Source organism: Oncorhynchus keta, chromosome 2 (assembly GCF_023373465.1).
Source record: "Oncorhynchus keta strain PuntledgeMale-10-30-2019 chromosome 2, Oket_V2, whole genome shotgun sequence".
In the NCBI taxonomy this organism is placed as follows: domain Eukaryota; kingdom Metazoa; phylum Chordata; class Actinopteri; order Salmoniformes; family Salmonidae; genus Oncorhynchus; species Oncorhynchus keta.
The window spans coordinates 67,740,403-67,884,581 of NC_068422.1; the positions used below are offsets into that span (position 1 = coordinate 67,740,403).

General features: G+C 43.4%; 5 protein-coding genes and 2 long non-coding RNA genes across 11 annotated transcripts; 4 read left to right on the top strand and 3 right to left on the bottom strand.

Annotated features, from left to right (window-relative positions):
* The first annotated feature begins 5,791 nt into the window (after window positions 1-5,791).
* On the top strand, window positions 5,792-8,344 carry LOC118362832 (ribonuclease P protein subunit p25-like). Its single transcript, XM_035743474.2, has one exon. The coding sequence runs from the start codon at window positions 6,523-6,525 to the stop codon at window positions 7,378-7,380; it is 858 nt and encodes a 285-aa protein (XP_035599367.1). The 5' UTR covers window positions 5,792-6,522; the 3' UTR covers window positions 7,381-8,344.
* An 8,969-nt stretch (window positions 8,345-17,313) lies between these two features.
* LOC127909322 (uncharacterized) lies at window positions 17,314-18,212 on the bottom strand. The gene is made up of 4 exons (XR_008070775.1): window positions 18,052-18,212; window positions 17,770-17,872; window positions 17,549-17,661; window positions 17,314-17,404 (listed from the first exon to the last, which is right to left on the bottom strand). It is a non-coding gene; the product is annotated as an uncharacterized LOC127909322 (long non-coding RNA).
* Window positions 18,213-27,490: 9,278 nt separating this feature from the next.
* LOC118359089 (cytochrome c oxidase subunit 5A, mitochondrial-like) lies at window positions 27,491-33,605 on the top strand. The gene is made up of 5 exons (XM_035737324.1): window positions 27,491-27,762; window positions 28,744-28,860; window positions 29,017-29,138; window positions 32,294-32,418; window positions 33,468-33,605. The coding sequence occupies exons 1-4, from the start codon at window positions 27,690-27,692 to the stop codon at window positions 32,405-32,407; spliced, it is 426 nt and encodes a 141-aa protein (XP_035593217.1). The 5' UTR covers window positions 27,491-27,689; the 3' UTR covers window positions 32,408-32,418; window positions 33,468-33,605.
* On the bottom strand, window positions 32,777-34,645 carry LOC118359095 (uncharacterized). The gene is made up of 2 exons (XR_004820592.1): window positions 34,507-34,645; window positions 32,777-33,555 (listed from the first exon to the last, which is right to left on the bottom strand). It is a non-coding gene; the product is annotated as an uncharacterized LOC118359095 (long non-coding RNA).
* fam219b (family with sequence similarity 219 member B) lies at window positions 34,634-42,109 on the top strand. Its single transcript, XM_035737311.2, has 6 exons — window positions 34,634-34,783; window positions 39,064-39,178; window positions 39,309-39,402; window positions 39,507-39,584; window positions 39,875-39,926; window positions 40,230-42,109. Exons 1-6 carry the CDS (start codon window positions 34,709-34,711, stop codon window positions 40,377-40,379), a joined length of 564 nt encoding a protein of 187 aa, XP_035593204.1. The 5' UTR covers window positions 34,634-34,708; the 3' UTR covers window positions 40,380-42,109.
* A 1,150-nt stretch (window positions 42,110-43,259) lies between these two features.
* LOC118359062 (AT-rich interactive domain-containing protein 3B-like) lies at window positions 43,260-113,436 on the top strand. Of its 4 annotated transcripts, none has more exons than XM_035737289.2 (10): window positions 43,260-43,382; window positions 44,672-45,310; window positions 87,573-87,650; window positions 87,955-88,027; window positions 104,683-104,866; window positions 106,563-106,816; window positions 108,285-108,560; window positions 109,267-109,308; window positions 109,411-109,503; window positions 109,611-113,436. In XM_035737289.2, exons 1-10 carry the CDS (start codon window positions 43,347-43,349, stop codon window positions 109,793-109,795), a joined length of 1,860 nt encoding a protein of 619 aa, XP_035593182.1. In that variant the 5' UTR covers window positions 43,260-43,346; the 3' UTR covers window positions 109,796-113,436. The 4 variants fall into 4 exon arrangements, with proteins under 4 accessions (XP_035593182.1, XP_035593167.1, XP_035593174.1 ...); XM_035737274.2 differs by having other exon boundaries at window positions 43,267-43,454; XM_035737299.2 differs by lacking the exon at window positions 43,260-43,382 and adding an exon at window positions 43,717-43,975.
* A 13,691-nt stretch (window positions 113,437-127,127) lies between these two features.
* On the bottom strand, window positions 127,128-135,527 carry LOC118379015 (semaphorin-7A-like). Of its 2 annotated transcripts, none has more exons than XM_035766020.2 (14): window positions 135,224-135,527; window positions 133,384-133,529; window positions 132,801-132,848; window positions 132,590-132,691; window positions 132,403-132,496; window positions 132,206-132,313; window positions 131,951-132,093; window positions 131,360-131,538; window positions 130,869-130,977; window positions 130,570-130,741; window positions 129,523-129,638; window positions 129,098-129,243; window positions 128,227-128,303; window positions 127,128-128,095 (listed from the first exon to the last, which is right to left on the bottom strand). In XM_035766020.2, the coding sequence occupies exons 1-14, from the start codon at window positions 135,324-135,326 to the stop codon at window positions 127,731-127,733; spliced, it is 1,908 nt and encodes a 635-aa protein (XP_035621913.1). In that variant the 5' UTR covers window positions 135,327-135,527; the 3' UTR covers window positions 127,128-127,730. The 2 variants fall into 2 exon arrangements, with proteins under 2 accessions (XP_035621913.1, XP_035621914.1); XM_035766021.2 differs by lacking the exon at window positions 135,224-135,527 and adding an exon at window positions 133,960-134,303.
* Between the last annotated feature and the right edge of the window lie 8,652 nt (window positions 135,528-144,179).

The following is a 144,179-nucleotide window of genomic DNA, read 5'->3' on the forward strand; positions in this document are numbered from 1 at the left end:
AATGTTTTCTGGGATGACATGCTTGTTAAGAAATAATCAACAATGGCTTCAGAGAATGCATTTATGGAGGAGAAAAAAAAGAGTTTCCTCATAGCTCCACAGAGATGGTACACTACATGGCCAAAAGTATGTGGACACCTACTCGTCAAACATCTCATTCCAAAATCATGGGCATTAACATTGACTTGGTCTCCTCTTTGCTGATATAAACAGCCTCCACTCTTTTGGGAAAGCTTTCCACTAGATGTTGGCACATTGCTGAGGGGACTGGCTTCCATTCAACCACAAGAGCATTAGTGAGGTCGGTCACTGATGTTGGGCGATCAGACCTATATAGTGGCTTGCAAAAGTATTCACCCCCCCTTAGCATTTTTCCTATTTTGTTGCCTTACAACCTGGAATTAAAATATATTTTGGGGGGTTGTATCATTTGATTTACACAACATGCCTACCACTTTGAAGATGCAAAATATTTTTTCTTGTGAAACAAACAAGAAAATAAGACAAAAAAAAACAGAAAACTTGAGCGTGCATAACTATTCACCCCCCCCTAAAGTCAATACTTTGTAGAGACATATTTTGAAGCAATTACAGCTGCAAGTCTCTTGGGGTATATCTCTATAAGCTTGGCACATCTAGCCACTGGATTGGATTGAGGTCTGGGCTTTGACTAAGCCATTCCAAGACATTTAAATGTTTCCCCTTAAACCACTCAAGTGTTGCTTTAGCAGTATGCTCAGGGTCATTGTCCTGTTGGAAGGTGAACCTCTGTCCCAGTCTCAAATCTCTGGAAGACTGAAACAGGTTTCCCTCAATAATTTCCCGGTATTTAGCATCATCCATCATTCCTTCAATTCTGACCAGTTTCCCAGTCTCTGCCAATTAAAAACATCCCCACAGCATGATGCTGCCATCACCATGCTTCATTGTGGGGATGGGCTTCTCGGGGTGATGTGAGGTGTTGGGTTTGCACCAGACATAGCATTTTCCTTGATGGCCAAATAGTTCAATTTTAGTCTTGTCTGACCAGAGTACCTTCTTCCATATGTTTGGGGAGTCTCCCACATGCCTTTTGGCAAACACCAAACATGTTTGCTTATTTTTTTCTGTCCACTCTTCCGTAAAGCCCAGCTCTGTGGAGTGTACGGCTTAAAGTGGTCGTATGGACAGATACTCCAATCTCCGTGGTGGAGCTTTGCAGCTCCTTCAGGGTTATCTTTGGTCTCTTTTTTAATCTCTGATTAATCTCCTCCTTGCCTGGCCCGTGAGTTTTGGTGGGCGGCCCTCTCCTGGCAGGTTTGTTGTGGTGCCATATTCGTTCCTTTTTAAAATAATTTAATGGTGCTCCGTGGGATGTTCAAATTTTCGGATATTTTTTTATAACCCAACCCTGATCTGTACTTCTCCACAACTTTGTCTCTGACCTGTTTGGCACGCTCATTGGTTTTCATAATGCCACTTGCTTGGTGGTGCCCCTTGCATAGTAGTGTTGCAGACTCTGGGACCTTTCAGAACAGGTGAATATATACTGAGATCATGTGACAGATCATGTGACACTTAACCTGTTAAAGATAGGGCTGACTACTGCCCCCTTTGGAGGAATTGCGTGCCCATAGTAAACGGGAAAAAAATCTGTCCAAAATTGCTAATATATGCATATAATAATTATAATTGAATAGAAAACACTCGAAAGCTTCTAAAACCGTTCAAATTATGTCTCTATGTAAAGCAGAACTCTCAGGGCAGCCATAACAGGTGAATATATACTGAGATCATGTGACAGATCATGTGACACATGACATAAAGTCCACCCGTGTGCAATCTAACTAATTATGTGACTTCTGAAGGTAATTTGTTGCACCAGATCGTGTTTAGGGGCTTCATTTCAAAGTGGGTGAATACATATGCACGCACCATTTTTTATTTTTTTAAACCTGTCATTTTTTTCATTTCCCTAGACCAATTCGGACTATTTTGTATGTCCATTACATTAAATCCAAATAAAACTCCATTTAAATTACAGGTTGTAATGCAAAAAAATAGGAAAAACACTCTTGGGGATGAATACTTTTGCAAGGCACTATATATGTATATTATTTATTTATTTATTCGGGCATGTAGCGTTCTCTTGGCAGCCGCCAAACACCAGATTCGCTAGATGGTGAAGTGTGAGTCATCACTCCAGAGAACGCATTTCCACTGCTCCAGAGTCCAATGGCCGGCAAGCTTTACACCACTCTAGCTGACTCTTGGCATTGTGCATGCTGATCTTAGGCTTGATTGCGGCTGATCAGCCATGGAAACCCATTTCATTAACCTCCTGGCGAACAGTTGCTGTGCTGATGTTGCTTCCAGAGGCAGTTTGTACTCAGTAGTGAGTGTTGCAACCGAGAACAGACCATTTTTACCTGCTTCGGTACTTGTGTGGACTACCACTTTGTGGCTGAGCTGGTGTTGATAGTTTCCACTTCACAATAACAGCACTTACAGTTGCAGGGGCAGCTGTAGAACGGCAGAAATTTGACAAACTGACTTGTTGGAAAGGTGGCATCCTATGACAGTGCCACGCTGAAAGTTACTGAGCTCTTCAGTACGGGCCTTTCTACTGCCAATGTTTGTCTTTGGAGATTGCATGGCTGGGTGCTCGATTTTAAACACCTGTCAGGAACGGGATTGGCTGAAATAGCTAAATCAACTAATTTGAAGGGGTGTTTTGGCCATGTAGTGTATAACAGAGGACTTTCAAAGTCCATTTTCATAAATCAAGAGTTTCCCCGTCTGTTTTTCTGTGCTATGGTGTTTGTTTACTTTCTCGCCTTCCTTTGTTCTATGTACTGAAACTTTCTTAATCCTTGCCTACACCCTCTTGGTGGCACTAGATTACCTTCCCTCTGTCAATTCTCTCTCTCTCTCTCTCTCTCTGAAAGTTTCCTGCCATCATGTGAGGCTCACATCTGCATTGCAGTGCCGAGGAGAAAGCAGTGTCTGCATGAGAGGAGTCGTTGTGCATGTAGAGAGAGAGAGGAAGAGGGAGAGAAGAGGAGAGATGGCCGGGAAGCCACATCATGGAGTCATGGGTGACACCTTGGTATTATTGCCATTTGACACACACTAACACATAGACCAATCAATCTCATCCTGAAGTGATGACAATACTGAGAGGGTCATGTACCACTCCACCCCCACCTCCCTCAAAGTCTCTTATTAATGGCATCAGCATTTTTCCTGGTCTCTCTCTATTTCCCTCCTGATGGCGGGACCCTGCTTCATTGTGTTCTGCCATGTTCCTGTAATTGCTGAAACGGCCTGCCTTATGCTGAGCATGCACGTGTGTGTGTGTGTGTGTGTGTGTGTGTGTGTGTGTGTGTGTGTGTGTGTGTGTGTGTGTGTGTGTGTGTGTGTGTGTGTGTGTGTGTGTGTGTGTGTGTGTGTGTGTGTGTGTGTGTGTGTGTGTGTGTGGAGAGAACAACTCTGTGCCCCACCGGGGCCGGCTGGGAGTTTGTGGGGCAGAACGTCAGCAGAGCCGCGGGCGAGCTCCACACTGAGGGAAATGACAGCCTCCAGGCCAGCATTGGTTGATGACCGTGAAACTCTTGCGGTTAACGTAAAGCGAGCGAGAGGCTGCCACAGCGAGAACTGTGAGGCTGTGTGCAGTTCTGCCAGCAACACAAGCCCCTTTCCAACTGCTCTGCAGTACAGAAACAAAACAACAGAGTCCGTGTTACAATTCCTAACACCAGCAGCTATGCCATCCAAGGTAAGCAGAGAGGAGCTAGACAGAACGACTGCTATTTATCACAGTCTTTAAGAATACATTGTTTTTGTGCGTGAATAAATGCTGGTATACATGCAGGAGAGAAGGAGAAACTATAGGTGGAGTAAAGAGAACAGTATTTGGGAGAGATAGAGTGCCTGCCTGCAGTCAGAGCAGAGGTGTCAGGAGAACAGATAAAGGTGTGAGTGTTTGGAGAGGTGTGGGAGCAGAGGGCAGCCGTGGAGGAGGTGTGAGAGGGTGAGTGACCAAGTGTGAGCTGCTACTGCTCTCTCTGTCATTAAACACCACCACCGTTCTAAAAGCTCCCCTCTCTCGAAAAGGTACAAGTCTGATGGAAATGTACCATGTGTTCATGTAGTTATTTACAAAATAGAGGATAGAGCATTATTTTTCAAATGCACAGTGAAATGTGCTAAAAACAGGTTGTGAAGTGGGAGTGATTACTGGCAGCTTTTTATCATGTAGTTTAACCTCTGTGCACTTAAATCAGCCCTTTTCTCTCTACCTCTCTCTCTCTCTCTCTCTCTCTCTCTCTCTCTCTCTCTCTCTCTCACTCACTCTCTCTTCGTTTATTATGCAGTAACATCACCAGATCTCCTTAGGCAGCTGTGCATCTCCTTATGACTGATGAGGGTAATTTCTCCCAAACAGCAGAATGATCACTTTGGTTTGGTCCCCCAACTCCCTCCTCCTTCTTTATATCCGAGTAGAAAGAAGACAGAGACGTTTGCTGCTATGTCTCCAGCAGTGGGTAGAATAGGTTCAGATGATGAATAGCTCTCCAGTCCCATGCATTTGAGATACGCACACATTGGCTATAATAAAGTGGTTGGTGAGAAAATAAACAGAATTGTGCACAAACAAAAGAAATTGGCAAATGTGTTCTCAGTTGTCATTGGTGAAGAAATGTTGCTTCTCAATCATAGAAACGTGGACTCGAATACAACATTTAATACGGATTTAAATAACACCATGGCATGTGAAAACAGCAAACCTCCTTATTTTCTTTGATTTTCCTTTGGGGATCCAAAATAATACCCACGCCAATGTGAATTACCTTCATGGACTAGTCCCAGATATAGCATGGTTCTTATTCCTAGTGTGTGCCCTCAGAGGAGTGATTGGAGAACATTTAGGAGTTCTGTGCCTCTCTCCTAGCCTCATAGGTTCAGCCTCAGTGGGCTGTCTTTACCAATTTTCCCATCTGTCAGTCACAGGCCAAAACAAATCCACCTGTCTTCCAGGAGGCTGGGCTCAGAGACGCTGCAGCTGTCTGGGCCGGGACCGGAGAGTGTGACAGCGCCCTCCTCTGGTGATGGAGAGTCCATTAGTCTGCTTATTAGCCCACCTGTCACCACTACGACACCATCTCACCTGGAGGTGCCTCCAGCACACTAATGTGCAGATCTACCCTTGCCCCATCACAACAATACTTTGGTAATAGAAGTAATGGCTCTATGCTTCTGTGATCCACACGTCCTTGATCATCATGAGGTTGTTTCCAACCTGGTAACAACATAACAACTCATCCATGAGAGACATGCACCTCAGTGGACTCATGATTGCTTGAACAATGAAGCCATTAACACCACATTATGTAAATAATAATGGACAAAAACATCTAATAGGATAAAGGCTTAAGTACAGTGCAATATAATGCCGCTGACTTTAACTGGCTCTTTGAATGATGTTTTCAATTATAACCTTGCTAATGTAATTCATTGTTTCACAGCCGAAAATACATTTTTAAAGCTTCACTGAGTCTCCATTTCAGAAATCAGGTTTAATCAGTCATGTACATTGAACACATGCACTGGAACGTCCTCTAAAGAGATTGACAAAGTTGCCCGGGATCTGTGCTCGCTACGGCTCTTAAAAGGGACATAACCCCCCTCCCCTCCATGGCAGGTTTCTATTGTGGAGGGAAAGTGTTCGTCTGATATTTGAAAGGCCTGTGCCTTTAAGAGGGCTGTCCCCCTTTTCCTAATGCCCCCCCCAACCACACAGAGTAGACACTCCTCCTGCGAGCATTTGTGAGGCAGCTCCTGTCCCTTACGTCTCTTTGTGGGGAAACAGAGGGCACACTTTCTAGAGCATAACTGGAGACAGAGACACAGAGTTCCAGGCAGGACGCCCAGGGTTCCAGCCTACAGCCACCCCTGGCACAGCCCTGAGGGGGACAGCTCCCACAGAGCACCTTGGCCAAGAGGTCCACGAAAGGAGAAGAGATGCTAATCAACTGGACCGTCCCAGAAAGTGAGATGACATGAATGATATGAATCCAACTGATAAATGCTGGATCTGAACCCTAAGTGAGAGGCGTATTGAGTGTGTTTTCTAAAGTAAACGTTTTCTCTTGAAAAGTTAGACTGAAGCATCGAAGTCTCCAGGTTACAAGGATAAAAGCTCATCGAGAGAAAACAAGAGAAAGGACACTTCAGCTTAGAATTTATGCATTTTCAAGTATTTTTTATTTTTTTACATCTTGAATTGCCCCATTGGATTCTCAATTCACCACCCAGCGTTTATCTTATTTTTTCAGCTGTCTGTAAAGCAGCATGAAAAGACTCCATTGAAAGCACTTTCTGCGAGCCGGATAATATTCCTGTCTGAAGCCTTGTAACTTTCGCAGACGTCTACAGAAAAAACCTCTAACAAGAATAAGAAAACAATGCTGTGCTGGATCCCATATGAGTAAGGGTCTCTGACTGGACTTTTATGATTGGAGAAGATACAGGAACGGAGAGATGTATTCCGGCTGTGGAGTTGGAGTGGCCAGCATTCAAAGACAGTATCAGGTCAGGGAGTCTGTCAGACCATACACCGGACCTGGAGAGAATACACAGGTCCCAATGGAAACCGGTGTGATCCCAGCTAGGTGCCCAATATATCAGGTTCAGCCTTACAGTGGGCAGCCCTCCTGCACTGTCAACAGTGTTTCCAACACACAGCCCACCCCAGTGCCTACACCTCTACCTCCACCTCCCGCCGCACTCAAACCGGGCCAGGGTGGGTTCAAGAAGGTGTGTCGCACAGAGGAGGACTGCCCGTGCCCCTTCCCAGGATTGGCCTCAGGAGTGCTGGAGATGCGTGTCAAGGAGGGCAGTAAGATCCGTAACCTCATGGGTTTTGCCATGGCTCGCATGCAGGGGGATGTCAGTGGTGTTGGGGTTAGTGGAGGCGGTGGCCTGAGGCAGGTTGTTTTCTCTGGGTCAGGTCGTGCCGTCACCAAGACCATCACATGCGCTGAGATCATGAAGAGAAAAGTGGGGTCTCTGCACCAGCTGACCAAGCTGCGCTACAAGGGTGTAAGGGAGGTTTGGGAGAGCCACGAAGGGGGGGCATCGGAGATGACCGTTCACAGGACCGTCCCCTCCATCAGCATCCTTTTGTCCAAAGACCCCCTAGACCCCCAGGAGCCCGGCTACCAGCCCCCTGAGACTCTCAGTGCTCTCTGGGAGGACAGAGACAGTGTGGATGCCCCACAGACAGCCAGCAAGAGACCTCTTGGTCTGTCCCCATACAGCAGTTTCCCTGAATCTAAGAGAGTGTGTCTGGGTCTGGACGAGGGGACTCTGGCTCTGTCCACCCCCCTGGCTAACTGAACTGGTATCAAACAGTCGAGTGGGAAAGATCAGAGGAGTTCATTCTGCACTGCCCTCCACTGAAGCACAGTGCTGAAACAATCAGAACATGCACTCAGACAGAACCGTGCTTTTTGAGGAGAACTGAGCACCCTGCCCACCCCATCCTCCAGAGGTCAGTCAAAATAGGACCTGAACTCTTGTCTCTGTAGATACAGCATTTATTGAACCCATTTCTCAGCACAATCAATCGTTGGCCTTTGTGCCCAGAGATACTTAATATCATCACACTGTATGTCACACTGTAAGAGCTTAGACATGACAGCACACTTATCACATTTTAAAACATCAACACAACACAGAGAGACCAATCACCCAAGATCCCAGATTTCTGCTTTCAGTAGACTGACAATACATTTTGAACATTGTTGTTCTGTTTTACTAATTATGTCCTACATCTGCAAATCTGTTCAAATGCACAAGGTAGGTCCACGATATTGTAATGAATACACAGAATATCTACACTCCCCTATGTATTTATTTGGACAGGGAAGCTAAAAATGTTTAATTTAGCTCTATACGCCAGCATTTCGGATTTGAGATCAAATCCAAAATGCGACAGTAGAGAATGTCACCTTTGATTTGAGGGTATTTTCATGCATATCTGTTTACCTGTTTAGAAATGAAAGTACTTTATGAATCTAGTCCCCCATTTGAAGGCACTTATAGTGTATAAAATGTAGACTATTATTACACTATGAGTGAATTTGTCCAAATACTTATGGCACCGTCAAATGGGGGGACAATATACATTAAGTGCATTCATTTCTAAACTATCCATAATATGGCAAATGTATCATGTTTTCAAATATCCAAACATTCAAATAAACTATATGCAGGAAAAGCCTTTTTGTGTATTTCTATCCCTCAGCCTATAGTACTGTACAAAGTCCTGATTGAAAAGGAAATCACAGCATGCTGATGTGTTGATAAGAGTAACGGGAGTGAAATTTGTCTAAGAGACTGATTTAATGACATGGCCCCTGATAAGACGCAGCTCCAGAACCAAGCAGCCTGACAGATGCTGGGGGCTGAAATACAGGGACAGATTATCATTAAGATTACAACACTACATTGTAGCACACTAGAGAAAAGGATCAAAACTAAGGTTGATATAAATTCACACAGTCAGTGTCCCTCCAGAATATGAAACCATAGCAGCAGACTCAACTCCAAACCATTACTACAGTGCTCGGGTTCAAGTAGAGCAGTGGTTCCCTAACCTTTTTTGGTCCGGTAGAGTTTCAAACATTCAACCTCCAGCTGCGTACCCCCTCTAGCACCATGGTCAGTGCACTCTCAAATGTTGTTTTTTTTGCCGTCAATGTAAGCCTGCCACACACACACTATACAATACATTTATTAAACATAAGAATGAGTGTGACTTTTTGTAGGACCAGGACCAGGGCACAAATAATAATATAATAATAATCAATAATTTTGCTCTTTATTTAGCCATCTAACATATAAAACTTGATTTGTTCATCAAAAATTGTGAATAACACATTAACCACAGGTAAATGAGAAGTGTAACATAACTCTGCAATGTTGGGTTGTATTGGAGAGAGTCTTAGTCTTAAATCATTTTCCACACACAGTCTGTGCCTGTATTCAGTTTTCATGCTAGTGAGGGCCGAGAGAATCCACTCTCACAAAGGTACATGGTTGCAAAGGGCATCAGTGTCTTAACAGCGTGATTTGCCAAGGCAGGATACTCTGAGCGCAGCCCAATCCAGAAATCTGGCAGTGGCTTCTGATTAAATTAAATTCTCACAGAACCGCTTGTTGCAATTTCAATGGGGCTCTCTTGTTCAGATATCTGTAAGTGGACTGGAGGCAGGGCATGAAAGGGATAACGAATCCAGTTGTTTGTGTCATCTGTATTGGGAAAGAATCCCTGTAATCCTAGATTCAGATCATTCAGGCGAGAAAAAAACATCACCCAGATAGGCCAGTCATGTGAGAAACTCGTCATCATGCAAGTGGTCAGACAAGTGGAAATGATGGTCAGTAAAGACAACTTTAAGCTCGTCTCTCAATTCAAACAAATGTGTCAATACTTTGCTCCTTGATAACCAGCACACTTCTGTTTGTTGTAAAAGCGTTACATGGTCGCTGCCCATATCATTGCATAGTGCAGAAAATACACGAGAGTTCAGGGGCCTTACTTTAACAAAGTTAACCATTTTCACTGTATTGTCCAAAATGTCTTTCAAGCTGTCAGGCATTCCTTTGGCAGCAAGAGCCTCTCGGTGGATGCATCAGTGTACCCAAATGGCGTCGGGAGCAACTGCTTGCATGTGCGTTACCACTCTACTATGTCTCCCTGTCATGGCTTTTGCATCATCAGTACAGATACCAACGCATCACCAAAGTCCATTTGATGTAACAAAGCTGTCCAGTACTTTAAAAATATCCTCTCCTGTTGTCCTTGTTTACAGTGGTTTACAGAAGAGGATGTCTTCCTTAATTGCCCCCCCCCCATAAATGTAACGGACATATGAAAGGAGCTGTGCCAGGCCCGCCATGTCTGTTGACTCATCCAGCGAATCAGTAATTGTTTCAAAACATCTCACTGATGCGTCGTGAAACAGTGTTGTTTGATGAAGACATTGTCTGTATCATTTTTTGGGGCCTTTCCCCCCAGCATTGTCCCAGCCATATCCGCAGCAGCAGGAAGAATTAAGTCCTCCACAAGTGTATGGGGCTTGCCTGTCCCAGCCACTCAGTAGCTCACCATTTAAGACTCTTCTAGACCCTTCTTATTAATGGTATCTGTTGCTTTTATTCATGTCTTACTACTTGAAAGTCATCTTAATTCTCGATCAAAAAACTCCCGGGGCTTATTTTTTAAATGGCCATTTTTTTGTTTCTCAATGTCTGCGCAAGAGTGAAGGTTTCATCGAGTTGTGAGATGTTACTTTTGCACATATAACACACTGTGGCTGAGGAAAGGCACTACTCCCAATATAAGTGAACCCCAAATCAATGTAGTTCTCATCATGTTTGCGCCTCTTCGATGGTCCAACGTCCCTGTCTGTTGTTCGGTGCTTTCCCGGGTAAGGGGGCAGTAGCTCTTTGGCTGCATTAGATACACAACTGTCAGTGTCCATGCTAGCTGGTCTAACAACAAATGTAGAATTACTGATGCTAGCATTGGATGTGCTCGTGGAAGCAGAACAACTTGTGTCGTCGACAGGTGCAGTAGAGCTGGTATGTGTGTCTATGGACATGGTTAAAATAAGTTAGGTTTCTGCACTATTTATCAATTTTAGAGCAAACGGAATGAGCAGCAGCTACATTTGGCTACATACGGACCGTTAGTGGAATTCCTGCGAGAAAGTAACGGTTAATGTGATTGGATGTTAATTATTTGACTAGGCTACCTGTATTTGACATTGTGTTGTTATTTTGATGAACACTAGATGATTTTATTTTATTTTTGGCAGTGAAACAAGGCTACTCAGGCGAGACAAAAACCTCACCCAAATGTATAGAACCGTTCGAAAATATAAATGGACTGTTTTAAAATGTGAATAATTTTGTACATTTTTTAAAAATAAATCAATAAATGAATCACATTTTTATTTGGCGTACCCCCGACTGCATTGCAGGTACCCCTGGGGGGTCATTTAATTTGTAATTTAATTACATTTGTTCGTTGAACTCAATTAAAATCTTGGTAGTGTTGTCAGTAGTTAATTACTTTTTAGATGTGTGGCTAACTGGAACTACACACAAAGAACATATTGGTGAAGTAGGCAAGAATTTCCTTTCTTTCACAGCATCAGACTTGCCTAATTCTAACTGGAAACAGTTTTTGTGTTGAATAGGCTAAATTACACATTCTGTTTAAGGAAACATTTTGCTAAACATTTTGGGACTGTATCAACAGTGGGTTAAGAGAGGTATTTTCCTTTACATCTGACTCCAGAGTGATATGTTATTGCAATTTGTAGTATATGACATTTCAGATTTAGACATGATAATTTATCATGAAGTAGATTGGATGTTTTTTAAAGTAACTTTAGAGTCATTCCAGCTTTAAAAAGCACAAGAAACACGATTGACAATTCATTTTCATCATGAGCAAAAGTTATTGGTTTTCTACCCAAAGTTCCAAAGAAAATGGTGATCTATTTAATAAATACAAGAGACAAGCAAAATGGATTAAAGGGTGTGGTGACAGTAGCAGGAACAATGGCACTTAGTGGGCAAAACGTGGTACTTTCACACTAACTTACGGTAAATAATGCAAGCGACTTCAATGGCTAATTTCTCTTAACAGGGGGAAAAGACCATCACCAGATTCACATGGAATACATTAATAAGGATGAAGAAGCAATACTCCAAGCAGCAGCTCCATGCTACCTGTCAGACAGAGAACTGATATTATATACTGGTTGTTGAGTTGCGGTGTGTGGGTCCGTGGGTGGCTTTTGATCGTTTTATTGGATTCCTCATGTCTAATCATTGTTAGGTAGAATTATGGTCCAAGTCGGATATTAGGTACTATATTTATTGAATAATATATACATCCTATAACTTAAAATGGCCAGTTTGGGCGCAATCAATTATCTTTATTTCAACAAAATAATGTTTCAGGAATGATAATCTTATCTTTTTCGAACTACATAAATGATTTCAGAACAATTTTAGATGATGGGTGTCATGGCTTGCTGAAATGACCCTTTAGTTAGGTAAACTATGTTTCTTAAGGGTAGCTTTAGTGTGGCTAAACTTCTTCTAGTGTGAAGTAATTGGTAGCTTGGTAAACTATATTTTCAGAGTACCTTCCACTTCCCTATATCTTAAGGGATATTGTACATCTGACTCAAAAAGGAGTCAAGTAGTCCTAGCTCGATCCGATTTGGACAACTCATTAAAATACTGATAAGTGTAAGAAAGTTTTCCTTTATCAAAAACGATTAGATACTGTCCCGAACCAAGATCACACTTCCCCAGAGGTATTAGTTCTAAATCAGCCATGCCTGCTGAGTATGATAACCTTTTACAAATGGAATTAAGTGTCCTTTCTCTTCATCATAATGAAAATCTGCAAGGACAACAATTGGCCTAATTTACAATCCATTTATCGAAATGGCTTTAGAGCTCTGGAAATAGATTTGTACAATTACGATCATAGTGCAATTTGTCATGAAGTGTGATCCCATGCACTCCTAATATTTTGGCTGAGATGACATCTTTCAAAATATATATATTTTTTAAATCATGAAATACCAAACAGTGCTTTTGTAGCAAATGTCTGCCTGCGTTTCACTGTCTAGAGCGGACACAGCCATTAACCTCCTTCTCAAACCCATTAAATCAATCTGAGCAAAGCAGAGAACCCAAGGTTGAATAAAAAAAATGCTGCGACTGCAATAAAGCCCAAATGGAACAAACCGTGTGTCCTCAAGACTGGAGAAAGGTTATCACTTCAGGTCGCTGTTATCATACAGTTAACAGCTTTCAGTGAGGTGCCTGAGGGACGGCCAGTCAGTGATGCTGGTCACATAGATAGAGGCTCTATAAGTAAATCTCCTATCGACCTGCTGAATCCGTTATCAAGCATGACAAATTCTGGGCCAAGTGTAAAATCCAGAGAGGGTAATTAGGGAGAACTGGATAGTGTATACCTGAGTGAGAGGACAGATAAAAAACTGTGACAAAAGCATTACCCTAGAGCCAAATCACATGTGGCTGGTGAGAAATAGCATATCAGATGAGACAACAAGGTACCATATGAGTGTGTGGTGGACAAGAATACACAAGCTGGAAGTCTATTTCCCCAATGACATTGGTTTTCTATGAAGTACCACAGCTTTTTGTATGGAACACGTCAAGTACTATTCTCCTAAAACATATAGGCCTACAATTACACTGAACCAAAGTATAAACACATGTAAAGTGTCCCATGTTTCATGAGCTGAAATAAAAGATCCCAGAAATGTTCCATATGCACAAAAAGCTTATTTCTCTCAAATGTTGTGCACAAATGTGTTTACATCCCTGTCAGTGAACATTTATCCTTTGACAAGATAACCCATCCACCTGACAGGTGTGGAATATCAAGAAGCTAATTAAACAGCATGATCATTACACAGGTACACCTTGTGCTGGGGAAAATAAAATGCCACTTTAAAAGGTGTAGTTTAGTCACACAACACAATGCCACAGATGTCTCAAGTTTTTAGGGAGTGTGCAATTGGCATGCTGACTGTTTCAGTATGATAATGCACGGCCCCATGAAGCAAGGATCTGCACACAATTCCTGGAAGATGACAATGTCCCAGTTCTTCCATGGCCTGCATACTCACCAGACATGTCACCCATTGAGCATGTTAAGGATGCTCTGGATCGACAGCATCATCCAGTTCCCGCCAATATGCAGCAACTTCGCCATTGAAGAGGAGTGAGACAACATTCCACAGGCCACAATCAACAGCCTGATCAACTCTATGTGAAGGAGATGTGTCGTGCTGCACGAGGGAAATGGTGGTCACACCAGATACTCACTGAATTTTCGGATCCAAGACCATTTTTTATGGTATCTGGGACCAACAGATGCATATCTGTATTCCCAGTCATGTGAAATCCATTGATCAGGGCCTAATTTATTTATTTCAATTGACTGATTTCCTTATATGAACTGTAACTCAGTAAAACTTTGAAATTGTTGCATGTTGCGTTTATATTTTTGTTCAGTATACTACTACTACTACTACTAATAATAATAAATACATTTTAATATTGATTAATAATAACCCTTTTCTGTTTGCCAAAACCTACCAATGACGTGGATGTGGATTAAGGCAGCCCCCCGCACCTCTCTGATTCAGAGCGGTTGGATGAAATGCTGAAGACACATTTCAGTTGAATGCGCATTTCAGTTGAACTGACCAGTTATCCCCGTTTCCTCTTCCTTTCCCACTGCATAAAGAATGAGAATAAATTCATTTTGAACTTGTGATAAAAGTGTGCACTCTATCTCTCCCCCCGCTGCAGCAGATGAGAGCGAGGTCTCTCGGATGGCGTGGGAGTTTGCTATCACCCTGCCTCCAGATGGTTCCATCTTTTCTTATCTAGAAGAATGGGTGCTGCCTCCATTCCCTTATCTGGGAATCCTTTCAATTGAATATTTACTGGGCCTATGTTGCTTTCTGCCTGTGTTAGCCCGACTGAACACACTATTCCTCTTGCTTGGGAAGACAGGCCGAAGGGTTTTTCTCCCCTCATCCTCGTGCACATTCTCACTCTCCATCTCCCTAGTTAGGGAATGGGACAGTGATTGATTATGTGATTATGCCAGAAAAGAACGTAAGGTTAAGCTGGGAGCAGCACGGAGGTATTAATGAATGACCATACAGGGAATATGTTCAACAATAGAGAGAAGTATGGATTATGACAGGGGGTATACCTCCTCCATCTTGTGTCAAGAATAGAATAGATGGAGTTAATCACTTTTTTCCCCCCACACTCTTATTTCCTTCTTCACTTTGTACACCACGGATTGAGGCACACTCAAACAGCAATTGAAAGTGTGTTATTGCAATATAACTGGCTGGTTGGGGTCTATCTGCATGAACAAACCAGGGCACAGCTCCTCCCTGGTAAGTGTCTCGAAATGTCTTTGCAAAAAAACACTTTTCTAAAATTCCTCCATGTTGGATTAATCAGTGCAGTTGAGGATGTAATTGCAGTGCTGAAGTCAAAGCTGTAAGTGCAGATAATGAAAACTGAATAAATGACTTCCAGAATTCAAAGTTTAAAAATTATGAGAATTGCAGCGACCCTTGTGCCCCTGATATATATGCTCTAAAATCGTAAGAGGGCCACAATACAAAATTATGGGATTTTAGTTTGTTTTATATTGATGCAAGAGTAGCAAGGGTTCACGGAATTGGTATAGAACAAATTAATCTATACTGAAAAATTCAATTTCTGATGTGCAAGCTGATGATTGAATGATAAAATTGACAATTGAGAAGAAAATAATAATTTGGCCTAAATGGTGGTTTTAATTATTTGCCTGTCTTCTGAAGCTTTCTCAAATTTTTCAGAGAATCTCCAATGAAATACTTAGTCCAGGACTAAATTAATCTGTGTCCAGGAAACAGCCTCTCACTGTGTTACATGGGTTATTGTAAAATTGTGAAAGCTGTCAATTTGGATACTTGATCTGGCTATTGCTGCCCTCTGGTGGAGGTGAAATATTATAGAGGCCGACATTTTGAGAGGACATCAGTAAATAACAGTTATATATGCTTCATGTTCAGGCCGTAAAGGGACTAGATGATGGAAAGACATGTTTGTTTTGGCACATTTTTTAAAAATGGTTCTGTACATTTATTGATTGATGATCCTCAAGTTATCGCACTTAGTCTAATTTATAGGGCTTGTCATGCCAAATAATGTCCCCCGGCCAAATAGTGTTCCCCTCTAAGCCACAATGGAATTCGACAAACTATTAGCGTCCGTTGCTATATCAACAGTGTGTTGACCTAATGATTAGAATTTTGGAGATCGTTACAGACTAAATTACTTTATTTTCATAATCGCTATGCAAACAAGGCTTATTTCCGCAACAATTTCGCTGTTTAATTAAACAAGTTTTGTTTAGCTAATAAAATGAAAACATTCATTTTAACTACTTTTGGGACCCTTTACAACATGAAATCCATGTCTTAAACGTTAATACGTTTCGGAAATGGCAAAGAAAACGTGTCATTGCTTGACACATGAAAGTACTTACCTTGCAGATCACGAATTCAGCTAATTTCCACTCCATTCATATGCAAATCCGTTTGATTCATATACTGGCTTGTCTGGCTGTCATGTTTTATTTTAACCTGCACTTCCCCTATCTACGCTGAAATAATATCATTTCCGTAGTCCTCTGTTATGATCCTTTTCTTCTATCTATCTATTGTATTGTCCTAGGATACAACAATGAATCATGTAGAACAAATAAATAACATCAAAGGATACCTTACAGCTTACAATAATGAACACCTTGTGAAACAGCTGTGAAAACCAACCTGGCAATATTTAAGATTTGAATACAAACTTTGATCGTTTTTGGTACAGTTGTGTCATTCATTTATTTTCACAGATTTTCTGTACACTTACATGGCAATCATAGACTAAAATACTGAATTCTGGTGTGTGGAATTCTGTCTGTCACTTGTTCTCAACAGGCAGCCAGTCTCAGAAGGGGGACTTGAAGAGGGAGACGGCAAAGTCCAGGCACTGCTGCTCTCTTTGTTCTGTGTGTTTACAGTGCTAGTGTTTTTAGTTCATCTGTGTATCTCACATATTATGTGTCCAGTATGATAGAGCAAGGAAACTTTCTTAGCAGATAATGACAACAACAGTGTAGACGATGTAAAGAAAAGTTGGAGGATGGTTGGTAATGGGGGACATCAGGTGGGTCCACGTCTGGGTGTTGGGCAGAACCTCTAGCTGCTGGAGAACAGGAGCAGAGTTAAAAGGGAAAAGGTAGGAGACAGACATAAACAAGCAAGCACATAGGTTACACTTCACTGTGAGAAAATGTGATGGATTAGTGCAGTGTTAAAAACTAAATGAACAGCGGGTAATCATATTTACCTGGTCAAAAACGTCCACTTCCTTCTCAGTCCGTGCCTGAAGGTGGTCCTCAAAGGCCTTCTGATCTGGTTCGACAACTTCCCCCACTTCAGGTGGGGTTTCAGTGGTCTGAATGATCTTTATACAAAAATAGCAATAGACAAACAACAACACTAAGTCAATCACAAATTTGAAATACTACAGTATATGCAATAATTGTATATACAATTGCATTGTTTACCTCAGTCAACAGCTGCGGCTCCCGTCCGTACTCGGCGTAGATGCTGCTGTTGTGTGCAAAGAGAATTACCTTCAGGTTGTTCTCCCACCCTTCCTGGTATCAAGGGGCTTTCCCATGGCAGTCTTGATGGTCTGGTTGGTCCATTCACCAAACCTGGAGGAGGGGGTAAGAAAGCGATATATCTATTGACAATATAAGATATTGAAATATGTCTGATTATGTACAATGGAAAAACAAATTGTAAAAAATAAATAAAACAAACCATTGGTGGCGGAACATAACCTATAACATCCGTACCTTCTTCCACCGTTCATGACCTCAGTCAGGAGACCGAAGTCATGACCTCAGGAGAACCGTGGGTGTTGAAGATAGTCCACCATCGCCTTGGAGGTGGCCTCGCTAGTCTCGTCCTTGATGGGTATCATACAAAACAAACATTTATTTTTGGTTCCAAGCACCATTTGTAATGGGTTACAGAAGGGAATGTAGAGTTAAGCACGTACTCTTCCTTTACTGACCTTAATGGGTATCGCCTCCACCCACTTGGTAAAGTGATCGGTCACCGTCAGACACCAGCTGATGCCATTCCTGGATTTCGTGAAGGGTCTGATGAGGTCCACCCTTAACATTTAAAATGTTAGAGAGAAGATGACCTTATTCTTACCCATATCTGTCATACAGTGTGCAGATTTTTGTAATTGTAAGGATACTGACACACACATTCTATGGTATTGAACTGCCAAATAAAGTAACCATTACAAAACAACTTATCAGGGCAAAATTTTAATTGGAACACTTACCGATCATGTGCCATGTTGAAACAAATGTGATGGGCTTCAACTCCGGTGCCAGTCTTAGCCTTCTCAAACTTCTGGCATGCTAGACAGGATACTGACCTTTAGGCAAAAAGGGATATATTGAAACATTGTGTGCTCTCTGATGACAATTTTTTAAATGTTTTTGTATACAATCTACAATAACAATCTAAATGGACCAAAAAGAGACAATATAAAAAACTGTCAATGGCAATGTGAGAAAATTATGGTAACTAGTCTGGCCCCAATTCAGTTTCTTTTCTACTCCATACCCCCTCCATACACACACAGGCTGTGCTGGCTCACAGAAAGAGTGGGCCATCGTCATTTTGGTCAAGGCTCTCTATGGCAGGTTCAGCAACTGAGGGAGCTGACTTAAATGAGTAAGCAGCTGATGTGCCAAAAAACTGCAAAACATTATCAGGGAGCTGGTGCTCATAGCAAGCCTCACCAGACAGCTTCAGTCCATATCGAATGTACAGGATGGAGTTAAGGGTCTGCAAGGACATCTGATTTCTAAGTTTGCTTTCTACCACACTCATCTGGCTGAATACTCTCTCGACTTCAGCATTCGACTGTGGCAATGACAACACAGACACAGCAGCCATGGCAAGTTCTTGAAACGGGTTGATTTCAGCTGCATCCCTGAACTTCCAAATCTCACTCCAGAAGCCCAGTGTGTTTTTGTCTCATTCCATTTACTAAGATGGATGGCACGCCATTGCTGGACAATCTTGTCTATCTCTGCAGGGGAGTAGCCAAGGAGCTTGGCTATTTTTTCTATTTCTCCAAGGCTCTTATTGTGCTTTAGAGTTTCCTCCACATTGAAAACTGACATGTACTGCAATGCTTCGATATTGTCTGGCAGTCTCACCCTCAACTCATTAGTGATGGGGATGGTGAAGGCTACTCGACCGCTTTTGGACATTGTTTCATCCTCAGGCGAGGTGGAGCTCAGCTGCCTCAGACTCAAAAAGGTAACCAAGGTACGGTTTGGGACTGATGTATCCATCTATTGGCCCTTTGAGTACATCAACATTTGCCAGTGGATTCAGCACCCTGCTGCTCACAGACTTGATCAGGCTAACCAAGCTGTCAAGTTGCTTAAGAGGAGCTACTTGCTCTCCCTCAAAAGCCTTGATGGCCAACTGTACCTCACCCAGCACTGACTTCAAAAAAGTCAGATCCAATATGTTTTGAGGATCACTGTACATGGAGTATAAAACCTCAGCCATGTTGCAGTGCTTACTGGACTTGGTGACTGCGAAATGCAGCCTAAGCTCCTCCCACTGGTCAAAAATGAGTGAAACCGCGGGTTCAATGGAGAGACAACGTGTGGCACACACCTTGGTTATCTGTAAAGGTTTCCCCCCACAGTTGATGGTCTCATATATGGCCTTGTAGGCCTCCCTGCGCTTTGGAGACACTGAAAACCAGTTATAAGTCTCTTGTACCAAGTACCCCACACTACGGGGGATGGCGTCATTGGAAGCATGACTTACAGCAAGCTGCAGAGAGTGGTACACAGCGAATAAGAACCAGATATTTGAGGCCATACTCCTTTAGCACTTTATGGACCCCATTGTTAATCCCCATCATAACAGAGACATTGTCAGTCCCTATCCCCAGGAGTTTCTCTTTTTTAAGACAACACTTCTCGAGGAAAGCACGGGCATAGATTTAGGCCACAACAGCACGGGCATAGATTTAGCATCTCCTCCCTCCAACTCAACAAGCCCCAGAAATGTTGATACAATTGTCTGCTTGATGTCACTAAAGTACCTTATCACAACCCCCAGGTACTTAGAAACACTTACTTCCGTGGAGTCATCGAGGAGGAGGCTGAAACCCTGGTCACCCACATCTGCGACCAACTTTTCAGAAAGTATGGTGCTAGAAACCATTAATCATTTCTGTGCACTTTGTCCTGTGCATTTTGAAGTGGGTAGCAGCAGTGGAGGCTGAGAAAGCAGCTCTACATGCTTCTCCAATGTGATCACATGCCAGCATGGAAGTGTTCAGTGATAGCTAATGTCATGGTGGCCTCAATTCTTTTAACCATAAATGGCAGCTTGTTTTGGGTGGAACTGTTATAAGGCTTTGCCTTTATTTGAGTATGTTTTTGAGTTGTCATGTGTTTTTTAAATATTTTTTTACATACAAGTTTGGCGTAGAAATCAGCCTTACAATACAGGCAGTATGCCCGTGTATCATCTCCAATAAACGGCTTCAACCAGCCTTTGAATTCAGGGTTTGATTCCCACTCCTTTCTGTATTTTTGAGTGTACAGTTTAGACTGAGACATGGTGAGCTAGCCAGCTAGATGTTTAGAATATGTCACAGAGAGACACACATATAGTAGACAAGGTAAGTGACTGAGGCTGTGTGAGTCAAATGCAGTTATTTATTTTAGACAAAGAACATTTTACATTTACATCAGCCAGCACCGGCTTCCCGCATGCACGATTCATTTGCAGTCTGGATGTGGAGGGGTGAACATCTCCTGCTCTGACTGCAGCTGGGAGGGACTGCTGTGCGAGGACTGGGCCACCTCTCGTTGAGAAGAGTAAGAACGATGCATGTGTAACAGTATAACTTTAGACCGCCCATACCCGGGCGCGAACCAGGGACCCTCTGCACACATCAAAAACAGTCACCCACGAAGCATCGTTACCCATCGCTCCACAAAAGCCCCGGCCCTTGCAGAGCAAGGGGAACTACTACTTCAAGGTCTCAGAGCAAGTGACGTCACCGATTGAAACGCTATTTAGCGCGCACCGCTAACTAAGCTAGCCGTTTCACATCCGTTACACATGCTTTCACGTCAGTCTTCAAAAGTCTCCAACAACAGCAGAAAAAGTCACTAGATTTGTGGCTAGTCGATTTTTTGGAAAATGTGTCGCTAGAGGGGTCTAAATACTCGCTAAATATATATACATATATACATAATATATTACATAATCCGGTCAGAATGTTGCAAGCTAAAACTCATCGAATCCTATTGTGACGTAGGGGGGACACTATTTGGCATGACAGGCCCAAGCCCAATATTGGACTCTAACGTTACTCCTTAGTCCAAGGACCTTACATTTCATATGATGTTACAAATTGCAATTTGTATGATATGTTACAAATTAAAATTTGTTGTGGCTAACATTCGCTTGGTAGCTAACAGTAACCTTAGCTAGGCTAGGAGTTAGGGTTAGAGTTAAGGTTAGCTAACATGCTAAGTAGTTGCAAAATTGCTAATTAATCAAATCCTAAACCCATCCTCCTTTCGTTTGCCTTAAGTAACCTTTTGTCTCATGTAAACATACCAAACGTAACATATACTAATTAGAGTGTCCCGGATTTGATGTACTATTTTATTTTTAATGAGACCAGGCTGTCCGTTTACACACAGGTGTTCAGAGAGACAGATAGCTAATTAGCAAAGGTCGTCCAATCTTTCATTCCTGTTTCCGTACACAAGCGCAGTAACATGGACATATGGCCGTCTGGGAACACTAACACTAAAAAGGTGTGTATCAATTTAACCTTTGTTTTTCGAAAATGATTTCTCACTGATTGGAAAGAGAGTTTGTATGCTTCCCAAACCATACTGCAAGCAATGCATTGTTTATTTTTATTTTATTTAACTAGGCAAGTCCTTTAACAAATTCTGTGACGGCCTACCCCTACCCCTGCCAAACACTAACGACGCTGGGCCAATTGTGGGACTCCCAATCACGGCCGGTTGTGATACAGCCTGGAATTGAACCAGGGTCTATAGTGACGCCTCTAGCACTGAGATGCAGAGCTTTAGATCGTTGCGCCACTCGGGAGTCCCATAGGGGTTTCCTTGTTAAAAAGAGAACTCCACCCAAAAACTGTATTTTGGCATTTGTTTCATTAGTCCATTGTTGACAAGCAAAGCATGTTGGGACTCAACAATGGACTAATTACGCATACCAAAATAGTTTTGGGTGGAATTTTCCTTTAATATTCAGACCTAGCTTCACAACTCCCCCTTGCTTCATCCAATGATTTGTGTGCAATGCAATTTAACAAAGTCATGATTAAGGGCTAACAGGGCCCCATTAACAATCTACCGGTTTTTGGCATGCCAACCATTTGTTTTCTGCCGCTAGTTTCACTCTATTAATCGTTCTTTTTGTGTATTAAAGTTACACAGTGCACATGTTTTGGCAATAAGATCTATATTTATATGATAAGTAATGGGTTAAAGCGTACTGTAGTTTAAGGGGTGAAATGGTTATTCTGTCTGTTCAAGTTTTATTTGGTCTCTGTTCAGGCAGGCGGTGTGTCAACCTGGGCTGTTTCCCAAAAGCATCGTAGCCCTAAAATAATATTTAGTCCATTTGGTTTCTATAGAATTAAGATAAGTGCTACGATGCTTTTGGCAAACCCAGCCTAGAGCTGCGTTCGAATGCCCCAATTATCAGTGGGTAATGTAGCCTAGCTAAAAAGAGAAGTGTTCCCCAGTTTATTTACTGCGTTAGGCAGGTTAACACCACCATAGTAGTGTGTGATTATATGAATGCATTACCTTAAGGTATATGTGCATTGTGGTGGGTGATTGTTCCTGTCTCTGTGTTAGTTTGCACCAGATAGGCTCAGTCACTTTGGTTTTTCTTTTTTCATTGTTTTGGAAGAGAAGAGAACGTGAGTCGGGTGCGCCATTCTCCTTGCGGAGATGGTGCAAAATCCATCAACACGGTCGGTCCCTGGGATTGGGCTGGCCATAACGATTTGGTTTGCTTCGAAGGAAAAGGATTTGGAGCCTTTAGGACGGGAAACCTTTGGAAGGACAATCTTGATGGGGATTCTAAAGCTGACGGTGAAGGACGTGTTTTGCTTCCAAGGCAACTCATTGGAGGGAGCATACGACGTGGCACTAAATACTGAGGAGAAACATAATGATATCCTGAGAAGGCAAGAGCAGTGGGAGGTGAGAGGCCGAAGAGCCACTATGAAATAACAAGCCTGGCGAGGAACAACTTTAGGGTTGTAACTGTCAACATTTACAACCCATACGTTAAGGACGAAAAGGTGAGGGCCTTTCTGGGGAGATACATGGATAACATCTCCTCAGCAAGGCACCTCAAAGACTCACTTGGGTTTTGGAATGGGAGGAGAGGCTTCCAGGCCCTCCTCAGGGAGGACCCAAAGGGACATCGTGGCTACCTCCATCCTCCTGCTATGTTCTCCCTAGGGGCTGACAGGGAGACGTTGTTTTATGCACGTCAGCCCCCATTTTGCAGGCGCTGTATGGCCTACGGCCACATCTTCGCCTCGTGCAGCACAAGAAAATGCAGATTTTGTGGATCTGGGGAGCACGAGGCGAAGGATTGTGACAAGCCTAAGGCGTGCCACGGGTGTGGCTCGTCAGCACACCTGTGGCGAGGGTGCCCGGCTCGTCAGAGGTCTTACGCTTCTGCGGCGGGGGGGGGAGCGGGGGATGGGGGAAGAAGAGGAGGGGAAGGAAGCACGCCTCATGACCAGAGTACAGGTCCAGAGGGGAAGGCTGCAAGGAAGGAGGAGGAGCAAGAAGTGGCGGATGGAAGAGAGAAGGAAACGGAAGGCACGGGAGTAGGAGAACCAGGAAAAGCGGCGGAAGAAGGCAACCGAGGGGAGGAGCATGAGAGAGAAGAAAGCGAGGGAGGAGTGGTGGAGAAGGAGACGGTGGAAGAGCAAGTGGAGTGGGGGGAAAGTGCCCTGGTGGAAGAGATGAGGGGTATGGTGGAGGAGCTGGCGGGGGGGTGGTATCTCTCCACTGCCGCCATCACCAAAGAAGAGAGTGAAGAGGAGGGTGCGATTGGCCGACAGTGAGAGAGAGGGGATGGCCAAGAGAGCGATGGGGGTGGGAGAAACCTCTGGGTTGCTGCTGGTTTCCCCAGGCCCTCAACTTCTGTTGGGTGGGGACACACCTAACAAGACCCAGGACTGGGTACAGGAGGAGTTGGGGAGTTTTTTGTTTGGGGACTCAGCCTCCCCTATTTTTTTCCAAACCAGCTGCAGCGCTGGGGAGTAGTGTGGAAGTAGACCCAGGGTGCAGGGCACCCCGGAGCCAAACACTATTCCTGCATCCTGGGTTGGCGAGATGGAGGAAGAGACGTTGGGAGTACGGATGGTGTTATCACCGGTAGATATTGAGCAGGGGAGCATCAGGTGAGTCTCCTGTTTTTGTTTTTTTTCTCTCTGGGTTTAGTATTTGAGTGTATTACATGTTTTTATTTTATTCTTTCAATTTTACTTTTGTTAGTTTAAATGTAAGGGGTTTAAGGGATTTTGTTAAGAGGAGGGCGGTTTTTAGTTATTTGGAGGGTGTGGGGTTTGATTTTTGTTTTTTACAGGAGGTTCACCTGAGGGATGGAGGGGATGTTAGTAGGTTTAAGAAGGAGTGGGACAAGGGGGATTTTAATACAGATTTAGGAATAGGGGGGGATAGCAGTGCAGGCGACATCACCGGGCTAATGGCTTGCCATGGTCTGGTTGATGGTGGCCTGCACACTACTCCAAAAATGGACGGTCCTACATGGCGCAACTCCAGGGGGGTTGCGCGGAGGCTCGACTATATTTTTGTACCCAGGTCTTTGGGTAAGTTGTCTGGGCGGCTGTTGCCTGTTTTCTTTTCGGATCACGACGGGGTGCTCCTGCAGGTGGGGTCGCCAGCATGCCTCTTTGGTAGGGGGTACTGGAAGTTAGATCGGGATGTGCTGGAGGAGCAGGCTTTTGTTGATGGGTTTTTTGGTTTCTTTTGGAGGCTTGAAGGCCTCCGGTCCATGTGCGAGGGGGTGTTAGAGTGGTGGGAATTAGTTAAGGTGAGGATTAGGGCTTTTATAATAGGGTATTGCAAGAGGGAAAAAGGGAGGAGAGGAGGGAGGTGGATCGTATCCAAAGGTTAATTGAACTCGAGTACGAGGCAGGCAACCTCGGCGGGTCGTTTGACTGGGAGAGATCCGCAATTCTAAAGGCGCAGCTCAGGGAGTTGCAGGAGCGGAAGGCTCGAGCTTTCCTGGAGCGTGCGCATAGTGGCTTTCTAGAACACAATGAGACTTGTTCTGCTATGTTCTTTAAGTCGGTTAGGGCCAGACAGAGTAGGAAGGTAATGCATGGCGTTAGGGAAGAAAATGGTAGTATAGTTAGAGAACCAGAGGATATGGTCAGGGTGACAACTGTGAAATGTGTTTTTAGAACACTTGTCCAGCGGTTGCCGGAGGACATTAGAGAAGTGATGGAGGCCCAGATCTCACTAGAAGAGGTTGAGAGCGCTCTTAGGAGGATGGGAAAATGGAAGGTGCCTGGGATGGATGGGCTGCCGGCTGAGTTTTATCTCAAGTTTTGGGGTACACTTGGACCAGTGGTCCTCGAAGTCTTGAAGGCCATCCTTGAGACGGGGGTCCCGGGGGGATCAATGGCTGTTGGTGTGCTATCACTTTTATATAAGAAGGGGGAAGTAACAGACCTTGGCAACTGGAGGCCGTTGACCATGCTGTGTGTAGATTACAAGCTACTTGCAAAGGTTTTAGCAGACCGGTTGCGCACAGCCCTTCCCTACGTTGTCCATGAGGATCAGACGTGCGGGGTAGAGGGCCGCTCTATTAGATGGAACCTACAGTTAATCAGGGACTCCGTCGCTTGGGTTGAAGATAGAGGACTGGCTTTAATGGTAGCAGCGCTAGATCAGGCGAAAGCGTTTGATCGCGTGAATAGATCCTTTTTATTCAGAGTGTTAGGTCGATTAGGATTTGGGGAGAAGTTCATAGGATGGATTCGTACATTATATGTCGGAGCGGGGTGCCGAGTTAGTGTAAATAGTCACTTGGGTGACGTTTTTGACCTCTCGTCTGGGGTCAGGCAGGGGTGCCCACTCTCGGCTCTCCTCTTCGTTCTGTACATGGAGCCTCTGAGGGCTGCCATTAGGGCAGACACAGGGGTGGAAGGCTTGTTGATCCCTAGAAGTGGTGGGCTGCGTGTTAAGATGACGCAGTACGCTGACGACACTTCCTTACTGCTGTGCAAGGACTCGTGCCTAACAAGGTCCCTTGCCATCTTTGGGGATTTCACCCGAGCGTCGGAGCGGTTCTGAACCATGCAAAGTCTTCCGTCAAGTTTTTCGGAAGATGGCGCGGTAGAACGGATGTGCCCGGGGGGTTCTCTCTCTGTGAGGGGGCCCTGAGGATTCCTGGGGTCCATTTTGAGACCTCCGGCTCAGCGACGCTAAACTGGAATATGCGTATCGCAGTGGTACAGAGGAAGCTAGCAATGTGGAAGGCTAGGTATTTGTCTTTTATGGGCAAAGTCCTGGTCCTAAAGGTGGATGTGTTGCCGTCTCTTTTGTATTTGGCGTACATCTACCCATTGCCGGCTTGTCTGAGGAGCCCTCTAGTGAGGCTTGTGTTTCAGTTCATGTGGAGTGGCAGGTGCGAGTGGGTCGCCAGGGCACGCATGCTCTGTCCCATCGGGGAGGGAGGGAGGGGGGTACCACATTTCCCCCTCAAGTTGGACGCAATTTTTGTTTCTTTCTTGTTAACGGAGCTTGCTCTTCTCGTATCAGGCGAGAGGCTGAGTGCGCACCCTGAGGTTGAAGTTGCCCGAGTAGGTTTAGATCACTTTAGATCACAGGCACCTGTACGAGGAGGTCAGAAAGGCAGGGAGTCCGGCGCCTGTAGTGGGCATCTCGGAAGTGGTCTGGGAGGGAGTGCAGGTGCGGGGTCTGGACAACAGACTCAAGGACCTGAATTGGTTGTGCCTCCATAAGTGCTTGCCGGTACGTTCCATCATGTACCGGTATAGTTTGGTGCAATCCCCCACCTGTCCAAGATCCTCTTGTGGCAGGGAGGAGACTGTGCGCCATGTCTTTTGGGACTGTGCCTTTGCCGGAGTAGTATGGGCTAGGTGTTGTTAGGTTTGGTAAGGGGGATTTTGTATTGACGTGGGCCAGGTTAGAGAGAGGTGTAGGGAGAGCGAGAGGGACGGATAGGGACAGGTTTCTGCTCTGGCTTCTCATGAGTCTCTTTAAACGGGGGCTGTGGGAAGCCAGGCAGAACATGGTGAAGACAGGGAGAGATGGGGGGGTGGAAGGGATAGTGAGGAGGGTGGAAGGAGATTTGAGGGGGAGGATGAAGAGGGAGGAGAGGAAGTGGGGGCAGCATGCTGCTCGGGAGAGATGAAGGGGGGGTTTAGGGCTGGGTGTCATTTAGATTTGTAAGGGGATAGATTAGGGACAGGGAGATAGGGAAAGGTAGTTTGTAGGGTGACGGGGAGGGAAGATGCTCCCCTGAGGTTTTGTTTGGGGTTTTTGTTTAGTTAAATTAAAATACCATTATTGGAGTATGTACGAAAATTATGAGTTGTAAAGAATGAATGGTATTGAAGGTAATAAATGATTTTTTATAAACAATAAAAAAAAATGTGCATTGTGTGCATATATTTCCAACTGGCAGTTGTTGATAGGCCTTCAAGGTGAGGCTAACAGCTTACCTAACTCGCGCGGTAGTCTCCTAGCACGTAGGCCCTGCGGTTTTGCGCAGACGCAATTGCTTCCCTTTTCGATGTCCCTCTGAATCTGTTCCTTAGCATACGACACAGCTAGCCACTGATTCTCACCGGTCGGCAAGATGTTCAGAGCCGCTGTTCGACTTTCAACCTCTGGGGTACGGAGTTTAGCGCGGATACGACCATGTTACTCGGGTAAGACTGACGGCAAAGCCTATTAAATTGTCTATTTATTCAATTTGTCTATTTATTTAATGTATACAATTGTTTGCCTTTCGTGTTAGCCAGTTGTCCATCGCAAACAGCCATAAAGCTAGTTAACGTTAGTCGTAAATGGTATGTAACGTTAAGGGAGTCTCACACAACTCGACAGTTTACACTATTAGGCTAATTCAATGCATTGCGGTAAGTATATTAAGTCACAAACTGTTAAATTGTGTATTGCGGTCCTACACACAGATGGTATTCGCTGTATGTAGCTAGCTTAAAGCTAAGTCAATGGGACTGTTTGCGTCAGGGTGACATTGATTTCCAGTTGATCTAAAGTAACATTTATTGGTGCCCTTAGTGTAGTGTCATCACGTTCATAAATTTGTCATATCCAGTGTAAATTTATAGATTCCATGAGACCGCTAGTAAACTTTAGCATGTGTCCTTGTGATGACCCACGCTTCAGTTTTTCGAGGGAATCACAAGTGCACAACAATGCGCAGCAATCCTAGACCTTGCGGTCAAACCAGGGTATGGTCATGTCCTACACCATCGACTGCTCTTGAGATCTGTACACTCAGTTATGGCTAGATTTGTGCTGTGAAAATAAACTGAGTGTCTTGTCATTGACCTCCTGGCCCAGTTAACCAGATTGCTGTAAATATACATTCCTTCCCTGCAAGCGAAGGAGATATTGCAATTATGCATTTATATGTCAAAGGTCAGTTTCCCCTAGAATAGATCTTAGTGTAGTACACAGGCAAAGTACTCAAAACATACTGGGCTGCAAAAATCTTATTTGAAATCAGCTGGTAGTGAGATGACATGTCTGACAGAAGGTGTAGGTTATGGCTCACCTGCTTTGTCATGAGAATGGAAGGGTGTGTATTTTTTTTTTTCAGTCAAGCATCTACGAATAGTCCTTGACCTATAGAAAATAAACTAATTCTAGATTATATGTTGCAGCTCCTTTGGCCTCCCGATGCTACTCCCATGCCAAGGTGGAGACCGATGAGGAGTTCGATGCCCGTTGGGTCACTTATTTCAGCAAGCCAGACATTGATGCCTGGGAGCTGAAGAAAGGTGATCTTCTAAAGATTATTGAAAATAAGTTTGCACTTTTGCCGACCGGTCTGTCATTTTTTTTTTTTTTCAGTCCTTGAGTTGGAGACTAACGGATAGCCGGATAAAAAAAGAAAAGGTTAACAGTATGCTTGAATCCCATTCCACATCCCATAGGCATGAACACATTAATTGGCTACGACCTGGTACCTGAACCCAAAATCCTCGACTCAGCTCTTCGTGCTTGCCGAAGGTTGAATGACTTGGCCAGTGCCATCCGCATCCTCGAGGCAGTCAAGGTGAGCTACACAGCTTCCCCTACTGACTTCTAGTGAAGTCATATCTCAATAAAATAAACGATGTATTTTTGGTATTTTACAGTGCAGTCAGGAAGTGTTCAGACCCCTTGACTTTTCCCACATTGTAATGTTGGCCTTATTCTAAAATTGATTAAAATATTTCCCCCCTCAATCTACACACAATAATGACAAAGCGAAAACAGGTTTAAATGTTTCTGCAAATGTACTAATAAAACATACCTATTCAGACCCTTTGCTATGAGACTTGAAATTGAGCTCATGTTTCCTTCCAATGATCATCCTTGATGTTTCTATAACTTGATTGGAGTCCACCTGTGGTAAATTCAATTGATTGGACATGATTTGGAAAAGCACACATACCGGCCTATGTAAGGTCCCATAGTTGACAGTGCATGTCAAACCAAGCCATGAGGTCGAAGGAATTGTACTTGGCTTCGGGACAAGTCTCTGAATGTCCTTGAGTGGCCCAGCCAGCGCCCAGACTTGAACCTGTTCGAACATCTCTGGAGAGACCTGAAAGTAGCTGTGCAGCGACGCTCCCCATCCAACCTGACAGAACTCGAGAGGATCTGCAAAGAGGAATGGGAGAAACTCCCCAAATACAGGTGTGCCAAGCTTGTCGCTTCATACCCAAGAAGACTCGAGGCTGTAATCACTGCCAAAGGTTTTTCAACAATGTACTGAGTAAAGGGTCTGAATACTTATGTAAATGTGTGTGTGTGTGTGTGTACACACACACACACACTTATATATATATATAGATACACACATACAGATAAACCCAAACATTTGTAAAAACCTGTTTTCGCTTTGCCATTATGGGGTATTGCATGTAGATTAGGGGGGGGGGTCTTAGAATAAGACTAATGTAATTGAAAAATGTAAAGGGTTCTGAATACTTTCCAACTGCACTGTATTAGGATCCCCATTAGCTGTAGCAGCAGCTACTCTACCTAGGGTCCACACAACATGACACAATACAGAACATTAGTAGTCAAGGACAGAACTACATAAGTGTGGATATACTCGCTGCTTTTATATCTTGTCAAAATGGAAAATCTCTTTACATTTCAATTTATGCCATTTGGTTAAAGGAGCTACATGTAGAATTTTTCCATTGTAATTTCTGAAAATGTCAATATACTGAACAAAAATATAAAACGCAACATTCCCTTTTGTGGGGGAGAACTCATTCTGATTAGGTGGGCCTACTGCAATTCACATAGCTTCCACATGGGTGAGACATTCTACATGTTACAGCACCTTTATCTTATTCAGTAGGTGTTTTTGTTCCAGATGGCTTTTGTACAGATGGCTGAGCATAAATTTAAATGACTTTCATTCAGACAAATTCACCAAAAGCACATTTTTGAATATTCCAGTAGCTTTGAAAATTGGTTCCTCTGAAATATGCATACTATTGACTTTTAGGGTGTGGGCTATTTCTTGTATTTGGTGGAAGCAGACTAATCTTCACATGAGCCACCTTGCTGTACAAAAAGAACAGTCAAACTCCTTAATTAGTAGGTGTACCAATTCCTCACCCTTTCAAATGTAGCCAACTAACCCTAACCCTTTTATTTAACTAGACTAGCTGGAAGGCTCACAGCATAATCTATTTTTATGCTATACTGAATGCAACATTTAACGAGTTACAGTTCATATAAGGAAATTAGACCCTAATCTATGGATTTCACATGACTTTGCATGGACACAATATGGGTGGGCATAGGCCCAGCAAATCAGACTTCTTTTATTTTTTTCATACAAAAGGGCTTTATTACAGACAGAAATACTCATCAGGTGGCTGGTCTCAGACAATCCCACCACAAGTGAAGAAGCTAGATATGCAGGTCCTGTGCTTACGTGGTTGTGAGGCCGGTTGGACGTACTGCCAAACTCTCTGAAATGATGTTGGAGGCAGTTTATGGTAGAAAAATTAACATTTGAAAATAAGAGAGCCGCACACTCTAGGAGCTCAGATGCAAAAATGTAATTACCAACGTTTCGACAGTCTTCTTCAGGGTATACAGCGGGGCAATAAAAGTATTTAGTCAGCCACCAATTGTGCAAGTTCTCTCACTTAAAAAGATGAGGCCTGTCATTTATCAGAGGTCCACTTCAACTATGACAGACAAAATGAGAAGAAAAAATCCAGAGGGGAGTGGCTTTGTAAGAAGCATTAAGGTCCTGGAGTGGCCTAGCCAGTCTCCAGATCTCAACCCCATAAAATCTTTGGAGGGAGTTGAAAGTCCTTGTTGCCCAGCAACAGCCCCAAAACATCACTGCTCTAGAGGAGATCTGCATGGAGGAATGGGCCAAAATACCAGCAACAGTGTGTGAAGACTTACAGAAAATGTTTGACCTCTTATATACCCTTTGTTGGCAATGACAAAGTATTGAGAAACTTTTATTGTCCAAATACTTATTTTCCACCATAATTTGCAAATAAATTCATTAAAAATCCTACAATGTGATTTTCTGGATTTTTTTCTCATTTTGTCTGTCATAGTTGAAGTGTACCTATGATAAATTACAGGCCTCATCCTTTTAAGTGGGAACTTGCACAATTGGTGGCTGACTAAATACTTTTTTGCCCCACTGTATATAGAGAAATTAACATGACATTTTCTGGCAACAGCTCTGGTTGACATTCCTGCATTCAGCATGCCAATATCATGCTCCCTCAACTTGACAGTGGCATTGTGTTGTGACAACTGCACATTTGAGTGGCCCTTTGTCCCCAGCACAAGGTGCACCTGTGTGACGATCATGCTGTTTAATCAGTTTCTTGATATGCCAAGTGGATGGATTATCTTGGCAAAGGAGAAATGCTCACTAACAAAATGTAAACATTTGAGAAAAATACACTTTGTGCATATGGAACATTTCTGGGATCTTATTTCAGCTCATGGGACCAACACTTCACATAGTGTTTATTTTTGTTCTGTATATGTCACTTTTTTGTGAAATTGGGTTTAACATGTAAAATAATTTTGATTTAATTTCCTTTGAATTTATTCACATAATATTATTATTTTAGGAAATGTATAGAATGGTACACAATATTCAACCTGTATGCCTTTTTTGTAATATTCCCTATGGTGAACTTCATCATCCTCTCTCTGTAACAGGACAAATCTGGCCCCCACAAAGATATCTACCCATATCTGATTCAAGAACTGCAGCCCACTCTGATTGAGCTGGGTATCTCCACACCTGAGGATCTGGGCATGGACAAATTATAGACATCCTCTGGGTGAGTGCTTACACATTGAAAAGTGAATGCTCTGGGCCCAGTTTCTCAAAAGCATATTAAGGCTAAGTTCATTGTTACAACCTTTGTAGGAGCATTGTTAAATCTCTGAGCCGTGTCCCAAAACCTTTGTTCCTAAAGTTGCACTTAAACGCATGTTATTTACCAACTGCCTCAGACCATTTGTAGAACAGCGAAGTGCATCGTTAAATATGTTATACAGATCCCCACTAAACAGAATCAAAATGTTTCAGTCTGTGACCCCATAACTTCACAACAAAGTTGAATACAAATAAAGTTGTCAATGTCTCTGCAAATATTAAACAAGTAAAGGATGATGACTGCATTAAAAGACAAATAGTCTATCCAAAGTATAGGCTACATAGGCCTATATTTAAATTAGTTATGTTTATTCAATTGAGTTTTATTTTGTGCATTATAGGGTAAGCTGCCTCAATATTAGCAGCCATAGGTGATAATCTCTAGGAGTTTATACAGCATCAGTATTGTGGAATAATTCTAATGTTAAAGGTGCAATGTGCAGAAAAATCGCTCCTCCATTTCCTGGTTGCTAAAATTCTAGTTTGCCTAATTTCAGTTGGATAAAACAAGCAGTCATTGTGTAGAGAATCATTGTACTGCTCTGAAATAACTTTTCCATATCAATGTGAAGCTGGTGTACAAAACCAAGACACTAAAACTGAACTTGAGAACTGGAAGCATAGATATAGCGCACATAACAGATCTACCGCATCTTAGGCTTGCTTTCAATGAGTGACATCTATAACCCATTTCTATGTGAACTTGGTCTGGTTGCCCAGAAAGTTACATACTGCAGCTTTAAGGTAAGATGTCAATGGAGAAAGCTGGCCTGAGAGCAGCGCTGCCTTTCTTTTGATCCGATCAGTATTGACACATGCCTCAACGACACGATAAGCGAATGTTCTCTCTGCATGGTCTTTTGGGAAACGCATGTTGCATCTTCGGGCCCTTCAGAGTTCTCTTCATTTTTAAATCAACTAATTAAATGTGTCCTTTTCATTTCCCCTCAGGTCATCTGGTGGCCAACGAGATGAACCACTTCTCTTCAAGTCTCTGCCTTGTCCTGGTGTCTGTATGATGTTGATTTAATCCACTCTCCTGTTGTGTACAAAATTATGGATTTAATAAAGCAATATCTATTGACGCTGTCTCAATGGTAAGCTTGATTTACTGGCGTGTAGTAACCCATTAATTCAAAAGGTGTCAATGTTCAATTTCCAAACAAACTTTTGCTCAATTAAATCAATTATGGTCTTTTCAGACAACTGACATATACAACATATTATGTTTACATGAACATATGGCAGACCCAAACATTTAACCTAACTAGTAGTATGTACTTTGATGCATCTCATAACACTGCTGGGTCGAAACTGATATAAAATGGTAGTTCAAGAAAGTTGAGGACAAAGGGATTAATTCCAACAATGGGTTTGGTCAGCATTCACTTTGATTCAATGCAGAGGGGTCTTGTAATTCTGTCAGGTTTTGCATAACCTCTCAAACCCTTCTTCCCGTAGTGTAGGGTGTTCAGCTGTTAATTTCGCCCACGGCTGGCTGTTAAACGTCAATGATTGCTTGTGGACCGGTTTTTGAAATATGGCCCTTCTCTCATTTTAGCGAGAAATAATCTTAAAACACTAACATCAACTAGCAGATTTGCAAATAGCCATATGTTGCGTACTTCCTCCGTTAACGTTACACATGCTAGATTGCTAATTAGCACTGGTGGTCGTCTTCCTGAAGTGCTGTGATACGGCCGTTTGGGGACACTAACCATAAAGGTGTGTGGTAATTTAACATTTTGTTTTATCAAAATTCCAAAACTTTACCGCAAGCGATCCGTGTTAACGTTAAGAGCAAGCGTCGGGGCTCTTAACAAAATGGTCCCCGGGAAGAAGTTACCTTCATCAATAGGTGCTAGCCAAAATGTCATTTTGCACTATCCCTGTTAGGTGGCCCATTTAGTTGAATATTGCAATAATCAGACAGTATTACCAATATCAAATTCTATCACCAGAAAGTTTGTTACCACTGAAGTTCTCCCACCTTGTGGTTTCTGATGTCATACGGTAGGGATGAAGGAAGGACGGTGAAAGTAGTCCAAGGTTTCTGTTGACAGGAAGCGGAAGTGGTCATTAGACTAGCTAGCAGGAGGAAAAGACAGCAGCGATAAGACATCCTTTCATGGATGGTTGGAAATAGTCAACATGCCGGTTTTAGCGTATAAAGCGTGAACATTCCTACCAACATGAACAACATTATGGAGGAACAGGAGAGGGATACTCTCCTTGCTGCTGTGCCCGAATCCCAAGTTTTGACGCCGGTAACTATGTTTTGGCTAGCTAGCTAACCAATAACACGCAATCTGATTTCTGGCAACTGTTTTCAAATGACAGCCAACCTTGCTACCATTCGATCAGCGTATAAAGTTACTTGGCTTGTTATTTACTGTTTACTGCTAACGTTAGCAAAGTTTGTAAGTTAACCATGTTGGCTACAGATTGTACACCAGATATTGAGAACGTTATTTAAATCTGTCATTTAGAAGACGCTCTTAACCATAATTGCTCTGGATAAGTGACTTGCTCAAGGGCACATCGACATATTTTCCACCTAGTCGCCTCGGACATTCGAACCAGCGACCTTTTTGTTACTGGCCCAACGTAGTTTTCCTTACTTCCACCAACAGCAGTTAGCAGCCAACATAGTGACAAATCTAATTTTTCAAATTTCAATAGCTCTTTAACCATTACTCCTAAAACTTTAACTGGTTCTAGCTAACCCGATGGCATAGACACACATTTTACACGCTTTTTTATTTTTTAATATTATTATATATTTTTTTCAATAGCTTCTTTGTCATGTGACCAAGTGACTTCAAACAAGGTTCAAAATGTACACTCAGCAGACCTACACATTGCACACACTTTAGTTTGTCCATTTTCATCTCACATGTTTTTACATTAGTTTTTCAAACTTTATAATTTCAATAGCTCAATAGTAATGTGACACAATGACCGCAAACTACTTGTCCACGGACTGGCGGAGACGGGTGCCGCGAGGCAACCAGTGCGGTAATGGGACCGGTCCCGGAGAAACTGGCGGCATCCCTGGTGAGAGTTCTTTTTTTTTGTGAAGGGCAGAGTGCCTGGAATGCGTTCGCCCCGGGAGAGGGACCCAAGCCCTGGAAAGCTTTGCTGCTTCAGCGGCGTCTGGTGAGCTCTCCCTGGCCTTTGAAAATCTGGGAGCGAGGGTGTAAATCTCAAAGGTGGGCCCGTACCCATATCCACAGCAGGTCTCAAAGGTGAACAGCCTCTGGCAGGTTATAACAATGTAGGTAAGGAAAGTCTGCAAAAAATATCTGTAATTTCGGGGTAAGGATTGGCTCTTAGGGCTGGGTCGGTTGGGGTGCGAAGCGGGGCTGGGCTCGAGCCGTGGCTGGGGGAGCAGTCGCTCTGTCGCCCTTTTTATTTTTATATTTTTATTCCACCTTTATTTAACCAGGTAGGCCAGTTGAGAACAAATTCTCATTTCCAACTGTGACCTGGCCAAGATAAAGCAAAGCAGTGCGACATAAACAACAACACAGAGTTACACATAAACAAACATACAGTCAATGACACAATAGAAAAATCTATGTACAGTGACTGCAAATGTAGAAGATTAGGGAGGCCCTCCTCTCGCCATCATTGGAAGTTAGTTGTGCAACTCATGGTTTCTCGTGCGTGGTCTCGCAAGGGGCTGTATGTGGGTGGTGTCCGTTGGCCGGCCGAAGGCGGACCGGTGGGGAGGTTGGGTCTGGTGGTTGGCGGTGCAAACTCTGGACACGATCTGGGACCTTCTCGCAGATCTCGCCAGCTATGGCGCTTGCCGGCCCCAAACATTGTAGGTGGGGAGGTCTCCTCTACACTCACTAGACTTGAGGCGGAGACTAAACCCATTGGCCCTGTAGTGATAGGGCATTGCATGGATCTGGCTCATGCCCTACGAAGTGGGGAAAGGTATCTCCAGCTTGTCTGGGGAGCGAGGCCTACATTTGATGTGGGTAGTACCATCCATGGCCATTGATTTGCTGCGGAACAATAAAACAGATGGAAGAAGCTTAGGTTCCCACTGGTGACGGATCACTGAATGTCAACTTGATGAAATTCAAAGGAGCGTACCCAAATGTCGCAGTCGCACTCAAATCACCCGTGGAGTGACTGTGACCCCCTCATGTCAAAGTGAGGAATATCGATGAAGCGCTGGTAAAGGTGGTCGATGGTGCCGCTAGATACTGCGAGGGTTATTTTGTTCTTGATTGGGTGTAAAAACCCCATTAAAGAAGGTTAGTAGCAGAAGGTTAGTAGCGGCAACTGATGTCCAGTTTGTAAGATAGAAAAGCCTCTGATGATACCACCGGATGGATGTCATTTTGACGATATCTGACCGTTGCATGCTAGCCTTCGCGGTCGCTCTCAATCCACCTTCAGGGTGGCTGTGACCCACTCATGTCAAAGTGAGGCAATTCGATGAAGCAGGGACAAAAGGTGGGACATAATTGATATTCTCTTGAGGTAGCCAAATGCATTGTCATCTAATTAGTGACGCGCATGAATGTAGGAACGAGATTCCCACTGTCCCTACCTATTGTCTAGCAAAACCACAGTCAAGGGAACGGGCTTGGCGGAATCAGCGGGGAAAGAAGACCCTGTTGAGCTTGACTCTAGTCTGGCACTGTGAAGAGACATGAGAGGTGTAGAATAAGTGGGAGGCCTTTGCCGCCGGTGAAATACCACTACTCTCGTCGTTTTTTCACTTACTTGGGGAGGCAAGCCCTGGGTGCGACCCGCTCCAGGGACAGTGGCAGGTGGGGAGTTTGACTGGGGTGGTACACCTGTCAAACGGTAACGCAGGTGAGCTTAGGGAGGGCAAAAGCTCGCTTGATCTTGATTTTCAGTATGAAAAGTTCATAGCGATGTCGCTTTTTGATCCTTCGATGTCGGCTCTTCACCAAGCGTTGGATTGTTCACCCACTAATAGGGAACATGAGCAGAGTTTGGACCATTGTGAGACAGTTTAGTTTTACCCTACTGATGATATGTTGTTGAAATAGTAATTCTGCTCAATACGAGAGGAACCGCAGGTTCAGACATTTGGTGTACGTGCTTTGCTGAGGAGCCAGTGATGCGAAGCTACCATCTGTGGGATTATGACTGAATGCCTCTAAGTCAGAATCCCCCCTAAACGTAACGGTACCGTAGCGCCGCAGATCTTCGGTTGGCCCGGGTTAGCCTTCCTCTTTTGACAGGTGAGTAGAGCCGTTCGTCACGAGGTTGGGGTGCAGCCGGATAAGTTGCTGCCCCTCTCCTGATGCGCACCGCATGTTTGTGGGGAACCTGGTGCTAAATCACTCGTAGACGACCTGATTCTGGGTCAGGGTTTCATACGTAGCAGAGCAGCTCACTTACTGCAATCTATTGATAGTCAGCCCTCGATCTAAGCTTTTGTCGGGGCCAGAGGCCAGACACAGAGTGTAAGAGAGAACAGGCAGGTGGGTAGAAGGCATAAGACATGGACATTGGGCTCTGGATAGGTAGGGGGCTAGGTGGTGGTCGCCCATCCGCCAGGCCCGTCTTCTGGTGGGATTGTCAGTCAGGTTGGGACTCGCTGTAGAAGTCAAAAGGTCACCAGGTGCACGATGAGGCCTTCCCCAAGGCTGGGGGCACTCAGAGTCCAAGCAGGGACGGCCGGACTCGGGCTGGGGGCATCACTCAGGATGTGGAGGTTGGGTTGGGGACTTAGTCTCTGAGTGGATAAAAGCGGGCAGATTCCAAGCGTTATTATGAGCCGTCCTCCACTCAGCAGCCTCCATTGCTATATGGAAATGGCTAAATTGAAATGTTTCTTGCAGAAGAAATATGAAAAGCATAGCTATGGTAGCAATTGAAACGGAAGAGTTTCACAAAGTTAATGACACGACTGAATCCAAACAGAACACTGGTAATTTTATGATATAACCAAATATTTTGGGTGTCCTTTACTGGACAGCCCTATACAAACCGCCAGCAAACCGCCAGATTTGAACTAACCTGTATTTGATAACACTTTTTATGGTCTTGATTCGGGTGTGACCAGTTGCAGGTGATTCGTTTGAATTTTGAAAATGCTCAGTTATTAAAATAAATGTTTTTCTCCATGAAGTAATCCAACAATGTTTATGCCACCATCTTGTCAATTAAAAACCTTCTCTCATTGAGCGACACTGGTGAGTCCCATCGTGACATGCAGCACTTTGGGAAGTGTCATGATCATGATGGCACTCACCTGTGACAAACAATGTGAGAAGATTTTAAATAGACAAAATGGCGGCGTAAACATTGTTGGATTACCTCATAGGAGCAAAAAATGTATTAAAAAAAATTGATCCGTTTCTAAATTGGTAGCAATATACTTTGATAGTTATCTTTTTGAGTCAAATGAGAGGCTAATGGCAGGGCTAATTTGTAGTTGTGTAGCAGCATTAAGGGCAAGGCTGTTTTCTGTAGTTGTCTTCCAGGGATCCTCTATTTGTAACAGAATCCTCCATGACATTTCATACATTCCTGATTTTCACATGTCAAGGGTCCGGGCAATGGCAGCAGCTCAAGACCAAGGGCTACAGATGGGGGCATCAGACCTTTGGAGAAGAGGGGACCCTACATCATGTCCAAAGCCCCAGCCATTCACATGAAACTACGTAAGCACATCCCTGGCCCTAGATTGACACAATTCCTGTTTAAAGCCTTGTGATGATTCAGTATTTCAGTGTCATAGCCTATGTTTTTATTTAAAGTGTTCTTCTGCATGTGACTGAATCCTGGCTTTAGAGAAACACCGTGAGATGGCCCGTAAAGCAATGAAGAAAAAAGGCCTTACCTCAGGGGGTCCAGTGATGCAACAGCCCAGGCAAGGAGGAAAGAGGTAAGAGATGTATGTTTGTAGGTGTGTATCATTGGACGCCTACAAACATGGAATTTGAGGTATTTGAGCTGTTACAATTCAAGTTTCTCTTGTTCCTCTTGTAGAAGTGTGAAGTTCAACAAAGGCTATGCTGCTTTGAGTCAGCATGCTGAAGAGACACTGGTAGCATTGGATTCAGACAGGTAAAGGACTACACACATATGGCGCCGAATGTTGATCTGCCAATCGTTCGGCGCGCTGGGATTTAGGGACCACACCCTGGTGGATGTCTGACATTGTGTGCGCCTGGTCAGCAATGCACATTTTAAAAGGCAATTTTCCCACGTTTGCATAGACCACATTTATGGTAAACGCTGCATATGTTGACTCAATCGTAAATTACCTTTAAGTGGCACATTGTCCAAATCTGAGATCGGATTGAATCCCAGCCTAAGAGTTTTCCTAATGACATTATCTTGTCTTGACCTTGCAGTGATGATGAGCTAGATGTCGAGCAGTATTCCTCGGGATATTCTTCAGCTGAGGTGAGTGTGCCCAGTGTGAAAGAGTGTATACTATACTCAGACCATGCTTCTACATAGAAAGGCTTGTTCGTTGAGCAGCAGTGCTCTCTATCAGGAACAGGGTTCAGTTTTTATATAAAATAGTTGCCCTTATAGTCAACTGCACATCTATTCATATTTAAACAAGATTCAATACAAGTATACACAATGTAAAAAATAATCTGAAATCCACCTACAATTTATATTCTCCTCACACATTTTTCTTAACCTCCTGTCCGCATACCTTTTTTGAATTGTCATTCCACGGCTGACCTCTCTGTGCAGGTACACCCAGACCTGAGCAGGCAGCTGCTGCAGGATGGATACCGGCTGGATGAGATCCCTGACGACGAGGACCTGGACCTCATTCCCCCTAAAGCCATGGGTTCCTCAGCCTGCTGCTGCGCTGAGGCCCCGTCGTGCTCCGTGCAGTGAGGAGGGCACTTAGTGCTGTGACCTGGCTGACCCTGCAGCTCTGTGTTTAAAGACTGGACCTCTGTTACCCTGACCTTAGCCACTGTTTAAGTCAAGGAAAGGCCTCTTGTTCCCCAAACCCTACCACTGTCTAAGCATGGAACCCCCCAAACACTTTAAACGCCTAGCCACTGTTTATGCAGTGCTCTCTACACCCTAACTAACCTTAAGCATGGACTGAAGTCATGGGGGCCTTAGCCACTGTCCAAGCGGGCTCTCTGTCACCCCAAAGGTTGACCTCTGTGTTATTTTGGATCTAGATGAAATGCTAACCATGCTGAAGCCCCTCTGAATAGACAGGTGCAGGGTGATTCATCTCTGGACATGCACTATACTCATTCACCTGATGGAGAAGGTCACTGTCTTGTTGTCCTCTTTGGCATATCTCTCCCAGGTCTATTTAAACATAGAAAATTGATATGCATACAGCAAATGTCCTAGAGCGGTTTGAACGCAAAAGTTTTTCCGCAAGCTTGTCTTGCTCCAATTCCCTTTCAAAGTAAGCCCTTTGAAAACAAACCTGAACATTCCCTAGCTTTAGATATATTGATTGGCATTTTTAATACATCTTCCTAAAATTCCCTGTTTCTGTTGCAAATCCTTGGTATTAATCTTGGGTCTAACCTCAAACCCTTGTCTGTGGCTTTGACACTACATGGTTTACTTGTAAGTAAATTAATGCTTTAAATTGTATAGGGAAACTAGCACTTACTCATGTCAGGCTGCCTTTCAATGCTTTTTCCAAAGTGTTATATGTTAAAGGGTTACAAAATGGCACTGTTTTTACTGTAATGTTACAGCAATGAGAACTGGTCAATCTTGTCCTGTGTGTTAGAGGTAACATTACATCCCATGGTGTCACTGAGGTTAACCACTACCTCCTGACAATGCTGTACACAATAACCTACTTGATCCTCTGCCTACTACATATAGTAGTTACTTAGATACTCACAGGGACATGCATGCGATAGGCGATCTGAACAGACAAGTCACCGACCTGTTACATTTTGATCACTCTCACTCGCATGTCACTCAGCAAATTGTCAATTTACCCACCCGTATGTTAGTATTTTGGTATCTTCTGATTTTTAAAGCAAGCAGTACATTGTCAGTACACTAAACATTTTCAAGAATTCTGTCTGTGTTGTCAGGCATTAGAATGAGTGATTCTCATCACTCGAGCCCTTACATGTGTGGCTAAAGATAAGTGGGTTTGCTAGTTGCTGTTTATCAGTGCAGACTTAATGTGGAAGTGTGTGTCAGTCTGGTGGTGTTTACACAAGCGACCCAATTCTGATATTCTTTTCACTAATTGGTATTTTGACCAATCACATCAGCTTTGAAAAAGAGCTGCGGTGGAAAGTTCTGGCATGATTGGTCCAAAGACCAATTTAGCAGAAAGAATATCAGAATTGGGCTGCCTGTTTAAACGCAGCCATTGAGTGCTTGACCTGTGTGCTAGATAGATAAATATTGCACTCAACACCAACTGGTGCAGTTAGTACACTGCACTCGCCTGTACTATGCAACTAATGGGACAATCTGCTTCTGTGTCCTAGTTAAAACAATATACCAAGTTTTACTGAGTGCTAAATGTTTTTAAAAAAAAACATTTATTAGGTATAGGAAACTATTTTTATTTGATTACAACGATTGTTTTGCTATATTCAATATAATTAATATGCACACGTCCTGTTGTAATTTTCTTCTGGTTTGCTGGAGGGGATGTTACACCATTGAAAGTTATTTTCACAGAATTCAGAATACTATCAACCTAATCTCTGTCAAATATTTGTTATGTAGAAGAGCTTGAATGTACAGCATTGAGGATGCAGAATATGTTTATGATGAGTATTCTGGTATATTGGAAAGACATCTTGATAAAAGCAGGTTGGTTATGTTAGATCAGGGGTGTCAAACTGGGCTGTTGGTTTTTGTTTTAACCTTTCAGTTAAGACCTAGACAACCAGGCGAGGGGAGTTCCTTACTAAACAGTGACCTTAATTCCACAATCAAGTACAAGGGAGGAGCGAAAACACACAGACATTACGCGCTCCGTGGAATGAGTTTGACACGTGGAATAAATAGATAGTTAACTGAACATAGAGACCACACATACAGTGGGGCCATAGTACCAGACCATTTCCATCCATTTGGGGGCAGAATTGAGTTGTCACAATATTTCATGGCGAGGGAAGTAGCTAACCGGCTGTCATTACTTGCGTTACGTACATGCATCACTGTATAAATGTGTCTTTATAGGCTATTTTATACTTCACCGCTCAGCAGAGTAGTTTTAATCTGGGATTATAAATTGCATTAGTACTGTACCTCAATAGTTATGTAATTTTAGCTTTGCATTATCAATGTTTGTCAAAAATGTAGGGCCGGCAAATTATTCAACAGGCAAGTTATCCACATGTTAAATGGAATTGTATTGAGGGAAAACGCCTGTCAGCATAACGGCCACACGCGATCTATTATGTACTATTTAATAGGCTCTAGTTTGCATGGACTGACAATGTTGCCATTCTCATAAAATTGCCATTCTCATGAGATTTGCATACGCATAGTAACTATTCAGCCAACGCTGCGCTGGAACTCTGGAACTTGTTGCTGTCACTGGGCGGGCCCTAATGATGTTGTACGCCTAGACGGGGGGTGTAATTCAAGTGAAGGAAAATCGAGTCAAGGGAGTTACCTCAACGGCTAGTTTTTCGAGATATGAGATCGGGCCATATTTCATGTTCGTCTTTCTCTAAATAAAAAAAAAGAAGTGGAGAAAGATACAATTGAGAGTTACACAGCCAACATTCTGCCTATCTGCTGGTGGGCAAATTTACCCCCGTGCATGCACAATTTCTCTGTGTTTACAAGTGATTGAAACCGTGCCAGCGAAGAGGGAAAAGGATAACCTAGGAAGGAGGGATGGTGGACAATTCCGGTAGCAGCAAGGCACAAATGGTGAGTTGTTTCCCCCTGTTTGGCGCTGTGCCCTGGCTGGGTCTCGGCTGTGTCATAGCCTATAGGAGCGAGGTAACGAACATTTATTTGCAGAGCAATATAGTCTCGTGCTTTTAGCCTATCAAAAGTAACGCTTTAAAAAAAATGGAAATCCTTATTAATATTTGGTTTTGATAGTTCAGCGTACGTCATTGCCAATGTCCTGTTTTAATTACAGTTAAAAATCCTACTGCAAATAAATAATGTATAGTGCGTAACCCAATAAAATAGATCAAATGCATGCATATTTTTATGCACTGTAATCTGCTCCCCTAATATGATTTAGATAGGGGGGAGTATATGTGCGTAGCGAGCTACGATACTATACGCTGTTTACTCATGTACGTTTTCTGGAGTCTCGCCATATACATCCGGAAGGCTAATTTTGACTGACTGCACGAATAGAAGAAGCTGTAGGCCTATGTGTTTTGGATAAAATTATATTCGAACTTTAACAATCATCTAACGTTAATTTTGAATGTAGGATACATCTGGGTTGATTTGTTGTTTTGGATTTAAGCTAAATTGACACCTTTTGATGATAAGAAACAACTGTACGAGGCTACATGGTTCACAATTATTTCAAAGTTGTTATTGTTACTGATGTTTATGTTAATCCAATGGTTTACATTGTTTTAGCTCATTCTTAAAGTGGTGCATATCTATTTCAATTGAGTGTTATGCGTTAACTCGAATTCATTTTTTTCCAAATAATAAACATAAATGCAATATGCTGTAGATCTATCTACAGGACAAAACGTGGTCTTGTAACTTCTGTATTATGTGCAGCTGTGCTGAACATTGTATACTTCTCCTATACTACACCTACGTATAAATATGTCCTGCATTTTACTACTGTACTTTTAAATACAATCACGTGTAGCACCAGATATTGCATACCATGCAGTCCTTTCCATGCAGTACATTTATTTGTACTTTTTGTTGTTGTTGTTTATTAACAGTATTTTGCAGTGTCTTCTCCCCTTTCCTCAATGTCAATTAGCCTTTCCCTCATCTATTGTGCTCATGTTGAAACTTACCCATGTTATCCTCATGAAGTGGATGGTTTGTTGTAGCCTACTGTACTAAGTCTAATCCTGACATCTGGGACTTCCCTGTTTTTTATGTCTAAATAGTCCACTTTGTGTTATGCATGTTTTTATTAGAACCTGTAAAGCCAGACATCCAGTGGTCATTTGAGTTGTTGGTTTATGGTTGGCTATTGATGTCTTCCTCACTTCCTCTCCCAGCCCAGCATGTCACAGGAGAGTGGTCTGGGGGGTGTCTATCCTCAGGCAGGCACGGCAGGAGGAATGAAGCTGGAGGCTGTCATGGAGCAGCTGCAGCGCCAGCAGCAGGCCAGGCTGGAGATGGAGTGCAAAGAGAGGCGGCTCCGCGAGGCCCACATCATGTACGCCCAGCAGGTAGCAGCGCAGCAGGCCATCCTGGCTCCGGCCCGGGCCTCTGGAGCTGGCTTCATGGGCAAGGCCCTGGTTGGAGGTGCAGGGATACCCAGAGGAGGCCCACTGTCCCGGGTCTCCAACCAGAGCAGTGTGGACTCAGAGAGAGAGGATGAGGAGGACAGAGGCCGGGATTCAGGGGATGATGAGGAGATGATGGATGGAGACGAGGGGAGTGAGGAGGAAGAGGGAGGGGCTAGTGGTCTTGAGTACCTCCGCAAGCAGACACTGGCTCTACAACAGGGTGCCTCCCACCTCCCAGCGCATCCATTTGGCAGTTACTCTACCTCAGGCCCCCAGCAGGTGCCATTGCCACCTGTCAGGGTGAAGCAGGAGCCTGACGAGAGCCGCTCTCCTGCAGGGCCCCATTCTGCCACCTCCCCCAACGGGCAGGCTGACTGGAATAGCTTTGAGGATCAGTTCAAACAGGTAAGGCCACCTTGGCTTACGCCATTCTACTATCCTTATAAATGTATGTCAGTTCTCCTTTCTTAGCTATATTCTCAAAATCCAATCCGAATGTAATTTTATGTCTGCCCTTGACATTAAAGAATAGATTTGTCCACATGAAGAAAGAAGCCACATTTCTTTGAATATTTCTCCTCGGCAGCTAATCTGGTATCCAAAGTTGTACCATCTCTTCCCCAAACACAGTGAGTCAACACAAAGCTGTATAATGAAAATACAAATGTCCCCCTTGGTAAGTAAGCGTCATATAGGGGGAAAGCCTTTCGCTATTTTCCAGTCTCCTGTTGTGTCTGATTTGTTTCTGCCCTCTCCTGCTGTGAGCGGGTGGGTTAATCTTAGCTTCGACACAGACCTCTCAGCCAGTATCTTTGTGAGACACTTACAATCACTGGGGAGGGCTGAGCCGCTCTATGGCTTTTGTGGCCAAAAATCCTAGAAGTGTGCACTGGCAGAGGGCCAGGCATGTGTGTCTCTCTCTCTCACTCTCTCTCTCTCTCACTCTCTCTCTCTCACTCTCTCAATCTCTCTCACTCACTCACTCACTCACTCACTCACTCACTCACTCTCTCACTCACGCACTCAGTGATTTCTCTCTTGTGCTCTCCTGGCAGACGTGCAGCACACGGTGTGAGAAGGTAGAGGTATCCTAAGGCACAGTAGTGGTGCTACCCATCTGAAGGGTTTCAGCACTGTGCCAAGTGTACTTTTTCCATTGAAGGTAAATATTTCCTCACAGCTTTGTCACGGCGCGACAGAATGCAGAGTGGAATCCAAGCTATCCTTCATGGTTGAGTCAGCACTAGGGAAGTAGCATGTGTTGTGTAACAGCCCACCCGTGGTTGATATAAAAAGCCATGTTGCAGTGGAGTTGACAGATGTAGGAGGCAGAACAGATCTATTGCTGTGACTGACCGTTGCATTGCGTGTGCTGCACTATCATTTTCCAAGGATGTCATTACTGTCTATTTAAAGGGGAAATGGCTTTGGGACTGTCACTCCGTCTATTTCCAAATTTAGCTCCACAGGAGTGATGGTGGAAGGGGAAGTAAATAAATGACAGCAGATTGAGCCCTGGATTAGAGGCAGGCAGGCAGCAGCAGTGCTATGGTTAGAGTAGGCTACAGTTATCACAAAGAACAGACGGACAGGATAGAGGGTGTAGTAGACTTCTAGCTACCACATTATTAGATCACAGTGGAAACAACCTAAATGAAAAAAAGTTTGATCACATTGTTATGTGACTGTGTACAAAAAAATGCGTCATTGGCGGCAGTAGGTTAGAGGTGGTCGACATGTCTCTGTTTAGGCCAGTTGTCAGACAGCCACCAGTGATCAGAGCAGGAGAGGTGTCGCAGAGCCCTGGCCTGGCTATCTGTGGCGTGGTTCTTTTATTAGGAGAGGGGATTGAGCCTGGGGGGTTGGAGAGGCATTGTCAAACGAGAATTGGTCTGCGCTTTTTTTTGTTTCCTCTCTTTTATCTTTCCTGTCATTATGTCAGCTCTGCAGTATTTAACGACTGCTCATCTCTTGTGGCAGTTTTAGGTTGCACTGCTGAAGGGGGACTTTTTTGATGGTATTGTCTTCAAGAGGCTGGAGAGAAGCCCCAGCAAATGCCACAAATACCATTCTCTGGAGGGAGTGTTGATTAATATTTTCAAAAGCAATGGCACACCATAATCTGGGTGTCACAATAGTTTGAACTAGCCTGTTATATTAATTTATATTAAGGTTATAAAAAACAAATAGAACAACCTACCACTGATTTGATATTATGCAATTGTTATAATATATATAATATATGCCATTTAGCAGACGCTTTTATCCAAAGCGACTTATATGTGTGATTTGTATGTGTACATACATTCTACGTATGGGTGGTCCCGGGAATCGAACCCACTACCCTGGCGTTACAAGCGCCATGCTCTACCAACTGTGCTACAGAAGGACCACGAATGGGAAAAGGGGATACCTAGTTAGTTTTACAACCTAATGCATTCAACTGAATGTCCTCTAAGTGTTTCCCAACTCCAGTTCTCCAGAACCCCCAACAGCACACATTTTTATTGTAGCCCTGGACAAGCACACCTGGTTCAACTTGTCAATTAATCATCAATTCCTCAATGAGTTGAATTAGGTGAGTTTGTCTGGGGTTACAACAAAAATGTGTGCCGTTGGGGGTACAGGAGTTGGGAAACACTGCTCTACGACAGCACTCTGTGTCAAAGGTGCATGGTGTAAAAATCGGGGGTGGAGAGTTTGTGTTTTCTGTCATTGACACATGTGTCGTGACCTCGCCCTTGCCCTAAACAGCAGAGTAAATAATTGTCAAACGAGAGGATGGACAAAAGCATTGCGTGGAGTGTTGGCCGGGGTGTTATTGGGCCTGGGCAGATCACTCTCTTTCCCCCCGGTCTGGGCTCCGCTGTAGGCCCACTAATTGACCTCTCGTATCCCTCTCCTCATGATAATCTCCCAGTGATTAATAGAGTAATAATCACGCCTGTGGACCGTGCCCTGGTGTGTCGGGCAGTGATAGCTAACTCCCTCCCTAGCAGCTCCATACTGGAGGGGTTGAGCTGAGCATTTTCTAATGATACAACTTGTGGTAGACTAGAGGTAGTTTTTGTTTCGCTGGTTTATCTGCCGTTTCTTCATGTTTACATCTTTGATGTTCCTTTTTTTTCTGGTGTCAAGGGAGACCTAATCAACAAAAGTTAGACTGGGGCTTCATTTGCATTGTAGTGATGACCGAGTCAGGGAGCGCTAAGCTGGGTCTAGGAGGGAATGCTGGGAAGACCACTGGAAATGTGAGAAATGGTTTCTTTGCACTGTGACATGGTTTCTCAGAGCCTCTCTCTCATCGCATCATTAAACTCCAAGCACTGCTGGTTTCTACTGCTGGCTGCTGCTAGTTACTGGCCAGGCATTAAAACATGTTTGTTGAATGCATGCTGTTGCATAATTCAGCTGTCGCCCCAGCAACGCATCAGTCAGGAAATGGGGAGCTGGCTGCACAGCTGCAGCTGCCTGCGATGCGATCGATGGAGGTTGTGGGAGCTGCTTTTAGAGCAGGGAGGAGGGGGTGAATGTTAAGCCTCGTTTATGGCGGACATATTTAGCAGATGTATTCCACTATGCATTTTGACAATGAAATGTGGATCAAATGCAGCCTGATGCATCTGCCCAGGAGAGTGCTGGGAAGACCACTTGAAATGTTTTTTTTTTTTTGTTGCACGGTGACATGGCTTCAGTTCTCAGAGATGGAGGCTGTGGTTGGAATCATGGGGCCTCTCTCCCTCCTTGCCTAGTCTGTGATACAGTACAGGTGTACGGCATCAGTATGACCTTGTTAAAGGCTTCACAATGTTGCCTTGTTTGTATTCACTATCCAATGCCACTTACTACCTGTTTTTCAATGATGTTGTATACTTGTTCAGTTTGAACCCTCCCATCTCCTTTGTTTAGCAACATCCTGTTTGTTTTCTCCTATTGACAGCTACTACTGGGGATCTGTAGCTATTATAAGCCAGATTCTTGCCGTGTTTAGTTAAGTGAACACAGTCTGCTTTTAGTTTATTTTCCTACCTACCACAGGCTAGAGTTCTTCTCACACAGCCTTTTTTAACCAACAGAATTTCCCGGCCTAGATAATTCTTCACATCTATTTATAGAACCATTGTGCAACACCTATTTGTTGTACTGTTGAAAGCATAAAAAAAAAACACACACACACAACGGTGTCTCATTAGTTCGACACAGGTTTTCTAATGGTTGTGTTTAAAGACTGGTTGAATAAGTATAGCCTAGTCCTGTTGTAGAATGTTTGTACAGTCTTTTGTCCACTCAGATGACTCGGATGAATGTCTCTTGTGGAGCTGGCAATACAGTAACTAACTTTACATTTTTCATTTCTGGTGTTCCATTGAGACTGAATCGTTGGTTACATAAGATCCATTACTTTTTTTGTGGACCATCGAGATCGCCAATGTGCTGGAGTTTCTTTTCAATTCACAATACAGGAACTAACAGAATAAGAACCGATCAAGAACACACATCCTATGATCTGGGCTTTCTTGATGTGTCCTAATGTGATTCATGTGATTGATAGGCTGAGCGCTAAGGGGTTAACATTGCCTAATTTGGCCTGTTAATTTCAGAGCTTGTCTTAAAACAGATTAGACTGCTCAGGGCCTCCATGATTCCAGCTTTAGTTTTAGTTTGTGGTGGACAACTACCCGGTGAGATTGTGGCTGGAGCCAGGATTTATGATAATACAGTTTGAGAAGTTTATGATTATATAAATTAGGATATCCGTAGTTTATGTTGCTCTTATGTTAGGCTGATTTAAGATGTGGCTTTAACACTGTGTTTGAACTAAGTGTCCTTGTATACATTTCTATTTTCATGCTTCAGGCAGTCCACATTAATGAATTATGTATGTTGATGTTTTTCTTGTGTATTTTAATCCAGTCTTTATTTTCATAACCTGGGTTTCAATGATGGAGCATTTCTAACTCTTTAAACAGACTCGGCGCTGTGTTTATACGTTTGCTTCACATGGTGCCTTGCGTCTGTACTGGGATTTTCTGTCTGTTTGTGGCCCAGTGCTTTGTGGGCCTTCGTTGTGCCTCATTAACAAAGGGCCCTGGCTGGGTGGTTTGGGTGTAGGAGGCAACACACGATTAGCACCGACTCCACCATTCTAATAGCATTCTTTCCATCAGAGAGTAGTCTGTACTAAATGTAACTGTGCTAGTTTGACTTGGTATAGAAACCAATACCGAACCTGTTTAGGTGTCAGATTTACAGAGATTTAGAAGGGAGACGTGAGCCTGAGTAATCTTGTGAGATGATGGAACCATGGGGCTATGGGAAGGCTCCTTTGTGGGAGTTTGCTTGCGGTGTCCTGCTCCTAACAGTCAAGTGTGGAATATTCCGCTAACCTAGAAATAGAGGTAAAGAGATGAAGGGGGAGACGTTGTGGAGGGGTGGGGTCAGGGGGATATTGGTCTGTCTCAACATTGCACTGCCCCACCCAAAGGAAACATTCCAGACGGAATTAAAGAGTTAACTGTTCAAACAGTGAGCATTCTCATTGTGGCTCCTACCAGAGGCTGGGGGGGTGGGGCTGGGGGGGTGGGGTAGCGTATCTGTGCTGTTCTGTCAGGGCCGTGATTGGTGATCTTTTAATTTATTTTAGTCATTGTCACAGGGGCTGTAAAAGAAAAAGGAGCGGGAGGGCTGGTGCAGGGAAAGACACTTATTTTATTTATCTCCGTCTCAAAGGGCACACCTGCTGCTGCTGGGAGAGAGCCCTCCCGGGGAGGCTGGTCTGGTCTGGTCTGGTCTGGGGGAACCCTTATGGCTCCTCTCCACTTCTCTCTCAGACAGACAGACTATGCTGTGCTAAAGATGTGCACCAGCTGACCTGACCAGAGCTTGGCCCACTCAACCTCAGCTTTATTGGCAGTGATGAGTCTACCGACCATGGATTGGCATAGTGATTTTTGTCTGAGGCTACAGGGAAGAAAGGAGTTGTTGAATTTCAAGATCCGTGCTCTTGATTGCAGCTCCAGCACTATGGCCACATGAACCAAAAAGAGGCCAAATATTATTAAAGATGGTGTTTTCTGCCACCATATGTAATAATAATAATAATTTGGTGGGTGTTTCTATATTTGTCCTATTTTATACATCTACAAGTAGGGCGGGGCGATATGGCCTTAAAATCATACACATGGCCAAAATGATTTGTTGAACGTCTCATTCCAAAATCATGGGCATTAATATGGGAAGGCTTTCCACTAGGTTTTTGAACATTGCCTCGGGGACTTATTCAGTCATGAGCATTAGTGAGGTTGGACACTGATGTTCGGCAATTAGGTCTGGCTCGCAGTCCGCTTTCCAATTCATCCCAAAGGTGTTTGATGGGGTTGAGGTCAGAGTTCTGTACAGGCCAGTCAAGTTCGTCCACACCGATCTCGAAACCATTTCTGTGTGAACCTTACTTTGTGCATGGGGGTATTGTCATGCTGAAACAGGAAAGGGCCTTCCTCAAACTAGCCCGAACAATAGCCCCAGCATTACTCCTCCTCCACCAAACATTACAGTTGGCACTATGCATTGGGGCAGGTAGCATTCTTCTGGCATCTGCCAAACTCAGATTAGTCCGTCGGACTGCCAGATTGGGAAGTGTGATTCATCACTCTAGAGAACGCGCTTCCACTGCTCCAGAGCTTTACACCACTTCAGCCAATGCTTTGCATTGCACATGGTGATTTAAGGCTTGTGTGAGGCTGCTCGGACACGGACACCCATTTCATGAAGCTCCCAACGAACAGTTCTTGTGTTGACGTTTGACGTTACTTCCAGAGGCAGTTTGGAGCTCTGTAGTGAGTGCTGCAACCGAGGACAGATACGTACTTCAGCCCTCGGTGGTCCCGTTCTGTGAGCTTTTGTGGCCTACCACATCACGGCTGAGCCATTGCTGCTCCTAGACGTTTCCACTTCACAATAACAGCATTTACAGTTGCCCAGGGCAGGTCAAGCAGGGCATAAATTTGACCAACTGGAAAGATGGCATCCTATAACGGTGCCATGTTGAAGTCACAGAGCTCTTCAGTGCGGGCCATTCTACTGCCAATGTCTATCTATGGAGATTGCATGGCTGTGTGCCCGATTTTATACACCTGTCACCAATGTGTGTTGCTGAAATAACCGAATCCACTAGTTGGAAGGGTCCACATACATGTAGTGTATCCCAATTGAATTTTTTAAAATTTATGGGTGATTTAATTATATATCTCGATTAATAAAAACAATTCTCTAAAGAAACTTTATTGTACAATTTAAAGGTAAAATACGCTGCATTTCAAACAGTCATCAATAAGCTATTGAATTCACCGCTTGTGAAATTATACCTAGGCTTTCCACAACCACAAGACCCACTAATAATTTAATTATTGTTTATTTAAGATATGAACACACCCTTCTGTCTGTCTCTGTTTGAACAGTCTGTCCATTTTGTTCATATATTGAAGTCAAGCAGCCTACTTTCTTTTTTTTCCTCTCAGAATGAGAACAAGTTGCACATATGTAAAACAGCAACTAGACAGCTAGCTGAAATGCTCCTAGCGGTACGTGGTAGCGCAATGCCACACGTGACAAACTGAGCATTACATTTCCAGAGTCAATGTTCATTGATACAACCACAATGTGAGGAGTTGCGACATGAAAAAGGGTATAATTTAGAAAAGGTTAACTTCCCCTTTTATTACGGTAAAATATTGTCGCAATGTGTTTCGGTGTCCGTATGAGTGATTTCTGTTGGACCAAACCTCAAATGCAAATAGCGAGTTGAAACTGCTTGTCAGAGAGGAAGAAGTGATCTCTCATCTTTGTTGTTAGTGGCAGGGGGAGGAGCTTGGTGTGTATGTGTGTAAATGGGAAGACAACGTGAGAACAAGTGGCCATAAACACGCATAATAAATAAATTACCTAGATTCTTAATTCGATATATTGCCCAGCCCTATGTACAAGTGTGTATTAATATTCATGTGTGAATTGGAAATGTGTTTTTCGCATATCCCAACTGAGTCACCTTCAGAGTTGGGTCACAGCCCCCCCCTCCCTCCCGTCAGGGATTCAAACTAGCAACCTTTCGGTTAGTGCCTATCGCTCAAACCACTAGACTACCTGCTGCCCTAACCTCAGTGATGTTTCAAATGTACGTTCTTGATAATGACAATAAGAGTATGGCTTGCTTAAATCTGATCTCTATTTCGTATCTGTTGCAATGCTGAGCACAAAGTTTACCAAGGCAAAAGTTCTCACATATTAAATGCAAATGGAACATGCCCTTAGGGCTATCACCCCCCCACGAAATCGACCTGGAGGATTTGACTTCCTTGGCCCTTATTGGAAAGCTACTGATGGCTGGTGTAATCTGTTCAGTCAGCAGCAACCGCAAGCCCCGCTCCCTCTCCCCCCTCTTCTCTATTGCGCACCCTTTTTTTCTCCCTCTCTTCATCCTCAATGACCATATCCTTCCCACTATGACATATCTCAACACCTGCTCTTTAATGAAGCCCCCTATGCACAGACAGATGAGAGGAAATGGCAGAGTGAAACAAAGGCCTCCACCATGGCTGCAGCCAGGGAACAGAGCCAAGCTGAGCTCCGATGTCACAGCAGAGCCTCGTCATTAAACTTAACATTTCTATCTCCGTCTAGAAGTGAGTGAATTCTCCCTAACACCACTGACTATTTAGTATCCGTAGCATGTCTTTAGAATAGACCGGAGGGAAGGGTGGGTCGGGTCTGAGTTTAATCCTGGCGTGTCGAAACCGGGCTGCGCTCCCTATTGAAAGCACAGTGTGGAGGTGAGGAGTGAAAGGCGTTTCGCTATTGTTAGTGGCCGTCTCCGAACCCTGGCGGTGGTTTGGCTCAGGTCCAGGCCAGTGGCAGGCGGGCCCTGAGTTGCTAGATGACCCGCTGTGTCAGAGGCCCTGGGTAAACAACACTGCAGCAGCAGCGCAGCTGACTGGAGCCTGGCACCCAGCCAGGCAGAGGAGCAGGAGGTGTGTAGGAGGGAGGCTTTCCTTTCACTGCTGCCTTTCTCTCCTCCCACCTCACCGCAGTCCACCCCCTGCTCTAACGGCATGTGCAGACGACCTGCCTGCCAACCTCCTGTGTAGCGTACAGTATATTACAGCGCAAGTGTGTGGCCAGGTTGTTAATCTGCCAAGTCTTCACAATACAGGCCTCCGTGTAATCGCCCCCGCTTGTCAGCACCAGTCTCTTACAGAGGAGGGAGAGAGAGAGAATTTGCCACTCGTTTATAGTGGTAAACGAACCAATGTCTGCTTTGCTGTGCCAGCTGATGGTTTCACACATTCGGAAATCTGAGAATTTTCACCATGTCGAGTCGTGTTTCACCCTATTTCTGAACTAAAAGACAGTTCAATATTGCGTTCTCAGTGTTGTTGTGAAGCAGTGAAACTTGTATTTTATAGACATTTCACTTGCAAATCAGGCACATGGGATAGATTGGACTTGCGAAGGTCTTTCTTGAGGCTTGTCTTTCTAGGCTCATGTTTCTCAACTAAAACAACCCTACTCCCAACTTTGAAATCAAGCAAACTACTTTGGTCTGATGTCCATATCAGTCAGAATATGGTGAACAGTTCCTGGCTCTAGAGATTCAGATTATATTAAATGTGAGATATAAAAATGGGGGTCTGATAGATTAGGAAATACAACCTGTGATTATTTTTTGCTGATCTAGTTAGTAGACAATCACATTCTCAATAGAACTATGAACCATGTCAACTGGAGTCGATCATTTCAAAAGCCGTGTTGGTAAATGATTTAAAAGGTTGGTCCAAAAATGTTAATTATTAACCTCAAGCCTTTGAAGAGAAAGAGTTGGGACTGCATTGAATGGTAAAGATTATGTTCAGTATAAAATGGAGGATACTGTGGTATACCTGATAAGGTATGGAATGAGTAGGAAGATAAGAACATCAACTGAAAAAAAGAGCCTTTGCAAGTTTTGGATCCATGCAGATTTCAGAAATCAGACATTTGCATGGATCTAAATGTGAGGACTGTGGAGGCTGTTGTCTTTCCTCACCTGAATTAGCCTAGATCTAAATGTGAGGACTGTGGAGGCTGTTGTCTTTCCTCACCTGAATTAGCCTAGATCTAAATGTGAGGACTGTGGAGGCTGTTGTCTTTCCTCACCTGAATTAGCCTAGATCTAAATGTGAGGACTGTGGAGGCTGTTGTCTTTCCTCACCTGAATTAGCCTAGATCTAAATGTGAGGACTGTGGAGGCTGTTGTCTTTCCTCACCTGAATTAGCCTAGATTGGTCCACCATCTGGTCAAACAAAAGACATCCAGTCAGACCTGCCTGACTCAAATAAATGTGTTTTAATCCTCCACGAACAATTAACCTAGAATGGTTGACGCGACTAACGTGACTCACAGCGCAGGGAGAACTGTGACCACACTGGTCTGGAAAGGACGAGAATTTACATGACATGAATGGAATTCAATGGAAAAGGCTTTGAGAATGTGAAGGTAGCGGTACACTCAGTACACCGTTGACGTTTTAGAGATGCGCTTGTTTTTGAAAAATAACAGGAATTTCACATGAACAGTCTCTATCTTACCTCAATTTTTTTTATGTCCTCTGGATTCGAAAAGAAAAAGGACGAATTCAACAACGGTGGGCCTGACAGTTAGCCTTCATTATCGCACAGCATCTAGCCTAGTTTACACAATGCTTTTTTCCAGAATTTTCTCTGGCCTACATTGATTTTGTCACCCTAATTTTGGCCATTCTACAAGGGTAAAAACCAATAATGAATTATGATAGAGAGATTAGGTTTGGACGATTGGTTTTTATTTGCTTAATATGAAGAAAGTACAACATTTCAGGAGCATTTTTGTCAAACTTGTTTAACTGCATTACTCAAATGTTGAAAGTGTCAGTTTATCGTTCTGTACGCTTTATAGCATCAATATAGTACATGTCAGTGGGTTGTTTACTCTTATGATTTAACTGCTAAATAAATAGTTATTTCCTTATTTAGCAGGAACTCTATTTTTGAACCACCCAGTAGAGTATGTGAAAGGAAGGCCCGGGAAATGATTCCTGCCACCAAAGCCATAGACTGTTCTTTGCTTCTTCACGGCAAACGGTACCGAAGCAACAAGTCTGACACCAACGGCTCCTGAACAGCATCTATATCCTCAAGCCTTAAGACTGCTAAATAGCTAACAAAGTGGCGTCACCGGCTTTCTGCTTTGACCCTCTATGCACACTCTACACACACTCTACACACACTCTACACACACTCTACACACTCATTCACACGGACACTCCAACACACTCCAATGCTTACTTACAAGCCCAAGAATCTAGAGAAATATTTTGTTTTAAATAGAGAAAAATAATAACAAGGAATAAATACAGTGGAACACGGGATACCAGTGCAGAGTCGATTTTGCAGGGGTACTAGGTAATTGAGGTTGGTAGATGTATACAGTGCATTCGGAAAGTATTCAGACCCCTTGACTTTTCCCACATTTTGTAGTTTGTCTTATTCTACAATTGATTACGTAGTCCCCCCCCCCCTCAATCTACAAACAATACCGCATAATGACAGCTAACTTTTTAAAATAAATTAACACATTTATAAAAATAACACGTCACATTTACGTAAGTATTCACACCTTTTACTTCGTGCTTTGTAGAAGAACCTTTGGCAGCGATTACAGCAGGGGTGGGCAACTCCAGTCCTCGAGTGCCTGATTTGGTGTAACTTTTTCTCCATCCTTAGCAAATACAGCTGATTATTCAAATTGCATTCTAAACTGAAGATCATGATTTGGTGATTATTGGAGTCGAGTGTGTTTGCTGGAGCAAAACTGTGACAGCAATCAGGCTCTCGAGGACTGGATTTGCCCACCCCTGGATTACAGCCTCGAGTCTTCTTGGGTATAAACCAGCCCAGTCACGGACCAGGATACCTTGCCCCCAGGCAGACTAAATAACTTTTTTGCCCGCTTTGAGGACAATACAGTGCCACTGACACGGCCCGCAACCAAAACATGCGCACTCTCCTTCACTGCAGCCGAGGTGAGTAAAACATTTAAACGTGTTAACCCTCGCAAGGCTGCAGGCCCAGAAGGCATCCCCAGCCGCGCCCTCAGAGCATGCGCAGACCAGCTGGCTGGTGTGTTTACGGACATATTCAATCAATCCCTATCCCAGTCTGCTGTTCCCACATGCTTCAAGAGGGCCACCATTGTTCCTGTTCCCAAGAAAGCTAAGGTAACTGAGCTAAACGACTACCGCCCCGTAGCACTCACTTCCGTCATCATGAAGTGCTTTGAGAGACTAGTCAAGGACCATATCACCTCCACCCTACCTGACACACTAAACCCACTCCAATTTGCTTACCACCCAAATAGGTCCACAGACGATGCAATCTCAACCACACTGCACACTGCCCTAACCCATCTGGACAAGAGGAATACCAATGTGAGAATGCTGTTCATCAACTACAGCTCGGCATTTAACACCATAGTACCCTCCAAACTCGTCATCAAGCTCGAGACCCTGGGTCTCGACCCCGCCCTGTGCAACTGGGTACTGGACTTCCTGACGGGCCGCCCCCAGGTGATGAAGGTAGGTAACAACATCTCCACCCCGCTGATCCTCAACACTGGGGCCCCACAAGGGTGCGTTCTGAGCCCTCTCCTGTACTCCCTGTTCACCCACGACTGCGTGGCCATGCACGCCTCCAACTCAATCATCAAGTTTGCGGACGACACAACAGTGGTAGGCTTGATTACCAACAACGACGAGACAGCCTACAGGGAGGAGGTGAGGGCCCTCGGAGTGTGGTGTCAGGAAAATAACCTCACACTCAACAGCAACAAAACTAAGGAGATGATTGTGGACTTCAGGAAACAGCAGAGGGAACACCCCCCTATCCACATCGATGGAACAGTAGTGGAGAGGGTAGTAAGTTTTAAGTTCCTCGGCGTACACATCACAGACAAACTAAATTGGTCCACCCACACAGACCGCATCGTCATTGGTTTTCCAAGATGGCGTAGCAATCGGATGTGTGTTTTGTCTTGTCCCGTCCTGTCTAGTGTAAATATAGTTTTCTTCGGTTTTTTTTTCTGTATATATTTCGTACATATTTTAATCTCACTTTCAAACTAGAGCTGAATATACTCTCCTGCAACCCGCATCACCCAATGTGGTACGGATCTGCTTTTTCCATACTTTACTTTAGAACCGGAACCACCATCAGAAGCTAGCCAGCTAACTAGCTACTAGCTCGTACTCAGTTAGCCATTGCTAGCGGTCTTCAAAGCTAACTAGGACACCAGCGACATCAACCCAGAGCATATCAGACTGCTCTTTCTCTACCACATCTCCGGATTCCTACCGCAAGCTCTGAACCTTTACACCGGATCATCGCAACTAGCTAGCTACAATCCGAGTGGCTACTCCTGGCTAACGTCTCTGTCCCAAAACAAGCTACAGTTAGCCTTGAGCTAAGCCCATCTCCCGACTAGCCGAAGAGGCCCAACAATACCTCTTTTGCCAATTGGCCTGGACCCTTTACTGCCGACACGGAGCCCCGCCGATCCATCACGACTGGTCCGCCGACATAATCGTCCGAGGTGGTTTCAACAGGCTTTTTCGTTGCGACATCGCCAAAGATCCATCTGCTGGCCAAGGCCCGCGAGCTTTCTGAAACGCTGTGTCTCCAGCTCACCCAGCGCACTAGAGCTCCTGTAGCATACTCCTGGGCTACAATTACCCGGGCCCGCGACCGGTCTGTCGATGTCACCGCAAGAAGAGGAATAAACAGACTCACCCCATCGCGACGTCCCCCAAAGGTTAGCTCTCTAGCCCTCGCTATCTCCCTGCTTGCTAATTCGGCCTGCTAACGGCTAGCTTGTCTAGCCCGGGCCTACGAACTGTTAGCTTGTTAGCACAGGCCTGCTAACCATCTGGCTCACTGCATTCCAAACACTCTGAACCCATTTACTTTATATCTCTCTTTGATTTTTATTTTGTTTATACCTTCCGGAAACCTGCCCCACCCACTGTGATACGGAATCGCTATCACCTTTAATTTTTATTTTATTTTTATGACACACTCAAGAACCTCCAGACGCTAACCAGCTAACTAGCTACAAGCTATTTAGTCATTGTTAGTTTTTTTTTTTTAAACCTGGATAACACTCGCCAGCCCAGCTTCCCTGCCCATCCACCGCTGCCCCCTGGACACTGATCTCTCGGCTACATAGCTGACGCACGCTGGACTGTCCATTAATCACGGTACTCCATTCTGCTTGTTTGTTTTATCTGTCGGCCCAGTTGCCTAGTCAACGCCATTTTACCTGCTGTTTGTTGTGCTATCTGATTAGCCTCGCCTACTGTTTTTAGCTAGCTTTCCCAATTCAACACCTGTGATTACTGTATGCCTCGCTGTATGTCTCTCCCAAATGTCAATATGCCTTGTATACTGTTGTTCAGGTTAGTTATCATTGTTTTAGTTCACAATGGAGCCCCTAGATCCACTCTGCATACCCCTGTTACCTCCTTTGTCCCACCCCCCACACATGCGGTGACCTCACCCATTACAACCAGCATGTCCAGAGATACAACCTCTCTCATCATCACCCAGTGCCTGGGCTTACCTCCGCTGTACCCGCACCCCACCATACCCCTGTCTGCGCATTATGCCCTGAATATATTCTACCATGCCCAGAAACCTGCTCCTCTTATCCTCTGCCCCCAACGCTCTAGGCGACCAGTTTTGATAGCCTTTAGCCGCACCCTCATACTACTCCTTCTCTGTTCCGCGGGTGATGTGGAGGTAAACCCAGGCCCTGCATGTCCCCAGGTACCCTCATTTGTTGACTTCTGTGATCGAAAAAGTCTTGGTTTTATGCATGTCAACATCAGAAGCCTCCTCCCTAAGTTTGTTTTACTCACTGCTTTAGCACACTCTGCTAACCCTGATGTCCTTGCCGTGTCTGAATCCTGGCTCAGGAAGGCCACCAAAAATTCAGAGATTTCCATACCCAACTATAACATCTTCCGTCAAGATAGAACTGCCAAAGGGGGCGGAGTCGCAGTCTACTGCAGAGATAGCCTGCAAAGTAATGTCATACTTTCCAGGTCCATACCCAAACAGTTTGAACTACTAATTTTGAAAATTACTCTCTCCAGAAACAAGTCTCTCACTGTTGCCGCCTGCTACCGACCCCCGTCAGCTCCCAGCTGTGCCCTGGACACCATTTGTGAATTGATCGCCCCCATCTAGCTTCAGAGTTTGTTCTGTTAGGTGACCTAAACTGGGATATGCTTAACACCCCGGCAGTCCTACAATCTAAGCTAGATGCCCTCAATCTCACGCAAATCATCAAGGAACCCACCAGGTACAACCCTAACTCTGTAAACAAGGGCACCCTCATAGACGTCATCCTGACCAACTGGCCCTCCAAATATACCTCCGCTGTCTTCAACCAGGATCTCAGCGATCACTGCCTCATCGCCTGTATCCGCCACGGAGCCGCAGTCAAACGACCACCCCTCATCACTGTCAAACGCTCCCTAAAACACTTCTGTGAGCAGGCCTTTCTAATCGACCTGGCCCGTGTATCCTGGAAGGACATTGACCTCATCCCGTCAGTTGAGGATGCCTGGTCATTCTTTAAAAGTAACTTCCTCACCATTTTGGATAAGCATGCTCCGTTCAAAAAATGCAGAACCAAGAACAGATACAGCCCTTGGTTCACTCCAGACCTGACTGCCCTCGACCAGCACAAAAACATCCTGTGGCGGACTGCAATAGCATCGAATAGCCCCAGTGATATGCAACTGTTCAGGAAGTCAGGAACCAATACACGCAGTCAGTCAGGAAAGCTAAGGCCAGCTTCTTCAGGCAAAAGTTTGCATCCTGTAGCTCCAACTCCAAAAAGTTCTGGGACACTGTGAAGTCCATGGAGAACAAGAGCACCTCCTCCCAGCTGCCCACTGCACTGAGGCTAGGAAACACGGTCTCCACCGATAAATCCATGATTATCGAAAACTTCAATAAGCACTTCTCAACGGCTGGCCATGCCTTCCGCCTGGCTACTCCAACCTCGGCCAATAGCTCCGCCCCCCGTAGTTCCTCACCCAAGCCTCTCCAGGTTCTCCTTTACCCAAATCCAGATAGCAGATGTTCTGAAAGAGCTGCAAAACCTGGACCCGTACAAATCAGCTGGGCTTGACAATCTGGACCCGCTATTTCTGAAACTATCTGCCGCCATTGTCGCAACCCCTATTACCAGCCTGTTCAACCTCTCTTTCATATCGTCTGAGATCCCCAAGGATTGAAAGCTGCCGCAGTCATCCCCCTCTTCAAAGGAGGAGACACCCTGGACCCAAACTGCTATAGACCTATATCCATCCTGCCCTGCCTATCTAAGGTCTTCGAAAGCCAAGTCAACAAACAGGTCACTGACCATCTCGAATCCCACCGTACCTTCTCCGCTGTGCAATCTGGTTTCCGAGCCGGTCACGGGTGCACCTCAGCCACTCTCAAGGTACTAAATGATATCATAACCGCCATCGATAAAAGACAGTACTGTGCAGCCGTCTTCATCGACCTCGCCAAGGCTTTCGACTCTGTCAATCACCAAATTCTTATCGGCAGACTCAACAGCCTCGGTTTTTCGGATGACTGCCTTGCCTGGTTCACCAATTACTTTGCAGACAGAGTTCAGTGTGTCAAATCAGAGGGCATGCTGTCCGGTCCTCTGGCAGTCTCTATGGGGGTGCCACAGGGTTCAATTCTCGGGCCGACTCTTTTCTCTGTATATATCAATGATGTTGCTCTTGCTGCGGGCGATTCCCTGATCCACCTCTACGCAGACGACACCATTCTATATACTTTCGGCCCGTCATTGGACACTGTGCTATCAAACCTCCAAACGAGCTTCAATGCCATACAGCACTCCTTCCGTGGCCTCCAACTGCTCTTAAACGCGAGTAAAACCAAATGCATGCTTTTCAACCGATCGCTGCCTGCACCCGCATGCCCGACTAGCATCACCACCCTGGATGGTTCCAACCTTGAATATGTGGACATCTATAAGTACCTAGGTGTCTGGCTAGATTGCAAACTCTCCTTCCAGACTCACATCAAACATCTCCAATCAAAAATCAAATCCAGAGTCGGCTTTCTATTCCGCAACAAAGCCTCCTTCACTCACGCTGCCAAGCTTACCCTAGTAAAACTGACTATCCTACCGATCCTCGACTTCGGCGATGTCATCTACAAAATGGCTTCCAACACTCTACTCAGCAAACTGGATGCAGTCTATCACAGTGCCATCCGTTTTGTCACTAAAGCACCTTATACCACCCACCACTGCGACTTGTATGCTCTAGTCGGCTGGCCCTCACTACATATTCGTCGCCAGACCCACTGGCTCCAGGTCATTTACAAGTCCATGCTAGGTAAAGCTCCGCCTTATCTCAGTTCACTGGTCACGATGGCAACACCCATCCGTAGCACGCGCTCCAGCAGGTGTATCTCACTGATCATCCCTAAAGCCAACACCTCATTTGGCCGCCTTTCGTTCCAGTACTCTGCTGCCTGTGACTGGAACGAATTGCAAAATCGCTGAAGTTGGAGACTTTTATCTCCCTCACCAACTTCAAACATCAGCTATCCGAGCAGCTAACCGATCGCTGCAGCTGTACATAGTCTATAGGTAAATAGCTCACCCTTTTTCACCTACCTCATTCCCATACTGTTTTTATACTGTTTTTATTTATTTACTTTTCTGCTCTTTTGCACACCAATATCTCTACCTGTACATGCCCATCTGATCATTTATCACTCCAGTGTTAATCTGCAAAATTGTATTATTCGCCTACCTCCTCATGCCTTTTGCACACATTGTATATAGACTGCCCATTTTTTTCTACTGTGTTATTGACTTGCTAATTGTTTACTCCATGTGTAACTCTGTGTTGTCTGTTCACACTGCTATGCTTTATCTTGGCCAGGTCGCAGTTGCAAATGAGAACTTGTTCTCAACTAGCCTACCTGGTTAAATAAAGGTGAAATAAAATTTTAAAAAATAAAGGCGCAGCAGCGCTTCTTCAACCTCAGGAGGCTGAAGAAATTTGGCTTGTCACCAAAAGCACTCACAAACATCTACAGATGCACAATCGAGAGCATCCTATCAGGCTGTATCACCGCCTGGTACAGCAACTGCTCCGCCCACAACCGTAAGGCTCTCCAGAGGGTAGTGAGGTCTGCACAACACCTCACCGGGGGCAAACTACCTGCCCTCCAGGACACCTACACCACCCGATGTCACAGGAAGGCCATAAAGATCATCAAGGACAACAACCACCCGAGCCACTGCCTGTTCACCCCGCTATTGTCCAGAAGGCGAGGTCAGTACAGGTGCATCAAAGCTGGGACCGAGAGACTGAAAAACAGCTTCTATCTCAAGGCCATCAGACTGTTAAACAGCCACCACTAACATTGAGTGGCTGCTGCCAACACACTGACTCAACTCCAGCCACTTTAATGATGGGAATTGATGTAAAATGTATCACTAGCCACTTTAAACAATGCTACTTAAATGATGTAGGGTATGTAAACATTATATTATCTCATATGTATACGTATATACTGTACTCTATATCATCTACTGCATCTTTATGTAATACATGTATCACTAGCCACTTTAAACTATGCCACTTTGTTTACATACTCCTCTCATATATATATACTGTACTCGATACCATCTACTGCATCTTGCCTATGCCGTTCTGTACCATCACTCATTCATATATCTTTATGTACATATTCTTTATCCCTCTACACTTATGTGTATAAGGTAGTAGTTTTGAAATTGTTAGCTAGATTACTCGCTGGTTATTACTGCATTGTCGGAACTAGAAGCACAAGCATTTCGCTACACTTGTATTAACATCTGCTAAACGTGTATGTGACAAATAACATTTGATTTGATTTGTATAATGCTACAAGCTTGGCACACCTGTATTTGGGGAGTTTCTCGCAATCTTCTCTGTAGATCCTCTCAAGCTCTGTCAGGTTGGATGGGGAGCATTGCTGCACAGCTATTTTCAGGTCTCTCCAGAGATGTTCAATCGGGTTCAAGTCCAGGCTCTGGCTGGGCCACTCAAGGACATTCAGAGACTTGTCCCGAAGCCACTCCTGCATTGTCTTGGCTGTGTGCTTAGGATCGTTGTCCTGTTGGAAGGTGAACCTTCGCCCCAGTCTGGTACTGAGCGCTCTGGAGCAGGTTTTCATCAAAGATCTCTCTGTACTTTGCTCCATTCATCTTTGCCTCAATCCTGACAAGCCTCCCAGTCCCTGAAAAATATCCCCACTGCAAGATGCTGCCACCACCATGCTTCACCGTAGGGATGGTGGCAGGTTTCCTCCAGACATGACGCTTGGTATTCATACCAAAGAGTTCAATCTTGGTTTCATCAGACCAGAGAATCTTGTTTCTCATGGTCTGAGAGTCTTTAGGTGCCGTTTGGCAAACTCATAGTGGGCTGTCATGCCTTTTTACTAAGGAGTGGCTTCTGTCTGGCCACTCTACTGTAAAGGCCTAATTGGTGGTGTTCTGCAGAGATGATTGTCCTTCTGGAAGGTTCTCTGATCTCCACAGAGGAACTCTAGAGCTCTGTCAGAGTTACCATCGGGTTCTTGGTCACCTCCCCGACCAAGGCCCTTCTCCCCCGATTGCTCAGGTTTGGCCAGACGACTAGTTCTAGGAAGAGTCTTGGGGTTTCCAAACTTCTTTTCATTTTCAGTATGATGGAGACCACTGTGCTCTTGGGGACCTTCAATGCTGCAGAAATGTTTTGGTCCTGCCTCGGAGCTCTACGGACTATTCCTTCGACCTCATGGCTTGGTTTTGTGCTCTGATAGGCACTGGCAACCTGTGGGACCTTATATAGATAGGTGTGTCCCTTTCCAAATCATGTCCAATCAGTTGAATTCACCAATCAAGCTGTAGAAACATCTCAAGGATGATCAATGGAAATAGGATGCACCTCAGCTCAATTTCGAGGCTCATAGCAAAGGGTCTGAATGCTTATGTAAGTAACATATTTCTTTTTTTGTTTTTAATACATTTGCAAATGTCCAGAAACCTGTTTTCACTTTGTCATTATGGGGTATTGTGTGTAGACTGTTGAGGAAATTGTTTTATTTAATACATTTTAGAATAAAATTAACAAAAATGTGGAAAACCTCAAAGGGGTCTGAATAGTTTCCGAAGGCACTGTATTTAGGAATAAAGTGACTAGGCAATAAACGGTTTCAGCAGCGTATGTGATTTATTTAACAAGGCAAGTCAGTTAAAAACAAATTTACAATGACTGCTTACCGGGGAACAGTGAGCTAACTGCCTTGTTCAGGGGCAGAATGACAGATTTTTACCGTGTCAGCTCTGGGACTCAATCCAGCAACCTTTTGGTTACTGGCCCAATGCTCTAACCACTAGGCTACCTGCCGCCCCGATACGTCAAGAGTTGATGTAAAAAGGGTCAATATAGATAGATACCTGTATTGCAAGAATCAAGTTTTTTTGTGATACCCTTATGTCTCAACTCCTGAAATTGTGTGAAGAGCAGACTACCAAAACGGGAGAGTCAATGAACATTGATTCTGGAAAATAAATGCTCAGTTTCTGTTTTGAGCTGCATTGGGGTACCACTAGCAGCATTTTAGCCAAAGACTGTTATACTAGCTGTCTAATCTGTGTTTTATAAATGTGAAATGAGCATAAAAATTTATTATACAAGGAATTGGCAACTTTTCTCATTCTGAGAAATAAGGTAGGCCACTTGATTTTCATCATCTGAACCAAGTGGACAGGCTAGCATGCTGTTCAAACCATTAGAGATGGACTGAAGATTATGTCCATAACAATTACACTGTTCTACCTTGTTAGCTAGCAAATAGATTACAAGTTGGCAAAACTTGAAGTATAAAAATGAGCTTATGTCCTCACTAGCATGTGGGTTTGTGCTTGAGAGATTGAGACCTACCTGTGTTAATATTCTATGCCTGCTTCCAGAATTTCTCATTATTAGTGAATGTGCGTAATGCGTGTTTTGTGGTTAAATTTGTTACAAAAATTGTGTTTTTATAGATGGACCTGAAAGCCCGATCAGTGATTATTGCAAAAAAAAAGCATGTTAAACTATTTTGAGTTAATAAATAATGATTTGGTCTTATAACTTTGGAAGTCTTGTATTTAGCCTATGCTCTGTATCATTTCACAACCCCTGAATTCATTCGATTATTGCTGACTGTTTTGTAATGCAGTGTATTTTACAACAAAGCTTATTTCGAGAACGGGTTACGAAATCAAGATCTATATTGTGAATCGCCCATAACATTTAGAAAACAATGGAGACATGATTTTTATTCCATATCGCCCAGCCTTACTTGGGTGGCTGCAGTCTTTGACAATTTGTACGTCTTTCCTCTGACACGGCCTGGTACAGAGGTCCTGGATGACCGGGAGCTTGGCCTAAGTAATTTACTTGGCCGTACATACTACTCTCTGTATCGCCTTGCCGTTAAATGCCAAGCAGTTACCATACCAAGCGGTGATGCAGCCAGTCAAGATGCTCTCAATGGTGCAGCTGTAGAACGTTTTTGAGGATCTGAGGGCACATATCCATGCCACAGCTGTGGTTGAACAGAGAGTACAGGAGGAGACTGAGCATGCACCCCTGAGGGGCCCCCGTGTTGAGGGTCAGTGTGGTGTATGTGTTGTTGCCTACCCTTACCACCTGGGGGTGGCCCGTCAGGAAGTCCAGGAACCAGTTGCAGCTGTTGTTCAGTACCAGGGTCCTCAGCTTAGTGATGAGCTTGGAGGGCACTATGGTGTTGAATTTTGATCTGTAGTCTTTAAACAGCATTCTCACATAGGTGTTCCTCTTGTCCAGGTGGGAGAGGCCAATGTGGATGCAATAGAGATTGCATCATATGTGGATCTGTTGGGGCGGTAGGTAGGGTGCACACACATGCACACACATTCATACTGACTCGTGTGTGTGTGTGTGTGTGTGTGTGTGTGTGTGTGTGTGTGTGTGTGTGTGTGTGTGTGTGTGTGTGTGTGTGTGTGTGTGTACAATCACCAAATATGCTGCTGCTACTCTGTTTATCATATATCCTGATGCCTAGTAATCTTACCCCTAATCATATCTACCTCTATCACTCCAGTATCCCTGCACATTGTAAATATGGTACTGGAACTGACCCTGTATATAGCTTACTTATTTTCTCGTGGTCTTATTTATATTTATTGTGTTTTTTGTTCTACTTGACTTTTTCATAACATGTATGATATTGATCACTGCATTGTTGGGAAAGTGCGAGAATGGCATTTAACTGTACTTGTGCATGTGACAATAAAACTTGAAACATGAAACCTAAAGGGCATGTACAAGTTAAATGCTTCACTTTGGACCTAAATAAATCTTTAGGAATTTGTTTTCAAAGTGACTTCAGTGACTTCTGTTACTCAGTGTTGTAACTAATATTAAACCGCAGGCTATAGGAAAGTAGGACATTTCACTTGACATTTTCACTTGACATCCTGATGCCTAGTCATCCAAGTGAATCATTATGTGAGACTTGATGTAACACACTTCCCTTTGCGTACTGTATTAGCCCGCCACATGAAGTGACTTTGTGAGAATGTACAATAGAGCTGCAGCAGCCAGTGAGCAGCAACTGGTCTCCTCTCTGCTGCCTCCCTGGGGCCTGGAGATGAGCTCCAGATGCGTGACGGCCGAGGCTGAGGCCGAGGCCTGGATGGACGATGCAGGAGCCATGGGGCCGCAGCTCCTCTCAACGCAACACCGGCAGCGGGCCCACAGTGGAACACCAGCCTGGGTCCTCTAGGGAGCCGACCAGACTGTCAGAGGTGGAACACCCTCACACACTTAACACTAGCTGAGACAAAACCGATACCCACAGCCACTGAAAAGGGAAATCAGTCCCTATTGATTAGACGTTGCCACGTTCTGCTCTGCAAAAGGGCTGTGTTTTGAATTGGGAAAATTACTTGCGCCATCTGATACTTCAGAATGGGGGAAATTCTTCCTGCTAGCTGCTATGTGACGTTAGGAGTTAAGAAGGAAAGCCTCTGTTCTGAATGAGGCACTCTGTTTTTTTTATATCCCCACCAGACAAAGAAGTAATTTTCTCATTTAACAGCCGGGTTTGTGGCCCTGGCCCCATTTCATATGTAATTAGATGTGATGTGGCTTAATAGCAGAAAGGCCTTTGTTTATTTCTGAATGTATTGAATTCCTTTGGCTCTGCAGTGTAATGAGAATGGCTATAAAAGCCGACCAGTGACATGTGATGTCTACAGCTACCATTAGCACTGGGGTGAGGTGGATGATTGATGTGAGATATGCAACATATTTTTAGCCAAAGCTTTTATCCCAAGAAAAAAAGTCTAATGGCTCTTTTGACCTGAGTAGAGCAGTGTTTGCTTGGAGCAGTCTTGACTTTAATTGTATCAAATAAATGTAGTTTTATTGTACGTATAATGTACTTAGATTCTAGTCTTAAAAGCTCCCACTTGTTTGTTCACTGGATCTGCTTTAGCACGATCTTCTCGCTCCCCCACCTCTGAGAGCACTTCAAATAAAATGGTCACTACACTTCAGAGAACAAAGGTAATAACTCCAAATCCAATTATATTAAAGGGGGGTCTGAGTCTCACGCAAATCTGTGCATACAGTAGTTAGATTTGGAAAAGTCAACCCATTTACAGTTCAGTTCTCAAGGTTCTCAGACATTCACTCCTAAAGTGGCAGTGGTATGGTCATGTTGAGCCACAGATGGAATTTTATAAGTTTACTCTGGCTCTGAAGTGGTCTTTCAACCAATGAGTGTGAACTTCTGGCCATGCCAGCCTGTAAACTTTTTGCATTTGTGTGAGGCGGGGGAAGGGGGAAGCGGGTGAGAGAGGGAGGCAGTGGGGGAGGGGATCTCTCTCCGCCTGAGGAATGTGGTATCTTGGTGAAAGGGCTGGAGCTGAACAAATGCAGACAGTTTATTTGATGAACCAGACTTACTGGTCACCAGCAGTAGAAATGTTTACCCAGAATGTTGATACACCCTGGCTTTCTCTAAGACCCCTGCCTTTGTCCTCTGAGTTTTAAACCCTTACTTGGAGAGTCTGAAGAAGCCAAGTAGGACAAGGTGAAAAAGTTGGTCAGTCAGTGTCTGGTTTGTCCTCTCTGTCTCTCTCTTTGCTCTGTAATTGGAGTGATTTAATGGAGGATGGTGGTCTGTCCTGGGGCCTACCTGCCTTTCACATGCCTCTTCTCTTTAGAAGTGCAAGACAAAGCGCAGGATGGGCAGGTAGCGACATGCTCTCCCCTCTGGACGTTTGGCCCCTTGTCCTTGGCTCCCCGCCATTCTGTCTGCTGCTCCCCAAAGAAATACATCTCCCTCCAACATGACTGGACATCCAGAGGCAGGCAGGCTCTGATCTGATTCAGAACCCTGCTGCGTTTCATGTGGTGATGTATGAGCTTTTGAATGCGTTGTGGTAGTTCTAAATGTGAACAGAGAGAATCCAGTTGTATGTGTGTGGAGGAATTCCACCATATGTTCCAGCATTGGCAGTGAGATTTACTCCCTGTGCACATGGAATTGTGATTAGTGAGAACCTTTGTGCTAGCATAGCGTATGGCCAGCTCACCATGAGATCCTTTACAGCCCTATCCACTCAGCACCCCTCCCCCACAACAGCAAGAGGCTCTATAAAGGATTATATGAGTCCCGCAGAGGGATAAAACCCAATTATTTGATTTGGATTAAAGATGGCAGCCCACTGCAATGCCAGTTTATTTTTTTATTTTTTTAAGTGTGCTGAAAGAGCAGTATCACTGTCCGACATAGGGAAGTGGATTTGCAGCTGTAGGGAATACCAAGGAGAGTGACAACGCAGTATGAGTTCAGTAACACAGAAGGTGCTTGCTGTACACATAATCTGCTTTAATCCAAGGTTTCACTTCCCAACCAGTTTTTTTTTTTTCTCACAATGGTGGAATTATAGAAAGACTGGGAAACATTCTATTTGACGAGCTGTAATTTCATTTTGATAACTTACTTTTATAGGCATTTACTGTTAATGTGAGACACAACATAAGAAACATTTAACCACTGCATGTTTATTTTAGCACAGGGTCTTTGGACCTCATAGAAATAACCAAACTTTTAGCATAATTCTATAATTATGGTGTAGAGAATTCACTGTATGGAGATGCACATTTGCATGTTTCTTGTCATTTATCTCCAGCGTTTTGGCTGGGTTCCAGAACGGTCTCAGAAGTCTTGTGGTATGCTTAGCCCAGAGACGACCTTGAATATGATTCAATTACCTCCCCTTCCCATGTCTGTTTTAGAGATTTCCCTCAATCTTCCAGTTTGACAGATAGTCATTTTAGGGAAAAAGATTAGTAAGAGGAGTGTGACCTAGAGAAGGCTGTGAGATGGTGACTGCTCTGCTCCCCCAGTGTTGTGAGATCCCATGACTGTCTGTAGATTTACAGTGGGATGTGAACTGTTGCTCTATTTTAGTAAAGTCTGCCTGCCATTGTTGACTAGGTCAAGCTGGGAGTACAATGGCATTTCTCGAGCCATGATTTACAACCTGCGGTTACCATAGCGATATTGTTTGAACACCTAATCAAATGGCCTCCCAGACTATTTGCTTTGCTCCCCTCCTCCCCCTCTTTTACACCACTGCTACTCTCTGTTGTTATCAGCTATGCATAGTCACCTTAACTCTACATATACATACTACCTCAACTAACCGGTGCCCCTGCACATTGACTCTGTACCCCCCTGTATATAGTCTCGCTATTGTTGTTTTACTGCTGCTCTTTAATTACTTGTTACTTTTATGACCTTATTCTTATCTGTATTTTTTAAAGCTGCAGTGTTGGTTGTTGGTAAGCATTTCACTGTTATATTCGGCACATGTGACTAATACATTTTGGTGTGTGTGTGTGTGTGTTTTTTTTTTTAAAGGATGGTTGTGACTCTTTGCTCCAGCTTGTAGGTGATTATGGGTTTTTATTATTAATTCAGCCAGCTAGGGGACATGAGTTTTTCCAATGGAAATCCCCCTGTCCCAAACTTGAGGCTCTTGCTCAAGGTGATCGGTTGAAGTCACACCAGAGTCGTCACAATGATATTTTCCCCAATCTCAATTTCCCTGGTCATAGCAGTAGTATGAGGATGATGAGTATTGACCCGTGCTGTGAGATTGTGTCCGGGGGGGGGGTTGGGAAGTTCACCATGTTTGCACATCCAGAGCTATTGATCGGGCTTCAGTTCGATCGCTGGCCAGGCCCCCGGGGAAAGAGCCAAGGCCTGTAGCATGAAGCTGTGGGCGGGACTGTGGCATCTAGGTCCAGTGGAGTGGAGAGGTTAGGGGGCTGCAGCAGCTCCGACCTGCCTCCGGTTAAATACGACTCTGATATGTCAGGGACACGCGTGCCTTCGTTGATTAACCCTAGCCTAGCTCCATACGAGCATAATGTAACTCTGGAAACCAGAACTGCAAGCCAGCCAGCCAGCCAGACACACGTTTAAACCAGCCAATGAGAAAATGATCTTCCCTGCGCTCCACCCCGTCCCACAAGCATGTTCAGTGTTATCTGCTAAGTTATCTACAACATGACAATGACCTAGTTCAATAGGATGTTCTCTTGCAGTATGTGCTGCAGGTTGACCTGCTTTAGTGTGCTTGTGTAGTGTTGCTGTAGAGAGGATTTGTCCAGAGCCAAGGTTTCTCTTTTTCATGTATTTCCTTCCCCTTGTAAGCACCACACAGAGCCACACCACATCATGCTGTGAACTAGCTCTGTCCCTCAAAGCCCCTCTGGAGAAATGAAGGAAAATCACAAAGTGCTTTTATTGCAAACTAGCCTCTTCATCTAATAACAGCTGCTTATCAAATTGGAGAACTGCTGTCAACATCCTGAGCAATCAATTCTGTCCCCTCCCCCCTTTAAAGCTGCCCAGCGCCTGCCATTAACCCCTCCTGTTCCAACTCGCCTGGCTTCCTCCACCAAAATGGAGGCGTGACTCCAAACATTTGTTTTTAATGGCTGTTTTGTGTTCCCCCTCAGGTATGTGTCAACATTCAACTAGGAGGAGGGATTGTAAACCTGTTTGTGTGTGAGATGTTGATTGAAGCATATATGTAAAGAATAGAAACACATTACACACTGCGATACACAATGCTTATTTCCCAGACATGGATTATCCATCTACAGTCAAGTCCACTTCAACTATTATGTTTACCACTCAAAGTAAAACACACTGCATTTGTTTTGCCAGAAATTGGCCTTTTTTTCTCCAAATGATTTGCATTTCTGGCATGGTTCCTCCATCTCAACATAAGTGTGGCTCTTTGAGCTGCTCATCAAGTGTCCTTATGTATGTGGTGTGTGTGTGTGTGTGTGTGTGTGTGTGTGTGTGTGTGTGTGTGTGTGTGTGTGTGTGTGTGTGTGTGTGTGTGTGTGTGTGTGTGTGTGTGTGTGTGTGTGTGTGTGTGTGTGTGTGTGTGTGATCGTCCCCAGGCGTAGTTCTCTTCTCTCTGAGATGTCGTTCTGTAGCAGACAGACTGCTTGTTTGTTCCCTCCTGGTGACTCACTAACACATGGATGTTCATCTGGATGATTCTCATCCCTTATTTGGTGCTGGGCCAGTCAGACACGTATGGCCATAATGTGATTATCCCTTCCACCGCCTGGCCAGTAAACCTGCTAACAGCATTACGCTGGAAGACTAGAGAGGGAAAGAGAAAAAAGTTTTCAGCCTCAGCAACACACACTCATGTCTCATACATGCGCGTGCACCCACACATACACCAGACCCCATCAGAGGTAGTAAGTACCCTGTTATATGTTTTTAGGATGTGGGAGCCTCATGATAAATGTGGAACTTGGGGTGGAGTGTGTACTTTTTGATGAAGGGGCAGAGATGGGCAATTTATACAAAGTGGTCCAAAAGGCTGTGCTCCACACTAAACACTAACAACAGTTTTAACATTCCTGGGCTGACCATTTCCCTACAAGAGCCAACATGTCTGCCCATGAGTAGGAGGTTCCTTTTGTATTGGCCCATATTTGATGTCTATTTGGGATAAAGCCCTACAACTGGGGTGACCAACCCTCCTTCTGGAAAGCTGCCCTTGTGCAGGCTTTTGTTCCAGCCTCAATCTGATTTATACAAATTAATTTAGAATAGTTTACTGAATCAGGTGTGTTTGTAGGCCCGGAGCATAATCACAATCACCTTCATCCAGAATTTGACTTGGTGAAGTGGTGCTGTTAGCAATAGACAATATACAGACAGAATATAGACCGAGGAATTTGCAGGCCTGTATACCCATTAGCTGTCCATTAGGAGGGGAAGTCCATGGAAGGGGAAATCCTCTGGCCCCTGGAGCAGACAGTTGGTCAGACAGGTAGGCAGTACCCTAGACAGGGGCGTGGGTCAGTGGACAGGTGGGCTGGCCCAGACGCTGGAAGTCTGTCATTTAGCAGTGACATTCTATCACACAGATCGTTGTTCCCTGTGATGCCACACACTTTGACCCCCGCTCTCACAGCGCGGTGCAGCACGGAGTGTCGCCTGGGGAGATGTGTGTACTCTAACAAATGGCGGCCGATAACCCAACTGTCACTGCTCACTGTCAATAGTTATATTATATATTCACCCTATGGAGAGGGAGGGGGCTACTGGTAGTTAAATCTTCAGTGATGAGTCACTCACACATTCAGATTTGGTTCTCTCAAATGTAATTTTTTTCCCCTCGGGTTGAGACCTCGCTCTGTTTGGATTTGAAAATCCAGCCGTTGTAATGGAAGGGGGCGGCTCTCGGAGGGGCTGTGCGTCTGGGTGTTTGAGTGAGAAAGACAGAGGAGAGACGACCAGTAAAAGCACAGCCTCCTTCATTATCAAAGCATTGTGCCGATAACATCAAAGAGCCATTCCAGACTCTGAAGTCAGAAGGACTTTGAGAATTCAGTGTATTCAGTGCCAGACTAGTGAAATGATTGAGTGTGACAGATATAGGTTTATGTCTTTTTACATCACAATGACCTCTGGGCCATGGAAAAGATAACAACAATGTTGTTTATGAGATACAGATCGCAACATTTTGAATTAAAAAGTAAATACAAGTATGTGGGATTCTGCATGGTCATAATATTAATTATCTTATGTTATCATTTCTAATGGTCCAACTTGAACAAAAGCAACCAAATAGTGTGCAAGGGGGGTCAATAAAGATTTCTAAATGTACTATTTTGCATGTGTACTTTCTTGATGGTCCTGTTGTAATCTTTCTTACTTAAGGCTCGTACACATTGCACCGAATGTGGGTCTAGCGTTCATCTGCCGATTGTGACGCGCGCTGTGTTTTATGGACCACCCGTTGGTGGGTGTCTGACTGCTGACATTTTCACAGATTCTAAATGTTAAATTGGTGTGCAAATCACAGCCGTCGCTCTGTTCAGAGGTGCAAAGTCCAGCCAATGCTATTGGTGTGTCTGAGCCCTTAGTGGAAATTTACACCTAAAGTGTTTGATAAGGAAAACTATGCAAGATTGTTATTGTAAAAAGATATTTGTTTGACATGTTACTTAGAAACACGAAAAGGGATATTTGGATCAGAACTGGATTGAAATCTATATGTGTTGTAAGCTGATATCAATATCTATTTAAACTGCATGACCATTGGCAACCATTAAGATATAGATGTTCACATGCCCAGTGAGTTAGCGAGTGAAAATAACTTACTCTCTGGGGCCTTGACAACCTTTGGCCTCCTGCCTCTCATTTTCAGGAGTTTTCTTCCATACTGACCAATGGGCTTGAGGCTATTAACAGCCCCCCTCTTCTCTCTCCTGTCCGGATCTTGTTTTGATTCCTGATACTTTTATTGGGTTTGTCTTAAAGGAGAAATTCCTGTTCTGCACATCCTGTTTTACCTTCTACCCCTATGTTCCTTTATCTTCCGTCCTGTGGGGCCACTGAGTGACCCCCCCCTGCCTCCCCCTTATGACCAGTCCGCCTCTGGTTAGGGCTACTGACCAGCCTGTCTGTCAGCCCTTCTATACCCCATTAACCTGGCCGCCTGCTGCAGCTGCTTTTGGGTTGAGGGATGGGGGGGGCCCCAAGGTATCCAGCTGGGTTGGAAGGCCTGGTGGGGGCAAGTCTGGGTCCGGGCCCAGATGTAGATGGTTTAGGTGAAATTGAGATGTTAGCTAATGGGGGAAGGGCACAGGAGCTTCTGAGGAACACACTAACTCCTCAGGCTTCACTCACAGATCCAAATAAATGCTTTGTGAGTGTTTGTAGGGCTGTCGCGATGACCGTATTACCGCCACACTGGCAGTCATGAGTCATGACCGCAGTCAAATTCCACGTGGTAGTTGAGTCACTGTAATCTCCTCTTATGCCCTCTGGGCATGTATTGGTAGTACCTAACTCGCAAACGACCATCAGGTCCTAATGGCTGGTACTCAGGGCTCTATTGTCCCTCTAATCACTTTGACATCAATACAAATGCAATCCAAAATTCATCACTGTATATTACCCACTGAAGAAAAACATTAAGATGTTTAAGATGTCTTTGGTACATAATTGGTCTATCCTATGCTCCAAAATGTAAACAAATTTTAGTAAATGCCTTTTGAGTGTGGACTGTATTATTATGCATAGCCTACTCGATGGACTAGTTACCTTATGAAATGCTCCAAACTTTGTATGAGTCTGGGAGAGAACGTATAGGCCTAGGCGATGCTGTTGGTTCACTGAGTTGTGCAGGGCGGCTTACAGAGTTTGCCTACAATTATAGTTAATTTGTATTTTATTTTAAATAGCCTAGTAATAGGTAGTAATGCACCGATATTACATTTTGGGCTAATACCGATATATGATATTTTTCTTGCCAAAAAAAATCAATACCGATAACCAAAATTTAAAATTTTAGCAGCATATTCAAGCATTCTAGTACAGTTAAATAGTTAACACACACACATGAACGCAGCTGTCTAAGGCACTGCATCTCAGTGCAAGAGGCGTCACAACAGTCCCTGGTTCATATCCAGGCTGTATCACATCCGGCCGTGATTGGGAGTCCCATAGGGCGGCGCACAATTGGCCCGGCGTCGTCCGGGCCCTCATTGTAAATCAGAATTTGTCCTTTACTGACTTGCTTAGTAAAATAAAGGTTACACATATACACACCACACTGATCAAAAATATATTTTGTTGGCATTCACGTATGTCCCCATTACCAGTAAAACATAATCAAAACCGATTTTTTTCACTTACTTGCTGTACTGTTTCGTTGTTCAGTTGTTTCATTCTCAACCAGGATTTCTATGGAACACCGTTTGCGTGTCAAAAAAGATACACATCAAATAACACACTTTGACGTGTCAAATAAGCTTGTTGACCAATCAGGACCTGAATGTGACTGTACGTCAAATAATAATTTAACGCGTTCATACATTTTTACGTAGTTATTACACATAGTGTAATCAATCACTCATTTCATATGTCACAATGATTCATCGATACGTATGCTATAATGCTGGTAAAGTTGTCTCGCGCACCTACAGTGCTGGTCGTAAAAAAGCTAGCTAGCTGATGGATGCAAACAGTGTTCTTCCCCAAAAACAAAGCAAAACGACATCTGTTTCAGTAGCTATAGTTAGTGTGACACCTAGTTAAACCCTAATTTATAAAACAGTTCTTATTTGATTAATGGTGGGACCATCTATGTGAAGCTAGCCACAATAGTGGACTTTGCAATTCATACTCAAAATAAAATTATGGCATAATTCTACTATTTGTATTAATTTGCGTCAATGACAATTTTATTTTGAAGGCAAACCGCAAATTCCACTATTGTGCCTAATCCTTATTGTGGCTAGCTTCACAACACATAACCTGGTCTGATCAAGCCTCATTAGCCAGATAAAACTTGCTGGCTGCTTAGCTTTGGGCAACAGGGTTAAGTAGCTGGCTAGCTATTCAGTTCAATTTCAATAGGCGAACAACAAGTGGCACCATAGCTAATGCTTACTCACAAGGATTCCTAAATCATTGTTAAGAATAATGAAAACGACTGCAGTTTCTACTGGTCATTGTTTCCAGGCTGGTTGTATTGGTGATAGCTAGGTACCAAGCTAAAGCTAGCTACCCCAGAAGTTGCAGTCGAACAAATGATGCTTTATTATCAATGCGGTATTGTAGACATATCATTCATGGCAGGTCTTTGCTTGTTTGCAGACTTTTTTGTACAGCTTTGACAGTGCTGTATCTTTTTTGTACAGCTTTGACAGTGCTGTATCTTTTTTGTACAGCTTTGACAGTGCTGTATCTTTTTTGTACAGCTTTGACAGTGCTGTATCTTTTTTGTACAGCTTTGACAGTGCTGTATCTTTTTTGTACAGCTTTGACAGTGCTGTATCTTTTTTGTACAGCTTTGACAGTGCTGTATCTTTTTTGTACAGCTTTGACAGTGCTGTATCTTTTTTTGTACAGCTTTGACAGTGCTGTATCTTTTTTGTACAGCTTTGACAGTGCTGTATCTTTTTTGTACAGCTTTGACAGTGCTGTATCTTTTTTGTACAGCCTTGACAGTGCTGTATCTTTTTTGTACAGCTTTGACAGTGCTGTATCTTTTTGTACAGCTTTGACAGTGCTGTATCTTTTTGTACAGCTTTGACAGTGCTGTATCTTTTTGTACAGCTTTGACAGTGCTGTATCTTTTTGTACAGCTTTGACAGTGCTGTATCTTTTTTGTACAGCTTTGACAGTGCTGTATCTTTTTGTACAGCTTTGACAGTGCTGTATCTTTTTGTACAGCGTTGACAGTGCTGTATCTTTTTGTACAGCTTTGACAGTGCTGTATCTTTTTTGTACAGCTTTGACAGTGCTGTATCTTTTTGTACAGCTTTGACAGTGCTGTATCTTTTTTGTACAGCTTTGACAGTGCTGTATCTTTTTGTACAGCTTTGACAGTGCTGTATCTTTTTTGTACAGCTTTGACAGTGCTGTATCTTTTTGTACAGCTTTGACAGTGCTGTATCTTTTTTGTACAGCTTTGACAGTGCTGTATCTTTTGTACAGCTTTGACAGTGCTGTATCTTTTTTGTACAGCTTTGACAGTGCTGTATCTTTTTTGTACAGCTTTGACAGTGCTGTATCTTTTTTGTACAGCTTTGACAGTGCTGTATCTTTTTTGTACAGCTTTGACAGTGCTGTATCTTTTTTGTACAGCTTTGACAGTGCTGTATCTTTTTTTGTACAGCTTTGACAGTGCTGTATCTTTTTTGTACAGCTTTGACAGTGCTGTATCTTTTTGTACAGCTTTGACAGTGCTGTATCTTTTTGTACAGCTTTGACAGTGCTGTATCTTTTTGTACAGCTTTGACAGTGCTGTATCTTTTTGTACAGCTTTGACAGTGCTGTATCTTTTTGTACAGCTTTGACAGTGCTGTATCTTTTTTGTACAGCTTTGACAGTGCTGTATCTTTTTTGTACAGCTTTGACAGTGCTGTATCTTTTTGTACAGCTTTGACAGTGCTGTATCTTTTTGTACAGCTTTGACAGTGCTGTATCTTTTGTACAGCTTTGACAGTGCTGTATCTTTTTGTACAGCTTTGACAGTGCTGTATCTTTTTTGTACAGCTTTGACAGTGCTGTATCTTTTTGTACAGCTTTGACAGTGCTGTATCTTTTTTGTACAGCTTTGACAGTGCTGTATCTTTTGTACAGCTTTGACAGTGCTGTATCTTTTTTGTACAGCTTTGACAGTGCTGTATCTTTTTGTACAGCTTTGACAGTGCTGTATCTTTTTGTACAGCTTTGACAGTGCTGTATCTTTTTGTACAGCTTTGACAGTGCTGTATCTTTTTGTACAGCTTTGACAGTGCTGTATCTTTTTGTACAGCTTTGACAGTGCTGTATCTTTTTGTACAGCTTTGACAGTGCTGTATCTTTTTTGTACAGCTTTGACAGTGCTGTATCTTTTTTGTACAGCTTTGACAGTGCTGTATCTTTTTTGTACAGCTTTGACAGTGCTGTATCTTTTTTGTACAGCTTTGACAGTGCTGTATCTTTTTTGTACAGCTTTGACAGTGCTGTATCTTTTTTGTACAGCTTTGACAGTGCTGTATCTTTTTTGTACAGCTTTGACAGTGCTGTATCTTTTTTGTACAGCTTTGACAGTGCTGTATCTTTTTTGTACAGCTTTGACAGTGCTGTATCTTTTTTGTACAGCTTTGACAGTGCTGTATCTTTTTTGTACAGCTTTGACAGTGCTGTATCTTTTTTGACGCGCAAAGACTCAAACTGTGTTCCATAGTATCTATGTCCTGAAGCTAATAGCAGTGATGGTATTACTGTGTAACTCCGGTAGGGTAGCATCTGAAAAATAGCGCACTTGGTAGTGTGTCCCGGTGCTCGACTAGTCGGCGAAAGCCAACATCACGCACGACAGAGAGTGGTTGATTGTCAAGGGAACGGTTGATTGTCAATTCTGTTATCTTGGCTTCAATGGATTTCGCCTTTTGAATTGTCTCGCTGAAATGTTCTTACTCTTTCAAATGACTGCTTGACTTGTTGACTGCTCGATCCACACAGCAGCCATTGTGAGCTAGGTTAGGAAATCTGTGTTGCACTTGTAGCGCTACATTTTGTGTGGCGTCATTCAGTCCTGTACCTACATTATATAAACTCAGCAAAAAAAGAAACGGCCCTTTTTCAGGAACCTGTCTTTCAACGATAATTCGTAAAAATCCAAATAGCTTCACAGATCTTCATTAAACATTAAAAGAAAGATGCCCAAGGATCCCTGCTCATCTGCGTGAACGTGCCTTAGGTATGCTGCAAGGAGGCAGGGGGACTGCAGAAGTGGCCAGGGCAATAAATTGCAATGCCTGTACTGTGAGATGCCTAAGATAGCGCTACGGGGAGCCAGGACAGACTGCTGATCATCCTCGCAGTGGCAGACCACGTGTAACAACACAGGATCGATACATCCAAACATCACACCTGCGGGACAGGTACAGTATGGCAACAACAACTGCCCGAGTTACACCAGGAACGCACAATCCCTCCATCAGTGCTCAGACTGTCCGCAATAGGCTGAGAGAGGCTGGACTGAGGGCTTGTAGGCCTGTTGTAAGGCAGGTCCTCACCAAACATCACCGGCAACAATGTCGCCTATAGGCACAAACCCACTGTCGCTGGACCAGACAGGACTGTCAAAAAGTGCTCTTTACTGACGAGTCGCGGTTTTGTCTCACCAGGGGTGATGGTCGGATTCACGTTTATCGTCGAAGGAATGAGCGTTACACAGAGGCCTGCACTCTGGAGCGGGATCGATTTGGAGGTGGAGGGTCCATCATGGCCTGGGGCGGTGTGTCACAGCATCATCGGACTGAGCTTGTTGTCGTTGCAGGCAGTCTCAACGCTGTGCGTTTCAGGGAAGACATCCTCCTCCCTCATGTGGTACCCTTCCTGCAGGCTCATCCTGACATGACCCTCCAGCATGACAATGCCACCAGCCATACTGCTTGTTCTGTGCGTGATTTCCTGCAAGACAGGAATGTCAGTCTTCTGACATGTCCAGCGAGTTTAGGTATGAAAGTTTTGACATCGGTTTTTAACATTGGTGTTAAATTAGACATCAGGCCGATACCGATGTTTGCATTTTTAGTTAATATCGGCCGATTACGATATGTTCACCAATATATCGTGCATCCCTAGTAATAGGCCATTTTTATATTTTCTTAAAGAATATGCTGACACGTTACCTTTTTTAGCTACAAAATATCTCACCACTGTGCATTTCCTTCTTATCCTCTCTTACTCAGTCCTTTCTGGAGCAGAGATGGAGGCTGTCAGTTTATTTAACACTATTCAACAGTTGATTTACGTTTGTTTCATTGTGGAAACATGTTGCTATGATGAGAGAACATGGTGTGCAGCCTGAGGCAAGGAACAGAGTGCAATATTGTATTTGCAATATTTTTACATTTCTAAGGTTGTATCATTCACAACTAAATTTTCCAAATCATGCTAAATCTAGCGTATAGGACCTGTTTCAAATGAACACTTTTACGCATTGCCACTGAATATGCACACTCACTCCGGAATGTGAAAAATATCCTTTCTATTTTATTCAGCTAAGTTCGCTTATGTTATTCTTACAATAAAATCATATAAAATAATTGCACGGAGCTTATCAGCATATCTTGTCAGCTAAATTCTTCTATTGTGTTATTGACTGTAAGCTTGTTTATGTGTAACTCTGTGTTGTTGTTGTCGCACTGCTTTGCTTTATCTTGGCCAGGTCGCAGTTGGAAATGAGAACTTGTTCTCAACTGGCCTACCTGGTTAAATAAAGGTGAAATAAAATAAAAATGAACTAGCCTATAGCATGGCGCATAGCCAGATAACATACAGTAGGCCGAAATACATTTTCTTCATATCATGTTTCTTTGCACCTGCCTAAAATGTAAAAAATGGTTTATTGTGAGGGTGTGTATTTAAGCATTAAGGCCCGAGGGGGTGTGGTATATGGCCAATATACCACCGGTAAGGGCTGTTCTTATGCCCGATGCAACGTGGAGTGCCTGGATACAGCCCTTAGCCATGGTATATTGGCCATATGCCACAAACTCCCGAGCTGCCTTATTGCTATTATAAACTGGCTACCAATGTAATTTAAAGCAGTAAAAACAAATATTCTGTCATACCTAAGGTATACAATATAAACCACCTAGTTTATAATAACCATTTAGACCCCAATAGAATTCTTGGCTGCTGCTGAGATTACTGAGAATTTAAGATGAAGCTAATTTTCTCGAACATAAATAGCTCTAAAACAAAGAACAAATGACAATTTAGAAGTTAACTTAGTTTTAAAGATCACATTCATGTCAGTAGGAATAACTCATTTTTGTCTACAATCACTATCAATAAAACACTCAACAAACCCTGGAGTTTAAATTGTAGTTCGTTACTCACTAAATGTACCAAGTATAGCATTATACTTATATTATTTACATATAAATATTTTTAAAAATAATCAAATGTGACCAGAGAACAATCTTCAGAAAGTATTTCAAAATCCACACAAAGTAAGCTATTTGATTAACTACGATTCTTTCTTCTTTAAAAATGTCAAAATGCAAACGACTATTCGGAGACTATTTCAATAAGATTTCGTACAGACTAATAAGCCTGACACAAAATATAGAAATAGTAGCCTACTTTGACAACAATTCAGTGAATTGGATGTGGTGGCAGACAGGTTGGTGTTAAACAGCAGATGTGAAGAAAAACAACAACTCAAAACCCCCCGCCACTGTCACTTTAGTCCCTGGTGGTGTGGTACAAGGGTGAATGGTGGGACTTGGGGCAGAAACACTCCATGGAAATGTAGGCTCCCCTCTTGGGTGTGCTCTCCCTCTGCTTCCTCTTCTCCATATTCCTCTACCTTCCCTCTCCTCTGCCTTCCCTCATCACTCTCCACTCTCTCCCTCATCACTCTCCACTAACTCCCTCCCTCTCCCTCATCACTCTCCTCTCCCTCATCACTCCCCTCTCTCTCCCTCATCACGCTCCTCTCTCTCCCTCCCTCATCACTCTCCTCACCTTCCTCCCTCATCACTCTCCTCTTCCTCCTCGCTCCACATCTCTATATCTCCAATCATCTCTTGCTCCCTGCCTTCTGCTGCAGAGCCCTGACTTTCCACATCACTTCCCTCACTTTCACTGACCTGCAGGGAGGGAGGGAAGCAACAAATAGGAAACAGTTGTGGTCAGGAACATAATCTCTCTCCCACTCACACTGTCTCTCTCTTCCTTCCTCTCTTTCTCAACCATACACATACTGTCTTCCTAATAATCACCTCTTAGGGGGTTCCATAATAAATTGTGTGGTAGTTACATGCCTCCCATTTGACTTCTACACACTCACACCGTGAACAGTATCATCATGATGCTGTACAGCACTTTAAATCAATCAATCAAAATTATTTTATGTAGCCCTTAGTGGCCAGATTGTTTCTCAGTTCATGGTGTGCATATGTACAGTACCAGTCAAACGTTTTGGACACATCTACTCATTGCAAGGTTTTTCTTTTTGTACTATTTTCTACATTGTAGACTTAATAGTGAAGACATCAAAACTTTGAAATAACACATGGAATCATGTAGGACCCAACTTTTTTTTTAAACCAAAATATATTTATATTTATAAGCTGTCATCAAGGCAAAAGGTAGCTATTTGAAGAACCTGAAATATTAAATAATTATTAAATATATATGGATTTGTTTAACATTTTTTTTTGGTTACTACATTATTCCGTATGTGTTATTTCATAGTTTGAATGGCTTCATTCTTTATCTACAATGTAGAAATAGTAAAAAATAAATATATATTTAAAACAATGAGTAGGTTTGAATGAGTAGTTGTGTCCAAACTGTAGACTGGAGCTGTATGTCAGGCTGATAGATAAGCAGACAGGAGTACAGAGACGTTCATGAATATGAGTACACAAAGACATTGACGACTGTGTTTATAGATCGGTTAGATTATAACAATGACGACTATATAGGGCACTTCAAGACCCATGGTCAGATTACTTTTCATAGATGATAAGAAGTCAAAGTACAGTTGAAGTCAGAAGTTTACATACACCTTCGCCAAATATATTTAAACTCAGTTTTTTTAAACAATTTCTGACATTTAAATCTAGTAAAAATTCCCTGTTTTCGGTCAGATAGGATCACCACTTTATTTTAAGAATGTGAAATTTCAGAATAATAGTAGAGAGAGTGATTTCAGCTTTTCTTTCTTTCATCACATTCCCAGTGGGTCAGAAGTTTACATACATTCAATTAGTATTTGGTAGCATTGCCTTTAAATTGTTTAACTTGGTTCAAACGTTTCGGGTAGCCTTCCACAAGCTTCCCACAATAAGTTGGGTGAATTTTGGCCCATTCCTCCTGACAGAGCTGGTGTAAACTGAGTCAGGTTTGTAGGCCTCCTTGCTCGCACACGCTTTTTCAGTTCTGCCCACAAATTATCTATAGGATTGAGGTCAGAGCTTTGTGATGGCCACTCCAATACCTTGACTTTGTTGTCTTTAAGCCATTTTGCCACATCTTTGGAAGTATGCTTGGGGTCATTGTCCATTTGGAAGACTCATTTGCGACCAAGCTTTAGCTTCCTGACGGATGTCTATAGATGTTGCTTCAATATATTCACATAATATATCCACATTTTCCCTCTTCATGATGCCATCTGTTTTGTGAATTGCACCAGTCCCTCCTGCAGCAAAGCACCCCCACAACATGATGCTGCCACCCCCGTGCTTCACGGTGTTCTTTGGCTTGCAAGCGTCCCCCTTTTTCCTCCAAACATAACGATGGTCATTATGGCCAGACAGTTCTAATTTTGTTTCATCAGACCAGAGGACATTTCTCCAAGTAGTACGATCTTTGTCCCCATGTGCAGTTGCAAACCGTAGTTTGGCTTTTTTTATGGTGGTTTTGGAGCGGTGGCTTTTTCCTTGCTGAGCGGCCTTTCAGGTTATGTCGATATACAACTAATTTTACTGTGGATATAGATGCTTTTGTACCTGTTTCCTCAAGCATCTTCACAAAGTCCTTTGCTGCTGTTCTGGGATTGATTTGCACTTTTCACAACAGAGTACGTTCATCTCTAGGAGACAGAACACGTCTCCTTCCTGAGCGGTATGACGTCTGCGTGGTCCCATGGTGTTTATTCTTGCGTACTATTGTTTTTACAGATGAACGTGATATCTTCAGGCATTTGGAAATTGCTCCCAAGGATGAACTAGACTTGTGGAGGTCTCCAATGTTTATTGTGAGGTCTTGGCTGATTTTCCTTTGATTTTCCAATGATGTCAAGCAAGGAGGCACTGAGTTTGATGGTAGGCCTTGAAATACAGTGGGGCAAAAAAGTATTTAGTCAGCCAACAATTGTGCAAGTTCCCCCACTTAAAAAAGATGAGAGAGGCCTGTAACTTTCATTATAGGTATACTTCAACTATGACAGACAAAATGAGAAAACAAATCCAGAAAATCATATTGTAGGATATTTTATGAATTTATTTGCAAATTATGGTGGAAAATAAGTATTTGGTCAATATCAAAAGTTTATCTCAATACTTTGTTATATACCCTTTGTTGGCAATGACACTGGTCAAATGTTTTCTGTAAGTCTTCACAAGGTTTTCACACACTGTTGCTGGTATTCTGGCCCATTCCTCCATGCAGATCTCCTCTAGAGCAGTGATGTTTTGGGGCTGTTCCTGGGCAATAGGGACTTTCAACTCCCTCCAAAGATTTTCTATGGGGTTGAGATCTGGAGACTGGCTAGGCCACTCCAGGAACTTGAAATGCTTCTTACGAAGCCACTGCTTCGTTGCCCGGGCGGTGTGTTTGGGATCATTGTCATGCTGAAAAGACCCAGCCACGTTTCATCTTCAATGCCCTTGCTGGTGGAAGGAGGTTTTCACTCAAAATCTCACGATACATGGCCCCATTAATTCTTTCCTTTACACGGATCAGTCGTCCAGGTGCCTTTGCAGAAAAACAGCCCCAAAGCATTATGTTTCCACCCCCATGCTTCACAGTAGGTATGGTGTTCTTTGGATGCAACTCAGCATTCTTTGTCCTCCAAACACGACGAGTTGAGTTTTTACCAAAAAGTTATATTTTGGTTTCATATGTCCATATGACATTCTTCCAATCTTCTTCTGGATCATCCAAATGCTCTCTAGCAAACTTCAGACGGGCCTGAACATGTACTGGCTTAAGCAGGGGGACACGTCTGGCACTGCAGTATTTGAGTCCCTGGCGGCGTAGTGTGTTACTGATGGTAGGCTTTGTTACTTTGGTCCCAGCTCTCTGCAGGTCATTCACTAGGTCCCCCCCGTGTGGTTCTTGGATTTTTGCTCACCGTTCTTGTGATCCTTTTGACGTGGGGTCTTGCGTGGAGCCCCAGATCGAGGGAGATTATCAGTGGTCTTGTATGTCTTCCATTTCCTAATAATTGCTCCCACAGTTGATTTCTTCAAACCAAGATGCTTACCTATTGCAGATTCAGTCTTCCCAGCCTGGTGCAGGTCTACAATTTTCTGGTGTCCTTTGACAGCTCTTTGGTCTTGGCCATAGTGGAGTTTGGAGTGTGACTGTTTGAGGTTGTGGACAGGTGTCTTTTGTTATACTGATAACAAGTTCAAACAGGTGCCATTAATACAGGTAACGTGTGGAGGACAGAGGAGCCTCTTAAAGAAGAAGTTACAGGTCTGTGAGAGCCAGAAATCTTGCTTGTTTGTAGGTGACCAAATACTTATTTTCCACCATAATTTGCAAATAAAGTCATTAGAAATCCTACAATGTGATTTTCTGGATTTTTTTTCTTCTAATTTTGTCTGTCATAGTTGAAGTGTACCTATGATGAAAATTACAGGCCTCTCTCATCTTTTTAAGTGGGAGAACTTGCACAATTGGTGGCTGACTAAATACTTTTTTGCCCCGCTGTACATCCACAGGTAGACCGCCAATTGACTCAAATTATGTCCTTTAGCCTATCAGAAGCTTCTAAAGCCATGACATCCTTTTCTGTCATTTTCCAAGCTGTTTAAAAGCACAGTCAACTTAGTGTATGTAAACTTCTGACCCACTGGAATTGTGATACAGTGAATTGTAAGTGAAATAATAGTCTGTTAACAATTGTTAGAAAAATGACTTGTGTCATGCACAAAGTAGATGACCTAACCGACTTGCCAAAACTATAGTTTGTTAACAAGACATTTGTGGATGGTTGAACACTGAGTTTTAATGATTCCAACCTAAGTGTCTGTAAAATTCTGACCTCAATTGTATGTGGCACAACGGTTTACAGATTCAACACTTCAACTTATTGTTTATTTATTTAGAATGTTGAAAGTAAAAGATTGCAAAGATGACCTTCTGCAATTTAGCCTAACACGTTTAAAGCAATTTTTAATATATTTCTATGGGCGTAGTTAGCTGGTTGTCTTTGTAGGGAGGGAGTGAGATGACCAAGTGACAGCGTCGCAAGCAAAGCACAAGGTTGACACTGTGCGTGCGCAGCCCAAATTTACCGACACACACAACTTTTCTTGCCTAACAGGGTAGCTAGCGAGACACAGATATTTTTTGCGGGGAAAAAAGGCAGTTTGCGGGCGCTATAGTAATATAAAGAAAGGTCGTTGACAGCCACTATGGGTTCTAAAAGGGTTAAATAGATTTATTGTCCTTTTTTTCAATGTAGATGTTCCATAGGCGCGCATCAGTGGCTTGTATGTGTGGAGTCTTTGAAATGCTAAACCTGTTTTTTAATTTTTAATTTTCAGTCATTTACTGTGACACTGGCAGTCATTTGCATGAAAGAAAACGGTGGACAAAATGTCATGACCGCCACAGCCCTAAGCGTGTGTATGTTTGGGTGTACTGGATGCTAATTCTCTGCGTCATCTCTCTGCAGAATGGGAGTGGTGCTTGGGCAGATGAGAATGACAGTGGAAGAGGAGGAAGAGGAGAGGCCTCCAGAGACTTTGCTAAGGTACGTATCTGGTCTGGAGCACATTATGGCTGAACCAGGCTTTGGTTAGCACTCAGAACACAGCTCCAACAGGGCATCAAATACCTATCTAGCCGTAAAGAAAGAATGTTATTAATCTAGTAGAGAAGGTCACAGGTCAGATTTTATATAATGAGTGATTGCTTGATGATACTTCCTGCTTTCCTTTAGTTAGCCAATTGATTAGAAGCAATTCAATAAATACAAATGCATGTTGGACTTAAATGCTTTATTTAAAAGTATCAAAAGATAAGACTGACTGTAACTCGATGGCTTTCACCTTCAGCTGTATGAGCTTGACAGTGACCCCAACAGAAAGGAGTTCCTGGATGACCTATTCACCTACATGCAGAAACGAGGTAAGAAGGCTTTTTTTTTTTTAATTTGTCTCCATACTCCACCATTTTGGATTTGAGATCAAGTGTTTCATATAAGGCAACAGTACAGAATGTCACCTTTTATTGGAGGGCATTTTCATAAATATCTGTTTTACAGTTTAGAAATGAAAGCACTTCATGTAATCTAGTCCCCCTATTTGAGGAAGTCACGTATTTAGACAAATTCACTAAAAGTGTATTAAAGTAGTCAAAACTTTAGTATTTGGTCCCATATTCCTTGCACTCAATGACAACATCAAGCTTGTGACTCTACAAACTCGGATGCATTTGTAGTTTGTTTTGGTTGTTTCTGGTTATATTTTGCCCAATAGGAACTGAATGGTGACAAATGTATTGTCATTTTGGAGCCACTTTTATTGTGAGTGAGAATATAATGTTTCTGAACACTTCTGCATGTATGTGGATATTACCATGATTATGGATAATCGTGAATTAATTGTGGAAAAGGTTCAGTGAGAAATTTAGAGGCACAAAGAACGTTACTTCCTCCTTTTCACTCTTTAATTTATGTTAGTATTGTGGAGTAATTACAATGTTGTTGACCCATCCACAGTTATCTCCTATCACAGCCATTCAACTCTGTAATGGTTTTAAAATCACCATTGGCCTCATGGTGAAATCCCTGAGCGCTTTACTTCTTCTCCGGCAACTGAGTTAGGAAGGGAGCCTGTATCTGTGTAGTGACTGGGTGTATACTTTCTCAAGGCACTGTACCATGGTGAATTTAATGAATTGTAAATTATTTAAATAAATAAAACAAATGTAAACACGAATAAGAATTGTATATAAAATTCAATTTTTCAAATGGAAAAGTTTGTATTGCAAAGTGACATGATGAGCATCTCGCATGTGAGTGTTTTTCAAAGCCCATGATAATTGGTAATGGTTATATTGGGCTCATTTTTGTGAGTTCAAAGACAACTTTGGTAGTATTATAAACTTTGAAACAACTGGTTTGTTGTAGGCTACAGAATTAGAGAAAAGTTGTTTCTCTGAACCTCAGGCAGTAGGCTCAAACAAGCCTGTTTCTGTCCCCAGTCAGAGGCAGCCTGCTTGTCTCATAGACTCTGACCAGTAGCAGCAACCTATCCTCCTTATTTATGTTTAGAAAACAATTTTGAAGGTCAAAATGATGTTCACCCAAGATGAAAGGGAGCCATGACTGAAAACGTTTTTGAAGCCCCGCTCTAGCTAATGATTAGTACAAATACATATGGGCAACCCCATGTTTCTGCCTATTTATTTATAGCCACTATGCTGCATAATTTGGGCTACAGGTGATAATGCTTATTGCTAAATAACACACCAGCCTGTTAATATGGACCAATATTTTGTTAGGCACATTTTTTCAAGGGGAAATTATATTTTAAAGGTGTCACCATTTTACTTTCATTAATTTTGTTGTAGAAAATTCACCAGGTCTGCGTTTAGTAAAAAAACAAAACATAATACAACATTCAATGAAATGGAAACGGAGGTGTTCTGAACGACCGGTTGAAAACAGGGAGGGTTTCTGTTGTGGATTCAAAATGCACCGCTTCACTTCAAATATGTCACTCATTGCTTGAAGCCACACCTCCGCACACCTAACAAACGGAGCAAATGTAGGTGTCTTAAAGTCTGTTCAAGAAAGTTGAAGAACATTTTGGGGAAGCGTCATTCAGTACAAAGCCGTTACGCAACGTAGCAAACATTCAATCAAACCCCACTTTCACAGTCATTCTACCAAGAAATGGTCAAGCATGGTTTCTTTCTTAATTGTTGGAGTTAGACCAACAGTTTAAAGTAATACAGAAATGATTGGAATTTCAGTTGTGGTTGGGATATATTTACCAAATTATCAGGAAAGTTTTGGATGTATTTTCCCTTAAAAATACTCCAGAAACATTTCACGGCAATTTCTTCTTGTTTTATTATCCTGCCCTATGAAGGGTGTTGTACCCGGAACCCATTGACCCTGACCACCCATACCACCCATAATATGCAACACAAAGTTACGCACTTAGCAAAACCTAACACAAACTGCAAATAAATCCGAGTTTGTAGAGTCAAATGCTTGATGTAGTCATTGTGTACTAGGAATATGGGCCAAAATACTAAACTTTTGACTACTTTAACACACTAAGTGAATTTTGTCCATATACTTCACTTCCTAAAATGGGTGGAGTAGATACATAAAGTACTTGCATTTCTAAACGGTAAAACAGATATGTATGAAAATACCCTCAAATAAAAGTTGACATTCTGTACTGTCACCTCATGAAACATTTGATCTCAAATCCAAAATGCTGGAGTATAGAGCCAAATGTAAAATGTTAGTTTCATTGTGTGTGTGAACTAAGATACTGTCAAAACATTGTCACGGCGGATGCCATAGACTCCGATCCAGTCAAATGACTTGAGTCCCTGTAGAGAGAGCCTTATGTGTGTCCTCACACGGCCAGTGAAATCAGCGGTAGCTAGTGACTCCCCACCCTGGTCCCTGGGCCTGGCTGGCCTGGCCTAGCGCGTGTGTTTTAGATGTCTTGTTGGGGGATAATGTATTAGTTAGAGAGGGAGAGGATCTGTCATTGGCCAATTAGGATGTCACTGCTCTGACAGTGGGGAGTGGAAGGCTGACCCTTGTACTATGTTGGTCCGATGGGAATCTTCATCAAGCCGACTAAAACTGGATAGATGATGATTTAATCAGTTGTTTTTTGTGGTTTCCTTTTTTATCTTACATACTGCAAGTGTGTTGTTTTCACAACCAGTCAAGTTCAATCTGGTTTCATTCATGATGCATCATTTTGTTCAGAACATGGTGCCAGGATGAGTTTCAAAATCAAATTTGTTGTGTCACATGCTTCGTAAACAACAGGTGTGGACTAACAGTGAAATGCTTACTTACTGGCCAGGCCCTGCAGCGAGAAAGAAATGGAGAAATAATAGAAAAGTTAAACACATAATAATATTTATTTTATTTGTTTTATTTCACCTTTATTTAACCTTAAACACACCTCCAGGCTGTGTATTGGCTATTTAACCAAGGAAAGTGGTGGAGTGCTGCATCGGATTACATGGCCTCCACAATCACCGACCTCAACCCATTTTGAGATGGTTTGGGATAAGTTGGACCGCAGAGTGAAGGAAAAGCAGCCAACAAGTGCTCAGCATATGTGGGAACTCCTTCAAGACTATTGGAAAAGCATTCCTCATCAAGCTGGTTGAGAGAATGCCAAGAGTGTGCAAATCTGTCATCAAGGCAAAGGGTGGCTACTTTGAAGAGTCAAATACAAAATCTATTTTGATTTAACTCTTCTTTTTTTGGGGGGGGGGGGTTACTACATGATTCCATAGTTTTGATGTCTTCACTATTATTCTACAATGTAGAAATAGTAAGATTAAAGAGTAGGTGTGTCCAAACTTTTGACTGGTACTGTACATATAACTAGGAATAAAGTGACAGATAATACACAGTAGCAGCAGTGATGAGTCAAAGAAGTTATTCAAAAGTAATTCAAGATAATTGTGATGGGTGAGTCCTGATTTATAGCTGTGTTGTGTTTCCAATAAGATTCACTGAGGGAGTGATAACCCCCAGGCTTCTTTATTGATGATATCACAGGATCATTCTAGAACCAGAAGGTCAATGCTTTTAGCGGAGATGTTCTCTATCCTGTCATTACCATGGTGCAGCAAAGAATTTCACCTACGTGGCTACCCTGTCAATACCTCTTTTGTGGCCTGAGAGAGAAAGAACCCCCCTCTCCGTTTTTCTACTTCAATAAGCGGCACTTGGCTGACCTCCGCTGTCTCCTAAATCGGGGCCTTAATCATGGCGAACAAATTGCTTGGCTGTCTTCCCACTCGGCTGTGAGAACAGGGCTGCAGCACAGCACACATTCCCCAGGACTACCGTGAGATGCAGCCCTCGGCCGCTTGCCTCGCAGGCCAGGCCGGTGATCTCTCTGACAAAATGATGTCCGGCCCTGTTATGAGGCACTGTACTCCATTTTTTTGGTTTGTTTTTGTGGCTTCTGCTGCACCATCAAATGAAAATACAGATTTATACTTGGATACTGCATTTCATTTTCAGTTGTTCTTTGAGTGTAAAACATTTTTATTCATTATTACCTTGTTTTGAAGTAGGAGAAAACACTCTTAAGCTAATGATATTGAATATATTTGGACAGCTGACGGCTGATCAAAGATGTTAGTTGGAGAAGAGAGTGTGAGTTTCTGGGGAGTGAAAGAAAGAAAAGAGGAAATGGGAAGGTTGAGAGGCCCAAATGGAGGAGCAATTACCCACTTCATGCCCCCCCAAGTCCTTGGGAAGTGGGAAATAACTGAAAGGAAGCTTACGAGAGAATCCCATTTGGCCTTGTGTGCCTAAAAACAGGCGTGTTTGTGTGTTCATTGTTGAGGAATTTCACCAGCTGTCATACACCCAATGAGCCTATGAAGAGGCCCATTGACACGCCCCACATTAGAGTAGCAGCAACAGCAGCAGCGTTTCCTCTTCAATTGGTGGCTGAGGACTCAGGAGTGTTTAGCTGCCGTGTTTTCCTGTAGCCTGATTATCATATCCGTTTCACTTCCTGCGTTCTCTCTCATTGGGAACGTGGAGAAAAACTTTGACACTGTTGTGTTGCTATTAACTGTCTTAAAGGCTTCGATTTAAGCAGATGGGTGATTGTTTGTTTTGGTTTGACACCCCTCCCTCACCTCTTGTTCTGAGATGGGATGGGAGGGAGCAGTAAGGGAGACTAGGAGAAACGGGCACTTACATTTTTTTTTTTTTAAACAGTGCAAAGCAGCCAAATGTCTGTCACCGCTGTCCACTTGAGATGATTAATGGTGCCTAGGTCTGATGGACAGAACGAGTGTGAGAGACTTCTGTTTAGGGAATCACGGGACGGAGAGAGTGGGGTTAAGACAAGTGTTTAACCCCCCCACACACACCTCTCCAACAAAAAGATAGACCCCTCCAAACTAGAGAATGGTTTGATCCACCCCAGTTGTCCCTGCTGCCTGTCTTGTCGTATAGTTAAAAAAACAAAAAAATATTCATTAACTTTTATTTATTCAGTGGAGACCAATTGAGACCAGAATCTCATTTTCAATGGTGCCCTGTTAAGACAAACTACAAGATAGAATAACAAGTGCATTACATTAGAACATTACAAACATCACAGCCATTATAAATAAGTTATTAAAGTCAATATATCATAACAGTTGCATACCTTGGTGAACTATTTTCATTTTTATTTCTACTTTGCACATTCTTCCACTGCAAATCTACCATTCCAGTGTTTTACTTGCTGTATTGTATTTACTTCGCCACCATGGCCTTTTTTGTTGTTGTTGCCTTTACCTCCCTTATCTCACCTCATTTGCTCACTTCTACTGTATTATTGACTGTATGTTTGTTTTACTCCATGTGTAACTCTGTGTCGTTGTATGTGTTGAACTGCTTTGCTTTATATTGGCCAGGTTGCAGTTGTAAATGAGAACTTGTTCTCAACTGGCCTACCTGGTTAAATAAAGGTGAAATACAATTTTAAAAATTCTCATCAGGGGTTTAAACTGCTCTAGGGGAACCAGGGAATCCAAATGTAATGCATTTTGTAAGTGATTCCAAAACATGTGGAACGTTAAAACTAAAAGCGTATTTACTTTGTTCGGAGGAGACCCGAGGAATGTCAAGAGTTAAGCAACCGTGTTCACGCGTTTGGGATCTCATGTTTTTATACTTTAACAACAAAGTTTAGTAATTGGGAAGCTTATATAGTAGAGCTTCTAGTGTAGGGTTGGGCAGTATCCAGCCTCTCATACTGTACCACACCGGGGTGGGTATACGCTATTACCAAATGTGGCAACAAACAAAAAAATATATGTATGTATATCATTTAAAATATATATTTTTAAATACACACAAAACAGTTTTGACAAGACCAATCTTGATCCATGAGGTGATTTAATGTCTTTGCTGTAACCATGAAGCTTGATCTTGACATCTAGCCACTTAGCGAGCAGACCAAATGAATAGCTGGAGCCCGGAGCAGGATGTCATTCATTTGACACATCTTAGATTTCTTATATTTATAAACAGTGGGTGGTGTAGCGTGCACCCTTGCAGCTGTGCCCCTAACTCCCTATAATTGTATTGAAAATCATACCGTTGGTATTATGAAATACCCTAGTATACGGTGGCGGTGTCAGAAGAAGTCCTGAAAAATTGTCAGACTCCTGTCACTCAAGTCATAAACTGTTCTCTCTGCTACCTTATGGCAAGTGGTACCGGAGGGCCACGTCTAGGTTAAAAAGGCTCCTTAACAGCTTCTACTTCCAAGCCATAAGACTGCTGAACAATTAATCAAATGGCCACCCAGACGATTTGCATAGACCCATCCCTGCCCCCCTCTCGTTTTTACACTGCTGCTACTCACTGTTTATTTTCTATGCATAGTCACTCTACCCCTACCTACATGTAAAAATGACCTCAACTAGCCTGTACCCCCGCCCATTGACTCGGTAGCCCCTGTATATAGCCGTATTGTTATTTTTTTGTTATAATTTTGTTTTTGTTTTTTACTTTAGTTTATATAGTAAATATAATTTCTTAACTCGATTTTCTTAACTGCATTGATGGTCAAGGGCTTGTAAGTAAGCATTTCACGGTTGTATTCAGTGACAAATAAAATGTGATTTGATTTGATACAGTATAAATGGTAGTCGTCTTCCAGCAGGACAATGACCCCAAGCACACTTCAAAAAGCACCCAGGAAAGACTCAAGACAAAACGCTGGACTGTTCTGAAGTGACCAGCAACGAGTCTTGATCTAAGTCCCATTGAAGACTTGTGGAGAGATCTGAAAACAGCAGTTGGGAGAAGGCACCCTTCTAATCTGGGAGAACTGGAGCAGTTTGACCAAGAGGAGTGGGACAAACTACCAGTACAGAGGTGCAGGAAGCTCATCGATGGCTATAGGATGCGCTTGATTGCAGTTATTTTGACCAATGGCTGTGCTACCAAATATTAATTCTCGTGTCAATAATTTTGTCAACGTCATTTCTGTGAATGGATATATTAGGTTCTGAATTAAAAACAAAGGTTATGTAATATTAACAGTGAAATAAAGAATTGTGGAGACCAAATACTTGGTTCAATTTCAACTTATTTTTAGGGGAAATTGTGAGTTACTTGAAAAAAGTGCGAGGGTGCTAATATTTTTTGGCCACGGCTGTATATCGCCCAAACATGGTTTAGTGTCGAGTGTACTGTAGTAAGTTGATGCGTCAAAAAACCTGATGCTGGGGGTTTGTTTGGCTATTGGAGTAAGAGGTTATTATAGGGAAATCCTCTGTAGTAAAGATTTAGATTGAAATGTTGTAAGCCGGCTTTGTCTGTGCCATTTAACCAGAACAGTCAGGACTGGACTGGAGAGAGGGACAGAAACGGATCTGATGGTGGTTTTGCATCATGAGTAGCCACCACTAGTCAGCTACTTGTTTCCCCCACTCAACCCCAATGGACACCTATTCTTGTTACTCACTCAAACCCAATGGACACCTATTCTTGTTACTCACTCGTCATTCTATGGACACGTATCCTTGTTTACGCACATCACCACTTTTAACTGCAGCAGCTGTATAGAATTTAAAACTAGTTGTAAATATACACTGAGTACACCAAATATAAAAGTCACCTTCCTGAAACCGGTGCGCCTGGTACCTACTACCATACTCTGTTCAAAGGCACTTCAATCTTGTGTCCATTCACCCTCATTCACCCTCTTTCACCCTCATTCACCCTCATTCACCCCCATTCACCCTCATTCACCCTCATTCACCCCCATTCACCCTCTGAATGACACGCATCCATGTCTTAATTGTCTCAAGACTTAAACATCCTTCTTTAACCCGTCTCCTCCCTTTAATCTACACTGATTTGAAGTGGATTTAACAAGTGACATCAATAAGGGATCCAAGCTTTCACCTGGATTCAGCTGGTCAGTCTGTCATGGAAATGTTTTGTACACTATATATGTCGTCTTGTGATCTTTTTCTATTCTGTTATTTTACTTAGTATTATGTTATTGTATCATTCACTTCTTTTTAACCTGTGTTGTTGGAACTCTGAGCTTAAGAATTTCACTGTACCCTGCAATTACATCTGCGACCCTGTGCATGTGACTAATAAATTCTGAATTGATTTGGATTTGTTGAAGGCAGGCTTCTCTTTGAACTACAGTAGCTGCGCCGGCCGGCTCAGCACAGCCAGGCCTATTAGCTAGTGACTGAATCTCGAGGCTGACAGTAGTTGTGCCCTAATCGTCTTAATGTTACCAGGCTGTCGGTCAGTCAGCTGTGTTTACTGAGGGCCGGGCCACGTTGGCTTGGCGATGTGTTGGCGGCCAGGGCTGCGTAGTGTAGCGGCGTGGGAACAGTGGACGCAACGAAGTCCCTAACAGTAACCCAGAGACGGAGTGCTCTGTCCACACCAATTACACCACGAATGGGCTCCAGGGGATCCATGTATGCATTACATTACCACTCTGAGCAGGGCTAACACTCACGCTACAGAGCCCCCCCCATACAGGACAGGGAGGCTCGCTGTACGTACACACACACTATAGCAGAGCTACAATGGGAACATTCTGTGGCCTGTTTAATAGGGCTTTATTTTCATTTAACAGTTTCTGGAAATGACTTGCCTGAGAGTTTTACCAGCTCTTTCATATGAGCACATCTGTCCATACTATTATAGTAGGTGTTGTGTGAGCAAAATGGTTTCCAACTGAATCCAAACCTGTTGAATCTAACCTCCCCCGCTGGTCTGAGAGGTGGTAAAACGTCAGGCTACTCATGGTGCACTGATTTAGAAACCATTTATTTGATTTTCATTCTGGTTTCACTACACTACTAACTCAAAACCATGAGTGTAGCAACCGTGAGTGTAGCAACACGTTATATAGATGACTAGCTCACAGATTCAGCTCCTTGTGAGAAGTGTGTGAAACATGGCTGTAAAGAACTGTGACTGGGGCCAGAATAGAAATGTGATGGTACTGGAAAATCTCTCCTCTGTCCTCCTCCCTCGTCTCCCCTCACCCCATTTTCCCTCTCTTCTACCCTCACCCCCTTTTCCCTCTGTTTATTGTGCTACAGTTACAGCCACTGAAACTTGATAAGACCGTGGGGGATAGGTGCTGAGGGTAGTGCGCAGGGCAGGCGGTAGGGGGAGGGGCTGGATTAAGGGGCCTCCTGTCCCGAAGAGAATGATTAATGAGCCCCTAAAACTGGGGTGCCCCGCCTTTTTGATAGGGGGAACACTGACGGACAGCAGACTAGGGAAAGGCCACCACGTGTCTGGATTGCAAGAGGGATGAAGGTAACCAACAGACAGAGGAGGAACAGGGAAAGGAGAGAGGGGAGAGGGTGCCACAACTACAGAGGCATCAGAGGGGAAGTGGAGCGAAGGGAGGCATCAGGCCTGTGTGTTTGGAAACAAGGCCACAGTCTTTCATTTCCCCTGGAAATGGGCGGTCCGTCACTGGAGCAGACACTGGGGGTGTGTCCCAAACAGCACCATATTCCCTATATAGTTTACTGCTTTTGACCCGAGCTCTATGAGCACTACTTTTGACCTGTGCCCTGTTTAAATGTTCTGCAATATATGGAGAATATGGTGCTATTTGAGACGCAGTTTGGGTCTGGGGCTGGTCCAGACAGGCAGGAGCTGGGGATGGGCTGGCAGAGTAGAGTGGGCCCCTGAGGGAGGAAAGGGTGGGAACCGCAGGGCCAACCCCAGCCCAGCGCAGTCAGAGCCACTGCTTTATAATAAATGCCTTATAGAATCTTGACAGATGCCAAAAAGGACAACTATTCTTAGCTGCAGACATTTCTCTCTTTTTTTGATCAAAGCTGTGGTCAGCGTGTTGATATGTTAGAGGTCTGAGATTGTCTTGGGTAATTTTAAAACCCTGCCCGCCCAAATTACAAAGCTGTATTTAGATGCAGGCTCATCCACAGGCAGACCCGTCTGTCCTCTGTTTTTCCCCACTTCAAAACCAAAGGAAATTGGGGTTTTCCTGATGTTAGCTCAATGGGAATCTACTCCATCCTATTTGTTTTTAGTTTCGGTACCATCAGGGGCCCGCCCTTCTTTTATGTTTTAGTGTCTTTCTTTCTTTCTTCCTCTCCCCACCCCCACCTCTTCCTGTCCTTTCCTGAATCAATCTACTTGGTTGTGGGGTGTATTAAGTGATGTAAATGTTGCAGACAGAAACAAAATGAATAGAGCTGTAACGATTCCCTACTCTATTTGACAAGGTTTCAATCTGACCATTGTAACGTTAATGTAACATTTATATTTCTCTCTGTATTTCTCTCTCTCTAGTTCTCTCTTTGTCTATTTCTACATATGTGTCCTTCTGTGTGCACTGGAGTTGGGATTCCTCTCCATCGCAATCCAGTGATGGATGGACTGAAATAGTTAACGGCCCTGAAGGAGATCTTCACCAGCACAATAGCCCTGCACTGACAGACAGTATGGTGTATATAGTACCGTTACATACGACTCAGTAATGTACTGGTACACGTTGGGTTTTCAAGAGAAACGAGGAATGACAGATGTCTGTACTGTCGGGGGATAAAGGATGTCTCAAAAGAGCCTTAGTCCGCGTTGTCATTTACGCACACAGTCAGTGGTACAGTATCGATCCTACACCTTTTTATTGCTTTCTCTAGGTTACCATGTCAGTCCACGCTACTATGGTCCACGTATATAGACTGTTCCATTCCAGCTCAATGTTCCAATCAGCAGTTACCATAGAGAGGGTTTTGTATTGAGTTGTGAGGGGTGCCTGGTTTCCTCTCCTCCAGACCCTATGCTATCCCCAGTCCACAGCAACTGATGCTCCTGTATTGATCATCTCTTGCTGGGCTCCAAATGAGGCTCGCCAGCTGATGGCTTTATCTGTCAATCTGGGTGTCCATTGATTGAGAGCAGTTATCTATGAAATAAAGTGAGGTGTGGGGGGAGCAGAGGTCCACTGAGACCCTGTCAATGGTCCACCTGCCGGTGGAGAGGTTTCTGTCCCCTACCTGCCCTCTAAACCAGCCCTGTTTTAGTTGACCACCTCTGTGCCTCTGTGGTCACTGCTCTATTGTTATTTGAGGAGCAGCTGATTTCAGACCTGTCTCACTTGATTACCTCAGACGAGAATGATGACGTTTCATATTTTGACGGGGAGAGTAAACGTAGAAGCACAGTGGAGATCAAAAAGCCCTCTAGTAATGTGCTCATCATGTCCAATTTCATCAAGACAATTCTTCCTTTAAAAAATTAAATAATTGACAGAGATTTACCCGCCACTGCAATTTGGTTATTAGACTACTGAAACTGAATACAAATGTAAAAGTGTAGGCTATGGTTTGATCTCCAGTTGAGGTTGAGGGATTTGAGATCAGGGCTAGATCTCTTCCGTCTACCAGGCCATGTTTACCTGCAGGGTGAAATGAAGGTGTAAATACCCCCTCCCCCCCCATCACCTCTTTATCTGATGCACTCTTGATTATAGTCCAGTCAGCCAGTAGTCCAAGCCAGACCCCGCTTGGCCTCGAGGGACCAAAGGGATTTGGGTTACAGTCTCACTTTTCACACTATCCACATTCCGCCCTTTCAATCCCCCTCCCCCAATTCACCAGGTGACCCATCTTTGTGACCCATCTTTATGACCCGAGAGGAGGGAGTCAGGTTTCTCTCTCTCTTGCTCCTTCTCTCACCCCTTTATCGCTGATCTTCTTACTGAACTAATTGTTCCCAAGGAGAGAGAGATTACCGTCCCCATTTTGGACTGCAGCCAGATCACGGTCTACTCCGTGAGTTGTTACTGTTGTTCCTTTATCATTGACGAGACTTGATGTATCAAATGATTTGTCCTATACATTTTTAAAAAGGCTCTCGTTCCCAGGCCTCAATCTAGTGATTTACATGTTGTGTCCCGAGTTTAACATATAATGGAAGGTCTCTTTGTAATTTACTCCTCAAATGTTTGTTGTGGGGTTTATTTTTCATGATTTGTCATGAGACACTACCTCCCAGCTGTGCTTTTATATCCTCGCCTGCCTGGTGTTATTGGCCTCCTACATATATAGGGGGTGATCTTAACTCTCGCTATAGATAGGAGGGCTTGTTGGCTAGTGTGTGTCCACGTACGTGTGCCGTACCACTTGATCTGAATTGGTCAGTCATGTGATGCATATGAATGGCTCTCCCCAGACTAAAGATAGCTGAAGAATTCCATACCGTCGTTGGACTTTACCTTCTATGTCCCTCGGCCCAGCATTAAAAATCAAACAAACACTGCTCCAGCAGCAGCATAGCAGGCCCTGACAATACCAGGCTCGACCATATGAACATGTAAACTAAATGGCCTTGGGTCCCTGGGTAAACTAAACATCCAGCAGGAGCAGTAAGGGCTGCTTGTGGACTGTAGTGGGTCTAAGGCAGAACAAAACAGTGGTGGGGAGCTGCAGGCCCTTGTTTGGTCTAATCTTGGATATTGCTGGTGGTGGGTTGGGATTCAAAGGGGTCTGGGGGGAGGGTGATCATCTGAAAGGACTCAGACACTGACATGAGGCAGAGGCCATTTGTGTTTTGGCTGACACCTTTTTTTATAGCAGTAATCCAGGCTTTATCCAGCTGGCTGTCCCATCCACCTCATCCGCTCCTTCCCTCTCTCAGAGCATGGGGGGGTCCACAGAAAGCAATATATCCTTTAGATAATGATGGGCTTATAAATGCGCTCCTGCCTGTCCTTGTCTCTCTCTCACCTCTCTCCATCCTCTCTTTCCTTCCTCTTTTCCTCCTCCTTCACTTCCGAAGAGGTGGAGCAGGATGGTAGTGAAACCCCACACCTCGTGGCAGCACATTCTGTAAAAAATGCATTTCCTGTCTCTTCTCTGCCCCTGTCAGCTGGAGTGCCAGTAATGTGAAATCAGCTATATATAATTTATTTATTATAGAACTCTTTAATGCAGACAGCTGTTTTACACAATAATTGGTCAGCGATCATCATGTAATGACGTTGTTTTTTGTCTCACGGAGATGGAACGCATCCTTGGAACTGTAGGGAGCAGTGTGGATGGTCGAGGGGGTTAAACCTATCATATGACGAGGGGATGCTTCAACACCAGTCTCATTGGTGTGTTTTTTCAATCCTGGAACTGTGACTCACTGATTTGGCTGGTTCAGACTGCAGTAGGCTGGTCTCAGTCTCTCTTTCGGTCTTGTTCTCTATCCAGCATAATGTCTTCTAAGCTGGACTGTGCTCACTACTGAAAATAATACCTCAATTACTGTACTTTAACTCCCTCCCAGTGGGGTGCCTCCTGGGGGCCTTTCTCTGTTGGGCCCTGGCCCTGTCTGAACACTGGAAGTACCGCGACTGGAGGAAGGAGTTAGGGAGTGGCTCAGGGAGCCTTCACCACCACAGCACTTCCCACCACCATGACCCCTGACCTCCACAGCCATTAATCACTTGCCTCCTGATGGCCTTGTCCCAGGGGGAAAATCAGTCCAGGGCAAAGGACGATGGGAGGTGAAGCCTGTAGCCAATTACAAATTGTTTCGGTGCTGCTGTGGACAAATCCCTGCTGCCCTTTGAGGGAAAGCAGCCAATAGTGGCCAACATTAACCCTAGCTTGAGCTAATGCTTCAGCTGTTCTGTGGCCTGCTATCATGGCTACTCTGCTCTGCTACTCATTTCTGCATCGATTGACTCGGGGGTTGGGTTTCCCAGATTAAACATGAGGTGTTTAAAGTGATTGTGCCTACAGGCCTAAAAGAGCTGGAGCAGATGTTTCTCACCAAAGACTGGTGGGTTGTTAGTTCTCACTAATGCTTCTCTATCTCCTCCAGTCCAGCTGAAGGGGCTTTGGTTAATTACGTCATTTAATCATATTCGTAAATGGGTTGTTGCAGTTTGCTCACATTTCAGCAGATCCTGTTGAAACGTGTTCATTTGATTCTGTACCGTTAGGTTTATTGTACCGTCAGGTTTATTGTAGTGTTTGTATTGTATTACAAATTCAGAGTATAAATCTATTGTCTAAATTTAAAATACTGATTTGCTTCTTGCTATACATCGCTTCCTGATGGTCCTCTTCCTGACATTGATATTACTCTCCTGGAATGGAATAGAGGCATTGGTGTGAATTAAAGCCTAAATGCTGGGTTGTCAGTGCAGGTCAGGTCTATTGTGCTTATCTGTTCTGGCCTCATTGTCCAGGGGGACATACGGCTGGCTGTGTATGAAAACGGCTTCCTGCTGACCTGCACTTTAATTCAGACATCAATAACCCCTGGCCAACCTTTGACCCCTGCAGTTGTACTAATTGTTTGATGCAGGATTGATGTCCTTGCAGCGCTGCATTAAATAACTGGCCTGACCAGGGCTCAGGCTGGCCTTTTACATCACATTCCTGCTGCTTTTGATAGGCCGTATGTTCTGGAAGCGCAGGGCTACTGGCTCATGATCTATCTACCCTCTACCCGGCCTCTCTCTCTCTCTCTCTCTCTCTCTCTCTCTCTCTCTCTCTCTCTCTCTCTCTCTCTCTCTCTCTCTCTCTCTCTCTCTCTCTCTCTCTCTCTCTCTCTCTCTCTCTCTCTGTCTCTCTCTCTCTGTCTCTGTCTCTCTCTCTCTCTCTCTCTCTCTCTCTCTCTCTCTCTCTCTCTCTCTCTCTCTCTCTCTCTGTCTCTCTCTCTCTCTCTCTCTCTCTCTCTCTCTCTCTCTCTCTGTCTCTCTCTCTCTCTCTCTGTCTCTCTCTCTCTGTCTCTCTCTCTCTCTCTCTCTCTCTCTGTCTCTCTGTCTCTCTGTCTCTGTCTCTCTGTCTCTCTCTCTGTGTCTCTGTGTCTCTCTGTGTCTCTCTCTCTGTGTCTCTGTGTCTCTCTCTCTGTGTCTCTGTCTCTCTCTCTGTCTCTCTCTCTCTCTCTGTGTCTCTCTCTCTGTGTCTCTCTCTGTGTGTGGTGGCTGGTGGTAGTGACACTATGCTCTCTGTGCTAATCAAACATCCTGCCTGATGTCATCTCATCCACCACACAGAGAGACAGGACTCCGGACACATTACTGGGCTGTTGGCACTTCCTTAATCTTACAGGAAACTGATATTATGTCATAGCGGCCATGTACAATCTGTAGTTAATTTCATGTTATGTGTATATTGTACCCTAGTTTTGTGAAATGTCTTTCTCCTTTCAGATTTGTTTTTATTTATTATTACTTCAACTACTACTACTGTACTATAGAACGTGGCTATTTTGGCAAAAGTACTTTCTGTTTCGGAGTCTGTTAATTGTCTCTTGAAATCAGAATGTGGAATTCCGGGAAAAGCTGAGACTTCCCACTGTCTTGTAGGAATGGGGGATTTTGATTTCCTAGCTTAGCTAGCTGTAGTTACCGCTGGCTTTGTTGATGGTCTACTGTATATAGGCTTTAGTCGTAAGGGTCTGCAGTGTTTTCTAACACACGTTCCTCTCTGACATGAGATGAGAGGTAATGCCTCTACAGCTACACCCCGCTTCAGAGTTAGCTAGCAACACTTACACAAGCTAGCCCATGTGTCCTCCAGTCAGAGCCAATGATTCTAATGGTTTAATTAAAGACAACCTGTGCCTCGGAGGACTGGACTGACTGTCTGCTGTTAACTTGAGGCATTGCATCAGGACCAGGGCTTATCTCCTCCTGGCCTGATCACATTGCTATTTAAAAAAAACATTAATGGGTCTTATTCCAGGTTAGAGCTGCTAGCAGGCTGCGGAGGCTGGGAGGATTGGCTGCTATAAACCACCGTGCCACAAAGCTGGCCTGGCTTCAGGCTGTCTGTCCTCTCTGCCCAGCAGCCACTCAGCACCAGGCCCCAGGCAGCACTGGCACAACAGCTAACAGCCGAGGGGTATAGGTTTACTCTCCACAATCCTCTAAATAAGCTTCATCATACCGGGCAAACCATGCCCCCCACCCCACCTCGCCCAAGGATTAGCAGACCTACAACCCCTATCGGGGCTGGAGAGTAGCACTTTTTTGATGCTGGTGCACACTAGGCCAGGGCTAGGCTGCACCTCCCCGCCCCTCCCTCCCCCCCGACACACACACTTTCTACACGCTTTACTGCAGATAAGCTGTTAACCAGATTAATGCATCTGTATCAAAAGTCTGGAGCAGGTTCACTTTGTTGTTTGCAAATCCCTCTTTCCAGGTCAAGCTGTTTTTGCCTTAACTTGGCTAATATGTTCTCTTTGTCATTTTATACCGATGTGTTTACGTTTCCCAGTCTAATCCAACCGGCTCTCTGAGTTATGGGCCTCTGTCACGAGGGCAGTAACGATATCATCTGGGTATTTGTTTCAGCAAACCATGGGGGGTGAAAATGTACTTGCATTAACTGTTCGAAGCATGTTACAGTGCTACGACAATATTGAGTAAAAAAAAAAACAAACAGTTTTAGGTTGTTTTCATGTTGTTAAAACATGCAACAAGCCTCCTCACCCACACCATTCCAGCTCCTTCAGCAATGTAACGTCAACATGATATTTGGATCCATATTGATGCGTGTGGTTCTACCTTCAGGGACTCCAGTGAACCGCATCCCCATCATGGCCAAGCAGGTTCTGGACCTGTACATGCTTTACAAGCTGGTGACAGAGAAGGGCGGCCTGGTGGAGGTCATCAATAAGAAGATCTGGAGAGAGATCACCAAGGGCCTCAGCCTGCCCACCTCTATCACCTCTGCTGCCTTCACCCTCCGCACACAGTAAGTCTCTCTCTCTACCCCATTCTGCTTAGTCATGTGTCCCTATGATGCGTGTCTCTTTCTATGACGTCTATGTGTGTGTCTGTTTGCATGTGTCCATTCATCCTGACGTGTGTGTGTGTGTGTGTGTGTGTGTGTGTGTGTGTGTGTGTGTGTGTGTGTGTGTGTGTGTGTGTGTGTGTGTGTGTGTGTGTGTGTGTGTGTGTGTGTGTGTGTGTGTGTGTGTGTGTGTGTGTGTGTGTGTGTGTGTGTGTGTGTGTGCATCCCTCTTAACTACTCACCTTCTCTCTCGCTGCATTCCATCCTCCAGCCATTACATCACACGTGTGAGGAGCCCATTGATCCAGTAGATTTTGTGATGTGATTTGGGTCAGAGTTCACAGCAATTGAGGTGGGCTTTCACTGAGGGGCGAGAGTTCTGCGTTCTGTAAGCCCCTGTGTAGGGCTTTAGCTCTCTATACTACTGCCTCTATACCAGAGAGCCTTAATGAACCTTTTATGTATTTTTAATGCTAGCCTACTCAGCCTGCCTGTTCTCTCCAGCAGCAACGGTCCACTGGTCTTATATAATGGATAGTGCTCTTCACTCTGTATTGATCCTCAGTGTTCTCTCTCTCTATTATGCTCTTCGCTTTTATACATTTTTATGGGGTGGAAAAATACCAATGCTGCTGCTGCTACTGCACGCTCACAGGCTGTTACATACCATGGTCTCTGTTAGGTAACACTTTGACCTCTCTGCCACTGCATCTACACTACCTGAACAAAAGTATGTGGACACCTGCTCGTCGAACATCTCATTCCAAAGTCATGAGCATTAACATGGAGTTGGTCCCCGCCCTCCACTCTTCTGGGAAGGCTTTCCAGTAGATGTTGGAACATTGCTGCGGGGACTTGCTTCCATTCAGCCACGAGCATTAGTGAGTTCGGGCACTGATGTTGGACGATTAGGCCTGGCTTGCTGTCGGCGTTCAAATTCATCCCAGAGGTGTTCGGTGGAGTTGAGGTCAGGTCTCTGTGCAGGCCAGGGGGATTGTCATGTTGGAACAGGAAAGGGCCTTCCCCAACTGTTGCCACAAAGTTGGAAGCACAGAATTGTCTAGATTGTCATTGTATGCTGTAGCGTTAAGATTTCAGACTGTGGCTGCTTGGCTATGGAAATCGGTTTAATGAAGCTCCCAACGTTCTTGTGATGACGTTGCTTCCAAAGGCATTTTGCAACTTGGTAGTGAATGTTGCAACCCCACTACGTGCTTCAGCACTCAGCGGACTCTTTCTGTGAGCTTGTGTGGCCTGCCACTTCGCGGCTGAGCAGTTGTTGCTCCTAGACGTTTCCACTTCACAATAACAGCACTTACAGTTGACTGGGGCAGCTCTAACAGGGCAAAAATTTGACGAACTGACTTGTTGGAAAGGTGGCATCCTATGACGGTGCCACGTTGAAAGTCACTGAGCTCTTCAGTAAGGCCATTCTACTGCCAATGTTTGTCTATAGAGATTGTGTGGCTGTGTGCTAGATTTTATAGACCTGTCGGCCAAATCCACTAACTTGAAGGGGTGTCCACATACGTTTGCATATATAATGTGTGTGTGTGTAGTCTGATCTGAAGACCCATGTATTCACGCATGACTGTAAGTCGCTTTGGTCTGCTAAATTGCATATCTTATGTTATATTTTAATGTTTGTCTCATTCAGGTACATGAAGTACCTGTATCCCTTTGAGTGTGAGAAGAAAGGTCTAAGTTCGCCAGGCGAGCTTCAGGCGGCCATTGACAGTAACCGCCGGGAGGGCCGTCGCCCCAGCTACAGCAGCAGCCTCTTCCGCTTCTCCCCCAGCACAGCCCCTCACATCCTCTCCCCTCCCAAGATGCACCTGTCTGCACTGGGTGCCGGAGCCGCTGGGAGCCTCAACGGCCTGCTGGCCTCACCCGTCCACTCTCTCAAAAAAGGTGAGTATTAAAGGATCAGCAACTTCTCAATAAAAAACTGGAAATAAAGGATTAAGATTGTAAAATAAATAATTAATTCAAATAAATACTGGAATTAAGATATAGCCTAAACACACAGTAGGCATCTTGACAAAAGGAAAAGAAAGACCATGCTCTCTATTGGGTTCAAATAAGATAGAAGTGAGAGTTGGGCTCCGGGTTTGCGCATCGGACTGATCGGAGCGCAACCCTCAACAAATATCCATAGTGCCTTAGCGCTCTCTGTCGCAATGGTTAGGAACTACAGGATAATTTTCTTTCATTGTCTGGATAGGATTAGACACCACAGCCTACAGACTGTAGAGAGTCAGACATTATGTACAGTACAAGTATTACAAGAATAAATGCTCTGATTTCTTAATGGCCATTTACAGAAGTATTTTGTACTTTACACACTTTACACTCATTGGCAGGACTTGTGTTATGTAATATCTGCAGCACAGGAGGTTGGTGACCACTTAATTGGGGAGGACGGGCTCTTGGAAATGGCTGGAGCGGAATAAGTGGAATGGTATCAAACACATGGTTTCCACCACCCGAGTTGTGCAGCGGTCTAAGGCACTACATTGCGATGCTTGAGGCGTCACTACAGACCTGGGTTCGATCCCGTGCTGTGTCACAGCCGGCAGTGACTGGGAGACCCATGAGCCGGCATATTGGTGCGCCTGGCAGTCAAGAAGCAGTGCGGCTTGGCAGGGTTGTGTTTCGGAGGACGCATGGCTCTCGGCCGTCGCCTCTCCTGAGTCCATACGGGAGTTGCAGCGATGGGACAAGACTGTAGTTACCAATTGGAGACCACGATATTGGGAAGAAAAAGGGGTAAAAGTACAGAACATGTGGTTTCCATGTGTTTGATGCCATTCCATTCATTCCAGCCATTATTATGAGCCGTCGTCCCCTCAGCAGCCTCTACTGTTCTCCAGTGTGTATTGTACTGTAGATTGTGTGACGATCAATGTGCTATGCACTCCCTTTGTGATCAAAGCGTCTGAGTGTGACTGAGGGTTTGACCCTGGGCTGTTCACTGTCTCTTAACCATTTACTACTGATTAATACCATGTTTCCCACAGACAGCAGGACACTTTACGGCAAGCCTGGATTACAGCTGTCTGTCCTCATCAATAGGATCTGGCTGGATCACTACCATTACCTGTTTTTCTTATCTGATCTTACCTTTGATGTTATTGGAATGCTGCTCAGTTACAGAAAATACTGCCCACATAATTGCTGTGTTTTTTTTGTGTTTTTTTTTCTAAAAGAGGTAGTTATTGTTTCAACAGATCTCCCTCCCTTTCTTTGGCCTCATTTTACCATGTTAAATTGTCATTTTATCAAATATTTTCTTCATATTTTACAATACTGAAATTATTCTCATTTTTGTTTCCATGAAAGTAACATATCCTACCTCTCCTACCCTGCCTCTCTTTAGAAGAGGTCACCCCCTCCGTGATGGCAGCGGCTCGTGGTACCTCCATGTCCCTGTCGCTGGGGCAGCAGCAGGTGGCAGGGCTGGCGCGGGCTGCCACTCTGGAGCAGCTGAGGGAGAAGCTGGAGACTGGCGAGGGCCCTGAGAGGAAGATGGCACGCCTGGCAGAGGAGCAGCAGCAGCAGCGTCTGATGCAGCAGGCCTTCCAACACAACCTGCTTGCCATGGCCTCCCAGGTCCCCATGAACCTGCGCCTGGGCAACAGCACCACCGCTAGAGGTACGTGCCCAGGCTGACTCCCCCTGGGCACTCTATACAGTTACATATCATAGTCAGTTTGTATCCGACACATACAGTACATTCCATACGTTTTCGAGATTGGAGTAATTGCCTGATATGCACTAGAAATCATTTTCTCAAGGAAACGCATACATTTAAGTAGATGAGTGATGTACACTGAAGCTCCCTCAATGCCTGACTCTCTGAGCACCATGAAAAAACGCACAGCCTACACCAGATTCCCTCCGCTCCCCCGTGAGATAGAGGAGGATGACATTTAGAAGCCATTATAAAGGCAACGCAGCGGTCACTGCACAACAGAGATAAAGGCTTTCAGCCCACTCTGCTAGCTGACTCACTGACCTGTGCCTCTTCAGCTCAGCCTCTGGCTGTTTGTATATATGTCATAACACATGCTTTGTTTGGTGCCTTAATGTTATCACATGCTGGTTATTCCCCATGTCTCTCTCTCACACACACACACACACACACACACACACACACACACACACACACACACACACACACACACACACACACACACAGTAGAGGTTCAGCCTGTATGGGTGTTGAATGTGTGTGTGCGAGTACAACAATCAATGCATTATGACTGCTACACAAGAAATGCTTTGAGAGGGGAAGTGCAGAATGTTTTCCTGGGTTTTCCTGGGTTCACTGTGACATGATTGTGTTTCTCTCTCCTCAGTGGGTTATGCAGATGTATGCTGCAAGACACCCACAAGGAAATGTTCGTGACACCCAATTCTCACTTACTGCATGCTATTGTACAGTACCTGATTCTGCTTTCTGCCCACACTGGTTTACACTTCCTCTTTCTCTTTCTTTCCAGATGAGAAGCAGCAGGACATGGCTCTGAGCATCTCCACCAATGGATCTGCTAGCATCAGTGTGTCTGTGGAGGTCAACGGCACTCTCTATTCAGGTGTGTGTGTGTGTGCGTGTGCGTGCGTGCGTGCGTGTAAGAAATAAACGGATTTGGTTGTGTTGTTTATCTTGCTGTAATATTCTGTTTGTCCATCTGTCCTGTAGGAACCCTGTTTGCACAGAAGTCAGGCGCACCAGGGACTAGCGTGTCCACTGCAGCAACAGTGCCCTCTGCTGGACCCAGCGCTGGGTTTGGGTTCGTCACCTCTGCCCACAGCCACAGTCCCAGCTCTTCCTCTTCTTCCAAGGGGCCTTGCTCAGCCGAGCCCTCCACCAGTGGCTCCCCTTAGCTCAGGCCGCCCTACAACCCACTCTCTAGGCTTTTCATCAACACCGAGGCCTAGTATGAATATAGTACATTGATAAATCGATAAGAAAAAAAGAAACTGGTGCACAACAAATACCTCATTGCTCTTGTCAACCTTGGCTACCCGTTTATGAATACACAATTCACACACCCAATTACATCTCAAGAGAACATGAACACACACACACACCTATGCATTTTACACACATACACACATACACACATGCATTTCACAGACACCCAGCACACAGACACTCTTATCCCAAACACATGCTAAACACAATCAGAGCTCAGCCAAAACCCACTGACAGGTGTTCACAACTGAACTTGAAGAGTTTTATTTTGTTTGTTTGTTGGCTTTTTGTTTTTTTGATTTGAGTTTTTTCGAATTAATATTATTATTATTATTAATACTATTTTTTTAGTTATCTTTTTACATACCTCAAATCAAGTAACCTGCAGTGGTATCTTTACCTCAGGAGCTGTAGTATACTTCACCTGAATTAACTTTATTTTTGTATCCTTTTTGATCTTGTTGAAATCGTGGGAATTTCTGGGAATTTCACAACGGAACCTCACTCACCTCAGCACACCACCTACGCATTCATACAGTAACCCTATCACACCGCTCGAGTTGCCATGACGACAGGCCGTAGCCTTTTTGCTTCTGAGTGCACTACTTTATTGATCCTACAGATCGCCATGTAATACCTCATATACAGTAGTCACTCCCACAATCAATACCAGGGAGTCACCCCCTCATTCAGCCTATTTGGAATGATGTACTTAATCTTCAATCTAACACAAGAAACTGATGGGCAATGTGTCTAAAGGGCTTTGAGGATCAGAATTATCTTTGGATATTTTTTCACACACGGTATGAGGTCATAAGAACTGACTGATCCGTCTATCTGTTTAGGACTAGCAAGCCCCAAGCTCACCACCCCGGATCTATCTAATAATCAGAAAGGTAGTGAAGGTGTTCTAGTCCCTGCTCTGGGATCAGTGTGTGTCCCTAGTTCAATTCAACAGAGAGGAGAGACAAATCACCCATCAATGGTTTTCCTCCAACACTGGCAGACCAGACCTGAAGTGTTCTAACCACATACCTTTTCAAACCTCATATTCACCTCTCCGTGTGGGAGAGGGCCCTTTCTCAGGAAGCACAGTGAAGTCTCTTATTATGGACTCGCTTTGTCATTTAAAAAAGGATTCCACCAAAAGAATGCGCAAGTCTAACAGACTGTCTTCAAAGAATACCTCAGACTCTCTAGAAGGAGACGTACACTACATACCTCATTGCTGCAAAGGCAGCGTGACTTGACCTGGTGGTTTGAGTCCCTGCGACGAGCAACGGTCCACAGGAGTGGACCCCTCCCGAATGCTGGACTACATACGTAGACTTGACTACTGGGTTTTCTTGGGGACACATTATTATACCAAGCTGAACTGGGATGGGCTTGCTCTCCTCCGGTTTTCTCTGTATTTGTTTGGTTTACTTCATACTGCATTTTATGAGACAAAACCTATTTAAGAGTATTGCTCTGCATGTGTACAATCAGGTGGCCAGTATTTTACACCGTAATCCTCTGCTGTGTGGTAGCCTCTGGCCGTTGCACAGCTGAATACCAAAGACTAGCCCTGTCTCCTGCCCAGGCTGTTATGGGCTAGCTGCTGTGGGTTAGCCGAATAGGCTAGCTGAACCACTAGGTAGGATACAGTGGAGTAAAGAATGTGTTCTATGCCCATCTTCTGTAGTCCATACTGTTAAAGTTGTCAGCTCTGGTCATGTTGCTTTCATTAGCTTCTTAATCAGACATTTGCCTACCTGTGATTGAGTCTTGGGCCCGGTATGGTTCTGCCTGGCATGGGCACCCATCACCTGACATACCAGGGATATACCTCAGTGAGTTATGCTGCAGTGAACAGTGCATGACACACAAGGCCCTTTGGCCTAATCTCTACATTGAATAAGACAGAAAGGGTAGCTGTTTTGACAACTGGTTTCTGTCTCAATTCAAAGTTCAGGCCTCCCAAATTTCTCAGACACATCCACAGTTACAGTATTTCCATTCTCAAACTGTTCAGGTAATTACTCTGCATTTTTAATAGAACATGATTTGAATGAAATTAAATTCTAGCATTATCTGTGAGGCATTTAACTGTTTCTAAACCTTTCACCCCTGCTCTCCTGTAATCTCTGAGGTGGGCAGCCTTGTTGCTTTTAGTAAGCTGTGTTTTAGCTGTTATTTGTTGGCTTTTGTGGACTTTTTGCGGTGCAGACCACCGACCAGGATTACAGGACCACCACAACATATATACAATGACTAAAGAGACACCTGCAATCGTGATGAAATATTATGTCCACATTTAATAAAGGTGAAAGATGTAGTTGCTGCCTTAAAATCAGCTGTGAGAGAATAGTGAACCTTTCAGGACTCTCTGCTAGGAATGACTGTTTTATCTTCAAGCTTAATCCTTTGAAGAGTAAATGATCTTTATGAATTAAGTCAGGCATTAAGGCATTCATAAATCATGTTATTGGTTTCAAAACCAAGGTATGCTATTTATTTGTGTCGATTTTTCTTCTTCTGATGGACCGAATTAGCTTGATCGCTTAGGTGGTGTCACAAAAACCCTTTTTTCGTTTCTCTTGTTTTAGAAACTGACATTTCTGTTTTTTCCAATCAGTCTAGTCAATGACTGTCTGACAGTGTATCCTTACAGCCTTTGCATGAGAGAGGGGGAGTGTGTGTATGAGTGTGAGAGCAAGTTCAGAATATGCTAGAGGAGGGTGTGTAACAACCATGTAATGCCACGTAGGAGACTGCAGGTGGTGCTGTTCTCTAAAACGTCACCATGACAAGGGTGGGAAACAAGTTAAAACCACATTTACTGGGAAATCAGTTTACAGCTCAGGCTTATGTGGGATACAATTGTTGGTGTGTGTGTGAGAGAGCTCTTGAAGACCCCCTACCTCTTACCTCGGGCATTGGGCTGCTGTCATTGTTGCATTTGATATTGAAGTTATGCAATTGGCATGTATACTGAGGGACACATCCAAATCTTGGACGACCCAAAATCTGTCTCTACTGACTCGCTAAATGCTATTTTAGACTGGTTCGGTTTTTGTCGCTTTTTGATTTTTGTCATCAGTTGCAGGCAAGGTCACATCACTCAAGAAACTGTGAAGTTGAAAGTCTGCAGAACCTTGTCCCTGGATGGTTTGGATTTTATTAGATTATTAATTGTTTAAATCTAACCTGATCTGTGTAATACAAGTGCATATGCAAGTGGTTATTGAATACCTCATTTATCAATTCTGTTGTTTTTGGCTTGTACAATGCTCCGTATATACATCTGTGAGGTTTGTGCATATTTTTGTACTGTTATTATTATTATTATTATGGACATGGTAATGATATTATAGTTTTGTCTTTTGATTAAAACAAAATTGGGACAACGTAAATGCTTGTAAAACTGGTTTGTGCTGATTGTATTTAAAAGAGGAGCACTTTTCCAAAGTGATTTTGACATTCAGTTTTGTTCACATTAGTAATATAAAGATATGGTTCTCAGGGCTTTAAACTTGTATGTCATGATAAAGTTTTACTTTATATCTTATCTGTGTGTGTGGTTTTTGTTGTGTGGCTTGAATTTCCTTCCACTTGCCAGTTGGTCAGTGCATGCTCGCAGTACACGTACTGGTAATCTGTCTGGCCCTGTGGCCTTGTGAATGTTGATCTGTTTAAAGGTCTTACTCACATTGGCTGCGCAGAGCGTGATCACACAGTCTTCCGGAACAGCTGGTACTCTCATGCATGTTTCAGAGTTAGTTTCCTCAAAGCAAGCATATAAATCGTTTAGCTCGTCTGGTAGGCTCGTGTCACTCAGCAGCTCTCGGCTGTGCTTCCCTTTGTAGTCTGTAATGGTTTGTAAGTCCTGCCCCATCCGGCGAGCGTCAGAGCCGGTCTTCGATTCAATCTTAGTCCTGTATTGATGCTTTGCCTGTTTGATGGTTTGTCGGAGTGCATAGCGGGATTTCTTATAAGCTTCCGGGTTAGAGTCCCGCTCCTTGAAAGAGGCAGCTCTAGCCTTTAGCTCAGTGCGGATGTTGCCTGTAATCTTTGGCTTCTGGTTGTGGTATGTATGTACTGTGCTATTGCCTGTGTGAGAGATAAAATTCCTAAGAAATCTCCACGTGTCATTACGAAAAGAAACTGGAAGCGGTTTGATATTCAAGGTTTTTTACATTATGTATCTAGCATTGCATGGAATAGACTGGAATTAATCCCTGATGTTCAACTAGCCTTTTCTTACTTCCACAACGCATTCCAGGATGTATGCAATAGGCATGCCCCTTTTTTTAAATTCATGATTAAGGGCAGAGAGAACCCTTGGTTTACTAAGGAACTTACAAAAATCACAAGGGAACGAAATGCTATGTGGGCTAAAGCAAGAGGGACTGATTTGGCAGATGATTGGATGGCTTTTAAACGTCTTCAAAATATGGGTGTGGCTATGATCCGTAAATTGAAAGCAGACCACTACCTGAAATCTACTTCACATAATTTAAATAATCCATCCAAATTCTGGCAAGTAGTGAAGGGTTTGGAGTGCAAAAAAGATACACAGCTTCCCAAACAATTCTTGTTAGACACACAGATTGTAACTGAGAGAACCTCTGTTCTGAAAGCCTTGAATCAGCATTTTTTAGATGCAGGCAGTTTATTTGAAAAGGTCAAAGGTATAAGTGAGCCCCCTATGAATTTACCTGACACCCCTGTGCACTCCTTCACCAGGTTCTCCTTTTCATCCTTCTTTGTTTCAGAAGTGTGTCGAGCCCTGAAAGAAATTGATGGAAAGAAATCCCTTGGCCCTGATGAACTAGAGCCCCGCTTCCTGCACCGAGCTGCAGACATCATTGCTCCCCCCTTAACATGTATTTTTAACCTCATGCTTGATGTTAAGGAAATCCCCAAGTTATGGAAATATATGCTTTTGTACTACCTCTCCTGAAAGGTGGAGATCCTTCGCTACTGGACAACTATCGACTCATATCAAAATTGTCTGTACTGCTACTTCCAAGAAAACAACATATTAAGTGGAATGCAATCGGGTTTTAGATCTGGACACAGCACTTTCAGCAACATTGAAGGTTTTAAATGACATCCATTGTGCTCTTGATAAGATGTTACATTGTGTATCTGTCTTTATTGATTTGTCGAAGGCTTTTGACACCGTGGACCATGCTGTGTTAGTGCAAAGGTTCAAATGTTGTGGAGTTACTGGTCATGCTCTAGATTGGTTTAGAAATTACCTATCAAATCGTACACAATGTGTAATGGCGGATGGTTGTAAATCTGAGTCCATAGACGTGTGCTCAGGCGTTCCGCAAGGTTCTGCTATGGGTCCACTGTTGTTAATTTTGTATATCAACAACATTGGGGGGATCTTATTGAAACAGCAGATGTTCATTTTTATGCAGATGATACTGTTCTTTATTCAAGTGGTAGTAGTTTATCTTTAGCTTTTGAAAATGCCCAAAGAGCATTTAACATCATACCACCTAATCTGAATGATTTAAAGATGGTTCTAAATTTGTGTAAAACAAAATGCATGGTATATTCAAATGTCAGGCATGTTACTAATCAAATCATTGCTACGTTGGCTGGACATACTATAGAGTAAGTTAAAGTGTACAAATGTTTGGGTGTGTGGTTTGATGATAAGCTGAGCTTGACTGTGCATGTAGAGAACTTTAGAAGGAAGCTCAGACTGAGAATAGGTTTTTATTACTGGCATAAGGCTTATTTTTCTTTTGAGGCCAGGAAGGAGCTGGTACGATGTACATTACTGGTGGTTTTAGTGATGTTATATATACTGCTCAAAAAAATAAAGGGAACACTAAAATAACACACCCTAGATCTGAATGAATGAAATATTCTTATTAAATACTTTTTTCTTTACATAGTTGAATGTGCTGACAACAAAATCACACAAAAATGATCAATGGAAATCAAATTGATCAACCCATGGAGGTCTGGATTTGGAGTCACACTCAAAATTAAAGTGGAAAACCACACTACAGGCTGATCCAACTTTGATGTAATGTCCTTAAAACAAGTCAAAATGAGGCTCAGTAGTGTGTGTGGCCTCCACGTGCCTGTATGACCTCCCTACAACGCCTGGGCATGCTCCTGATGAGGTGGCGGATGGTCTCCTGCGAGATCTCCTCCCAGACCTGGACTAAAGCATCCGCCAACTCCTGGACAGTCTGTGGTGCAACGTGGCGTTGGTGGATGGAGCGAGACATGATGTCCAAGATGTGCTCAATTGGATTCAGGTCTGGGGAACGGGCGGGCGAGTCCATAGCATCAATGCTTTCCTCTTGCAGGAAATGCTGACACAGCATATGGTCTCACAAGGGATCTGAGGATCTCATCTCGGTACCTAATGGCAGTCAGGCTACCTCTGGCGAGCACATGGAGGGCTGTGCGGCCCCCCAAAGAAATGCCACCCCACACCATGACTGACCCACCGCCAAACCGGTCATGCTGGAGGATGTTGCAGGCAGCAGAACGTTCTCCACGGCGTCTCCAGACTCTGTCACGTCTGTCACATGTGCTCAGTGTGAACCTGCTTTCATCTGTGAAGAGCACAGGGCACCAGCGGCGAATTCGTCAATCTTGGTGTTCTCTGGAAAATGCCAAACGTCCTGCACGGTGTTGGGCTGTAAGCACAACCCCCACCTGTGGACGTCTGTTTCTGACCGTTTGAGCAGACACATGCACATTTGTGGCCTGCTGGAGGTCATTTTGCAGGGCTCTGGCAGTGCTCCTCCTTGCACAAAGGCGGAGGTAGCGGTCCTGCAGCTGGGTTGTTGCCCTCCTACGGCCTCCTCCACACCTCCTGATGTACTGGTCTGTCTCCTGGTAGCGCCTCCATGCTCTGGACACTACGCTGACAGACACAGCAAACCTTCTTGCCACAGCTCGCATTGATGTGCCATCCTGGATGAGCTGCACTACCTGAGCCACTTGTGTGGGTTGTAGACTCCATCTCATACTACCACGCGAGTGAAAGCACTGCCAGCATTCAAAAGTGACCAAAACATCAGCCAGGAAGCATAGGAACTGAGAAGTGGTCTGTGGTCACCACCTGCAGAACCACTCCTTTATTGGGGGTGTCTTCCTAATTGCCTATAATTTCCACCTGTTGTCTATTCCATTTGCACAACAGCATGTGAAATGTATTGTTCTTTTTTAGTTAGGTTGGTAAATAAATATCAATTACGGTCCCATGCTCATTTGCTTCTAACAGTACCAAAAAAGTAGAACAAGTCATGGTAGAAATAGTTTTTGTTACTTAGCTCCGTGGTCCTGGAATTCTCTCCTGAACATTTTCAAATTTGATGATCTAGTTTCGTTGGTGGAGTTTCAACACTTTATCGATGTATATACCATAGAAGAGTGTAATTGTCTTTAGGACAGTTGTTTTTAGTAAATACTTAGTTTTTTAGGTCAAATGTTTTTGTTGTACCGTTTGTGTGTTTTTAGATTTGTTTGATGTTGTTCGTGTATGTAAGTTGTTTTGTCTGAAACATTGTTCCCCCTGCTGCTATTGGACCAGGTCTCTCTTGGAAAAGAGATGTTATCTCAATGAGAAAAACCTGTATAAATAAAGGTTTAAAGAAAATCTAAATAAATGTACAGTCACTGTGGGGACGACATCATCGAAGCACTTATTGATGAAGCCAATGACAGATGTGGTGTACTCCTCAATGCCATTGGAGGAATCCCGGAACATACTCCAGTCTGTGATAGCAAAACAGTCCTGTAGCGTAGCATCTGCTTCTTCTGACCACTTTGTTATTGATCTAGTCACTGGTGCTTCCTGCTTTAATTTTTCAGGGGGATATAATTATGGTCAGATTTGCCAAATGGAGGGCGAGGGAAAGCTTTGTATGCAAGTCTGTGTGTGGAGTAAAGGGGGTGTAGAGTTTGTTTTCCCTCTGGTTGCACATTTAACATGCTGATAGAAATTTAGTATAACGAAGGTTTCCCTGCATTAAAGTTCCTGGCTACTAGGAGTGCAGCCTCTGGGTGAGCGTTTTCTTGTTTGCTTAGGATGGAATACAGCTCATTCAATGCTGTCTGGGTGCCAGCCTGTGACTGTGTTGGTATGTAAATAGCTAAGACAAATCCAGATAACTCTCTATATAGATAATGTGGTCTACAGTTTATCATGAGAGACTCTACCTTAGGCGAGCAATAGTTTGAGACTTCCTTAGATATCGTGAAGCATAAGATATCACAGTTTTGAATGTCCCTTTGGTAGTTTAATCTTCCGCGTAGGTAATCTATTTTATTCTCCAAAGATTGCACGTTTGTTAGCAGAATGGAAGGAAGTGGGGGTTTATTCGATCGCCTACGAATTCTCAGAAGGCAGCCCGCCCTCAGGCCCCTTTTTCCCCCACCTCCTCTTCACACAAATCAGGGGGATCTGGGCCTGTTCCTGAGAAAGTAGTATGTCATTCGCGTCAGGCTCGTCAGACACGTTATAGGGAAAAAAGGAATCTGCCCGTCTAATCGCAGTCCTGATGTCCAGAAGTTATTTTCATTCATAAGAGACGGTAACAGCAACATTTTGTGCAAAATATATATATTTTTAAGTTACAAACAACGCAAATAGACAAACAAAACACACAATCAGTTGGGGGTAAAAAGTCTGCCTTCTTCTCCGGCTCCATTTAACATGATTTTCATTTGCACATGAATGATACAGGACTTGGAGCCATGTCTCAGCAGCTGCACCATAGAGATTAGAGTGGGAAAGTGACTCAGGCGCAGGAATGAGGCATGAAAATAGTTGATAACATTTTGTCACAGTTTGAAAAAGTTAATGATTACAAACCGCTTCCCCCGCTTCCTCTTCATATGACAGCTGTCACAAGGTCTTTATGGGAAGTTGAGGCCTATTTTGCTACAGTGGCCTAAGCCTCCTGTTACTCAAGCATGGATTAGGCATACTAATAAGGGGCTCTCACAATGAGGTGTCAGATGTTTTGTATCGTGGATAACCCTAAAACATTTTATGGTATTTTGTAGGTTTCGGAAATGATTCGGCATGCAAAAGCCCCCCACCTCCGGAAGAGCTGACTTTCCATTGTGTGGGGTTCCTGTTAGCTACCCACACCTCTCGACTACTCACTCTTCACTCATTGACTCATGTTCACACTTACTCAAACTCAACACAAACCTTTCCATCTGATACACAACAGGTCTAAGCATTAGGACCCAATTCTGACCCGAGTTAATACACTTTTCTCAGAGTATTCTGTTTAGCATGATAATAGCATGCTATTCATCCACTATTTGTTTGGAGTGTAGACCGAATAAATGAAGATGTGATCTCGACTTAATTTCCTCATTTTACCACCTTTACTTGTGACGAAACCATAAATAAGGTCTAGTGAACCGACCGGTTCCAGGATTATAAAGCATTACATTTTTTCTCCGATAGAATTACCACCGTTCTCCAAGGACTGTAATTTACAACTTGATAAGAGCTATTAATAAGAGATAGGTAAATAAGAAATCCGTTTGGATAAGTTAATTGTAAATATAAATGGCATTTAAAAATATATATTTTACCTTAAGAGACAAATGTGAAACCAGTCATATGGCAGCAAACTGAAGCATACAGTATCACATTTCCCACAGTGAAGTTGACGAAATGCTGTGCCGTTATGCAGAATTTAAATTGCAGTCTTTTAACTTGCAGGGATGGGCGCTCTTGAATGTCTTAATTCTTGGCAACCTTGACTTTCTCTGCTTCCTGTTAAATAAAAAAATGTAAGATCTTATTTCTATTGTATAGCCTACATTATCATGGGGGGCTCTGGTACTGGAACACATTGAGAAAAAAGTGTCAAACACAACGTAGCAGCCAAGTAGCCTACTATCTATGGTGGTGAAACAGCACTCTCCAAGTAGCCTACTATCTATGGTGGTGAAACAGCACTCTTCAAGTAGCCTACTATCTATGGTGGTGAAACAACTCTTCAGCATCTTCAAGTAGCCTACTATCTATGGTGGTGAAACAGCACTTCAAGTAGCCTACTATCTATGGTGGTGAAACAGCACTCTTCAAGTAGCCTACTATCTATGGTGGTGAAACAGCACTCTCAAGTAGCCACCACTACTATCAAGTAGCCTACTATCTATGGTGGTGAAACAGCACTGGTGAAACAGCACTCTTCAAGTAGCCTACTATCTATGGTGGTGAAACAGCACTCTTCAAGTAGCCTACTATCTATGGTGGTGAAACAGCACTCTTCAAGTAGCCTACTATCTATGGTGGTGAAACAGCACTCTTCAAGTAGCCTACTATCTATGGTGGTGAAACAGCACTCTTCAAGTAGCCTACTATCTATGGTGGTGAAACAGCACTTCTTCAATGGTGGTGAAACAGCCTACTATCTATGGTGGTGAAACAGCACTCTTCAAGTAGCCTACTATCTATGGTGGTGAAACAGCACTCTTCAAGTAGCCTACTATCTATGGTGGTGAAACAGCACTCTTCAAGTAGCCTACTATCTATGGTGGTGAAACAGCACTCTTCAAGTAGCCTACTATCTATGGTGGTGAAACAGCACTTCTTCAAGTAGCCTACTATCTATGGTGGTGAAACAGCACTCTTCAAGTAGCCTACTATCTATGGTGGTGAAACAGCACTCTTCAAGTAGCCTACTATCTATGGTGGTGAAACAGCACTCTTCAAGTAGCCTACTATCTATGGTGGTGAAACAGCACTCTTCAAGTAGCCTACTATCTATGGTGGTGAAACAGCACTCTTCAAGTAGCCTACTATCTATGGTGGTGAAACAGCACTCTTCAAGTAGCCTACTATCTATGGTGGTGAAACAGCACTCTTCAAGTAGCCTACTATCTATGGTGGTGAAACAGCACTCTTCAAGTAGCCTACTATCTATGGTGGTGAAACAGCACTCTTCAAGTAGCCTACTATCTATGGTGGTGAAACAGCACTCTTTCATTATCTATGGTGGTAGCCTACTATCTATGGTGGTAGCCTACTATCTATGGTGAAACAGCACTCTTCAAGTAGCCTACTATCTATGGTGGTGAAACAGCACTCTTCAAGTAGCCTACTATCTATGGTGGTGAAACAGCACTCTTCAAGTAGCCTACTATCTATGGTGGTGAAACAGCACTCTTCAAGTAGCCTACTATCTATGGTGGTGAAACAGCACTCTTCAAGTAGCCTACTATCTATGGTGGTGAAACAGCACTCTTCAAGTAGCCTACTATCTATGGTGGTGAAACAGCACTCTTCAAGTAGCCTACTATCTATGGTGAAACAGGTGAAACAGCACTCTTCAAGTAGCCTACTATCTATGGTGGTGAAACAGCACTCTTCAAGTAGCCTACTATCTATGGTGGTGAAACAGCATCTATGGTGGTGAAACAGCACTCTTCAAGTAGCCTACTATCTATGGTGGTGAAACAGCCACTATCTATGGTTCACTCTTCAAGTAGCCTACTATCTATGGTGGTGAAACAGCACTCTTCAAGTAGCCTACTATCTATGGTGGTGAAACAGCACTCTTCAAGTAGCCTACTATCTATGGTGGTGAAACAGCACTCTTCAAGTAGCCTACTATCTATGGTGGTGAAACAGCACTCTTCAAGTAGCCTACTATCTATGGTGGTGAAACAGCACTCTTCAAGTAGCCTACTATCTATGGTGGTGAAACAGCACTCTTCAAGTAGCCTACTATCTATGGTGGTGAAACAGCACTCTTCAAGTAGCCTACTATCTATGGTGGTGAAACAGCACTCTTCAAGTAGCCTACTATCTATGGTGGTGAAACAGCACTCTTCAAGTAGCCTACTATCTATGGTGGTGAAACAGCACTCTTCAAGTAGCCTACTATCTATGGTGGTGAAACAGCACTCTTCAAGTAGCCTACTATCTATGGTGGTGAAACAGCACTCTTCAAGTAGCCTACTATCTATGGTGGTGAAACAGCACTCTTCAAGTAGCCTACTATCTATGGTGGTGAAACAGCACTCTTCAAGTAGCCTACTATCTATGGTGGTGAAACAGCACTCTTCAAGTAGCCTACTATCTATGGTGGTGAAACAGCACTCTTCAAGTAGCCTACTATCTATGGTGGTGAAACAGCACTCTTCAAGTAGCCTACTATCTATGGTGGTGAAACAGCACTCTTCAAGTAGCCTACTATCTATGGTGGTGAAACAGCACTCTTCAAGTAGCCTACTATCTATGGTGGTGAAACAGCACTCTTCAATGGTGGTGAAACAGCACTCTTCAAGTAGCCTACTATCTATGGTGGTGAAACAGCACTCTTTCAAGTGGTGAAACAGCCTATTATCTATGGTGGTGAAACAGCACTCTTCAAGTAGCCTACTATCTATGGTGGTGAAACAGCACTCTTCAAGTAGCCTACTATCTATGGTGGTGAAACAGCACTCTTCAAGTAGCCTACTATCTATGGTGGTGAAACAGCACTCTTCAAGTAGCCTACTATCTATGGTGGTGAAACAGCACTCTTCAAGTAGCCTACTATCTATGGTGGTGAAACAGCACTCTTCAAGTAGCCTACTATCTATGGTGGTGAAACAGCACTCTTCAAGTAGCCTACTATCTATGGTGGTGAAACAGCACTCTTCAAGTAGCCTACTATCTATGGTGGTGAAACAGCACTCTTCAAGTAGCCTACTATCTATGGTGGTGAAACAGCACTCTTCAAGTAGCCTACTATCTATGGTGGTGAAACAGCACTCTTCAAGTAGCCTACTATCTATGGTGGTGAAACAGCACTCTTCAAGTAGCCTACTATCTATGGTGGTGAAACAGCACTCTTCAAGTAGCCTACTATCTATGGTGGTGAAACAGCACTCTTCAAGTAGCCTACTATCTATGGTGGTGAAACAGCACTCTTCAAGTAGCCTACTATCTATGGTGGTGAAACAGCACTCTTCAAGTAGCCTACTATCTATGGTGGTGAAACAGTGTAGCCTACTATCTATGGAAACAGCACTATGGTCTTCAAGTAGCCTACTATCTATGGTGGTGAAACAGCACTCTTCAAGTAGCCTACTATCTATGGTGGTGAAACAGCACTCTTCAAGTAGCCTACTATCTATGGTGGTGAAACAGCACTCTTCAAGTAGCCTACTATCTATGGTGGTGAAACAGCACTCTTCAAGTAGCCTACTATCTATGGTGGTGAAACTATGGTGGTGAAACAGCACTCTTCAAGTAGCCTACTATCTATGGTGGTGAAACAGCACTCTTCAAGTAGCCTACTATCTATGGTGGTGAAACAGCACTCTTCAAGTAGCCTACTATCTATGGTGGTGAAACAGCACTCTTGTAGCCTACTATCTATGGTGGTGAAACAGCACTCTCAAGTAGCCTATTATCTATGGTGGTGAAACAGCACTCTTCAAGTAGCCTACTATCTATGGTGGTGAAACAGCACTCTTCAAGTAGCCTACTATCTATGGTGGTGAAACAGCACTCTTCAAGTAGCCTACTATCTATGGTGGTGAAACAGCACTCTTCAAGTAGCCTACTATCTATGGTGGTGAAACAGCACTCTTCAAGTAGCCTACTATCTATGGTGGTGAAACAGCACTCTTCAAGTAGCCTACTATCTATGGTGGTGAAACAGCACTCTTCAAGTAGCCTACTATCTATGGTGGTGAAACAGCACTCTTCAAGTAGCCTACTATCTATGGTGGTGAAACAGCACTCTTCAAGTAGCCTACTATCTATGGTGGTGAAACAGCACTCTTCAAGTAGCCTACTATCTATGGTGGTGAAACAGCACTCTTCAAGTAGCCCTATCTATGGTGGTGAAACAGCATCTTCAATGGTGGTGAAACAGCACTCTTCAAGTAGCCTACTATCTATGGTGGTGAAACAGCACTCTTCAAGTAGCCTACTATCTATGGTGGTGAAACAGCACTCTTCAAGTAGCCTACTATCTATGGTGGTGAAACAGCACTCTTCAAGTAGCCTACTATCTATGGTGGTGAAACAGCACTCTTCAAGTAGCCTACTATCTATGGTGGTGAAACAGCACTCTTCAAGTAGCTATCTATGGTGGTGAAACAGCACTCTTCAAGTAGCCTCTATGGTGGTGAAACAGCACTCTTCAAGTAGCCTACTATCTATGGTGGTGAAACAGCACTATGGTGGTGAAACAGCACTTCAAGTAGCCTACTATCTATGGTGGTGAAACAGCACTCTTCAAGTAGCCTACTATCTATGGTGGTACTATCTATGGTGGTGAAACAGCACTCTTCAAGTAGCCTACTATCTATGGTGGTGAAAAACAGCACTCTTCAAGTAGCCTACTATCTATGGTGGTGAAACAGCACTCTTCAAGTAGCCTACTATCTATGGTGGTGAAACAGCACTCTTCAAGTAGCCTACTATCTATGGTGGTGAAACAGCACTCTTCAAGTAGCCTACTATCTATGGTGGTGAAACAGCACTCTTCAAGTAGCCTATTATCTATGGTGGTGAAACAGCACTCTTCAAGTAGCTACTATCTATGGTGGTGAAACAGCACTCTTCAAGTAGCCTACTATCTATGGTGGTGAAACAGCACAGCCTACTATCTATGGTGGTGAAACAGCACTCTTCAAGTAGCCTACTATCTATGGTGGTGAAAAACAGCACTCTTCAAGTAGCCTACTATCTATGGTGGTGAAAAACAGCACTCTTCAAGTAGCCTACTATCTATGGTGGTGAAACAGCACTCTTCAAGTAGCCTACTATCTATGGTGAAACAGGTGAAACAGCACTCTTTCAATGGTGGTGTAGCCTACTATCTATGGTGGTGAAACAGCACTCTTCAAGTAGCCTACTATCTATGGTGGTGAAACAGCACTCTTCAAGTAGCCTACTATCTATGGTGGTGAAACAGCACTCTTCAAGTAGCCTACTATCTATGGTGGTGAAACAGCACTCTTCAAGTAGCCTACTATCTATGGTGGTGAAACAGCACTCTTCAAGTAGCCTACTATCTATGGTGGTGAAACAGCACTCTTCAAGTAGCCTACTATCTATGGTGGTGAAACAGCACTCTTCAAGTAGCCTACTATCTATGGTGGTGAAACAGCACTCTTCAAGTAGCCTACTATCTATGGTGAAACAGGTGAATCTATGGTGGTGAAACACACTCTTCAAGTAGCCTACTATCTATGGTGGTGAAACAGCACTCTTCAAGTAGCCTACTATCTATGGTGGTGAAACAGCACTCTTCAAGTAGCCTACTATCTATGGTGGTGAAACAGCACTCTTCAAGTAGCCTACTATCTATGGTGGTGAAACAGCACTCTTCAAGTAGCCTACTATCTATGGTGGTGAAACAGCACTCTTCAAGTAGCCTACTATCTATGGTGGTGAAACAGCACTCTTCAAGTAGCCTACTATCTATGGTGGTGAAACAGCACTCTTCAAGTAGCCTACTATCTATGGTGGTGAAACAGCACTGAAACAGCTTCAAGTAGCCTACTATCTATGGTGGTGAAACAGCACTCTTCAAGTAGCCTACTATCTATGGTGGTGAAACAGCACTCTTCAAGTAGCCTACTATCTATGGTGGTGAAACAGCACTCTTCAAGTAGCCTACTATCTATCTATGGTGGTGAAACAGCACTCTTCAAGTAGCCTACTATCTATGGTGGTGAAACAGCACTCTTCAAGTAGCCTACTATCTATGGTGGTGAAACAGCACTCTTCAAGTAGCCTACTATCTATGGTGGTGAAACAGCACTCTTCAAGTAGCCTACTATCTATGGTGGTGAAACAGCACTCTTCAAGTAGCCTATCTATGGTGGTGAAACAGCACTCTTCAAGTAGCCTACTATCTCTTCAATAGCCTACTATCTATGGTGGTGAAACAGCACTCTTCAAGTAGCCTACTATCTATGGTGGTGAAACAGCACTCTTCATCTAGTAGCCTACTATCTATGGTGGTGAAACAGCAGCCTACTATCTATGGTGGTGAAACAGCACTCTTCAAGTAGCCTACTATCTATGGTGGTGAAACAGCACTCTTCAAGTAGCCTACTATCTATGGTGGTGAAACAGCACTCTTCAAGTAGCCTACTATCTATGGTGGTGAAAAACAGCACTATGGTGGTGAAACAGCACTCTTCAAGTAGCCTAATCTATGGTATCTATGGTGGTGAAACAGCACTCTTCAAGTAGCCTACTATCTATGGTGGTGAAACAGCACTCTTCAAGTAGCCTACTATCTATGGTGGTGAAACAGCACTCTCCAAGTAGCCTACTATCTATGGTGGTGAAACAGCACTCTTCAAGTAGCCTACTATCTATGGTGGTGAAACAGCACTCTCCAAGTAGCCTACTATCTATGGTGGTGAAACGGACAGCACTCTCCAAGTAGCCTACTATCTATGGTGGTGAAACGGACAGCACTCTCCAAGTAGCCTACTATCTATGGTGGTGAAACGGACAGCACTCCTCAAGGTGCTAATTATTCAAAGTATTTTAGAATTCACTGATGTGAGTGTAGATGCGGGGCTTACACAAGTCTGAATTTCTTATAGCCTCATCAATGTACAGTAACATTTTTAGACGACACTGGAGAACACCAGACATATGCACACATACTCAGTCTACTTTTTATTACATTTTTGAGTGTTAACCTGGGTGACCTCTACAAGGCTTGCTGTTGTATTTATTTGTTTATTTTTTTACATCTGATGCTTAGGATGTTAATTTACCGTACATTCCACCCACTCTTTTGCTAGTTTAATCCCTCCAGTCATTTCTAGACCGAAGCGCCCTACCTTTTTGCATGTTGTAAAGCCCAACTTTGAATTCTGCTACGTTTGCTTGATCTTGAACTGCAAAATGCACCTGATCCCGGAATATTTACATTTTGGAGAATCTCTTATAAAATGGGTTAACGTTATGTATAGTAACCCTAGGTGTAAAATAGTAAATAATGGCTACATCTCAGAAAGAACATCTCAGAACTGGCAAATCTGGTGCAGTCCATGAGGAGGAGAGTGCTTAATGCAGCTGGTGGCCACACCAGATAGTGACTGTTACTTTTGATTTTAACCCTCCCCCCTTTGTTCAGGGACACATTATTCAATTTCTGTTAGTCACATGTCTGCGGAACATGTTCAGCTTATGTCTTCTTGTTTAATGTTATGTTGATACCAATATTTACACATGTTAAGTTTGCTGAAAATAAATGCAGTTGACAGTGAGAGGACGTTTCTTTTTTTGCTGAGTTTATTTGTTTTACACTTTTTAGGTTACTACATAATTCCAAATGTGTCATTTCATAGTTTTGATGTTTTCACTATTATTGTACAATGTAGAAAATAGTAAAAATAAAGAAAAACCCTTGAATGAGTAGGTGTGTCCTAACTTTTGACTGGTACTGTATATATTTACAACCATCATGCTGTTAGCAAGAAAGTTGGGAGTTAATTAAAACATTGATTTCTAAAATGTAACAAATTTAAGTCTGCTTTTGCTATATATACTGTACATTCAGATTTTCACATTAAATATTTTAAACCCCTGAAAAGTTCCATATTGGATAACGTAGCATGATTATAAAATGCATAAGGCCAATAAATCCTTAACTCCGCAAAAGTGCAGTAGCTTTAACTTGTACAGCATTCTGTTTTTTACCAATTGATTGTGAAAGTAACAGGAAACGGCTCAGCGAAATGGCTCAGACATTGACTGTCATGAACTATTCTTGAGGTAGCTTGGGTGTAAGGAAGACAAAAGTACAAGTGCAGGGATGTCCAAGTCAAGTCAGCTTGGTCATAGGGCTGGGGTAAGAGTCCATAGAGCTGATGCTAGCAGAGCAAAGTCAGGACCAGTGTTAGTACCAGACCCAGACCAAGACAGGGCAGGCGGTGAGAGGCCAGGCCTGAGCCCCCACTGTCCAGCTGTAACTGGTACTGCACCAGGGTCCTGTGGTAGCCCCTCTCCTCAGACACACAGCTGTATGTTCCCTGCTGCTCAGGGCCCATGCTCTCTATTAGCAGGAGACACTGGTGCTCTGACCCTCTGGAGATGCACGGTGTTGCTGTGTTGTTGCCATGGTGCCTCCAGCTGTACTCAGCGTGGCTGGACAAGGTTGGGCAATGGAGGAAGTACTTTGAAGATTGAGAAACTCTGATTCCATCTGCAGCGCCACTTGATGACCTTAGAACGTAAACTAAGAGCAAAACATAGCTTTTTAGACTTCCATAGCTAACCATTGTGGGTGGTTTCCATCCTTTATTATAGTACATGGTCATAATAAATGGTTTTGTATTTATACAAGGGTGGCTGTAACACACTACACACCTTTACTTGCAGTACCTCCTCTGGATATGTTGCTGCATACCTGATGGTTCCCGTTCTCCACATCCTGAATTGTCTTACTGTAAAAAGACAAGCACATATGAGTTAAGGAGTCTCAACAAGCAACTCAACCAGAAAATAGTGAATGTCTATTTTCACTCAGAGGTTGCTTATTCCTGTTTATGGGCCAGTAGAGTGTCTACCTTGTGGTTGGCAGTGATAGTTATTTGAAAATGCAAAGATGAACTGAAAACACATAGTATCACACCAACAGAGCATAGAGCATTTGACGACACAACAGGTAGTGTGTAGTATCGTGTGTGTGTAGCATGTGTGTGTGTGTAGCATGTGTGTGTGTGTGTGGCATGTGTTGGGGGAGTGTAGAGGAGGAAGTGTAGTATACTTTTAACAGAAGGTCAGAGTGAGGAAGTGAGAACTAACACTTCCCACTGACACACACTGCAGACAGACTTGTATGTTATGTTTAATCAAATGAAGTATATTTTGTTTTCTTTTATGGCCTCTATCTGACACCACACTTGTTTTAAGTATATTTTGTTTGTTTTCAAGGCCTCATCTGACACCACATTTGTTTGAACAAGGGCCATGTGTGTTTACATAATTCTGGAAAAACTGGCTCTGGCCATGTTGAACTGAACTGATGGAAAATAAGGTCTAGTATAATGGCCAAAATAATGCACCACTCTATATTAGCATTTTTGACAAACACTATGAAGTGTTCCAAATAAACTGTAAGGCTGACAGGAAACCACAGAGAGGAAACCATTCATGAAAAATCTGTTTTTGAATCACTACCATTAAATATCTATATAGTGGATGCTATAAACTGCAAGCGGGCTGTGTTTGGTCTTACTTTGTTGCTGTGGTGCAGTGATGGCCATCCCAGCCACAGTAAGGGTCTCTGGCCAGGACACAGTCTTCACACTGGGCTCCATACTGCTCACAGCTGCCCAGGTCAATCTGAACCAGCTCTCTGCTGGAGCCCACATACAGCTTCCCCTGGAACACAACACCACAAGAACATTAGTACACTCTTTGGAAAAAAGGTGCTATCTAGAACCTAATATTGTAGGAAGTACTCAAACAATGACTGTTGACTGCAGAAGAAAGTTGCTGATTTACAATAAGAACACCACTTATTTTACAATATTATTAGAGAGATATAAACGTGGTTTGAAAGAGATCTCTTTGACTATTGTCTATTCCACTCCATGTTTCCTTATTACCACTGTTGCATCTGTGGGGATGTTTCGGTGTGGGCTGTGTTCCTTGACTCACCGTGGAGGAGTGCAACATCATACTGAGGATGTGTGCTCTGTAGTTAAAAGGTTGTAACTCAGCGATGACGAAGGCATGACCATCCCTCTCCAGAACCTTATGAATCCCTCCATTCCCTAGTGTAGACACGCACACACACACACACACACGCGCCCCCACACACACCACACACACACACACACACACACACACACACACACACACACACACACACACACACACACACACACACACACACAGTGTGTCAAACAGCAGTTATCGATCATTGAGGTTATGAGTGAGAGTCAAACATTACAAAAGAAAGTTGTGTAAGAAATGTCAACAGTCATTTAAGCATAACACACACACAATAGTTCATGTTTCAACATAATGTTGAGACATCCTCCAGTCATATTACACCACTCACAGTACAGATGCATGGTGAGGCATAGACTCGCCCTAAGGACACATATCTATGAGTATCTATGACTATTGCTCCAGTAATGCTTCTGATACTGTACTTCAATTACATTCATCAGTCTCATGTTTGGATTGTACTTCTCTTGACGCTAACCACAACCTACAAAATGTTGTGCAAACGTGAATCTCAAGTTAGGGTTGTTTGAATAAGTCTATGTGCCAATGATGGGAAATTAACTGCATCTCTGGTTTCCCAGCACAGTGTGATAAGAGTATACTTCCGCTTAGTTATCTTTTTAAACTAAAAAATAAACCGCTCAGACAGGCCTTTTTTACACCTTACAAAAGATCAGTGTCAGGTAGTCAGCATGAAAAAAAGGATCACTTTACACCCATGTACGGTCAATAGTATTTCAACCTTCTGAAAGCCTCTGTCTCTTAAAACTGGTGTGAGTATAAGATGGAAATGTTCTCACCTCATCCACATTCCTATAAATATGCTGTACGTATACACAATACGGCTCCCTATCATCACTTGCTGCTGGGTCATAAGAGGTCTATGTTAAAGGTCTCCAAACATAAGGTTTCCCATCATTCCTTTCAGACCGATCATTTCTGATTCATCGTCTAGAGATCAAAACTTCTCACCTAGAGACAGAAACAGGACATTCCCTTTGCCTTGGACTCTGTCCACGCGGATGTGGTGGTAATAGTGGTGAGTGACCAGGAGAGGCTTACTGGTGACCCCCTCCTTCATCTCTGAAACCTTGTCCACCATCTTGAGGACTTCCATGGGGAGTCTAGTACTGTCTTCAACACACTACAAGAGGATGGACACTTGTATGTATACTTCAACATACAAAGACATACACAGAATACAGTCCAATATAGTAAACATGCAGAGTAAAGGAGTAGAGCTGACTAGAAAGTCATATTGTTGAGCATACCTTCCCAGGACGTGGGATTGGGATGGACCCCGTGTGTCCCTTGAAGTTGGAGGTTTTAAAGATGTGGTCAATATCTTCTACGGTGTAGACACATACAGCACTCATACCCCTAGGGGTAGACACAGAGCACAGCAAGTTTCAACTAACCCCTTACTAAAGGTCTCTTTCGTAATGTTTCACGACTTCTGCTTTCAGTGAAACAGCTGACTCTCGAGATCAAAAAAGGGGAGAGGGGAAGCACAACCCAAACTTCCATGGTGATAAGAACAAAACAAAGACTATGACATTTTGGTTTTCTTAATCGTTGTGTCACTTTCAGTTTTATTTTTTTTCTCTTTCAAATTTGATTTATTTTCTTAACGGAACTGCAACTTCATGTCATAAACTGTACTATGAGTCCCTGTTACCAGCGCCTGTTGTGATGTTATTGATGATTTGTGTATGTTACTAAGGTCCATTATGATCTATCTACATACAGTATGTCGTCCTACCAGCCATTCCTGAAGAGTGCATAGACCCTGGTATCCTGCCACCTCTCTGCCAGAACAGTGTTCACGTCCACTAGCTGGGTGAAGGACAGCCTGCTGTCTTGGTATCCACAGAAGAGCCTGGCACTCAGCTTGGAGGTCCACCTGAACTGCAGATAACCCTTAGGTCCTCCACGATCGGCCTGGAACACACATGCAACCACAGACATGTTAATATAATCACAGTGGGCAGTGCACACACCACTCAAGGAGCCCCCCGATGGAATTAGTCTTAATTAAGGGCTTAAATGGGCAGAAATGGAGTGGTACCGCATATGAAAGAGCTACAAAGATGTTCTGAACTAAACTGCAACACTGATGATTATATACAGTGCAGGCATGATTCATGCTCTACAGTTATGTAGTGCTTACCAGTGGAGGCTGCTGGGGAGAACGGCTCATAATAATGGCCGGAACGGAGCAAATGGAATGGCATTAAAACACCTGGAAACCATGTGTTTGGTGTATTTAATACCCTTCCACTGATTCCTCCCAGTCATTACCACAAGCCTGTCCTCTCCAATTAAGGTGCCACCAACCTCCTGTGGTGCTTACCATGCAGACTTGAGCAACCCGGGGAACCCAGAGATCAGAGTCCAAACGCGGGTGTCGGTTCTTCTCTATGTAGAAAGCATATAGTCTGTCCTGCAGACGATCCTCTCTCTGCCCGCTAGCCACCAAACTCACATATCTCTGTTCTAAGGAAAAGAACAGGAGAAATAATGACAGTCCATGGACAGTCTGATCAGATATACAGTACTATGCAAAACCATGTCAGGCCATGTCTTGTTCTCCCGCCCTGCTCCAAACCTGTTCCACTGTTGTCTGTCCATAGTCTGTTCTTCCCGAACCTGTTGATCCCCACGGAACCCTCTGTGCCTGAGTGAGTGGAGTAGAACTCCTCTACTCCAGAAGAACCTGGAGACACAACACATTAGCTCAATAACCACTCATGAACATTAGGTCATATTATAGGGTAATGTTTTCCAATTAGACATTTTCCTCACCAATGAGGAGTGATGGCTCTGTTTCATTTATGTGTTGTTGAATGTTTTGGATGGCCTTGGATCGAGTGCAGTTAAATGGGTCGTCTGATGGGTTCTACAGTGGAATCGTTTTGTGTTAACATGCCAATGGCAAAATGGTATCATGAAAAGTCCTGTATATTTATATAATGAAAAGTATTTCCCATACCATGTAACAGCACAATGTGTGTTGTTGTCCATTGGTTCCACACAGGAACAGTTGGTTTGGATCGTGAGTCTTGTGTAAAACAGTGATGTTATAGTGACAGTCCTGAAGGATGAAACAGAACTGTGTTACATGGTTGTAAACCAAATATGTGCAACTTTAGTAATGAACTATGCTATAAAACCAACATCCTCTCATCTTTTCAGAAACTCACTGGTGATGTGGAATCATTACTTCTACATTCCTCTCGAAACACAGGACTCTGCAAAGGCAAAAAATTAAAATCATTAAAAAGATTGTACAGGTACAGATGTACAGATGTAGGACCTTCATTTGAGCGAGTTTAATACAACAGGACATGTGGATTATAATTAATGGACATTTTTTGTAGGCATTGATACATTTTTGTTAGGGTAAATCAAGTGACATTTTAAAGTGATATTACAAAGTTTAAAAGCCTATTTAAACATTGAATATACTACAAGTTTGCATTTCTTGCTGTGCAGCAACAAAATAGTGATCAAAGTAAGATCTTACATCTGTACAAGTAGAGTACAATGTTCAATACATCCATTTCAACATAATCTAGTCCACAGCATGTAAGAGGGGAAGGACTGTTTAGCTAAATATTTAAAGTAAAATATCAATATCCCTCCCTCTGTTATTACAATCATTTACATTACAGCAACTGTATTGGACAATCCTACTTAGAGCACAACCTGAATAGAGCTAAATCAATACAAAGCAACACAATATACAAGTATGGTTTGCAGTAAGGGTATGTAACTCAGGCATACTAGCATTCTAGAGGTCTTAGAACTGTTGAAGTTTGTCTGGAACAGGTTTATGTGGTCTGTAGCATATACTATGTTGTCCTGAGGGCCCTGCAGGAGCTCTATACGGCTGTTATTCCCAGACAGGTGGATTCTTAGGAAGCTCACATCTGAGGACACAGAGATATAAATCATTAAGCAAATATGTGTTCATGCAAAAACTGTGCTCATTGAGATTACACTCTGGAACTAGGATAACTTCTTAGAAACCACGATTGATCCTTATGACGGACCAGGTGAAAGCTATGTCATGGAAAGAGCAGGTGTTCCTAATGTTTTGTTCACACAGTATATACTGACATTGCCAGAGTTAAATAAAATAAGTGACTGAATTTGAATAGGGTTAATGATTCACGTTCTGCCAGATGAGTTTATCCTTCTAACTTTACCGTAGCATAGCATATTTCCATATTATATTAAGGATAGGCCTGCTGTCCTTGTATCTCACCACTGTGATAGGCTGTATGATGGACATTCCTCATTAAACATGTTCAAGCTCAGTATTAATGTAGGCTTGTATAAATAGTTTGTGTTCCTTACCAGAGTTGGCTAATGACAAAGGTATGAAATATGGTTCATGTTATTGTACTTTTGGAGAAGCGCAAAAAGGATCCTACTCTTTCATTTCTCTCCCTTGAGTCGGAACGGTACTATGTCAGAATGTGGACAGCCAGAGCCCGTCACAGTATACTTCAATCCAGGGATGGAATATATCGTTGTACTTCTAATCATCACGAAATGATGAAAGGTGAATCGAGAAGATTGAAATACTGTTCATTATTTTATTAAACTGCCATTTTCGTCAGCAAGCTAATGCTAAAGCAACCCATTGGATCAATAACACTTCCGGTAGCTACTCACATCAACAGCAGTCACCCACGAAGCATCGTTATCCAAACGCTATTTAGTGCGCACCACCGCTAACTAGCTAGCCGTTTCACATCAGTTACATATCCAAACTTTTAACGGGTACTGTACCTAAGTATCAAAAGTACATGTAGTTGCTAAAATATACTTAACTATCAAAAGGAAAGGGAAAAGTATAAATAATTTTAAAAAATACTTATATTAATCAAACCAGGCGGCACAATTTTGAAATGTATTTGTATTTATGGATAGCCAGGGTCACACTCCAACACATAGATATAATTTACAAACAAAGCATTTATGTTTAGTGAGTTCGCCAGATCAGAGGAAGTAGGGATGACCAGGGATGTTCTCTTGATAAGTGTGTGAACTTTACTATTTTCTTTCCTGCAAAGCATTCAAAATGTAACGAGTGCTTTTGGGTGTCAGGGAAAATGTATGGAGTAAAAAGTACATACTTTTCTTTATGAATGTAGTGAAGTTAAATTCGTCAAAAATATCAATAGTAAAGTACAGATACCCAAAAGTAATAGTAGTACTTTAAAGTGTTTTTACATCACTGCAAAAATCGACATTGGTCTTGTGTAATCATACCAAACATAACATATATAACGTACTAATTTGAGTGTCCCGGATTTACATTTACTATGCTACGTCTAGTCTATGAGAACAGTCGGGTCTTTGATAGCAGTTCCAAATCAAGAGAGAGAAAGAGAACTCAAAGAGAGTCGAGTCCTTTTGGCTATTGTGGACTCAATACACTTTTCCTCCAAATGGTTTAGTATTGAATATAAATCGACCCCTTTGGCTATTGTGGACTCAATACACTTTTAGTAGTTATTGAATATACATCGACTCCTAATAGCCCTGATCATTCAACCCTGCTGTCGTCATTCAATACTTGTACTATTGATTTAAAAGAAAAAGCTTACTTTACCTTTGTCTGTCAATGTCACTCTCGGTTTGTGGGTAAGGGTCGAAGCTTTCACCGAAAAAATGAATTGTCCTAAAAAGACCGCAAAGAGCGCGAGCGGACACATACTTTTCTGAGTCTCTCCGCAATGAATTACTTGAAACGGTAGGCACGTTGATTTAGCATACAACACAAGGGTGGGGTCTGTATAGATAGAGTCGGGTCTTCCATCTAGTCTTACTTTTACTATGCTACGTCTAGTCTATGAGAACAGTCTAATCTTTTCTGTATAGATACAGTCTGGTCTTCCATCTAGTCTTGTCTTCAATTTTCAATCAAGTACAGTAGCCTCAAAGTAGCTTAATTGTTCTGTAGTGAAACATACTTCACTCAGTAATATTTTTGATTGACTACCCATATTAGCCTATTTTCAGAGAAGGCTAGACTAGTCTAGACCAGGGGTTCTTAAACATTTTCAGCCTGGGACCCAAATGAGAAATTCTGTGTTTTCCTGGGACCCAAACTTAGGAAAATATGCAACTATACATAAATATCAGTACATTTCATTGCTCTTATGTCTAAAACAAATGCAATATAGACAAAAAATAAATAAGAATTAAATTAAATATCTATTCATGTTTATTTCCCCCCATTAAAAACACTCTTACATATCTGTCTAGGTTGGAACTGTTGCTGTTAAAATACAATAAATCATTTTCATTCTGAACTGGAATAAACAGATTGATCACATCACACAGATGAGTAACAGCACCCACACACAGGCTTTTTGATAGTGCAACTCTAAGTAACATTACAGATGAAAAATTATCAGGCCTACTGTACATCTTACTGTAGAAATTATTGTTCAAAGAAAGTCTAGATTGGAACTGTTGCTGTTAAAATACAATACATATTTTTTTATTCTGAACAATAAATTGCCTGAACAATAAATTGCCTCAAAAGCATCTCACATTTTGCTTATTACTTCCAATGAGACATTGGCACCAGTCATTACTATGACAATTCTCTACATCACTAGCTCTACGTCACTACTCATACCTAATAAACGTTGTTCAAGATCAAAATACAAAAAATAAAGATGTTTCTATGTTAAATGCACACGCTTAATATTAGTGGATTGAATACATCTCTTTGCTTAGCTTTACTTCCTAAAGTGTTTCCTTTCCCCTCTAAACAACAATGAGCCTTTTAGTGGGTCAAAGGAGTAAGTGAACCAGTATTTCCTCAGAGGGAAACATCCATGTTTGTATTTGTTTGTGGGGTAAAATAGTTTTTTTTTTTTTTTTACTGCTGACCAATAGATGGCAGCATTATCCCAGCTTAGTGATGACCCTGCATCTCTCAGTTTGATGTTACAGTACTTGGATAACATGATATAGGTTTGAGGGTTTTCCCCACCTGTAAACATGTTTTCTTTTAAACTGACTGTGGACACAATCATTAGAATATTCTATCACTCAGTGTATCTCCATTTAAAATATTGTGCCATTTGGATCTGGATATAATGTGGAGTGGAATGGAACAGCAGCCAGCATTGCAGCATTGTTCATAAAGTAGTCCTACAAGATATGAAAGACTTGATATTCTGGATCATATTATCACATTCCTATATGTGGACAATACAGAAGACATTGAACTGCTATACCCCCTCTTTTCCACACACACACACACACACACACACACACACACACACACACACACACACACACACACACACACACAAATTGTATTCCATAGCAGTAATTGGCCAGTGAAGCAGTAATTGGCCAGTGAAGAGTCCACTGATTCTCTGAATGGCAGTGAGAAAGTGTGTGCAGGTGGTTTGCAGCAGAGTGAGTAAGGGTACATCTCTTCAGTCCGCAGACCGGAACTTGCTAATGGAAGTGACAGCTTGCAGGTCACAAAAGAAAGGGAGGGGGAATTGTGCTGACCGTGTGTGTGTGTATTGGGCATGGAGTGGGGAGAGTTGGGAGCTGGGACAAGACTGCAGTTATGAGAGAAACCTGACCAGAGATAAAAACTGCAGGACGAACAAGTCTCTCTTCACTGACACTTGGCTCATTGGTATTGTGCCTACACCACCCCACCAGCCTCCCCCTCTCTGCAAGGGAGAAGGGATTACAGTCCTGGGGAGATTACAGAATAGAAAGAGGGTATTGTTGAGAAGTCATCGGGATATCCACATCACATCGCCATAATGGCCCGGAGCACCTGCCACTTCACTGAATGAGCGATTATTTCAGCTGTGGAATGGAGCAACTCAGCATGGGTCAGCCAAAACAACTACTTTGTGGACTTTGAAAAGAGTCAAACAAGAAAATGCACATTCAGAGGCAACGTTTGTTGTGGCTGGTGATTTTAATGCAAGGAAACTGAAATCCGTTATCCTCTACAGGATTGGTGGGTCCCACGCGGGACTGTTGAGCTAACGTAGGCTAATGCGATTACCATGAGGTTGTAAGTAACAAGAACATTTCTCAGGACACGGAAATATCTGATATTGGCAGAAAGCTTAAATTATTGTTAATCTAACAGCACTGTCCAATTTACAGTAGCTAATACAGTGAAAGAATACCATGCTATTGTTTGAGGAGAGTGCACAGTTATGAACATGAACATGTATTAATAAACCAATTGGGCACATTTGGGCAGTCTTGATACAAAATTTTGAACAGAAATACAATGGTTCATTGGATCAGTTTAAAACATTGCACATACACTAGTGGCCAAAATCTGAATTGCGTCTGGGCTGGAATAATACATTCTCTTGCATTTCAAAGATGATGGTACAGAAAAATACAAAAAATGCATGTTTTTTCTTTGTGTTGTCTTTTACCAGATCTAATGTGTTATATTCTCCTACATTCATGTCATATTTTCACCAACTTCAAAGGGTTCCCTTTCAAATGGTATCAAGAATATGCATGTCCTTGCTTCAGTCCTGAGCTACAGTGTAACGGTTTTCTTCTGGTGAAAGAGAGGCGGACCAAAATGCAGCGTGGTGGTTATTCATGTTTTTAATAAAGACGACTATACATGAACAGACTAAAAACAAGAAAAGTGAAAACCTAAACAGTCCTATCTGGTGCAAACACAGAGACAGGAACAATCACCCACAAAACCGGCTACCTAAATATGGTTCCCAATCAGAGACAATGACTAACACCTGCCTCTGATTGAGAACCATATCAGGCCAAACATAGAAATAGACAAACCAGACACACAACATAGAATGCCCACCCAGCTCACGTCCTGACCAACACTAAAACAAGGAAAACACATACGAACGATGGACAGAACGTGACATACAGGCAGTTAGATTTTGGTAGGCACATTTTTTTTTAAAGGGGCCGGATCCTTAAGAGGTTTTAAACAACATTTTTATCAGCATGTCACCTGTGCAACCTGAGGTGATAAAACTCTAGATCACCTTTATTCCACATACAGAAACGCATACAATGCCCTCCCTCGCCCTCCCTTTGTGAAACCAGACCATATGTCTATCCTCCTGCTTCCTGCTTACAAGCAAAAACTCAAACAGGAAGTAACAGCGATACGCTCAATATGGAAGTTGTCCAATGAAGTGGATGCTAAGCTCCATGACTTTCACTGGCACAGATTGGAATATGTTCTGGGATTCGTCCGATAACGTTGAGGAGTTTACCAAATCAGTCACTGGCTTCATGAATAAGTGCATCAACGATGTTGTCCGCACAGTGACCGTACGTAGATATCCCAACCAGAAGCCATGGATTACAGGCATTACAGCTAAAGGTTAGAGCGGAACACTAATCGGGATGATTATAGGAAATCGCACCGGCGAGCCATCAAACAGACAAAGTGTCAATACAGGACTAAGAACGAATCCTGCTATGCCGGCTCTGACACTCAACGGATGTGGCAGGGCTTGCAAACCTTCACAGATTGCAAAGGGAAACCCAGCCGTGAGCTGCCCAGCAAGGCGAGATTACTAGATGAGCTAAATGCCTCCTATGCTCGCTTCGAGGCAAGCAACACTGAACCATGCATGAGAGCATGAGCTGTTCCAGACGACTTGTGTGATCATGCTCTCCGTAGCTGTTGTGACTAAGACCTTTTAACAGGTTTACATTTACAAGGGCATGGGGCCAGATGGAATACCAGGACACGTACACAGAGCATGCACTGACCAGCTGGCAAGTGTCTTCACTGACATTTCAAGCAGACCACCGTAATCCCCGTGCCCAAGAGCGCCAAGGTAACCTACCTAAATGACTATCACCCCGTAGCACTCGCATCTATAGCCATGAAATGCTTTGAATGGTTGGTCATGGCCCACATCAACGACATCATCCCAGACACCCTGGATCCACTCCAATTCGCATACCGCCCCAACAGATCCACAGATGACACCATCTCTATTGCACTCCACAGTGCCCTCCCATAGTGGGGTGGCATGTAGGCTAGCGGTTAAGAGCGTTGGGCCAGTGAAGACACCCTGGTTCGAATCCCAGAGCCGACAAAGTGGAAAAATCAGCCGTTCTGCACTTGAGCACGGTAGTTTAACCCCCAACAACAACTGTTCCCTGGGCACCGATGATGTGGATGTCAATTAAGGCAGCTCCCCGCACCTCTCTGATTCAGAGGGGTTAGGTTAAATGTGGAAGACACATTTCAATTGAATGCATTCAGTTGTCTCTGAGTAGATATCCCCTTTCCCATTGACCCAGCTAGACAAAAGGAATGCCTATGTAAGAATGCTGTTCGTTGACTACAGGTCAGAAATCTGGCTGTGTGGTGCCAGGACATCAACCTCTCGCCCATTGTCAGCAAGACAAAGGAGCTGATCGTGGCTACACGAAACATTGATTGGGCTGTCGTGGAGCGGTTCGAAAGCTTCAAGTTCCTTTGTGTCCACATCGATGGAGCTGTAGTGGAGCGAGTCCTCTCTGTAGTGGAGCAGTTCCTCTCTGTCCACATCACCAAGGAATTAACATGGTCTTTCACGCCCAAACAGTTGTGAAGAGGGCACGACAGCACCTCTTCCCCCTCAGGAGGCTGAAAAGATTTGGCATGGGCCCTCAGATCCTCAAAAAGATCTACAGCTGCACCATTGAGAGCATCTTGACTGGATGCATCCCCGCTTGGAACGGCAACTGCATGGCACTACAGAGGGTGGTGAGTATGGCCTAGTACATCACTGGGGCCGAGCCCCTGCCATTCAGGACCTCTATACCAGGCGGTGTCAGAGGAAGGCCAAAAAACATTTTGAAAGACTCCAGCCACCCAAGCCATAGACTGTTCCCTCTGCTACCGCACAGCAAGTGGTACCAGTGCACTCAAGTTTGGAACCAACCCTGAACAGCTACAACCCTCAAGCTATATGACTACAAACAAGCTACCCTTCTTTTAACAAACTCCCTGGCACTGACTCTATGCACACCCACTGGACTCTACACACACACAGTACTTACACTGACACCCCAACACACACTCACACTCACACACACACACACACACACACACACACACACACACACACACACACACACACACACACACACACACACACACACACACACACACACACACACACACACACACACACACACACACACACACACACACTGCTGCTACAGCTCAGGCTATTATCTATCCTGTTGTACATCCTATATGTATATAGCTAGCTCAATTGCCTCAAGCCCATGCACATCAATTCGGTGTTGGTGCTCCCTGTATGTAGCCATGTTATTTTTACCCGTTATTGTTGTTTACTACATACAGTGGGGCAAAAAAGTATTTAGTCAGCCACCAATTGTGCAAGTTCTCCCACTTAAAAAGATGAGAGAGACCTGTAATTTTCATCATAGGTACAATTCAACTATGACAGACAAAATGAGGAAAAGAAATCCAGAAAATCACATTGTAGGGTTTTTAATTAATTAATTTGCAAATTATGGTGGAAAATAAGTATTTGGTCAATATTTGCCCCTGAACAGGCAGTTAAACCACTGTTCCTAGGTCGTCATTGAAAATAAGAATTTGTTCTTAACTGACTTGCCTAGTTAAATAAAGGTTAAAAAAAATATATGTAAAACATTTTTTTTAAAAGTTTATCTCAATACTTTGTTATATACCCTTTGTTGGCAATGACAGAGGTCAAACGTTTTCTGTAAATCTTCACAAGGTTTTCACACACTGTTGCTTCTATTTTGGCCCATTCCTCCATGCAGATCTCCTCTAGAGCAGTGATGTTTTGGGGCTGTTGCTGGGCAACACAGACTTTCAACTCCCTCCAAAGATTTCTATGGGGTTGAGATCTGGAGACTGGCTAGGCCACTCCAGGACCTTGAAATGCTTCTTACGAAGCCACTCCTTCGTTGCCCGGGCGGTGTGTTTGGGATCATTGTCATGCTGAAAGACCCAGCCACGTTTCATCTTCAATGCCCTTGCTGATGGAAGGAAAATCTCACGATACATGGCCGATACATACATTTTTGGACTCACCTTGTTGTGCTTGTTGTGCTGTGCTCACTTGAACAGGAAGGAGGTGCGGCGGTCCTTCGTCTGGCATTCTCTGGATTTATAGCTTAAAAGGATAAACATTCGACATTGGCCATGCTGTCAATCCAGCATGACTTCTATCGCGATCAAAACAACTGGAAACCCAGAACTGGGAAATCTCAGACTTCAGTGAGTTCAAGACAACTGGAAACCCAGAACTGGGAAATCTCAGACTTCAGTGAGTTCAAGACAACTGGAAACCCAGAACTGGGAAATCTCAGACTTCAGTGAGTTCAAGACAACTGGAAACCCAGAACTGGGAAATCTCAGACTTCAGTGAGTTCAAGACAATTGGAAACCCAGAACTGGGAAATCTCAGATTTCAGTGAGTTCAAGACAACTGGAAACTCTGAAAAAAACAAAGACGAATTATGAGGTCAGTGATCTTCAGGTCAGAGCTCTAAAAAGAGGCCTGAGTTCCCGACTTGGAAGTCCAAGTTGGATTACCGTTCAAAACGTATTTTCTCAGTCAGAGCTCATTGTTTTCATAGTTCCCAGTTGTCTTAAACTCACTGAAGTCTGAGAGTTCCCAGTTTCCAGTTGTTTTGAACACAATATAAATCATGCTGGATTGACAGCATGGCCAATGTTGAATGTTTATTCTTTTAAGCTTGGGAAAGAGACCCTTAAACACAAACTTGGACCACACACCCACTCCACTGAATAGCAGGCTAGGGATTGCTTTGCAATGCTTGCAGATACCCACTGATTCCTTCCAAACCACTCATTGTGGAATTTGCGATTTCCAACTTGTGTAATGTTTATGTCCAATGGCCGATGAGCATCGATAGGTTTTATCTATAATTTCTCTTCGTAATTTTCTTCATATGACAAGGATTGAAAAAGATTTGTCAGTAGATTGCTGACTTGATTCATGATGATGACTACTAGCTTGCTAGCTAAGATTTTGAAAGTCAGTCCAATCAAAGCTAATGTAGACATAACAAGATTTTACGTAATATTATCTGTGGCCAATGAACTTGAGCACCCAAGGGGCTTGAATATCCGAGCTCTCCCCGTAGATTTTGTGGTGACGTAATGTCCCAATCAATGACAGAACACTGAGCCAATCACGGCCCAACTAGAGAATATTACCAACCCATACACTCTGTATTTTCTGCTGGCTGCCCCACCACCACAGAAAGCACTGAGCTAGGCTGAAACACCTGCATTTTGGGCTGCCTTACTCAAGAAAGCAAAAAACGGACCATGTTGGTATTTTTTTACATTGTTTGCAAACTGATTTCTAACAGCAACAAATGACATATGTACCAGTCAAAAGTTTAGACACACCTACTCATTTCAGGGCTTTTCATTATTTTTACTATTTTCTACATTGTAGAATAAGACATCAAAACTATGAAATTACACATGTTGTATGTTGGAAACAAATCGTTTTTGAATCCAAAATATATTTAATATTTGAGATTCTTCAAAGTAGCCACACTTTGCCTTGATGACAGCTTTGTACATTCTGGCATTCTCTCAAGCAGCTTCATGAGGTAGTCACCTGGAATGCATTTCAAATAACAGGTGTGCTTTGATGAAACTTCATTTGTGGAATTTCTAGGGGTGGTATACAGAAGATAGCCCTATTTGGTAAAAGACCCAGTCCATATTATATTGAGAACAACTCAAATAAGCAAAGAGAAACAACAGTCCATCATTTTTTAAAGAGATGAAGGTCAGACAATTCAGAAAATGTCAAGAACATTTAAAGGTTCTTCAAGTGCAGTCACAAAAACCATCAAGCACTATGAGGAAACTGGCTCTCATGAGGACCACCACTGTAAAGGAAGACCCAGAGTTACCTCTACTGCAGATGATACATTTATTAGAGTTACCAGCCTCAGAAATTCCAGCCCAAATAAATGCTTCACAGAGTTCTCAACATCAACTGTTCAGAGGAGACTGTGTGAATCAGGTCTTCATGGTCAAATAAACCACTACTAAAGGACTCCAATAATAAGAAGAGACAAGCTTGGGCCAGGAAACACGAGCAATGGACATTAGACCAGAGGAAATCTGTCCTTTGGTCAGAGAGTCCAAATTTGAGATTTTTGGTTCCAGCCTCGGTGTCCTTGTGAGATGCAGAATAGGTGAATGGATGATCTCCGCATGTGTGGTTCCCACTGTCAAGCTTGGAGGAGGAGGTGTGATGGTGTGGCGGTGCTTTGCTGATGACACTGTCTATGATTTATTTAGAATTCAAGGCACACTTAACCAGCATGGATATCACAGCATTCTGCAGTGATACACCATAACATCTGGTTTGCGCTTAGTGGGACTATCATTTTGTTTTTCAATAGGACAATGACCCAACATATCTCCAGGCTGTGTAAGGGCTATATGACCAAGAAGGAGAGTGATGGAGTGCTGCGTCAGATGACTTGGCCTCCACAATCACCAGACCTCA

Bases quoted from the DNA above. Each gene is read 5' to 3' on its own strand.
- LOC118362832 (XM_035743474.2), top strand. From the start codon at position 6,523: ATGTATTCCGGCTGTGGAGTTGGAGTGGCCAGCATTCAAAGACAGTAT.
- LOC118359089 (XM_035737324.1), top strand. From the start codon at position 27,690: ATGTTCAGAGCCGCTGTTCGACTTTCAACCTCTGGGGTACGGAGTTTA. The intron at 27,763-28,743 runs GTAAGACTGACG...TATATGTTGCAG, and splicing joins GATACGACCATGTTACTCGG to CTCCTTTGGCCTCCCGATGC. The intron at 29,139-32,293 runs GTGAGCTACACA...TCTCTGTAACAG, and splicing joins GCATCCTCGAGGCAGTCAAG to GACAAATCTGGCCCCCACAA.
- fam219b (XM_035737311.2), top strand. From the start codon at position 34,709: ATGAACAACATTATGGAGGAACAGGAGAGGGATACTCTCCTTGCTGCT. The intron at 34,784-39,063 runs GTAACTATGTTT...TCACATGTCAAG, and splicing joins AATCCCAAGTTTTGACGCCG to GGTCCGGGCAATGGCAGCAG. The intron at 39,179-39,308 runs GTAAGCACATCC...TCCTGGCTTTAG, and splicing joins AGCCATTCACATGAAACTAC to AGAAACACCGTGAGATGGCC.
- LOC118359062 (XM_035737274.2), top strand. From the start codon at position 43,347: ATGGTGGACAATTCCGGTAGCAGCAAGGCACAAATGGTGAGTTGTTTC. The intron at 88,028-104,682 runs GTAAGAAGGCTT...TTCTACCTTCAG, and splicing joins CACCTACATGCAGAAACGAG to GGACTCCAGTGAACCGCATC. The intron at 108,561-109,266 runs GTACGTGCCCAG...CTCTCTCCTCAG, and splicing joins CAACAGCACCACCGCTAGAG to TGGGTTATGCAGATGTATGC.
- LOC118379015 (XM_035766020.2), bottom strand. From the start codon at position 135,326: ATGTGTCCGCTCGCGCTCTTTGCGGTCTTTTTAGGACAATTCATTTTT. The intron at 130,978-131,359 runs GTAGGACGACAT...GTCTACCCCTAG, and splicing joins GCACTCTTCAGGAATGGCTG to GGGTATGAGTGCTGTATGTG. The intron at 128,304-129,097 runs GTAAGACCAAAC...GTCTTTTTACAG, and splicing joins CACTGCACCACAGCAACAAA to TAAGACAATTCAGGATGTGG.